Source organism: Sphaeramia orbicularis, chromosome 13 (assembly GCF_902148855.1).
Source record: "Sphaeramia orbicularis chromosome 13, fSphaOr1.1, whole genome shotgun sequence".
Taxonomy (NCBI): domain Eukaryota; kingdom Metazoa; phylum Chordata; class Actinopteri; order Kurtiformes; family Apogonidae; genus Sphaeramia; species Sphaeramia orbicularis.
Window position 1 is genome coordinate 48751032 of NC_043969.1, and position 144179 is coordinate 48895210.

General features: G+C 37.1%; 3 protein-coding genes across 4 annotated transcripts in view; 1 reads left to right on the plus strand and 2 right to left on the minus strand.

Annotated features, from left to right (window-relative positions):
* The first annotated feature begins 553 nt into the window (after positions 1–553).
* gpr4 (G protein-coupled receptor 4) lies at positions 554–67328 on the plus strand. 2 transcript variants are annotated; one of them, XM_030151290.1, is made up of 4 exons: positions 554–731; positions 56454–57515; positions 64358–64622; positions 66242–67328. In XM_030151290.1, the coding sequence occupies exons 2-4, from the start codon at positions 57387–57389 to the stop codon at positions 66961–66963; spliced, it is 1116 nt and encodes a 371-aa protein (XP_030007150.1). In that variant the 5' UTR covers positions 554–731; positions 56454–57386; the 3' UTR covers positions 66964–67328. The 2 variants fall into 2 exon arrangements, with proteins under 2 accessions (XP_030007150.1, XP_030007151.1); XM_030151291.1 differs by having other exon boundaries at positions 555–676.
* Positions 67329–85394: 18066 nt separating this feature from the next.
* On the minus strand, positions 85395–135432 carry LOC115431034 (NACHT, LRR and PYD domains-containing protein 12-like). The gene is made up of 14 exons (XM_030151273.1): positions 135429–135432; positions 135064–135201; positions 134797–134916; positions 133084–133307; positions 129686–131486; positions 127124–127294; positions 125694–125867; positions 125228–125401; positions 121498–121671; positions 120376–120549; positions 117812–117985; positions 89552–89725; positions 87168–87341; positions 85395–86161 (listed from the first exon to the last, which is right to left on the minus strand). The coding sequence occupies exons 2-14, from the start codon at positions 135180–135182 to the stop codon at positions 86143–86145; spliced, it is 3672 nt and encodes a 1223-aa protein (XP_030007133.1). The 5' UTR covers positions 135183–135201; positions 135429–135432; the 3' UTR covers positions 85395–86142.
* A 3819-nt stretch (positions 135433–139251) lies between these two features.
* LOC115431040 (uncharacterized) overlaps positions 139252–144179 on the minus strand; it is a 6483-nt gene continuing 1555 nt past the window's right edge. The window contains exon 2 of the mRNA XM_030151283.1: positions 139252–140697. Within this exon, the coding sequence (XP_030007143.1) occupies positions 139452–140697 (1246 nt within the window). The 3' untranslated portion in view covers positions 139252–139451. The remainder of the gene's footprint in view (positions 140698–144179) is intronic.

Sequence of the window (144179 nt, forward strand, 5' to 3'; positions counted from 1 at the left end):
CAAAATATGAACAAAAACACCTGACAAAATTAACAATATAATAAAAATATATAAAAATGTGCAAAATAATGAACTACATAAACACAAGTTAAAAACTAAGCAACAAAATCTAACAAGTGAACAAAAAAAACTGACAAAATAATTAAGAAAAAAACAAAAAACAAAAACAACTGAGTGAACTAATCTGATGTGAGTCAGTGTCTTCGTTTTATTTTTCTCTGAAATATCTTTAAAAACTTAAATTCACCTTTAAAAGTCTTGAATAGTCTTTTCTTCTTTATTTTTGTCCACTTTTTCTTCTCATTTATTATATTAAGAATTAATTTTCTGTTTAATTTGTAGTTTTTCTGGACTTTCCGTCCCGTCCACCAGGGGGCCCCAGGAGTCCACGTCAGCCCCGGTTCGGGCCTCGGACTAGCCCGGACCGGCCCTGCTCCGTCCGATACAGTGGAAGGGGCGGTCCTACCCCTGTCCCCGCCCCCTGCTCCCCTGGCCCCGCCCCGTCCCTCCTCCCGGTCTCCGCAGTCCTCTCCGGGGCTCAGTCCGCCGGACGCCGCCGCTCTGCGCACATCGGGGCCGCGGAGCCGGTACTGTAGGCGCGTGGGGAGATGACCGTGATGGATGGATGGATACGGACGGAACCGGGTCGAGTTTGGAGGACGGAACCGGAACCGAGGTGAGGAGAGCCGGTCTGTGCGTGTCCTGTTTCCCCTTAGACCCGGAGGACGGAGGTAAGTCCGGAATGTCCCTGAGAGGGGTTATCTCACACTTAGACCGGCACGGAACGGGTCCAACGAACCGGACCAAACGGACAAACCAGAGTGAACGGAAACTGAAGAAAATAAGAAATAAAAGGGACAGAAAAACGCACCAAATAAACTATGAGTTACAAAAAGGCAAGAAAATAAGACAATAAAAAAAAAAAAAAAAAAAAAAAAAAAGCAACTGAAAAACAAAACAAAAGAACTTAATAAAGAATAAGAATTAAGTTAGAGATTAATGAATTAAATAAATAAAATGAATAAAAATAATGAATAAAATGACAGAAAAATGTAGTGAACTAAAATTTACTGAAACGGAACAAAATAATGACAAATATGAAAAGAACTGAATATAACACAACAACAACAACAACAACAACAATAACAACAACAACAATAATAATAATAATAAAATGAACAAAACAGAATTTAAAAAATGCTTTTTTTTTCTTCTTCTTTTTAAAATTATTTTGATCATATTCTGTTTCATTTCCACTTCTGTTGCTTGTTCTGTTCATTTTATTATTATTATCTGCTCACTTTATCTATTTTCTTCCATTTTTATTCCTTCTTTTCTTTGAGTCTGACAGTTGTTTCTTTCTGGTTCTCATCCTCTACTCAGCCCCGGTGTCAGTTTTCAGAGTTACTCACTACTCCCTCTAGTGGTCACATCAAACAATGGACATAAATTCACGTCATATCTTTACAATCCAATACTTTGGCACCTTTGGCAGAACGTCACTAAACACTAATAATAATTTTAGCTCATTTTTTAATAATTAGAAATAGAAGTAGAACAAATAAATAATTTAATTCAACAAATACTCATGAAACCTTCCATGTTTGTGTCTGTGTCATGTTTTGATGATGTACTTTTCTAAAGTCAACCATTTCCCAAATCTCTGGAAACCCAAATTATTATTACTATTATTTTTTTTATTGTTTTTTTACTGACTCCTCTAATGCTGAAACATGTTGAGTCATCAGTTTCTGCTGTGGATTAAACTCATCAGAGTCAGTGGTTGTTATGTTTTGACTACAGTTTCCGGACATTGAACACTCATTTAAGGCCATTTTCTCCTCATTTTGAACTCCGCTTTCACTCAACGTCACTTCCTCCGTTATCTGGACTCAGATCCCATTAGTAAAAAGCAGCAAAATATTCAAAACTTTAAAAAATAAACAATAAAATGAACAAAAAAATAGCGAAATCTGCAACAAAATGAACAAAAGATACATAACATTAACAAAACTGAACAAAAAACGCAGCAAAATAGTCAAAAATTAATAAAATAAACAACAAAATTAACAAAAAATTAGTAAAATGTGCAACAAATGAACAAAAAATACATAACATCAACAAAACTGAACAAAAAAAGCAGCAAAATAGTCAAAAATTAATAAACAACAAAATTAACAAAAAATGAGCAAAATGTACAACAAATTAAAAAAAAAAAAAAACATAACACCAAAAAAACTGAACAAAAAAAGCAGCAAAATATTCAAAAATTCATAAAATAAACAACAAAATGAACAAAAAAAAAGAGCAAAATGTGCAACAAACTAACAAAAAATACATAACATCTACAAAACTGAACCAAATATCTGGAGCCCAAATTATTATTACTATTTTATTATATTTTAAATTTCTATTTATTTATTTTTACTGACTCCTCTAATGCTGAAACATGTTGAGTCGTCAGTTTCTGCTGTGGATTAAACTCATCAGAGTCAGCGGTTGTCATGTTTTTACTACAGTTTCCGGACACTTAACGCTCATTTAAGGCCGTTTTCTCCTCATTTTGAACTCCGCTTTCACTCGACGTCACTTCCTCCGTTGTCTGGACTCAGATCCCATTAGTAAATGGAAAACGCTGGTTGTTTTGATACAGTAGTGACTTGTGTTTCTGCTGCGTCAGCTCGACTGCAGACGATTAATAAATCATGAGACTGAGTGACTAAATGAGCCGTTTGTCATTTAACCTGGCTGCTGTTTACGATCGTACAATCCATCAGACGGATTCCACCTGTTCAGCCTCAGGAACAGGAAAACAACGAAAACACACCGAAAATGGAAAAGAGGCGTTTGTATGTGGTCTGGAATCAGCTTCACATGTGCATTTCAACATGTTTTATTGACAGTTTAGAGTTACAGACATGCAGATACGGAGATGAATTTAAATACATTTAAGTCTGTGTTTAATCTGCTGATAAAAATGATCAAAGTGAAGGCTGAAGTGAAATCTCTAAAGGATGATGTTTGTTCCTGCGTGAAAGTTGCATAATGTTACAAAATGATGGAAAAGATGCAACGAAAAAGCACCAAGCATCAGCGAAAAACAAGAAGATGAACACAAAGGTAAAAGATAAAGAGGAAAATTGCATGAAATGATACAAAAGAAAAATGTAGAAGAAGCCAAAAAAAAAAACTTACATAAAAGATGCGACAAGATGAAAATGACGATAAAGGTTCAAGACGCAACGACAATGAAACGATGTAAAAGATGCAAAACGATAAAAAAAATCCCGTAAAAAGATGTAAAAGATGAAAATGACGAGATGCAAGAAAACAGAATTTGCTTGAAGAGACGTAAAAAAAAAAACATAATTCAAGAAAAATGTAAAAGATGTATCAAGATGAATATACAATATTTACATTAAGTCATCATAATGTGGTGGAAGGGAGGGGGTTAGGATATATGGCATGTAATGTACAAAAGAAACAAAATGTATGACTGACCAGGTTGTATAAATCAATGTCCTGTCTTGGTTGTGTAAATGTTTTGTGTGTGGTGAAACGTGTTAGTGTGTGGGTATGTGGTGTGAATGTTGCTATGATCAATAATAATCTGATAACTGTAGAAATCAGATACTGATCAGAGTATTAGTGTGAATGTAAACAGTTCAGTGTCATCGGCGTACGTCTGTAGACCTACATCTGAAAATACATGAATGTAAACATATAAATGATTAGGGGTGTTGGAAAATATCAATTCTACAATATATTGCGATATTTCATTTCACAATACTGTATCGATATTAAAAAGTACCGTATCGATATTTTTTTAGGTATTTATTCAAATGCAGATATGGAGGAGGTTCCTTTTTGTTTTTCTTTATTGTTTATGCCTTTTTTTAAATTACTTAACACTGTTTTTTTTTTTTTTTTTAATAATGGTTATTTGAAGCATCCTAAAAGCACTTTTTACTGTCTGAGAGGCAGATGGTAGTTCCTTTGAAAACTAGGAGAATTAGAAAAAAATTGTGATATAACATTAGATCCTGCTGTAATCAAATAAAATTGTGTTTAGTATTTGAGCAGATTTCTGGTGTAATTTAATTCTTCCAGGAAATAATTATTTTTAAAAAAGAAACAAACAAAAAATTGCCTTTTCAACAGTATCATGATATATCATGATATATTGTATCATGATCCTGGTATTGTGATTTGTATCGTATCACCAGATTCTTGCCAAAACACAGCCCAATAAATGATGGGGCCTATGACGGTGCCCTGAGGGATCCCATTCTCACTTTATTAAAACACAGATTTATGATCAATAACAACTCAATAATCAGACACTGATCAGAGTATTAGTTTGAATGTAACTGGTTCAGTGTCATCGGTGTACGTCTGTAGACCTACATCTGAAAATACATGAATGTAAACATATAAATGATGGGGCCTAAGACGTTACCCTGAGGGATCCCATTCTCACTTTGATAAAACACATGTTTATGATCAATAATATTGTGATAACGCCGTAATCAGACACTGATCGGAGTATTAGTGTGGATGTAAACGGGGTCAGTGGTGGACTGGGTTCTACTTCTACTTCCGTATCTGTTCTAATAAAGGACGTCTTCTGAAAATAGAAACACCATAAAAGCCCAGATGTTCGGAGCTCAGCCTCTACTTTCACTTCCCTTCGTGGTGTTTGTGAAGGCTCGGCCTCGCTGTCGCCGTCACCATCGGGTTTACACACTGACATGTCTTTGAAGGATTATTTCCTGGCAGAGTCTGAAAGCCAACGTCGAGCAGAAACAGAGCGTGAAATGGAATACAGCAGAGATAAAAACGCAACTTCAACCAAATCACATCATGGACCGGGGTTCTCTGGAGCGCTGGGTTCGAATGTGGGAGCCGAAGAACCGACACCGACCTCGGACCGGCCTCAGTTCGTGTTTCCTCCTCTGAGTCGTAGTTTTATCACATCAGAGCCTTTAGAGTAGAACACAGACGTCACAGGGATTAGAGTTCAGGTTCCACATTCAGACCAGCAAGATCTGAAGTGGATCAGAACCAGGACAATAACAACCAGGATCATACAGAAATAATGACAACTACAAATGTTTCTTTGTTTTACAGTGAAAAAAGTAAAATATTTACATCTACAAACTATCCTTTAACCCATAAAAACCCAAACATGCACTGGTGACCATGATCACTGATAGAAAAAGTTAAATATCCACTAATTCTATTAATCCATGTCAATAATTGGTGTAAAATACAGTTCTTCATCTTTTCATGGTCATCAGATATGACCCATTTGGACGTTCAGAGGCTCTGTAGTTACCATGGAAACACCGTCATCTTCTACAACATTGATTCTCCAGTAAAACCCATGGAGTTGGATCAATGACAGTGGATGGACACACTGGGTTTATGTTTAATAAATAAGAGATTTTACTGAAAAAGACACTTTTCCTTCAGTTTCCTCTGCTTTTCATATAATAACCCTCAACTTTAATTTGAGCTTTTATGAACATCTACATGATCAGTGAATTAAATATAGGAAAATACATGATTTTCACTTATACAGAGCATGACATTAGAAAAAAATTGTGATAAATCACTTAAGAAAAGTTAAAAATAGAGGGAAAATTCATTTGGGAACTACCACAAAATTTGCTCTGGGTCTATATGGGTTAAAAAAAAATGGGAATAACATGAACAAATTGAAATTTATTTAAAAAAAAAAAAAATAGTGCAATTTTAACAATTTTATGCCTTATCTTTGCATTTAGATCAGATTAGATTTGATCATATTAGATTAGATCAGATCAGATCAGATTAGATCAAATCAGATTAGGTATGATTATGACAACAATATGTTTGGTTTCAAAACAACTGATGTAGTGCCTGCTGAGAAAAAACAACTAAATGTTCATTGTAAATTTTGCTTCCCCACCCTGTAGTATATAGTAATTTTTTCTCAACTGACCCACTTTAGATCATATTGGTCTAAAAATAAATAAAATAAAATAAATGAAAAGATCATATTGGTCTGAATGTGGAACCAGAACTAAAATGACTGTTAATATCTTCTCCTAAATTCATCCCGTGGGCCAGATTGGACCCTTTGGTGGGCCAGTTTTGGTCCACGGGCCGTGTGTTTGACCCCCCCGCAGTGGATTATCACTGTTTCAGATCTGATCAGGTGAAGCTCCTCAGGCTGGAGGAGCTGATGTAGGTCCCTGAAGGCATCACGCTGCATCGAGCTGCAGGGAAAGAGCTGCCTTTTGGACCGAGCTTCGCCACAGAGACTCCTCTGTCCGATCTCATGTTAAGAATCAGTCCAATCTCTGCGTCTTTTCTCTGTCTTCAAACCGTCCACATGACTTTTATTCTCCATCTTCAGACTGCTCTTCTGTCTAGAATCTTCTCATTTATTTTCTTCATTCGCGATCAGATGATAGTCACCACCACCACTACCACGAGGTAAAAGACAGAAGAAGACAAAAACAAAAGGAAACGCAGAAAAAAGACACGGTCAGATAATGTAAAAAAGATGCAGAAAAAACAAAAGAGAGGTAAAAGACAATGATAAAGAAGGACTTAAACGGTTTAACAAGATCAAATAAAAATGGAAATGTAAAAGACGAAACAAGAAAAATCAATGAAAATAAAAATGAAACATTGCAAACAACAAAAATGATGCAAAATGATGTAAGTGATGACAAAAAGATGTAAAACATGAAGAGGAAAATGATGTAAAAGATGCAGAAAATGAACAAAACAATGGGCAAAAATTATGTATAAGACAAAGATGAAAATGATTAAAACAATGTCAAAAAAGAAAGAGACTAAAGCAATTAAAACACAAATGAGGACAATGAGGTAAAAGACAAAAACTGATGAAAACAAGAAAAATGAGAAAAAGAAGAAATGATTTAAACGAAGCAAAAAGACAGACATGTAAAAGAAAAAATATACGTAAAAGGAAAATAAATAGGGAGGAAAAAATGTATATGATGAAAAAGACGTAACAAGGAAGAAAAAAGCAAATGAATGAAAATGAAACGTGTAAAAGACGCAAAAAGATGAAAATGACGAACAAAGATCGATCAAGATGAAAGAAAAACATGTAACACGTTGAAAATGACATAAAAGACAAAAAGAAAAACAAAATAAAAGACGAAACAAGACGGAAACAAAGCGACATAAAACAGAAAAGATGAGAATGAAGTAAAAGACGTAACAAGATGAAAATGAAATCAAGAAAAAAGACTTAAAAGATGCAAAAGACGGAATCAATATGAAAGATGCACGTTACGCAACAGACACTACAAAATGAAAATGACAAAAACGACGTGCAGCAAAGGAAGGAAAACAAGTAAAAAGGCCCACATCAACCCCTGGACCCGCCCATATTAACCCCCCTGGACCTGCCCACATCAACCCCTGGACCCGCCCATATTAACCCCCCTGGACCTGCCCACATCAACCCCTGGACCCGCCCATATTAACCACCCTGGACCTGCCCACATCAACCCCTGGACCCGCCCATATTAACCCCCCTGGACCCGCCCACATCAACCCCTGGACCCGCCCATATTAACCCCCCTGGACCCGCCCACATCAACCCCTGGACCCACCCATATTAACCACCCTGGACCCACCCACATTAACCACCCTGGACCCGCCCACATCAACCCCTGGACCCGCCCGCATTAAGCCCTGTATCAAACCCTGGCTACCCCCCCACACACACACACACACACACACACACACACACACACTCCGTTCTCCGCCGTCTTGAACTATTTCTGACCCTGATGAAAGATAATCTGTTGAGTTCAGGTTCGACCTTGAACAACAACTGTGGTTAAACTGAGAGGTTTATTTACACTGTGGGCCCTGTGAGTGCACACACACACACACACACACACACACACAAAGACACAACAAACACACAAAGACACACACAGACACACACAGACACACACACACACACACACAAAGACACAACAAACACACAAAGACACACACAGACACACACACACACACACAAAAAAAAACACACAAACACACAAAGACACACACAAACACACAAGGACACACAAACACACACACAGACACACAATGACTCACAAAGGCAAACACACACTCCGTCCTCAAACTGCTCTGGTCTAAAATGTTTTCAGTTCTGGATGACGAACACAAACACTTCATGACCAACGGTCCTGTTACCGCTGACCGACAGCCCTGTTACCGCTGACCAACGGTCCTGTTACCGCTGACCAACGGTCCTGTTACCACTGACCAACGGTCCTGTTACCGCTGACCAACGGTCCTGTTACCACTGACCAACGGTCCTGTTACCGCTGACCGACAGCTCTGTTACCGCTGACCAACGGTCCTGTTACCGCTGACCAACGGTCCTGTTACCGCTGACCAACGGTCCTGTTACCACTGACCGACAGTCCTGTTACCGCTGACCGACAGCTCTGTTACCGCTGACCGACAGTCCTGTTACCGCTGACCGACAGTCCTGTTACCGCTGACCAACGGTCCTGTTACCGCTGACCAACGGTCCTGTTACCACTGACTGACAGTCCTGTTACCGCTGACCGACAGCTCTGTTACCGCTGACCGACAGCTCTGTTACCGCTGACCGACAGTCCTGTTACCGCTGACCGACAGCCCTGTTACCGCTGACCGACAGTCCTGTTACTGCTGCGTTATCATACTGTTACAGCTCATTTGCTGCTGTGATACTACTCTATTACTGCCCTGTTACCACTCTGTTACTACTGTATTACTCCTGTCATACTACTCTGTTACTTCTCTGTTACTACTCTGTTACTCCTGCCATACTACTCTGTTACTGCTGAGTAACTGCTGTGTTGCTGCTGTGATCTCACTGTAATAACAGGGTTGTGGAATAGAACAGTCATCTGTGTCTATGAGGTCATCGTACACAGTGACACATGGACCGTCTGTAAATGTCCAGAGGAACAGTTTCATGATGATGATGATGATGATGAGGAGATGATGATGATGAGGAGATGATGATGATGACTGGTGATGACATCACTGGCTGCAGGTTGTAGTAATTCCTGTTTGTTAGGGTTGAGCTCAGGTTTCATAACATTACACAACAGGTTCTCTGGTGTTCTCTAGTGTTCTCTGGTGTTCTCTAGTGTTCTCTGGTGTTCTCTAGTGTCCTCTGGTGTTCTCTAGTGTTCTCTGGTGTTCTCTAGTGTCCTCTGGTGTTCTCTGGTGTTCTCTGGTGTTCTCTAGTGTTCTCTAGTGTTCTCTGGTGTTCTCTAGTGTTCTCTGGTGTTCTCTAGTGTTCTCTGGTGTCCTCTAGTGTTCTCTGGTGTTCTCTAGTGTTCTCTGGTGTCCTCTAGTGTTCTCTGGTGTTCTCTAGTGTTCTCTGGTGTCCTCTAGTGTTCTCTGGTGTTCTCTAGTGTTCTCTAGTGTTCTCTGGTGTCCTCTAGTGTTCTCTGGTGTTCTCTAGTGTTCTCTGGTGTCCTCTAGTGTTCTCTGGTGTTCTCTAGTGTTCTCTGGTGTTCTCTGGTGTTCTCTAGTGTTCTCTGGTGTCCTCTAGTGTTCTCTAGTGTTCTCTGGTGTTCTCTGGTGTTCTCTGGTGTTCTCTAGTGTTCTCTAGTGTCCTCTAGTGTTCTCTAGTGTTCTCTGGTTTCACGGTCCAGGTTAAAGCTCACCTCTGTTGATTCTGTCTCCAGTATCATCGGTAACATGAATCTCTTCTTGTGTTTTATGACGATGAATTCCCACTTTCATTGTAATGTTCTTCTGTAGTTTTTGTCGACCCGGTCCAACCTGACCCCGGGTTCAGGTCGGGTTCATGTTCACCTGTTAATGCAGATTAAAGGCAGGTTCTTCACCCTCTGACTGGGATGAATACCATGAACTCATTAGGCTTGGGTCATGACTTGTATCCCATCCAAAGTTGTTATCGTTAATGAAAACTAACGAAATGACGAAAACTACAACTGAAAGAACATTTTCGTTAACTGAAATAAATAAATACTATAATTAAAAGAAAAAAGATAACTAACTGAAACTGTATTGTGTGTTTACAAAACTAAATAAAATGAATAAAAGTTATGGATAAAATTCCCTTCATTTTCATTTTTGTCAATGTCAGATTGATATGAAATTGATTTATTTTGCTCTAGCAATTTTAGCTAGCGGCCCCATACGACACTTCATGGTCCGTCACTTGTCGTCACTTGTCATTTAGTCGTCTTCTGGTCCCCACTCTACCTGGAAACATGGAGACTAAAGTTGGGAGAAAGCAGCAGAGTCCTGTCTGGGATTTATTTGAATACGACGGAGAAGAAGAGAAAAGATACGACAAAACTAAAATCAATACTATAACGAAACTAAAACTAAGCATTTAGAAAAAAATGAAAACTAATAAAAACTAGCAAACCTGCTCTAAAAATAAATTAAAACTGAATTAGAGAAAAAAAATCAAAACTAAATAAAACTAAAGTAGAATGAAAAATCCAAAACTGTTCTAGCCTTGGTCCCATCATGGACCTGCTAACAGGAACAGAGTGCATTCAGTGGTTGAGTTGAACACAGCAGAGTTTTACTGAAGTTCACAGCCAGAGACTGATGCCAGGATGTAGTGTCTTATCGTCATGACAACAAAACAAAGCAGGAGGATGTGGTCGCAGATGCAAATGAGCTCTTCACTCCGACAATTCAACGTGCGACCACAGAAACTCACCGAGCTCTGACATCTCCACCCAACAAACCCGCTAGTGAATCATCCTCTGAAATTAACACCAGACCCAAACCTCCATGAGTCCACAACAATCGCACAATTAGCAGCCAGTCCGCAACTGTCATAAAGGTCGCAATTTTATTCACCTTCTTCAACTGGAGACATGATTTTGGATGTAATGTCAGCAGAGATAGAAGTGGAACGTCAGAAGATGTTCTAAACCACAGGTGTCAAACATGAGGCCCGGGGGCCAAAACCGGCCCACCAAAGGGTCCAGACCGGCCCTGGGATGAATTTGTAGAGAGATATAAAGATATAAAACAATCCTTTTAGTTCAGGTTCCACATTCAGACTAAATCAATCTCAGGTGGGTCAGACCAGTAAAATACTATCATAATAATCTGTACATACTCACAAATCCAAATTTCTCTCTTTGTAAATGTAAATATTTTCATGTATTTACACTAAAACAAAGTATAATTTCACAAAAAATGTGAATAACCTGAACAAATATGAACAACCTGAAATGTTTTAAGAAAAGTAAGTACAATTGTAACAATATTCTGCCTGATATTAAATGTTTTGTGTATTTGTAGTGATCTGTAAGTTATAATGAACATGTGGAAATGATAAACTGAGGCTTAATATTGTTAAAAGTACACTTATTTTTTCAGTTTGTTCATGTTATTCACATTGTTTGAAAGGATAGTTTGTAGATGTCAACATTTTCACTGTTTAATTTGACTTTTTTCACTCTAAAACAGAGAGAAAATTATGTTGTAATTATTATTATGTTATTATTTTACTGGTTCGGCCCATTTCTGACCAAATTTAGCTGAATGTGGAACTGATCTAAAGTGAGTTTGGCAGCCCTGATCTAAAGTAAAACAGCATAATAACCTATAAACACTGACAACTCCATTTTTCTAGGTTCAAGGTTCAGCTGGACTAGTTTTGCTCTTTTGAAGCAAACCTAGTCCAATTGAACTTCGAGGAACTACCAAGAAGAACAATGACTTGGACAAATGAGAAACTGAATAAGAAAATGTTCTCATTTTAGTTCCAAACTCCAAATTTTTTAACAATATTCCTCCTGTTACCAAATGTTTGTGTAACATTGTCCATAATGTACCTGTAGAAATGAGAAGCTGAGGCATAATATTGTTAAAACTGCACTTATTTTTCTTACAAATTTCAGTTTTTCAAGTTATTCACATGCTTTTTGTTGAAGGATAGTTTGTAAATGTAAATATTTTCACAATTTAATATTTTTTTTATTGAACTAAAAAAAAGAGAAAAAGTTGTCATTATTTATAGGTTATGATGTTTACTGGACCGGCCCAGTTCAGATCCAACTGGGCTGAATGTGGAACCTGAAAGAAAATGAGTTGGACAGCCCTGGTCTAAACACTGCTTCCCTTTGCAGCTTCTCCTCTTCAGACTAAATATAGAGGAATCTGATGGTGTTTCTCGACCTTGTGGAAAAGAGGAGCCACTTTCCCCAAGTATGAGAATGAAATTAGCACAAAACAGAAGCGTATGGAGCATCGCTGTGTAAATATATAGACCTTAGAGTCCATCAGCTCCGTCTGTACAGGAACAAAGTCAGACAAACCTCAACAAGTTCACAGGAAGTTAAAGATCTCAACAGTGATTGGCTTGAAATACTTTCCACTCCTTTATTTCACTGAGGCGTCTTTTACAATCAGGCCTTTATGTTTCATTTCTTGCTTAACCCACAAAGAACCAGTGCTACTTTTGTGGCAGTTCCCATATGATTTTTTTTTCTCCAAATCTATCCTTTTTTAAGTGATATATCACCATTTATTGTAATTTTACCCTTTGTGTTTGGCATTATTTCAGTGATACTCATGTATTTTCCTATATTTAACCCTTTCATGCATAGTGGTCACTACAGTGGACAGCAGATCAAAGGGGTTTTCTTGTATATTTATGGATTTATTGTTTTGTGCATCATCCCATACGCTGCAATTCATACCATTACTGTAACTTTGCTGTTCTAGATAAACCTGATCTGCTTTAATGTGTTTGAGTGTAAAAAAATTGCTAATTGTTACTAGACTGTAATAAACAGGTTTGTTTTTTTTTTTTTTTAAACAGAAAGTTGTCAGTTTTTTTTTTGCATATTATCTCCATGCAGGTATGTTAAAATGTGAGAAAACATCAGATTAGAAGCATTAAAAATGTTTTTATTTCATAGTTTTCATGTAGCATATCAGTAAATACATGTTTCTTTGCTTCTAAAATTAAACGTACGGTGTCCAGCTGAGTGAACATTTTTGTAACTCCAAGATTAAATAGATTCATAAAAAAAAAATCCATAGCAAATTTTTTTTTCATGCCTAAAGAGGAATAAAAGCACTCCGGAAAAAAATCTTGATTAAGGTTCTCATAATTCATGCATGAAACGGTTAACTTACTGATCATGTAGATCACAGGTGTCAAACATGCGGCCTGGGGGGCCAAAACCGGCCCACCAAAGGCTCCAATCTGGCCTGTGGGATGAATTTATGAAATGCAAAAATTACACTGAAGATATTAACAATCCAGGATGTTAGAATCATTTTAGGTCAATTCAATCTAAAGTGGATCAGACCACTAAAATACTATCATACTAAACTATAAATAATGAAAAGCACAATTTTTTCTTCTTTTTTTTAAGTGTAAAAAATAAGTCAAATTACACAAAAATGTTTACAGTTACGGACTAGCCTTTTACAAAAAATGTGAATAACCTGAACAAATACAAACAACATTAATGTCCTAAGAGAAGTATGTGGAATTGTAATAATATTCGGCCTGTTACTACATGTTTTGTGTATTTATAGATCCACTGTGATCTGTAAGTTGTGAGGTATATGTATAAATGATAAAACTAAGGCGTAGTATTGTTAAAATTGCACTTATTTTTCTTGATTTTCAGGTTGTTCATATTTGTTTATGTTATGTTCAAGTACAGTTCGTAGATGTAAACATTTTCATCACGAATCTTATTTTTTTCACTCAAAAACATAGAAAAAAGTTTGAGGTTGACATTATTTATAAATTCTTATCCTACCGTTTATATTATTGTATTGGTCTGGGCCTGGTCCACTTCAGATCATATTAGTCTGTATGTGGCCCCTGAACGAAAATGAGTTTGACACCTCTGATGTAGATGTTCATAAAAGCTCACATTAAAGTTGAGGGTTATTGAGGGTGTGTCCATCCACTGTCACTGATCCAACTCCATGGGTTTTACTGGTGAATCAATGTTGTAGAAGATGACGGTGTTTCCATGGTAACTACGGAGCCTCTGAACGTCCAAATGGGTCATATCTGATGACCATGAAAGACAACAAAATGCATTTTACACCAATTATTGACATGGATCGATGGGATTAGTGGATCAGAAGTTATTAAACATTTTAGATCAGTAGATAACCTGGGACATCGGTGGATGTTTGGTTCTTTATGGGTTAATAAACCGAAATCATCATATTCCATGTGAGACTGGGCTTGGATCCACTGCTGTTTCCGAAGTTAAACGTACCGCTTTACTTTTAACACAAACTCAACAAACTACCTTTAACTTGTCAAAATAAAAGCCCTCTGGTGCATCATTGGTAGAGACAAGTGGTCTGTTTCACATTTTGATTTGGACGATAACACACACCTGCAGTGACCGACGTCAGTAGGAACAACAAAAGCATCGTATTTGTTTTATTGGATGTGTTTACTTTGCAGCAAGTGTCTGCACAGATGATTTAAGGCACGGGTCTCAAACTCATTTTCTTTCAGGGGCCACATTCAGCCCAATTTGATCTCCAGTGGGCCAGACCAGTAAAATAATAGCATCATAACCTATAAATAATGACAACTCCAAATCTTTTAAATGCAAAAAATAACATTAACTTATGAAAACATCTACATTTTACAAACTATCCAAACAAAAAAAGATGTGAATAACCTTAAAAAAAAAAACAGAAATATCTGAAGAAAAATAATAAGAAATAATAATAAGAAAAATTTGATCAATATTCTGCCTCAACGTATGATTAATACATGTGCATTACAGATCAGATCTACCAAGACACAAAACAGGCAGAATATTGTTTAAACTGCACTTAGTTTTCTTTAGACATTCCAGGTTGTTCATATTTGTTCAGGTTATTGACGTTTTATTGTTAAAGAATATCAGAATTTAATGTTCTTTGCAGTAAATCAAAGAGAAAAAAGTGGTGTTGCCATTATTTATAGGCATGATGTCATATTTTTTTCACATTAAACCAAGAAGAAAATTTGGAGTCATTATTTCTAGGTTATTACGCTGTTATTTTCGAGTTCGACGCCCTTGACTGTTCGTATCTTCTGCACTTGGTAAATTCATCCCATGGGCCAGATTGGGACCTTTGGTGGGCTGGTTTTGGCCCCCGGGCCGCATGTTTGACACCTGTGGTTTAAGGTAAGAGGAGGTAGATGTCCACGTCCAATAACACACTAAGGTTGAAATTTTGAAATTCAGAGTATTTCAATGAATGCCCTGTAAGGGTTAAGAACGTTAGTGGTTCTTGTGTTGCTGAATCAGATGAGAAACCTTTTTTTTGACATTGAATCGGTTCTTTGTCAGTGTATCCTCAGTCTTTACATCCTCCCATAGTGCCTCCATAGGGCGTAGAATGAAGTCATACGGAGACTAAAACCACAAAAACATGCTCTGACCTGCGCCTGAAGTCAACTCAATGACAGCTGTACCTCTGGAATAAAGAAACCTCTCAGCTTTCCAGAATTAGAGCCGTGAAATGACAGTGGTGTTGTTATCGTACTGTATAATGTGCTAATGCAGTGCAGCCGGTGTGGATCCTCCAGTGGTGTTGCCGTTAGAGCTTAGCCTCTGCTCTTTAATCACTGTGATTACTTGAACCACAAAGGCTCCAAAGTGCTGCTTATCACTGCTCCTCCAGAGAGCAATTACACCACCCTGTTCTGCCTCATTCAGCGTCCTCGCCAGATGCTTTTATTATCGTCCTGTCCTCTGTCCGTCACACCGCCCTCGTCCTTCGTCAACCTTTGGTCTCCTTATTCAGAAAAAGATACAAAAAAAAAAACGATAACCATCACCTCCATCCATTTGTCCTTTTCACTCCCTTCTTTTATGTTCAAAATAGTCACATGTTCAGGTCACAGTTCTGTCGACTACAGCCGGGTTTCCATCACCTTCAAAAATGTAAATGTAAAGTGCACAAAAGAAAACTGGTCATGGAAACACTGAAATGTCGCAAAAACTGTCAAAGATCACAAACATTTTTACACGTTTTTCATGAGTAGGGGTGTGTATTGGTAAGAATCTGGCGGTACGATACAAATCACAATACTGGGATCATGATACAATATATCATGAAACTGTTAAAAAGGCAATTTTTTTGTTTGTTTCTTCTTTTAAAATGATTATTTCCTTGAAGAATTAAATTATACCAGAAATCTGCACAAATACTAAACACATTTTTATTTGATCACAATAGGATCTAATGCTATATCACAAAATATTCCTGTGTTCAAACTTCAATTATATTATACAGATATTACAGTTTAAGATCCTGTTCAAATGTTCATATTCTATTAGTTCAGAACTAACATCAGAACAGTATTTTAGTTCAGTCCCAACAAAGGAACTACCATCTGCCTCTCAGACAGTAAAAAGGGCTTTTAGGATGCTTCAAATAACCATTATTTAATAAAACAGTGTTAAATAATAATAAAAAAATAAAAATATAAACAATAAAGAAAAGCAAAAAACAAAAATGAACCTCCTCCATACCTGCATTTGAATAAATACCTAAAAATACCGATACAGTACTTTTTAATATCGATACAGTATTGTGAAATGAAATGTCATGATTTATTGCAGAACTGATATTTTCTAACACCCCTACTCATGAGGTGGTTTTTGAGATGCTTCGATACAGAAGTATAACATAAAAGTGTAATGTAAACACATTTAGCTTATTTCCACCCATCTGGTCCCGGTGGTTTTGCTCAGTCCAGACGTGTCCCCTATGACCCTGTACTCACAACAGGTGGTTCTAGTTTGTTCAGACCAACATACACTGGCTTTAGTGGAGGAACTGCTTCCCCAGGGCAGGATAAGTCTGGTGACACCACAGGTTCTGTAGCCAAATGAGCTCAAACTCAAGGAATTCCTCAACACGGTCTTGGGTGTGAATGATATTCCCAAAGCCTGAGAGTGAAGCACAACACTGTGCTGCTCTTTGCATTGACCGTTCTTTGCTTTTACGTGTTTTAAGGGATTCAGATTTAGCATTTCCATTGTGATCTGTTGGTTTACAGCTCAGTTAACCTAGTTATTACTGGAAGGTGTTCAACAAGGCTCACCTTTAGGGCCACTTTTATTTCTATTGTAAATTGGAAGACAAGACAAGATAAGATAAGACAAGATAACACAAGATAAGACAAGATAACATAAGACAAAATAAGACAGAACATTATTGTCCGCAGAAACGGAAATTTGATACTCATTAGATTAAAAATAGTCAACTAGCATCAACAAACAACCAGATGCCAACACAAACATAGACTCAAAAAGACCCAGATCTCCTATGTTCAGCCTTTATCTGCATATACGATAGATGTTCAGACAGATGAGTACAGCCTGAAGCATTTGTTTAACCCTGTAAAGCCTGAACCATTAAATCACTGACAGAAAATCCCAGTTCTTTGAAACTGGAGCCTTTATTGGTCCTTCTGAACAACCAAAAACTTTATTTTTTCAAATATCAATTTCCATGTGTGAGTTTCAATATATTGGATCCATCGAGTCTCAATGCTCAAATATTATTATTTTTGAACAAACAAAAACATAATAAGACATGAACATGTCTAATCAATAGTTAACTCCTTTTCTAAACGGTCCCAGTTCTTCCTCATTAATGTCAGTCTTGTCGTGTCACTGGAAAGGCCTCTGGTGAATGAACTCCTCCCCCTGGTGGATTATCTGTGGGTGGCTTAGGAGGCTGGCGGTTCGAATCCCACTCTGTCCTAGTCATGTGCTGTTGTGTCCTTGGTAGGGTGACCAGGTGTCCCACTTTGTGCGGGACTGCGCAGGATTATGACCATTTTTTCCACATCCTGCAAACTGAGACAATGTCCCGCATTTGATTGGCTGTGTCTGTCCAAAGTGCAGGACAGTCGCCTTCCTCCAAACATGACTTTCATTTTATAGCAGAGACAGCACTATCACCATTGGCTGTGTCCGCTGTCAATCAACCAACATACACGTGGGGTCAGGAGTCCATCAACCTATCACCTGTGTCCTCCTGAGCTCCGCCCACTGACACACAAAAAACAAAGGCAAAAGTCTCAGACACCGACATGTAAATATTGTCGGAAATCATGGAAACTCCGTGCAAAAAAAATGAAGATGCAACTACAGAAAAGAAGCGGAAAATGTTTAAACATGGGTGAAAGAGGTGGAGCATGATTCACAGAGGGTACTCTGCCAACTATGTCAAACTTATTTCTCCATCGCGCATAGAGGCGAGTATTATTTGAAGCGACACACTGCATGCATATGATTGGTCAGATTTGATCCATATTCTCTTTTACTTATTTTTTAATTTGGAGTTTGAACTGAGAGACTTAAGGCGACAAAATATGCTTTTGTTAAGTATGTGGATATTTGTTTTTAGACAAAATTCCACAGGATATTTACTTTATCTTATTCTATTTTTTTTTACTTTGTTAGAATGCTAAATGTTCTGTGTTTGGATGCACAAAGGTTTTGGGTCCAAGTAATTTTAGGTTGACTGGAAGTGGAAACAGCTGTTCTAATGTTGTCAGTTAGGCCTTTTTGTTTTATTGCACATAGATTACTTTCCCTTTGAGGGTTGAGAACCTGTAGTAAAATAAATAAAAAAAGAAAGAAAAAAAGCTGATTTTCAAAAAGTATTTAATTACAATATTTGAAACTTGATGTTTCTCTTTTGAGTTTTTACAAGTAGATTTTTTGTTTTGTTTTTACAAGCAAAAAAAGTTGTTGAAACCTGTGCAAAAAAAGCAAAAAATAAATGCCCAGTGCAAAAATAAGTATACTATGTGCAAGCAAATCAAACTGTTGTTATTCATATTTATAAGCTCGCCAATAAGATGGACATTGTTTAAAAATCTAGACTTTGTTCCAGCATTACGGTTATGTGTCCCACACAAACACACTCCTGGTCCCACATGTGGCTCGTAAACACCTGGTCACCCTGGTCCTTGGCCAGGACACTTCACCCTCCCTGCCTCCAGTGGTGCTGCTCCCACTGGTGTGTGAATGTTCGGTGGTGGTCAGAGGGGCTGTAGGTGTGAACTGTCAGCCACACTTCCGTCAGGCTGCAGGGCATATGTCGTTGACCACCACCAGAGTGTGAGTCACTGAGTAAAGGATTTGTTGCCACTTAATTAAAATTAATTTAATTTTCAAACAACACAATATTTTGCTCATTGTTTCACAAGTTTATTTGCCCTTTAGACCCAACTCTAATCGCATCCAATGAATAATGGTTCCACTGTATGCGCTTTGAGTATGCGTTCATAGAAAAAACTACATAAATCTAATCCATTATTATTATATTGCATGTATCTAAGTGTAAACATCAGATTTTTCAAGACAAAAAATATCACACTGATCATGTAGAGGGCTTCACAACTCATGTATCAAATATGATACGTTTGGCGTTATAGGGTTAACATCTTAAACTTGTACTATAAGTTTGTAAAAGTGTAGGTTTATGTTGTTCTCTAAAGCCAGAGAAAATAACAACAAACACTTCTTGCATTTCCACCGTTCGCAGCCCAGGGGGGAGGTCTGAGTTACAGAATCTGAAAACCTCTGATGGATGACAAACTGCTGCGTACAGAGCCAAAGTCGTCAGCAAAACACAGCGTAGAATCGGTTTTCTATACAGAAATAGATCTACGCCCCGTGTTTTGTAGCGAGAGGATTGTTGGAGCTTCCATTCTGTGGGTTATTGATTATGTTGATGCAATTTATAGACTTTCCTGTGCTTCTACGTTCAAGCCTGTGGATGCAGTTCATCATCGTACTCTCAGGTTTCTCCCTCCTTACATTTACGACACTGTCATTGGGTTTTGTAGAAATATACGATCCAATGGGCGGCTTTCACTGCAGGTCCGCTGTGTTTTTACTGATTGTACGACCGTACTGCGGGTGTTTTTGGAACGTCTATTGTACATTATGTGGCGATAACAGCCCAGATAGTGTTAATGTTATTTTACCAGTAAATGCTTTAAACGGAGGCCTCTATAGTCTGTCTATAGAGTAAATACCCTGGATCGTACAATAACACGTTCTTCCTGTGGTCTCCATGTGTTTGTTGACAGAAGCCCCTCTTCCTCTTGGTTTATTCCCTCGTCTCTACAAGAACCCTGGGTTTTTAATGTGGATTCCATATGTGGAACTCCCTGTACACATTAGATTGGCGTTGTAGTCACTGTCTGCAAACAGTGAACTGTGACAATAAACTGGGTTTTACAGATTCTGTGCTCTGGTTCTGATGCACATTTAGAAGTTTTGCAGTTGAAAATGTTCATGGAAATGGCAAAATTTGATTTAAAAAAAATACATATATATATATGTGTGTGTGTGTGTAGGGCAAAGGGTTAAAATAAGACAAAGAGAGAAATAATTGCATGAAACAAAGTCTGGTCTCGTGTTTGGAAGTTCATGGTCCAACAAAACCACCTCCAACTAAAGTTAATGATCTCACCTGGTCATCATCAAGATTATAAGTTTTGGATTTTTCATTATAGTTCAGTTTTATATAGTTTTGACTTTTTTTCTCTAATTCAGTTAATTTTAATTTGTTTTTAGAGCAGGTTTGCTAATTTTTTATTAGTTTTATTTTTTTTCTAAATGCTTAGTTTTAGTTTAGTATGAGTTTTGTCATCTCTTTTCTCTTCTTCTCCGTCATATTCAAATAAATCCCAGACAGGACTCTGCTGCTTTTTCCCAACATTAGTCTCCATGTTTCCAGGTAGAGTGGGGGAAGGCGACTCTCAACGACAAATGACGAGAAGTGACGGATCGTGAAGTGCGGTATGGTGCTGCTAGCTAAAATTGCTAGAGAGAAATAAATCGATTTTGTATCAATCCGACAATGACAAAGATGAAAACAAAGGGAATTTTATCCATAATTTTTATCCATTTTAGTTACTTTTGTAAGCACACAATACAGTTTCAGTTAGTTATGTTTGTTTTTTTAATTATAGTTTTTATTTATTTCAGTTAGCGAAAATGTTTTTTCAATTGTAGTTTTCATCATTTCGTTAGTTTTCGTTAACGATGATAACCTTGGTCGTCATGTGGTCGATTTCACACTTCCATTGACTTCTACCTGGTGCCAGAACACACTTATCAATCAGCCAATCAACCCTATGTATCCACAGACTGAATCAGTCACTGAATAAAGTATTTGCTGGAAGATGGAAGATTCGTACAAACCCATCATTCGTATGAATCACAAACATGAAACCTGACATTTAGTCCATTTGCTTATTTCCAATTTTTAATTTGTGCATTCAATCGAAAGAATGAAAAACTTGTTTTTTGATTTGTACATGAATAATGAAACAAAGAATCTTTTTTTCATCTTCCGATTGTGGCTTCTCAGTTGAATATGAAAAGAACCAATGATACACAGATTATTTTAGCTCCTTTTCTAACATTCTACAGTAGAAGTAGATCCCGTAGACCCGTTAACGTCCACAGATGACGCAGGCGGTCTGAGCGTCTCCATTCCTCTTCCTCTGTTTCCATGAATCGTCTCGTTCTCCTCAGATCGATGCTCTGTCGTCTCTCTTCTCTTAACCTCTTCTTTCGCTCTTATTTTTCATCCTCCCACTTTCTCCTGGATTAAATATATCTTTGCCTCTTCACATTCGTCTCGTCTCCTCCCACTCGTTTTCCTTCCATTGGTCGATATCTTTTCCTCTTCGCCTCGTCTCTGATTTCTGCTTCTTTTTGTTGTTTAGTCTCGTCTTTATGTTCAGTCCTTTTCCAGGTGTCTGTGCATCTATATTTTCTTTTTCTATATTTTAACACACATGTACTTCCTGTTCCTCACATTTTCCAGACTTTAATTTTAATACTTTTAAGCTGAATCGTCAGTTATTCTTATTTTACTTCTATAGTGTTTTTATCTCAAGTCATTTTTTAGTGTTACATCTTTTAATTTGCTTCTGTTTTGCTACAGTTTAGTTTTATCTTGTTGAATCTTTCAGATGTCATGTTTCTTAATTTCATATTATTATTAGTGTCATTTTTATCTTTTAATAATTTTAACCTTACTTCTCTAACTTTTCATTTTGTTTTTTTTTAAGTTTTGTTACACCATTTGTCTGTCATTTTCATCTTTTTACATCTTTAAATTCTCTTTTTTTTCCTCCATATTTTATATTGTTTTGTTGCACCATTTGTGTCCTTTATGCCTTTTTTTTGGTTTTGTTTTTACCTCAGATCCTCTTGAACAGGACATCTTACAGCTGTAGACATGATGTGTCCCAATATTTATGTCCATATAGTTTATATACATCAATATTTCGTTAAAGTTTAAGAGATTTTTCTTCCTCAGTGATATGTGATGAAAGGTATGGAAGAGGATTAGGGCCACTGGAAAAAAAAACATTTAAATTAAGGCCCAATATATTCTTTTAATTATTATTCAGAGAAAAAAGTCAGAACGCTGAAATTAAAGTCAGAATTCCGAGAAAAAAGTCAGAATTCAGAACCCCCCCAACCCTAACCCTAACCCCCCCCCCCGAATTCTGACTTTAATCTCAGAACAATGATAAAAAAAAAAAATATTTAAAACAGTCAGAATTCTGACATTGAGGTCAGAATTCTGAAAATTAAAGTCAGAATTCAGACTTTTTTCCCCAGAATTCTGATTTAAATCTCATAATTCTGACTTTAATCTCAATAAAAAAAAAAAAAAAAAAAAAAAAAGCATTTAAAACAGAATTCTGAGACTGAGGTCAGAATTCTGACTTTTTCCTCAGAATATTCGTAAAAAATATATATTGGACCTTAATGACTGAACATTGTGCATTTGAAAAAGTCACTTTTTTTCTGTTTTTTTTTTTTTTTTTAATTTTTTTAATATATAATAACCCTTAACTTTACTCTGAGCTTTTATAAACATCTACATGATGAGTGGATTAAATATAGGAAAATACATGATTTTCACTAAAAAATCCCAAATACAGAGGATAATATTATAATAAATGGTGATAAATCACTTAAAATAATGTTAAATAGAGAAAATAAGAACTGGGTCTTTCTGGGTTAAACTCAGACTGACTGTGACTCTGCTGGAAAACCTCATTACTTTGCGAACACAGAAGCAGCTGAAGTAAATGAGGCTGTCGTCATCTGAAGACGGCGTTTTCTCACGTCTGCTGGTGCGTTCGGTGATTTTTAACCGACAACGGGACGATCCGCTCGATAAACTGAAGACATGATGAAATGTTGAAGCGTCTGTTTGACTCTGCTGCCGATATCGACCGGTGGAGTCATGAAGACGAGCAGATGAAAGTTTAATGACCCACAGAGGAAAAAGTTGAACCTCAGCTGCAGAACGACAAACTAAATCCATCCATTACAACTGTGAATATGTTTAAACCGACGGAAATATTCAAACACAAGAAAACGAGTAGGAGCATAAGTGGCATAAAAGATGAAAACATTACAAGATTAAAAAAAATACACATAATTTAAAAAAACCCTAAAGAAGACAAAAATATTAAAACAAAACAATTACACAAGTTGCAACAGGATGAAAACGATATAACGAGAAGAAAATTACATAATAATAAAAAGACGAAAAATGATGTAATAAGATGCAAATGACATAAAGATGAAAACAGCATAAAAGATGAAAATAAAAATGAAGCAACAAAAAAAATATATTGTGCAAAAACAAGAATTATGAAACTGTAAAAGCATAAAAGATGAAAAAATACTTAATAAAAAAATCATAAAGATGAAAATATTAAAACAAAAAATGACATAAGTTGAAGATTATGCTCAGAAATAAATGTTTTAGTGAAAGTTGGCCATTTTCTCGGGTTTTATCGAAAATGATCAGGTGTAGGAGATGCAGATGTTTTTAGATGCATCGACTGTGAATCTGTATTCAAAGGTGTTTTATCCATTGGTCGGTAACAGTTCCATTAAAGTTCACCTGAATGAATGGATGAACACAGCAGATCTGAGTTTCCACAGGTTAAAGTTACTGTAACTTTTATTTTGGAAAAGTCTGAACTTGATAACGGCTCCAATTGGATGAAATACGTCATGAAGTGATAAACACCAGTTTTAATGTTTTAAATGTAATTTTAAAAATAATTTATTAAATCAGTGTCAGGACAGTAACTGTAAAACCTTATTATATTCAAATGAAAAGAACTTGTGTAATATACTTCAAACAGATCACAACTGTCATTTTAGTTTTTTCTTTTATTGTAATTTTTTTTTTTATACTACGTTACCCATGAGTCTCAGCTGCTGTCGTCATAGAGACTAGAGGTCAAACTCTTCCATTAGGCAACATTTTCTCTTCTCTTTTCTCATTTTTTGTGCATTTATGAACATTTTTAAAAGTTTAAACTCTAAAATGGTTTTCATTTGTCTCCTTCAGAAATAAATGTTTTTGTGAAAGTTGACGATTCTGTGGAGTTCGTGGTTTTGTTTAGTTTAATGGATGTGAAAACGAACACAGAACCAGGTCAGCTGGAATACATGGGCTCCTTTATGTGTGTGTTTTTTGTTTTTTTTTTTAATGCAGATTCATATCAGACTTTGCGTTATGGTTGATCAAAGCTGCGTTTTCATGTCAGTCGACACGAGTCACCAGAATAGAACCGACCAATCAGGAGCCAGACGACAAAACAGGAAGTGGCACAGGAAGCAGCCGCATCCTGACATTAGACCGGCAGCGGCGATTTAGACTCAGACTCACAAATAACGACGCTTATTCAATCCAAAATAACACAAGTTCATCACAAATACACACAAATACACACACTTGAATTATCTTCAACTGAAATGAACCATCTGTGAAGACACTACAGGAATATTCTGAGGATGAGGTTGAATGAAAACCTGCTCATGTTTCTGTAGATGAACAGGTTTATTTACACACCGAACAGGAAGTGACATCTGGTCCCCTGAACGATGTGATTGGATGATGAACCAGGTGGTGAAAACGCTGTTGAATCCAGATGACGCAGTAAATCTACAAACAGACCGAGTCTGTCTGCGTCTCCACGGTGACGCTTCAACGTCCACGGCGACGCTGCGACCCCCCCATGGGGATTAGTCTGGCAGGCGACGGCGCCCAAATGAGGGGAGGTTTTTTCTGCAGCCTGTCATTATTAAATGTGCTGACATCCACATCCAGACCTCCACTGGAATATCATCTGTCTGAGGCCCACAAAGCGCTGTGTCACGGCGAGGGGCTGTGAAACACCGCAAAAACAACACAAACCAGAAACAACCTGCTGCAAAAAAGACGCAAAAACACAGAAACCAGAAACAACCTGCTGCAAAAAAGACGCAAAAACACAGAAACCAGAAACAACCTGCTGCAAAAAAGACGCAAAAACACAGAAACCAGAAACAACCTGCTGCAAAAAAGACGCAAAAACACAGAAACCAGAAACAACCTGCTGCAAAAAAGACGCAAAAACACAGAAACCAGAAACAACCTGCTGCAAAAAAGACGCAAAAACACAGAAACCAGAAACAACCTGCTTCAAAAAAGACGCAAAAACACAGAAACCAGAAACAACCTGCTGCAAAAAAGACGCAAAAACACAGAAACCAGAAACAACCTGCTGCAAAAAAGACGCAAAAACACAGAAACCAGAAACAACCTGCTGCAAAAAAGACGCAAAAACACAGAAACCAGAAACAACCTGCTGCAAAAAAGACGCAAAAACACAGAAACCAGAAACAACCTGCTGCAAAAAAGACGCAAAAACACAGAAACCAGAAACAACCTGCTGCAAAAAAGACGCAAAAACACAGAAACCAGAAACAACCTGCTGCAAAAAAGACGCAAAAACACAGAAACCAGAAACAACCTGCTGCAAAAAAGACGCAAAAACACAGAAACCAGAAACAACCTGCTGCAAAAAAGACGAAAAAACACAGAAACCAGAAACAACCTGCTTCAAAAAAGACGCAAAAACACAGAAACCAGAAACAACCTGCTGCAAAAAAGACGCAAAAACACAGAAACCAGAAACAACCTGCTGCAAAAAAGACGCAAAAACACAGAAACCAGAAACAACCTGCTGCAAAAAAGACGCAAAAACATATAAACCACCACTCTATTCTATTTAATCTGATCTATTCTTTTCTATTCTATCTACTCTACTCCATCTACTCTACTCCATTCTATTCTACTACTCTATTCCATTCTACTACACTACTCCATTCTACTCCACTCCATCTACTCTATTCTACTCTACTCTATTCCATTCTACTACTCCACTCCATCTACTCTACTCCATTCTACTCTATTCTATTTTATTCTACTCTACTCTATTCTACTCTACTCTGTTCCATTCTACCTACTCTACTCCACTACTCTATTCTATCTACTCTACTGTACCTACTCTACTCCATTCTATTCTATTCTATTCTATTCTATTCTATTCTATTCTATTCTATTCTATTCTATTCTATTCTACTCTCTTCTACTTTACTCGGTTTGTTCCAGTCCAGTCCAACAGTAACCACTTCCACTAAGTCTGAATGGGTCCATTGAATATGGACGCAGGGACAGGTTGCAGGAGAATCTGTGCTTTAGTTGAAGTCATTAATTTTGTCGGCAGGACGTCGGCTCGGAGCCTTTGAAACACCGAACAGACTTTGAGCCGCTCCAGCAGGAAATGAACAGGATTAAGACGACCTCCTTTGGTTCCACTGAAGGTGGGAGAATAGTCATGGAACAGTCCGGTACCGGTTCTGGATCCATGGTTCCAGCACACGTTTATTTATCTGAACCCTGGTGGATCCGTTTAATTGACTGAACCTAGACCCAAACATGGACCTGCACAAAAAAACCAACATAAAAACCTTCATGTATCAGTATTTTTTCTGCATAAATGTCTTAAACCGTTAAAGCATCGCTCAGAACGACCACATGTTCAATCATTTTCAGGATCTGAACCATTTAAATGACACTTTTTTGGGGCTTATTTTGTTATTGTAGGTTTTTTTTGTTCATTTTTTATTAAAATTAATTTTTTTAAATTACTTTAGCTGTTATTGTTTGTTTTATTGCTTCTTTCCTCCATGTTTTTTTTTATTATTCTGTAAATTTTCTTGTAAATTTCTGTTCATTTTATCATTTTCTTTCTTTTTGATCATTTTGTTTCATCTTCAATTTTGTTCAGTTTGTGGCTTATTATGTTCTTGAAGCTTTTTTTAAATTCATTTTTGTTTATTTTATTGATTACTTTGACTGTTTTTGTTCTTTTAGGTGCGTTTTCCCCCTTTATTTATGATTTGGTTCATTTTTTTACGGTTTTCTTTGCTCGTTTTGGTCCATCATCTTCAATTTTGTTCAGTTTGTGGCTTCTTTTGTTCTTGTGCCTTTTTTTTCTTCTTTTTTTTTCGGTTTTATTTTATTGATTACTTTGTTTTTGTTCTTTTTGTTGCTTCTTTCCTCCATGTTATTTATTATTTTTGCTCATTTTATTTATAGTTTTTGTTCATTTTGTTCCATCTTCTTCCATTTTTGGCTTATTTTATCATTACTGATTCAGACCATTTTCTAGTTTTACCAAGATCTATTCTGTGTGAAATATTCTGGTTAAAATGTGCTGTATTTGCATATAGAAGTTTGTGACACTACTGTCCAGATGCCTTCTTCTGTTAAAGTGGAAGAACAAAACTCCTCATACTCATCAGGTTCCATTGAAAGACATTATGCAACAATTATATTTGCAGAAAATCTAATTTTGACTAAAAGATAATGTAAAGTTATGTTATTCAGTTTGCCAGCCATTTATAGATTATTTTAATATTAAGTAAGTAGGCAGATCCTTCCTCCATTTTAAAAAAAAATGTGTATGTACATGTGAGTGCAGGTGTAGTGTTCTTGTTCTGACATCACATACAGTATATTCGATACTACATATGACTTTTTTATAATGTCATTGTGCTAATTTCAATAAAAAGGGTTAGAAAAAAGTGCTGTATTTGGGTTAAATGGACAGATGGACAGACAGTCCAGTGTCTCATTGCTGATTGGTTCATTCAATGTGAGGAGTGAAGTCACAGATTCAACTGATTTATCTGTTTTCTTGTTCCACTCTATCGTTATTATTCATCCGTTAAACCCCACCTGTTCAGCCTCTTGTTGACACTGTGTGTGTGTGTGTGTGTGTGTGTGTGTGTGTGTGTGTGTAGGAAAATGTGTCGGTAGTAAAATCAGTCCATTTATTTCCTTCTAATAAACCATCATCAGACACTTTTGCATTTTGCCTTCCCCCAGAATTTGCATCAGAGTCAATTTTCTAATGATCGATGATTGCTACAAACATTAAGCACTGAGTCTGTGTTTGACTCAGGCTCTGTTCACAGGTTTTAATGCACAGTTTGGATTATTTTGTTTGTTTGATGAAATCTGATTTTTCTGGTGTGTTGGTTCATATTCCACATTAAATGCGACTTCTATCAGTTTTGAGTCTGAACTGAATGTGACCCTGAAGTGACCCACATGCACTAAACAGGTCCTGACGTAAACGTGACCACGCAGACACACACTGGGTTTACAGGAGGAGGTCTGGTTTCCCTCCGCTCATCCTCCTGGGACGAAGAACTGTGACGTTTGTCGCATTTCAACGACATACAGAAGTGATATTTTGTGTTTTTAAATGGAATTATGCATTTTCAAACATTTCCCTCGGCAGCGCCTTCTTCAGGGGGACCCTGACGTTCTAATGATACAGTCTGGTTCTGTTGCCATGGTGACGGCGCTCCAGGCGTTCTAATGACACCCTGTGGTTGTGGTTCTGTTGCATTGGTGACAGTGCTCCAGACATTCTAATGATACAGCCTGGTTCTGGACCGGTTCTGGTTCTGTTGCCGTGGTGACAATGATCCAGACGTTCTAATGATACAGTCTCCTTCTGTTGCCATGGTGACAGTGCTCCAGATGTTCTAATGATAGTCTTTTTCTGGCCCGGTTCTGGTTCTGTTGCCATGGTGATGGTGCTCCAGACATTCTCATGATACAGTCTGGTTCTGGTCTGGTTCTGTTGCCGTGGTGACGGTGCTCCAGACGTTCTTAAGATACGGTCTGGCTCTGGTCTGGTTCTGTTGCCGTGGTGACGATGCTCCGGACGTTCTTATGGTACGGTCTGGTTCTGTTGCTGTGGTGACGGTGTTCCAGATGTTCTAATAATACAGTCTGGTTCTGGACCGGTTCTCTTGCTGTGGTGACAGTGCTCCAGACGTACTAGTGATAGTCTGCCTCTGTTGCCATGGTGACGGTGTTCCAGTTGTTTTAATGATACAGTTTGGTTCTGGACCAGTTCTGGTTCTGTTGCACTGGTGACGGTGCTCCAGATGTTCTAACGATAGTCTTTTTCTGGCCGGCTTCTGGTTCTGTTGCCATGGTGACGGAGCTCCAGACGTTCTAATGACACCCTGTGATTCTGGTTTTATCCTGGTTCTGTTGCCGTGGTGACAGTGCTCCAGACGTTCTAATGACTTGGTCTGGTTCTGGTTCTGTTGCCGTGGTGACGGTGCTCCAGACGTTCTAATGACACCCTGTGGTTGTTTTCAGCTCCGTCTTAATCTGGTCTGAAGTCAGCGTCTGTTCTGACTCACATGGGCACGACGGACGCTGTAATAACAGTGATAGTGTCTGTGAACAGAACCAGAACCTGCACCAGGATCAACCAGAACACCTCCCTGACCCAGATCCTGGAGGTCCACTGGGACCTGGATCAGGAAGGAGGTTCAACAAACTCTGAATCTAAACCTGAACCCGAGTTCCGTTTCTGGGAAAAAAAAAAAAAACATCACTGTGGAAATGATGATTCACCAGGACAACACGTGATAAGAATCGCCTTGTTTATCCACGGAAACAAAAAGAATATGTGCACATGCCTGTAACCTCCAACAAAATAAACAAAAAAACAAAACCAGCATCGAAATGAACAAAAATGAACCAAACATGCAGCAAAATACACAATAAAAATGAATATAAGAAACAAAATGGACAAAAAATTTAAATAATAAATATAATGAACAAAAAAGACAAACAACCATGAGCAAAATAATAATAAAAAAAAAAAAATCAGTAAAATTAACAAAATAAACAAAAACAAAAAAAAAAATGAACAAGATCTTAAAAATGACCAAAAAAAAAAAAAGACTAAAAATGAACAAAAATGAACCAAACATGCAACAAAATACACAATAAAAATGAATATAAGAAACAAAATGGAGAAAAAAAAATTAACATAATAAACATAATGAACAAAATAAACCATGAGCAAAAATATCTGTAAAATTACCAAAACAAGCAAAACAAATAAATGAACAGGGAAATCTTAAAAATGAACAAAAAAAGCAAAAAATTAACAAAAATGAACCTGACATGCAACAAAATATACAATAAAAATGAATATAAAAAACCAAATGGACACAAAAATTAACATAAATACAATGAACAAAACAGGCAACAAAACAGATCAGTAAAATTAACCAAATAAACAAAACAAATAAAAAATGAACAGGACAAGCTCATAAATCAGCAAAAAAAAAACAAAAACTAAAAATGAACAAAAATGAAAAAAAAAACATCATTATGAGCAAAAATTAATGAATCAACAATAAATGCTAAAAAAATACACAAAACAAACGACTGTGCTGCTTCTGTTTCATATTGCGTTCAATGACCCTCATAAACTCTGAAATCTGTTGTTTTGAACTGGGAAATGAACAGACACTAATACTGATGCATTCAAGAACATCTGGTAAATTCAGTAATCTGTTCTGGAAGGTTCATATTTGTTTCGTATTTTCACGTTGAAAAACACAAACATCTACGTGAAAAATCATCTGATTATATATCGTCATAACCATGTATTGTTGAATATGGTAAAAACACATTATGATCATGTATTTTCCATCTTAAATCCAGCCTCAGTTGTGCATTAAACTGGTTTTACTGGGGTTTTACTGGGGTCGATATCATCTGCTACAGGAGTAACGTCATTATCCCGACGTCTGTAAATCCGATTTGTCAGATGCTTTACGGCCTGTTTTCTGGTTTCTGGTCCATGTGGAAACGCTGTCCGTTCACACAATAAAAACATACCCACTTCTGTTTTCCATCACACTTTACCCCGTGGGCCTTGAACGTAGAAGCGAAACATCAGATTAGCACTGAACGCACCATTAAAGCTGCAGCGTTTGGTCATGTTTTAACATCATTAGGCAGAAATTCCACATTTATCTGCAGTTTATTTTAATTCACATGATCTGAGTGGATAAAAAAAAACGAAAAACCCATTCTGTATCTCGTCCAGGCTGTAGAAAATCCATCCCATAAATGTAAGAAACAAAAAAGGGACGAAAAAAAAAGAATGAGGACAATGAACAAAATACACAAGAAAATGAACAACCATGAGAAAAATAAATAATCATAAAGCATAAAAATGGACAAAACAGGCTTCAGAATGAACAAAAATTAAGAAAACAAGCATCATTATGAAAAAAAAATGAACATAAGAAACAATAAAATGGACAAAACAAGCATCAAAATGTTCAAAATGTGCAACATAATAAATGCAACAAAATGAACAAATGCAAGAAAGAAAATGGACAAAGAATGAACAAAATACACAACATAATGAATAAAAAAGGGACAAAATGAGCATCAACATGGACAGAAAAACCATCAAAATGTGAAAAAACTGAAGGAAACATGCATTACAATGAGCAAAATACACAAAAACTAGCAATGAATTACAACACAATGAACAAAATGCACAAGATGAGTAAAAATGAACAAAATAAGCATCAAAATGAACAAAAGTAAACATCAAAATGTGCAAAAACTAAACAAAACATGCATTACAATGAGCAAAAAACACAACAAAATGTATAAAAAAGGAACAAAATGAACATCAAAATGAACAGAAAAAGCATCGACATGTGTAAAAACTATATTAAACATGCATTATGAGCAACATACACAAAAACTAACAAAAAACGCACCACAATGAACAAAATGCACAATAAGATGAATAAAACTGAACAAAATAAGCATCAAAATGAACTAAAGTGAACATAAGAAACAATAAAATGGACAAAACAAGCATTAAAATGTTCAAAATGTGCAAGATAATTAACAATACATGCAACAAAATGAATAAATACAAGAAAGAAAAGGGACAAAATGAGCACAATAAGCAATATAATGAACAAAATACACAACAAAATGAAGAAAAATGAACAAAATAAGCAACAAAGTGAACAAAAATGAACATATGAAACAACAAAATGGACAAAACACGCGTCAAAATGGACAAAATGTGCAAGATAATAAACAATAAATGCAACAAAATGAGCAAAATATATAAAATTGAACAGTAATGAAGGCGTTGGTTCCAGTTTTGGACATGAATAAAAAACACACGTTTATGGATGTGAATAAATATGAGAAAAACCACCTTTTCCAGGTGTTTGAAGAACACTCGACTCTCCTTCTGTACAAAACCTGAGCATAAAACACGACTCATACGACTGGTCTGACACAAAAATACCCAGAATTCAATGAGGCAGAACTTGACAATAAGTCAACTTTCACCCACGTAGATAAGATTCGAACTCAGATCGGTCACATGGGTTCATTTGTGTTTTCGATGTCGCTATGACTGCAAACAACTCAAATACATCAATAATAGTTTTAGGATGAAGGAATATTTTATTTCAACAAATAAAAAGATGAACATCTACACCATCAGTAAATTACATTTGGGGAAAATACCTGATTTTCACTGAAAAAACAAAATACAGAGGATCATATTATAATAAATCACGATAAATAATTGAATTGAGGAATGGTTAAATATAGAGAAAAATTCATCTGGGAACTGACACTAAAGTCGTCAGGGGTCGTTATGGGTTAAAGGGTTCCACTAGTGGATTTTCACTGGTAGTCAAATGTACATATTCTGTGTTCAGTTATTGATATCTTTGCAGAAAGTCACTTTTTCTTCAGTTTTCTCTGTTTTGATGGAATAACCTTTGAATTTACTCTGAGTCTTCATGAGCATCTAAAAAAGAAATATATGCTTTACAGTGAAAAATGCAGAATGCAGAGGATAATATAATGAATGATAAATCACTAAAAAAAAGTTAAATAGAGAGAATAATTCAATGACAGTGGATGGAGACATTGGGTTTATGTTCAGTTAATGATTAATTTGACTGAAAAAGTCACTTCTTCTGCAGTTTTCTCTGTTTTTTGATATAATAACCATCAACTGTAATCTGATCTTTAATGAACATCAACATGATCAGTAATTAAATACAGGAAAATATATGATTTTGACCGAAATAATGCAAAATACAGAGAATAATATTATAATAAATGACAATAAATCACTAAAGAAAGGTTAAATAAAGAGAAAAATTCCATGACAGTGGATGGACACACTGGGTTTATGTTCAGTCAATGATTAATTTGACTGAAAAAGTCACTTTTTCTGCAGTTTTCTGGTTTTTTTTTTATTTTATATAATACCCTTTAACTGTAATCTGAGCTTTAATGAACATCTACATGATCAGTGAATTAAATACAGGAAAATACATGATTTATACAAATAAAATAAAAAATACAGAGGATAACATTATAATCAATAAATGGTGATAAATCACTCAGGAAAGGTTAAATAGAAAAAACATTTCATTTGGGAACTGACATAAAACTAACACTGAGTCTTTAAGGGTTAAACATGTTTTCTGAGGTTTAAAAGGATTTAGTGCATCTTTTTATGTTTACAATTTTGAGGGAAACAACTAAAATAGATGCATTTAAAAATAATATATATGTGTGGTTTATTGCACTTTATTACATTCTTTATCTAGTATGAACTTATGACCTAGATATGAATCAAATCTGTTTTTTTTAATGTATATGAAATTAAAATGTTCCATAAAGTGTCAGTAGAACATGTATCAGTGTGTAGATGTGTTCTGTGGTCCTTAAAGGGTTAAAAGACCATTTACTGGTGCATCGCTTCTGTTAATGCTCAGTGGAATTACAGAGAAAACTGTTTATGAGTCTCCTAAGTCTGAAGGAAAATGAAACAACACGTCAGACATTTGGTTTCAGTCCAGACGTTAACGCACAGACGTCACATGAACGAACAGAAAACTGCAGCAGAAGACTCAACTGTTCGACCGTTTTGTCTTTAATTCAAAACTATAGATGCTAAACTTCCTGTGTGTTTGTAACCAGTGTGTGATGTGTTCACAGTCTGTGTTGTGTTTGAGGACGGTGGGAAATAATAACGACCTTGGAATTTATTTCCTTGGAAACAAGTGAACATTTGTATTATATTAAATTACTGTCTTTAAATCAGTGAAGCAATAAAATAGGTCAAACTAGTGAATAAAACTAAATGCATCTCCTTCAGATCGTACAGTAACATTAATGATTCATTTAAGGATTATTTTACATCCTGTCAGTGGCAGTTTTTAGTTAAAACATAAAAGAAACGCACATGAAATCCAGTTCAGAAACGTCTCATGACCAGGAACAAAGCACATCAAACTGAATGAAACAGTGACACCATGCTACATTAGCTTAGCTAGCAATCGGAAATAAATAAATAAAATAAATAAATATCCTCCGATTTAACGCAGCGACACTGTACAACATGCTAGTTAAATACGCTCCTCTAAGATAAGTATTTTTAATGCATTTTGACGCTATAATCACGAACACGTACTAATGTCAGCACTGAGTGGTGCAAATCTACAGGAAATGATGGTTCCAAAAGGTCAGAGGTCACATGATGTAAGCACAAATCACCAAAATAAAATCCCCTCAAAATAACGGAAAGATTAGCGCAACCACATAGAAAAAAGTCCTGAAAATGGATACAATTATACATCAGTTACACATTATCTGAGTTATTTGTTGATATTTAACGGTAAACAACACCCAGATTCATTAATACAGGGCAGGTCAAAGGTCAAAGGTCACTGACTTCAGCCCCGAAATGAAGCCAGTTCTTTATTTTGGCTAAGCTGTAATACCACTGACGGCCACTAGAGGCGCCTCCATAAAGCTCCCATAGACTTACACTGAACCACTCTGTAAAAATACAGTCTGTCATTGATCTTGTCCATGTGTAAATTCTATTATTAACAAGATTTTTTATAATTGGATTCATCGTCCTGGACTTTCACAGCTTCTTCACTAAAATTCATCCAAAAACACGGTAAAATTACTTTGTTAACGCATCATTTTACTGAAGGCTAGCGCTTAGCATTATTATTATTATTAATAATAATAATGGATTAGATTTCTTTAGTGGTTTTTAACTCACCCAAAGCACTTTACATAGTTGCTCCATTTTTCATTCGCTCTCTCAGTCCCACTCTGGTGGAGGTAAACTACATCAGTAACCACAGCCGCCCTGGGACAGGCTGATTAACTCACCCATGACCGTCATGCTCCTCCCCTTTGGTCCAAATATGGTCACTTCCAGCTCCAAAAAGCCCATGTCACAGTTCAGACGTCACAGTTCCACTGCTTTACTCAAAGACACAGAATAGGAATAATAGGGTGAGTTTTAACTATACTGAACAAAAATATAAATGCACGACTTTTGTTTTTGCTCCCATTTTTCATGAGCTGAACTCAAAGATCTCAAACTTTTTCTGTGTACACACAAGGTTTATTTCTCTCAAATATTGCTCACAAATCTGTCAAAATTTGTGTTAGTGAACACTTCTTCTTTGCTGAGATAATCCATCCACCTCACAGGTGTGGCATATCAAGATGCTGATTAGACAGCATGATTTTTGCACAGGTGTGCCTTAGGCTGGCCACAATAAAAAGCCACTCTAAAATGTGCAGTTTTATCACACAGCACAATACCACAGATGTCACAAGTTTTGAGGGAATATGAAATTGGCATGCTGACTTCAGGAATCTCCACCAGAGCTTTTGCCTGTGAACTGAATGTTCATTTCTCTACCATCAGCCATCTCCAAAGCTGTTTCAGAGAATTCATGAAGAAGACTGTTCGAGGAAAATGGTGGTCACACCAAATACTGACTGGTTTTCTGACCCCCCTGGACCACCCAGTACAGTAAAAGTGCACATTTTAGAGTGGCCTTTTATTGTGGCCAGCCTAAGTCACACCTGTGCAATAATCCTGCTGTCTTAATCAGCATCTTGATATGCCACACCTGTGAGGTGGATGGATTATCTCAGCAAAGGACAAAGGAGAAGTGCTCACTAACACAGATTTAGACAAATTTATGAACAATATTGGAGAGAAATAGGCCTTTTGTGTACATAGAAAAAGTTTTAGATCTTTGCATTCAGCTCATGAAAAATGGGAGCAAAAACAAAAGTTGTGGATTTATATTTTTGTTCAGTGTAGATAATGCATTTGTAATACGAATAAAAACAGCTGAAAATCACTTTATGAAACACAAAGTGTTTGATGTGTCAGTTAAGGGTCACTTTTCCATTAACCCTCAAATTGCGTGAATATAACTTGTGCATATAAATTTGCCTAATGGAAAAACAATTTCGCCAAAACTCGTTTTTTGATGAAAAGTTTTTGCACTGGGAAGAGGTGGAGATAGAGGGGTAGCGAACATTCTAGATTCTTAACAACATATATTTATGTTTATGGAATGACTTCTACTGACATGATAATAAATAAACAGATCATCGCATTTGTGATTTAATGGAAAAACTGACATTACACATTTCTGTTTTTTGACATTTAGTAAATATGGGTAAAGTTTTGTGCAGATGTCCAAAAGAAAAGTGACTATTGATTCAGATGTTTAACTTTACATTTAATTACAAACTGAAGTGAAATGATCCCTAAATATTTGAGTAAATCCACAGTTTCCTGTTGAACTGTCCTGATCCTACGTGGAGTCGTGTACATTTGGCATCAAACAAATGCAGCGTTTCCTGTTGGAGCTGCTTTTAGTTCCTGGTGTCCGTCCTCTTCACCTCCGTCCTAGTGTCCGTCCTCTTCACCTCCATCCTTTCTTTACTCCTCTTCTCTGAACCCTTCCACACTTCTCTTCTTCCTCCTGTTTCAGTTCGTCAGAGGAGCAGATTAATCACTCAATGACAGACCTCCTGTTTGTTCATCCTGCTGCTTCTTATTCTTTTATTTCCTCTCATTTGCTGTGGGTAAATAGTTCTAATGTGGCAGATTTGTGCATCATTTATCCAGTAACTCTTCTGTGGAAAAGCCTTTTATTCATAGACCAGTTAATTTGAACCCACTGTTTACCTCCAGCTCAGTTCAACCTGTTTCTATGGAACCGAGAACAGCCATAGATACATACATATTAGTTTGTGGTCGTTATTTTGTGATAATGAATCATGAGATAATAAAGATTGTTTTAATTGTTATTATTAATTAACACACACTGTACAGAGCAGAACACACCTTCAACAACAGTTAGCGGTAAGTTACAGTAACTAAGAGAAAATGAACTTTGCTATTTTGAGATAACAAAGATCGTTTTCTTGTGATAATGAAATACATTAATAATAATATTAATAATAATTAATTACTCCTTCTTTAAAACAACCCTGGTGGACTGTATAACTTTACGTTGTAGTGATCTGGCTAATTTTTTTGCTGAATCTGTGAAAAACCGCTTTCACTTGGAATTCCCACAATGCACTTGGCAACAAAATTTCCGAAAAGGCCCGAGTGACGTTTGGGTTTGTTCTGTAAACGAGCGGACTGTGTTTGTGATGGAGTCATCTACGAAGGTGTTCACTGTGAGGGAAGTGATTCAGGTCCATCAGAACAGTCAGACTAATGGTTTAGAGATGATTACGTCATCACTACGGTTTCATAAAAATCCTCGGACTCTCTGACTCCTCCCACTTGTTTCCATTAAACAGCGTGGCGTCGTCACAGGGTCGGTCTGTTATGTCTGTGCACTGCATCGTCCTCTGCTCCTCTGTGTGTTTATTGTTTTGACCTTTAACAGGATGATGTTGGTATTTTTCCCATCATTCCTCTGGGAGTTGACTCCTGTTGATGGAAGCCCCGCCCCTCGCCTCCTCACTACCATCTAATCAGATCCAACAAACTGAGGATGAACCACAACTTTCAGATCGATTTCATCCATTATTGAAGTTTCCTATGAGTTTCTAAAAGACACAATTATAGGATGATGTGGATTCATTTTATTGCTAAAAATAGTGTTTGGAAGAATTTCTACACACCAACTTCAACAGAAGTGGTGAAATGTCGAGGCTGAGTTAAATGATGTAACTGTCGGAGGTAACGTACACGTAGGTGATCGCTGACGTCTGTACGATGGTTTTGACGTTCTAAAGCGCATTTATTCAGCTTTGTTTCAATGATAATGACTCGCGATGGACATTGTTTTAAGAGACAAAAGCAAAATGGAAATTACATATAAAAAAAGATGAAAACTTGCAAAAGATGTAAACACTGTGTAGCTCATTTCCTAAAGTTTTTTTTGTGATTTTTGAAGGTTCAGACAAAATGAAGATTTCCTAAGTGCATGTAAACGCATCACATCTGATTATTACTGTTCTGTAATAACAATGCAACATTTATCAAATATAAATGGACTATTTTCATACAGACTTGGCTGACTGAATTAAGCCAAAAAATCTGCCAATGGAACCAGTGAAAATTTTCATGGTAAGATTTCTTGAAATCAGATTTTCCAGATCTATTGTCTATAAATCAGTTCTTATATCTCATTGAAAAGTTCCTTTTTAGGTGATTATGTCTGATTTTAAGTGTGATGAGATATTTGGACTAGAAATGAGAAAAATACACTTGGTTAAGATTTAGATTTTTACAGTGCGGTCGTACTCATCCTATGCAGAGGTTCTTTAGAGTTCCAGCATCTGCACCCAGTTGGTACCAGCATTCTACTCTGTTCTATTCTGTTCAACTCTTTTCTGTTCTCTTCTATTTTATTCTGTTCTGTGTGTGCTGAACTCTTTCCTGTACACTCTATACACCAATGACTGTATAAGCCCATCGCCTACTGTCACACAGCTCAAATATTCAGATGACACAGCCATCCTCGCCCTTCTTTCTGACACCACCTCTACTCTGGACTATCACAACACAGTCACACATTTCACCCAGTGGTGCTTTGACAACCATCTTCAAATCAATGTCAATAAAGCCAAAGAGATAGTGTTCATCCCCCCCTCACCTCAACATCCCATCATCATTGATAACCAGACAGTTGAAACCGTGGACAGTCTTAAATACCTGGCAATAACATTAGACAAACTCAGTTTTGATCACAGCATCACAGACATTCAGAAAAGAAGCCAACGACGACTGTCTGCAATCAGAAAACTGAAAGCACTCCGTGTCGCCCCACATCTACTGCTACTTCTCTACAAGAGCATCATCCAAGCGGTCCTCCTCTACTGTTCCACATGCTTCTTTTCCATGATCTCAGTCACTAACCGGACAAAACTAACACACATCACACACCTTGCAATCAAAATCATAGGTCTTCCCACGCCTAAGCTCCCAGAACTCAACAACACATCCAGAAGACGCTTTGCACTCAATAGAACAGGACACACTCAGTACCTCATCCCACTACCCTCAGACCATAGATACCAGACATTATCCTTCAGAAGAGCTCACTTGGGAAGGAGTTCTATTCTATTCTATTCTATTCTATTCTATTCTATTCTATTCTATTCTATTCCAGTTATTGGATGTTAATGTCAGTGTAAACAGGTTCAGAAACATAGTGAATGGATGGAAACATTCCATCACAGTTTCTCCTCCTGTCTCTTTCCGTCTCATTCCTTCTCCTTTCGTCTCTTTCCGTCTCCTTTCGTCTCTTTCCGTCTCCTTCCGTGTTCTCACTGGTTTTATCTGTGTATAAACCTGTCAAAGCTTCGGTTAAATCCTCTGTTTCCATTCGTGCGTTGGTGTGTAGTTGGAGCGGCTCAGTGTTCCCACGGCGACAGTGGTCACATCTTATCTACTGCGTCCGTTATCTTTACTGCTGCGTTGAGTGGATGAAGGAAGGTCTGTCGTAAAGACGTAAAAGAACTGATGTTTTCATTTCCATAGAGGTTGTCGGTAAAAGTCCAGAGACGGTTTAATACACAAAAACACTCCAGATGTTTCCTTTAAAACAGCAGCAATGGTACAACAACGCATCGATAAGCAATAAGAAAGAAATACACGGAAATAAAGGAGTTGATGAATGAATGAATGAATGAATGAATATGATTGCTTTCTCCATATTTATACTTTAATAATGTAAATAACAACACTAGATATTTCATTTCATTTATTACTTTGTTTATTTGTCTCATTTGTTGATTAATTTGTTTGTTTTCTGTTCATATTTATAATATTTTGCTCACTTTTTTTCATTTTGTGTATTATTTTGTTTATCAAATGTTTGGTTCATTTAGATTTTTTTAATATTTGTTCGTTTTATTGATTATTTTAAAATGACAAAAAAAAAATCAATAAAATTAAGAAATAATGAACCAATTGATTAACAATACAAACAAAACAGAACAAATGATACATAAAAAAAGTATAAATAAATAATAAATAAATATAATAAATAAAATAAATAAACAATAAAATTATCAATAAAATTAACAAAAATGTAAAAAAAAAAAAAAAAAAAAAAAAAGAAAATCCAAAGATACATTTTTGCTTGGACAACGCAAATAAACTCAACCAGAACCTGAAATAAATTTAAACTATATATTACTAAATATTCCATTTTATTTATTATTTGTTTTGTTCATTTTGTTGTCCATTGTATTATTTTTTTCTTCAATTTTGTTCAGTTTGTGGCTTATTTTGTTCATATTACTAATTATTTTGTTGATGTATTATATATTACTGTTCATTTTATTGATGAGATTGACTGTTTTTGTTTCTTTTGCTCATTTTATTGATTGTTTAACTTGTTGGAGTGGACAAACGTAGAAACAAAAGCCTGGTGTAATTTGAGACTCGACATCAGTTCTTCAGTGTTTAGTTACGGTTCTTTACGGAGGTAAAAATAGCAGCAGATCAAAGTGAGCGGCTCTGATTTCACTCTAACACAATCAGCCAGGCATCCCGGCTCCGTCTAATTCCACAAATGAATGTGGCTACGTCCTGGTCCGGGTGGTGACACGAGGTTCATCACATTCAGGTTCACAACATCCACCAGCGGAACAAAGTCCAACTGAATTTAGAGAAAAAGAAAAACTGAAATGATGTTAAAAAAGACAAATGACACTGATTCAGTTAAAGATTCACATCAGGGATTTGGTTTGTGTTCATTTTACATTTAATTTTGCTCATTTTTGTTGGTTCATTTGTTGATTTCAATTAATTTTATTATTTCGTTGATTTAATGGATTAATTTGTTCACTTTTTGTTAATTTTATTCAATATTTTACTCACTTTTTTCATTTTGTTTATTATTTTTTCCTGTTCTGTTCATTTACTCAACTATTTGGTTTTTTGTTTATGAATTCGTTCATTTCTTTTCATTTTAGTTATTTTGTTCATTTTATTGATTCATCTGCAAATTTTTTGTTACCTTTATTAGATATTTTTGCTAGTTTTCCTTTTGTTATTTTGTTCTTTTCTGTTCATTTTTATAAAATATTTATTTTTTCATATTTGTTCATTTTGTTGATGAATTTGTACATTTCACTTCATTTTATTTATTGTTTTGCTCATTGTTTTTGTTTTGCTTTATTAATTCATTTGCAATTTTTTTTTGCTCATTTTAGTCCATATTTTCATTTTTCCTTTCATTTTTGTTCTTTTCTGTTTGTTTTTATCAAATATTTAGTTGATTTTTTTTTTTTTTTCATATTTGTTCATTTTGTTGGTGAATTTGCTCATTTCTGTTCAGTTCATGTATTATTTTGTGGGACGTGTTGATCTGTGGAACATCTGATTGAGGTTAACGGACACAGATTGAGGTCATGTGACCCGGTCGAGTTCCCAGACAAATGTTGCCGCCGGCGACGACTGTGAAGCGTCATGTTCTTGCAGATGCAAAAACACAGACGGTTAGAAACATGGAAGTTACTTATTTCACAGCAATTAAGAGCTGAGTCGTACAAGTTATGGCATGAGAACGACAAAATAATCTGTTGCTAAAGTGGACGCCCATGGTTGCCTTCACAGAGGGTCTCATTTGTTCATTTATTTGTTTGTTTTTTGTTCATATTTGTACTATTTTGCTCACTTCTTTCATTTTGTCTATTATTTTGTTTATCAAATGTTTGGTTCATTTAATTTTGTTTTTTTAAATTTTTTGTTCATTTTATTGATTTTAAAATGACAAAAAAAAAATCGATAAAATGGAGAAATAGTGAACCAATTGATTAACAATACAAACAAAACAGAACAGATGATAAATAAAATTACATAAAATAACAGAATGATAAATAGAATTTAACAAAAAATTAATAAAATTATCAATAAAAGGAACAAAAATGCAAAAAATAGAACATCCAAAGTTGCTTTTTGCTAATGCAAATAAACTCAACCAGACCCTGAAACAAAACTTTAACAAATAAAAATATGAAACGTGTAATTATCTTGAAACGAAAAAGAACTGAAAATTCTATTTAACAGAGTACGAATATGAAAAAGTTAAAGATTAAATCACTTTATTAACCCTCTGGTTGTGGGGAAATTTAGCCACTACACACAGCACCTAGCATTAGCATTAGCATTAGCATAAGCACAACAGGACAAAATGACCTACATGTTCAGTGTCTGAGATATTAAGAATGTTTTCATCTTTTCAAGAAGGACCTAAACTCTCTTAACTCTCAAAGTCCTACACAGAAACCAGAACCATCTACTGATCTAAACTGTTTAATACCTGTTGATCCACTAATTCTATCAATACATGTCAATAAATGGTGTAAAATACAGTTCTTCATCTTTTCATGGTCATCAGATATGACCCATTTGGACGTTCAGAGGCTCCGTAGTTACCATGGAAACACTGTCATCTTCTACAACATTGATTCACCAGTAAAACCCGTGGAGTTGGATCAGTGGCAGTGGATGGACACACTGGGTTTATATATATTAAATAATACATAAAAAATAATATAAATAAAAATAATTACTAAACAATAAATAATGTGAAGAAAATGAGCAAAAAAAATTTTAGGAAAATTAAGCAAAAAAAAAAAAAAAGCTCCAAAATTAACAAAAACAGCCCAATTAGAAAGAAAAGAAACAGTAACAACAAAATGAACAATAATTACAATAATAAATTAAAAGAACAAAACGACTAAAACATTTACAAAATTATAAATAACATGAAAAGTACGTAAAAAAGTTTAGTAAAACCTTTGTTCCAGTGACTGAATGTTGTGTATTTGACATAACTGTCAGATGTTTTAAATTGTTGGGCTCTGTTCTGTTCAGGTCCGTCGGGTTCTGTTCTGTTGGGTTCTGTTCTGTTCCATTTGGTTCCTTTGGGTTCTGTTCCATTTGGTTCCTTTGGGTTCTGTTCCATTTGGTTCCTTTGAGTTCTGTTCTGTTTGGTTCTGTTCTGTTCCGTTGGGTTCCATTCTGTTCTGTTCCGTTTGTTTCCACTGGGTTGTGTTCTGTTCCGTTTGGTTCCGTTGGGTTCTGTTTGGTTCTGTTGGGTTCTGTTCTATTCCGTTTGGTTCCACTGGGTTGTGTTCTGTTTGGTTCCATTGGGTTCTGTTCTGTTGCGTTTGGTTCCACTGGGTTCTGTTCTGTTCCGTTTGGTTAGGTTGGGTTCTGTTCACGGCTCAGAAACATGTGTCAGTGTTTATAATCAGCTGAAGTGTGTGGTTGAAGTGAAGTCGTGTTTATGTGACATCTGAGTCCCAGTCCTTCAACAGTAAACAACTGAATGTTCATCTGAAACTGGGCCAATCGGGTCAAACTGATAAAACTATTCAAACTGTCTAAATGTTTCGGACTGGGACGGTCCGACCCGGGGGCGGTCCGACCCCGCTGAGGTCCTTTCTCATGCAGAATAATCGTCCAATTAAAAGCCAATTCCCAAACGGGTCCGTGATGGGCTCGGTTCTGACCCTCTAATCGTCGTGGATCTAAACAAACCTACGGAGGCGGAAACATTTCCGTCGTGTTCGATGCCAAAGAAAGTGACCTGAAGGCGTGATGACACCCCAGGGGTCGACCTTCACATGTCACCGACACTGAGAATGGACATCGGCCACAACCACGAACGACAAAAAAACTAAGAAAAAACAGAAAGAGTTTGTTCAAGTCAGTGATGAGGAGCTGAAACAGAACAGACGCTGCCTCAGAGTCAGTGAAACATCCCTTAAAGCAGTGACATTTGTCTTTTTTAAATGTAATTCTTCATTTTCCCACATTTTCCTGTGGTCTCCATAAACTGTAAATGCTCTGCTTGGGTCTGAATTCTTCATTAATTCAACTCCACAGCAAGGTTATTACCGTTAACGAAAACTAACAAAATGACGAAAACTAGAAGTGAAGAAACATTTTCATTAACTGAGATAAATAAAAACTATAATTAAAAGAAAAAAACACAATAACTGACTGAAACTGTATTGTGTGCTTACAAAAGTAACTAAAACGTATAAAATTTATGGATAAAATTCCCTTTCTTTCCGTCTTTGTCGATGTCGGATTGATACGAAATCGATGTATTTCACTTGAACAATTTTAGCTGATGGCACCGTGCGGTACTTCCAGGTCGGTACTTCTCGTCCTTTGTTTAGAGTCGTCTTCTGGTCCCCACTCTACCTGCAACATGGAGACTAAAGTTGGGAGAAAGCAGCAGATTCCTGTCTGGGATTTATTTGAATACGACGGAGAAGATGTGAAAAAATAAAACTAAACTAAAACTAAGCATTTACAAGCAAACGAAAACCAATAAAAACTACCAAACCTGCTCTAAAAACTAAATAACACTAACTGAATTAGAGAAAAAAAGTCAAAACTAAATAAAACTAAACTATAATGAAAAATCCAAAACTATCATAACCTTGCTCCACAGGTCCATCTTCAACCCTATTTCTGAGTAATGACACCAGAAAGGTGGTTTGGAGCACTGGCCCTTTAAATGCACATGAGCCACTTCAGGCCCCGCCCCCTCCAGGTTGTTGGCTGTGCTGCTCTGTCCTTGAATTAATCAAAAAAATCTTGAATTAAGCAAAAAAAAAAAAAAAAAAAAAAAAAAAAAAAAAAATCTGCCAATGGAACAAGTGAAAATGATCTTGGTCAGATTTCTTGAAATCAGATTTTTCAAATCTACTGTTTATAACTCCGTTCTTATATCGCACTGAAAAGTTCCTCTTTAGGTGATTCTGTCTGATTTGAAGTGTGATGACATATTTGGACTAAAAATGAGAAAAATACACTTGGTAAGATTTGTATTTTTCCCAGCGCGTGCATGTGCAAAATGGAGGGGGAGGGGTCAAGCGAGGGCCTTTGTGTTGAAAATGACACAATGATGCAAAAAGTTAAAGACAACTAGGGCTGTGTACTGGCAACAATCTGGTGATATGATACAAATCACAATACTAGGATCACGATACTGTTAAAAAAATTTTGTTTCTTTTTTAAAAATGATTATTTCCTGGAAGAACTGAATTTCACCAGAAATCTGCACAAATACTAAACACATTTTTATTTGATCACAACAGGATCTAATGTTATATCACAGAATGTTCCTGTGTTCAAACTGAAATTATATTTTACAGACATTACAGTTTAAGGTCCGGTTCAAATGTTCATATTCTATTAGTTCAGAACATCAGAACAGTATTTTAGTTCAATCCCAACAAAGGAACTAACATCTGCCTCTCAGACAGTAAAAAGTGCTTTTAAGATGCTTCAAATAACTATTATTGAATAAAACAGTGTTAAATAATATTAAAGATATTAACAATAAAGAAAAGCAAAAAACAAAAATGAACCTGCGCCATATCTGCATTTGAATAAAAATAAAAATATCGATACAGTACTTTTTAATACAGTATTGTGACATGAAATATCGCGATATATTGGAGAACCGATATTTTCTAACACCCCTAAAGACAACTAAAATAAACTCAGTGTTTTTAAGCCACTTTCACTTTGTTATATGTTGTGGGTTGTGTGTCTTTTGCATCATTTTCATATTTTAGTTTTGTTTCTGTCTTGTTTTAGTTTGTGTTTTTGCATCTTTTAAGTCATTTGTGTTTTGTATCTTTGGTTTTCATCTCGTTGTCCTTCCATGACTCCACTCATCTTGTCACTGTTGTGTGTTTGTGGACTCAGTGTACACACCAGTTATGGGTCTCCAGTTTGTCTTTATGTTGGAATGTGCAGATTAAATTGGGAGGCGGTGGACTCTTTATCAAACTATAAACTGACTTTAACGCGTCGTCCTCACCTGTTGAATGACGCCGATGACCTTTGACCTTTAAACCTCCCCGTACTTCATCGCGTTTCATCCTGGTCGTCGCATTCCGGAGCAGAGGAAGAACTCGTACAATGGCGTCATTAGTCATGGGAGTTATGGACCAACCTGTCGCTGCTCGGGCTTTTTCCAGAAACCAGAGACAAAGTGTTCCCAAAAAAACAGCTCCTGGAGATAAAAATAAAAAACAGCAGCAGACTCAGGTCAGTTCGTGTCTGGATCCACAGTATCTCCTGACTCTGGCTTTTCCACAAAACCAACAACTGGAGGCCACGGCGCTGACTTATCACAGCTCCTGAACAGATGATTTACTCACATAATATTTTAGTTTGAGTTCATCCAGGACAGAGATAGAGGTGAAAAAAGACAAAGAACATTCACTTCAGCACTGAAAGTTCACATCAGATAGATAGATAGATCACTGTATTGTCATTTGAATTATTTTTCTATTTTAGTTTGTCTTGTGTCCTTTTGTCCGACTGATCTCATGAAATCGCGTTGTATGCCACTCCAGTTCTTATTCCATTTGGCGTGCTATACGTACGCAGTTTCATCCTTTCGCATGTTATTAAACGCCATTTGATTGCATGTCAATGTACGCCAACATCTCCGGTTCACACATCCATAACCGCTAACACCAACCCTTCACTTCAGTTCGCTCCTTTTTGAATGTTTTTCTTTTTATATAAACCCTTTTGTTGTTTGGTTTTAACCCTTTCATGCACAGTGGTCACTACAGTGGACAGTTATTCTACAGCTGTTGTCTTATATATTCATGGGCTTTGTTGTTTTAGTTGCATATCAGCCAACACAGTGGACACGTTTGCACCATCCCATACACTGCAATTCACACTATTACAGTAACTTTGCTGTTCTTGATAAACCGGATCTGCAGTAACATGTTTGAGTGTAAATCAATTGCTTGTCATTATTATTAAACAGTTCTGGGTTTTTGGGTTGTTTTTTTTTTTTTTTTTTTTTTTTTTTTTTTTACATAAAGTGGGTTTTTTGCATACTATCTCCATGAAGTGAGTAATGACTAGTATTAGAGTACGTTAAAATGTGAGAAAACATCAGATTAGCTGCATTAAAAGTGTTATTTCATAGTTTTCACATGATCTATCAGTAAATACATGCTTCTTTGCTACAAAAATTAAATCCATGGTGTCAAACTGAGTGGACATTTTTTGAACTCCATGAAAAATAGATTCATAACAAAATTTTCAATCGCATTTTTTTTTCATGCCTGAAGAGGAATAAAAACACTCATGAAAATAAATTTTGATCAAGGTTCTCATAATTCGTGCATGAAAGGGTTAATGTTATATTCAAAATAAACAAACCAAACCTAACCCAGTGGTTCCAACCTTTTTCGGCTCCTGACCCCATTTTAACGTCACACATTTCTAGAGACCCCAGACATTCAAAACAAAGACTTTTTTTTTTTTTGGCCAAAATTAATTTGTTTCTGATCATGTAATAATTTGCTATACTATGTTACAAATACAGGTTAATTTTAGATGACATTTAGTCTATATAATGTATATTATTGCGGACAGAGGCAGTAAATCCAGGTGTAGATTACTGCACAAAGGGAAAATTTTATTTTCCTTGGTCAGGATATGTACAGTCAGTCCAGCTGTGATTTTCAAGGCTGACAGTTAATACTGAACAAACAAGAACTCAAACTATGAATTATGAAAGAGCTGCAGCATCTGAAACTGACCACAATGAACATTTGACAGATAAACAGAACCACAGTGCTGCAGTTTCACACTCAGTTTGTCTTTTATGGATTGGGGTTGTCTCTGTTAACTCAGAGATGTTTTATTAGTAAGTTTTTATTTTTATTTTTAATTCAATTACTAGAAATTCCAGGTGACCCCATGTAGGTGTAGCCGTTGTATTCGTGCACTGTGTTAGATATGACAAAACCGACCTTCTTTGAACACTTACCGTTTATTCCTGGCAGAAAAATATACAGTCAGTCTCATTAGTAACACCTGAACATGTCCTCACACTGCTAAGCTAAAATAAAAAAACAGTCAAAGTTAGCTAACACACCACATGCTAATCATGCTATGAACAAATAATTACAAACATCGTCATTTTCCCTCAATATTATGCTCGGCCGACAGGGAGTTAAGTGTTACACAAATTTAATGGTGTAAAACAACCACTTAGATATGAAATTAAAATTTTAAAAAAGTAAAATAATGACAGGACTGACAGTGTGTGTCCTCACCAGGTAAACAGCACAGCAGAACTGGGGTGCACCACCCTAGTCTGCAGGGGTGTGGCGTTCAATGCCCATCAAATAAAATTGTAATTTTTTTTTTTTTTTTTTTTCTAACTTGTCTTATCCAGCATCATAACAGTAGAATGATGGTCCGGCTGTCTTTTGGTGCTGAACAAATTTGCTTTGACAAGGGAAACTTCATAAAGTATATGGAGCTCCCCTTGATATTCTATTGTCCTTATTATGAGTTTTGTTGAACCACATTTCGATGCCGGACCTCACGTGGGTGGGTGGGTGAAGGGGAGAGAGCAAGAAAGAAGAAGGTGGCGAAGACCCTCACAAGAAATATCAACAATACAAACAGTAACAACCATGGTGATAATTATAATGGTAACAATAACTACAACCAGAACTGAGTAAACTGGGCAGAAGAGACAGAAAAAACCCCAAAACAAACAAAACTACAATAAAATACATAAGATCTATTAAATGATGAATATAAGAAAAGAAAGCATGAACAGAATACCATACCATTTTATGATATTCTCTTCATAAAATTGTAATCAAAGTTCAAATCAAATCAAAGTTGATTTCTATAGCACTTTACAACAGCATAGTGAAGCCCAAAGTGCTTTACATCTAAAAGGATGATTATATTATAAGATTAAAAAAAAAAAACAGGTCAATCAGGTACCATAAACATGCATAAAACAATAGGACACAACACACATAATTAATACAATAACAGTGCGAGAGATGGCAAGTGGACTCACACACTACATACTTTAACTCCCTTACACAGGGTCCCAACCCCAAGGTTGAAAAACACTGCCCTAACCCTAACCACTATTCGCTAATTGCGCTAACCACGAACCCTAACTGCAAATTTCGCTAATTGCTAATTGTGTGGTATTTTACACGTGGTGAACATACACGCAGAAAGCTTAAACTGCGTACAGAAAACTCACCAATTAAAAGTGATGTGTTTTCTGTACGCAATTCATGATATCACGTTACTTTTAGTTCAGTTGTAGTTTGTGTTTTTGTGTCTTTGAACTCATTTGTATTTCGTGTCTTTCTTTTGTTTCCCTTCGTTCTCCTTCCATGACTCCACTCATCGTGTCATTGTTGTGTGTTGTCGGTTGTCGACTCCGTATAAACACCTGTTGTGGGTCTCCAGGTCGCCTTTGTTGTGGAATGTGCAGATTAAAGTGGGAGGGGTCGGACTCAGTTAATCTCAGATCTTTATCAAACCATAAACTGACTCTGATTCGACACCGCTGGGTTTGAGGTCGAATGTGGCTAAACCTGTGTGGCAGTGTGTGGTTTGTTGGAAAACCCAGTTTGTGTGCGACTGCTTTGACCTAATCTCCTCTGGCAGAAGATCAAACGGCGTCGACTTGAACCGGAAGACGCACAACAGGTTGATGTAGGCGTCTATTGTATAAAAAACAGTAAACCTGTTGACCTCCAATAAACCACAGATGGACACGTTACAGCAGACTGAACCGATGACAACAAACACTAACACGGTCCATGGACAAGCAGTAAGTTTAAAGGCTGATCCGGAATAATGAGTGAAAATACAAGAAACCAGATGGTTATGGGTGGTTTGAAAGTATTCACAAACGATGCAACAACTTTACAACAAAATAAACAGAGCGAAAAAGAAGCAATGAGATAAAAACAAGATGCAACGAAACAAAAAACTAAAATGAAAAAAAAAAAGAAAACAACCTAAAGGATGCAACAAAAACAAACTGACAGTTGTCACTAAAAGGAAAACAAACTAAAAAAGGCAACAAAACAAACAGATTGACAAAGATAAAAACAAGATAAAAAACAGGACACAACAAAACAAAAAACTAAAAGAAGCAAAGAAACAAAAACAAACTAAAGGTCGTAACAAAATAAAAAACAAAAAAAATGCAACAAAACAAACACAGCAAAAAAGAAGCAACAAGATGAAAATGAGATGCAATGAAACAAAACAACCAAAATGAAAAAAAAAAAAAGAGAAAACAACCTAAAGGATGCAACAAAACAAAAACAAAGTGAAAGTTGTCACTAAAAGGAAAACAAACTAAAAAAATGCAACAAAACAAACACATTGAAAAAGATAAAAACAAGACGCAGCAAAACAAAAAACTAAAACATGCAATGAAACAAAAACAAATTAAAGGTTGTAACAAAATGGAAAAAAATAAAAAATGCAACAAAACAAACAGATCGAAAAAGATGCAACAAGTTAAAAACAAGACGCAACAAAATGAAAAACTAAAAGTTGCAACAAGATGAAAACAAACAAAAGATGCAACAAAACAAAAACTAAAACAAACGAGACCAGATTTGATACAAAGGCATTAATGCAACTGATTTAGAAAAGACGCAAAAAGACGAAGATTTTGTAACAGATTCAACAAAACATAAAAACACAAAACAAGAACAAAATAATGGAACAGATGCAACAGGATGAAATGACATAAAAGATGGAAAAAGACAAAAACTTTACAAAAGATTCAGCAATGACAAAAGCATTTTCTCCTCGATCATGTTGTAACATTTTTGTTAATGTTCTAAAGTGGGTGAAGCTGTTGGACTGACTCAGTAACAGGTGAAGTGACCGTAAACGCCTCATCATATGACAGGAAACTCCCTCAGATGGTTGCGTGCGCGCTACCAGATAAACATCTGTAATGGATGAACAAAACACATTTCTGGTGACGGTGTGGACTAAGATAAGAGCAGTGGTCGAACGTGGAGGAAATGAGGACGGACCACATACCTGTAAACCAGACACTCGAACACTGTCGGACCAAGGAAAACCATGACTGTGCAGCTTTTCACGAATAAACAGGACTGGAATTCTCCTGACTGTGTTTCTATGCAGAACTGATGTTCCAGACTGTGACCAGCAGGGGTCAGTCTGGGACCAGAACAGACTCACAATGACCAAAACCACCAAAGAACCAATGCCATGTATCCACAGACTATCAGTCACTGAATAAAGGACAAAGTTTATGGGTAAAGCCTGTATAAAAGACAGTAAAACTAAACTAAAATTTGTTAAAACAGACTAAAACTTGGTAAAACAAGTCTAAAAGAGTGTAAAACCAAACTATTTAATGGTTAAATCTGACTTAAAGATGGTTAAACTAAAGTACAGTAAAACCAAAGTAAGTGATGGTTTAATTAGACTAAAAGCTGGTAAAACTAGCATAAAAGACTCAACTAAAAGGTTGATAAAACAAACTAAAACTGTTTCCACACATCTGTATTATGGTATCGTCAAGTTTTCTTCTTCAAAATAAACTTATAGATGATTATTTTAACAGTAATCATCACATGCTGCATCCACTGATAGTTTACATTATAGCTGTTAGCTTAGCTCTGTTAGCTTAGCTCTGTTTTTAGATGGAAAACAGCCACAGTAACATAACGTGTGCACTTGAAAACCCTCGGCCTTTAGTCCACGCCAAAGTTTTGCACATATAGACGGATGATGTACCGGACCCCAATAGCTAGTTCTACACGTAATGCGACAGATGTCACCTGTACGTAGAGGACAGGTCGATAAAGTTGTGAAACAGCGAATGTGTAGTTGACTATCCCCCCCAGCTGAGAACCACTGGTGCATGCCAAAGTTTTGCACAAACTGACAGACAGACAGATGGACAGATGGATGGACAACTGATGACGTGGCCGAGGGTAAAACCCACGTCTCACCTGTGTTTTCTGTCGGGTTTGTGTCGTCAATAACTGAAGTAAAGAAGAGTTTATTTAAATCCAGGTTTCAGACCCCCCTGTTCTCATGTGAACAGACTTTGTATCCATCAGTTCACATCTGCACTTTCTTTAAGCTTCAAGTTTTTATCTGTTTTATCTGTTTTTGGTTGTTTGTTTGTTTCTCATGCCTATACTTTGTGTTGCTTCCCTGCTGTAATGCTTTTAATGTTTTATGTAAAGCACTTTGAATTGTCTAGTACATGAAATGTGCTCTAGAAATAAACCTAAAGTTTTGTTTGAATCCAACAAACAAAGTCCGAACTGTCACAGTTTAGTCTGAACCGTGGATCAACAACTAGGGGGTCAAACATACGGCCCGTGGGCCAAAACCGGCCCCCCAAAGGTTACAGTTTGGCCTATTTTTCCACGCATCCTTCATCTTTTTCCAAACTAATATCCTTCACATCAGCCCTGAAGATCCAGATCCAGATCCGGTGACACTGATAGACCTCATGGATCCCTGTCACTGAAAACAGATGAGTGCAGTTTTGACCCGGTTGTGACTCAGCGTATCAACACGTTTCCTCCAACAATGAGTGATTTGACAAGGTGAGGCTGGGACGCCGTTCTGCGCCGCCGAGGCCGTTTCCTCCGCAGATCTCGGAACGGGCCAGGAAACCCGTCGGACTCCAAGTGCCTTTTCTTTAAATAGACGAACCTGCTGGTCAGCCAGAGTTCAGATGGCAGCTGCACAAATAAGCACTTCTGCTGTTTTCACTGGAGCTGAGCTGGACACCACGTCTACGTCCAAAAGAGGCTGAACCCCAGCACCACCACCCCCTCCTGTGACCCGGTACTCCAGCAACAGGGGAGTCCGGCCTTAAAGTCTGGGTTTTTACATAATGTTGGAATGTGTTTTCATCATCTTCATCGTCTTTATCGTCTTCGTTAGCAATTTCTTCAAACATCTCAGACAAAACTACAGTTCGGATTCATTTCAAATTTCAAATGTGTCTTCTTTGGGACAATGTCTACAAAGTTTGTTCACAGTTTTGAGATTTTTAGGTTTTTGAATTTTTGACAGTTTTTTGGAAATATTAAAAACGTGCCTTTACTTATAATGGTCCATATTTTGATGGTTTATACATCTGGTTAAATTGAGCTGAAGCTGTTATTTTTTGGAATAGAATGAAAAACAGGAACGGCGCATTTACTAACTTTAGTCCCTAGATATCAGTTTTAATTTATTAATTGTCATTTAAATTTTAAAGAATAATTTACCAAATAATTCTTATGTCAGTACTTAAAATATAGACAAACATCCAAAAAGTCAGCTCTAAGTCAGTCAATGTGCTGGTGATGTTTTATAAAATAACTGAAGTAATAATTCCATTTTGTGGACAGACGCTGAAATCAAAAGTAAAAGTAGAAAATCGTCCTGAAACCTTGAAGTTCAGTAATGAACTATTTGTAGTTTGTTACTTTCCGTTGCTGTAGGTTTTGTGTGAAAGTCCCTAGAAAATGCAAACTTCGTTGTGTTTCTGCTGTTTCTGATTAGGATTTGAACTCCCGTTCACACAGTTCGTCATGTGTTTTCCTTCCAGGTTTTAATAATAGCTTTTTTCTATAGCACCTTTAAAACCGAAGTTTACAAAGTGCTTTGACAAACAAAGCAAAAGGGCACAACAGCAGGATACAAGATGCAAGTAAAGACACTAAAACAGAAGGAACACAATAAGAGAGATGTGTACAACAAATGCAAAAGCATGACACTTCGAATAAATTAAGTGAATTGGAGTAAAGAGGGCCGGGAGAACGTAACATGATGCTGTCAAATCAATGTAAAAATGAAGGAGTGAGATAAAACATCATGTATGAGACTATAAATTAATAACCAAACAGGATAAAATTCAAATTTAAAAAAAATAAAAATTAAAAAGGGACAGACATCACATAAAGGCAAGTTTATAAAAATGTGTTTTAGGAAGTGATTTAAAAGATGTCACTGATTCCACAGCCTCATCTCCTGGGGCAAGACGTTCCAAAGAGGAGGGGCCCTGATGGAAAAGGCCCGGGCAACTTTCGATTTAAGCCTGGACTTTGGAACTGCCAGGAACCCCCCCACCCCCCGCGGATCTAAGGCTGCGTACTGGCTTGTAGCCAACTAGCATCTCATCTATATAGCTGGGGGCCAGGCCCATTCAGGCTTTAAAAGTGATCAGTTTTGTCTGTTTTAGTTTTTAGTTCATTCCTAAACCCTTCATTTCATTTTCTTTTCATTGTCATTTTCTTCTTCTTGTGGTAAATCTGTGGCTGATCTTATGTTTCTATGTTTGGACCAGAACCACCTCTGTGATCTGTGTTCGGGGTCGTCATGTCGGCTCCTGGTGGACGAGTCATTTCAAACTCATCCAGTTCAGCCAAACATTGTTTAATCCCATGAAACCGTTAGTTTCCAGATACTACTGAAGCGTCCACCATGGGATCCATAAACTGATGTTTGATGATAATTCAGCCATAAACTAAAATCAAACAGGACTTCTGCTCCAAATAAAAGGAATGTTGGCAACTTAAATATTGTGGGAACTTTTTATTGACTTAAAACATAATTCAACCCTTTTTCCACAAACATTCACAGGAACTTTTATTATGAGGAATGGATTTACCTGGTAAAAAGAATTCCTAATGTGTGGTTTGTGTTTCCATTTAAAAGTTACAGGAAGTTTATTCAGATCAGACTCGTTTCCAGTCGTCGACTTGAAGTTCTGCTGAATTGAATTTGATCGTATTCTGTAAATACGTTGTTCGAGGTTCAGGTTTATTACCCAGAGTGGATTCAGATAAACACACAGATTATTACAACTAGCGGCACTGTACCTACGGTGCCATTGTATGATAGCATGAGAGGCTACAATCGCCCAGCATACCTCACAACATTTGAATACGGACATAAAATTATGCCTAGTAGATAGTCAGGTGTTTCTGTTCATTTGGTGAGTTTGGTGGTGATTAGGCCTGTGAAGGCTGAGGAATACCCGTACAAACGCCATCCTATGCTGCAACATCGATCGAACGGACGGACACAGAACGTGCATTATAAAGTAGGAAGGATTACTATTACAATTACAATAATCACCACTAGAGGGAGTTGAACCTAGAAAAAAACTCAAATTCTAGACATTAAACATATACTATAGATTCACAAAAAAAAAAATAGTCAGACTTTATGAGAATAAAGTCGTAAAATGCATGAGATAAAACTCATGTATCACAACAAACAAAACGAGTTTAAGAAGAAAAACAAATAGTTACCAGAAAAACTGAAACTAAAGGAATAAACTAATGATAAAATCTGGATTGTCTGATGATAAAAAGGGAAATTTATGTTAAAAAATGTTGATATTCTCTGAAATTAAAGTAAAATATTGGCAGATTCTCTTAGATTAAAATTATTAAAGTGGAATTTACAACAAAATAAAAACCAAACTTTCTTCATCTTGGCCTCGTTCCATCTGTTTCCATGACAGATTATCATACGCAGACCAAAATACAGAGTGTTTTCATTAAACAGTCGTCATCATCGTCTACTTCTCTCTCTTTTCTCTTTTTCCAAAACACAAATGAAGTGAATCTCGTAGAAACAGAATAAACACATTCACAGACGTGCCTGGATTAAACCAATCCACCAATCAGAGTTCTTTATCACACAGCCCCGCCCCCAAGAATTCTGGGGAATCAGAAAAATCCAATCCACCTCCTTGGAACTATTATCAGGGAAAGTTTGGGGTCGAGGGAAAGTTTTTTTACCAGGTAATTTTGGTGGGAACACACCCAGGTTTGTCAAAGTTCCTGGTAAAGTTGCTGCGGTGGAAAAAGGGGAAATTAAGGTGAAATCTGTCTCACTACGAATCACCATGAAACAAAGAGGTGATTATTTTTCCTTCTCTTCGTCTCTGCAGATGTTCAGGGTTCAGAGTAACTCACCCACCGGCAGATCCTGACTGCTGAAGCTGTGGAAAATCCATTTTCTGCTGCGTCTCTGGGGGGTTTCACGTGTCATCAGGACCTTGAGATGCAGCCGTTCACGCCCTGATGATCAGCATCACATGGACCTGGCACCAGTCCGAGCCCTGAAAGATTGATGAGGTCCTGTTCAGGTGCATCAGGCCTGGAGCGGCGCCGATAAGGCAGCTTTCATTTCATCATTTTATATCCTCAGATCCTCGGATCCTCTCCTCTTCAGCTTTTACTGAAAGACTCTGAGGGCTGAGAGAGGCGGGAGGAGGGGGGGATTATGACCCCCCAAGACCCACCAGGCGACGGGGACAGAGGTTTAAGAAGCAGGAACTATGAAATGTCCCAGAAATGACATCAGTGTGGTCGGTGAGCGGGACTCCAGAGTCAGCGTGTCAATGAGTCCGTTTACGTCCACACTAATACTCTGATCAGTATCTGAATACTATTGATCATGTAAACAGTGTAATCTGATTTGTTTTGTCAGATAACAGCAGTAATCTGATTATGACAAATCAGATTAACACACCTGGATTCGTCTTCCTGCATGTACACAGGTTAATCTGATTTATTTCTGTGCATGTGTAAAAAAAATAAACAGAAGTGATGTAGTCGAACATGAACATGAGCTGAAGACAATAACAGGACGTTTGACTCTACCGTCACTACTTATGTACGAGCTCCCAAAGAAATCCAATAATGGACTGAAACGACTAAACGAGTGCATGTAAATGCATCAGATCCAATTATTAGAATGATCTGATTATTAACAGTTATTGGATTTTTATGGTCATGTGAACGGACTCGTCGTCTCGCTGAAATCTGCCGAAACCACAGATGGACATGCAAAGCTGAGACGGACGGACGGACAGAGGACAATGTGCAACATCTCCTTCTGTGATGTGGACAGTAAGGTGGACCAGTTCTTCCAGCCCACGCTCTACATCATAGTCATCGTTCTGGGTCTTCCTACCAACTGCATGGCCCTGTGGGCGGCCTACATGCAGGTGAGTCCTTAAATAAGCCTTTTCTGATCAAACTAAAGTCATGAGTCCACCTTCACACAGGATTACAATGACCTGAGGACGTCTGGAGAAGGAGAAGTTAACCTTCCACTGGGATGACATAGTCAGAAATGTTCCAACGATAAAGGTTAACTCACTTTATCCGTATCTTTGTCCATAGACTCAGTGACACAGTTACAAGTCTGACTGAAAACCTGTGAGAACTGAGCAGCAGTGGAGGGGTTAATGATGCGACAGCGTCAGGCTGCAGTGCGAGGTTTAGCTGGGTTACAGGCAAGAGCAGCTTCAAATAGTACAGGCATATGATCAGACAACACTGCATCACAAACTTCTAAGTTAAAAACAGGCAAACCAAAAGATAAAACCAGATCAAGTGTGTGTTTGTGTTCTTGTGTGGGACCAGACACAGACTGCACAAGATTAAAAGAGTCAGTGAGGCTTAAAAAGTCCTTTGTCATTGGCTTATCAGGAAAACACGCATGAACATTAAAATCCCCAACAATAAGGACACGATCATACTTAGGCATGATTTCAGCAAGGAAATCAGAGAAGTCATTTAAAAAGTCCTTATTGTATTTGGGAGGGTGATAAACCACTGCACACAACACAGTGTGAGAGGAACACAGTTCAAACAGGCACAGGTCAAACCTGGTGAACGAGGATGGTAAAGATAGCTGCTTACATTTGTACTGACTCTTCAAAACAGTTTCAGTTCCTCCACCTCAGCCTGACGTACGTGGGGAGTTCAAATAGCAGCAGTTTTGGTCAACAGTTCAGTGAAAGCGCTGGAGTCCCCAACACTCAACCAGGTGTCAGTCACACAGAGAAAGTCTAAACCTGGGGACGTGAAGAAATCCTTAAGAGCAAAAGTTTTGTTCGCCAGTGATCTAGCGTTTACCAGACCAATCCTGGCAGGAACCGGCGGCTCCGTGCCATCAGGAGTCTGGGGGGCTGACTCAGCGGCCGCAGGTTACTCAGATTCACCCCTCTCCGGTGGGGATGGGGAGTGCAGGGGCCGTGGGGTGGTGAGTCTGCTACTCTAGTGGTGAAGGTGTGGGATGCCCAAATATGATGATGATTCTAATAATTATAATGTCTGTTAGTGATCTGAATGGGAATAGAGAGACACTGATCAGTGGACAGATCATTCCACAAGGGGAAGCAAATGTGTTTAGGGAATGTCACTGTCTTTGGTGTGGAGAAATCAGGTAGGGGTGGGGGTAACTGTGTGGTATGTAGTTAATTGTGGCATGTATGGACACACCAGGAAACTGAATCATTTTTTAATTTAGTATGACATAGAGGGGTGATATATAATAATAATGAATATATCTGTAAATCAACATCATATTTACATTCATCGCCATGTTTATGGAATGACTACTCATGTCATCTCGTGATAACAAATAAATAAATCATCACATTTGTGATTTAATGGGTAAACCGACATTACGCACTTCTGTTTTTTTTGACATTTAGTAAATATCGGTAAAGTTTTGCGCAGATTTCCAATGGAAAAGCAACTTCATATGTGTCTTATTCAGTCGTCTGTTAAAGTCCAATATTCTGTTTGTTGGGTTAGTATATATAATGTATAACCAGTCTGCATTTTACCCATAAAACACACAGTACCTAGTCGTGGAAAAAAATTATTAAACCATCAAAAGTCATCAAAAACAATGTTTATGTAATCCAGTCCTAACTCCTGTGTGTGTCATGTGACTAAAACAGACAGAAAAGAACACATGGAATGTCTAAAAGCACTGTTTTTGTCAGTACAATGCCACAGATATTGATGTAAGAACTGAAGTGAATTTGTTTATTATCAAGAAAACATGTTAAATGGATAGATATCAGCTCTGAAATGAACTACTATGAGCTATTTTTGTTGTTCTCATTATATTTGTTCAAACAAATTCACCTTTAGTTGGACCAGGCATTAAAATGAACAAGAAACTGAAGAAAACAAGGGTGGTCTAATAATTTTTTCTGTGACTGTAGCATTAGCATTAGCACATCTGGACTGCCACTGAAGGCATTTAGGGACCAGCTCCTGACCTTCAGCAGCACCGAGATCAGAGACAATCATATGTGTCTTATTCAGACATCTGTTAAAGTCCAATATTCTGTTTGTTGGTTTAGTCCTAACGTCCAAACATATTTATTTGTCTGTATTTAGATCCAATCTGATATATCTAAAATACGAACAGCAGGAAAAACTACAGTATCAGGGAAAATCAGCTTCTATAAACCAAAGCGGTCATATTTAGTGTGACCTCCCTTTGACCTTAACATGTCTTTAACCCTTCGGTTCAGACAATCTGAAATTTATGGCATTAATTTACTGATGTTTTATGCCAGTAACAAACTCGACAAAAATAAACAAAGCAAGCCACAAATTGAAGACAATAATCAACTTCAAAACAAATATGAGAAGAAAAAACATCAACAAAATAACCAAAATTAACAAAATAACCAAAAAAACTGAGCAAAAATAAACCAATTTATCACAAAATTAATAAAATAATCTGTAAAATGAGGTAAAATGACCAAAACAACCAACAAAATCAACAAAATAAGCAAAAAAATTTGCAAAAATGAACCAGTTATTACCAAAATGAATAAAACAATCATCAAAATGAACAAAATAACCAAAAAAAATGACCAAATTGAACCACTTAATCATAAAATGAATAAAATAATCTACAAAAGGAGGTAAAATGACCAAAACAACCAACAAAATGAACAAAATTATTAACAAAAAGAAGAAGGCAATCAACAAATTGAACAAAAATGAAAACATAAACAAATCAAACAACAATCAATACCAAAACCACAGATTTCCATGCTGTCTGCCTGAGTTGAATTCCAGTCTATGTGAACTCTACTTTCCATTTGTGTCTCATTTGGGCTGATTCTGTGTCTGAAACAGCTGCTGAAGCCTGTTGTGGATCTAAACCAGTAAATGAAAGTGAAGTGACGGTGTCATTTCTTAGCAGTAACATGTTAAATCCATGGAACTGTGGAGGTTTTCCCATCCAGCGTCAGCCGCTCCCACTGTTTCCCACAGAGCTTCAGTTTGCTTTGGCAGCGACAGGAAAGAGTATTATTGACTTTTCATTCAAGCAAGTTCAGAAACTGAGGAGAAAAAAGCTCATTTAACATGAGTGACTCAGACATTCGGCTTTTCCGCTCAGTTCATTGTCCTCAGGGTAAAACTGTCATGAAACCATAGATCTCAAACAGTGATTGACGAATCTGTTAAAGACAGATCAGTTAATTGGTGCTGATTGGATTCTTTACAGTTTTAGCAAAAGGTTTTTAGCAGTGAAACAGACTGAGTCTTGACACAAATGTAAGGTATTTACGAATAAAAGTCCGTTTTACTTGTGGAAGAAGAAGTGGATTCACACTAATACTCTGATCATTATCCGATTTGTGGAGTTATTGGATTATTATTGATCATGTAAGCAGTAGAATCTGATTAATCAAATAACAGCAGTAATCTGATTATGAGTTATCAGATTAACCCTTTAGAGGACAATAGTCTGATTTTCAAAACTTCAACCTTTTTACCTCTGCCAAGGAACGGCAGAGGTTATGTTTTCATCGGGGTTTGTCTGTTTGTTTGTCTGTCTGTCTGTTAGCAAGATAACTAAAATTTTCAGGAAATATTAATACTGGCACATGGAACAAATGATGAAATTTTGATGGTGATGGGGGGGGGGGGGCAGATTTTTTGTTTGTTAGCAAGATAACTCACAAAGTTATGAAAGGATTTTGATGAAATTTTCAGGAAATGATGATACTTATTGGACGTGGTCACCTAAGTCGGTTGCCATGACAACAGTGCCCTCCTCTTACTGTAAAACATCTGAGCAGCATTTGCTAAAAAGTAAACATGTAATAAAACAGCTGTTATAAGGTCATAGCCACTATTTACGGCTTCAAAATGTCTATAAAATCCGTCTGAATGACTGTGTAGTTTCATACAAACCAACATGTTTCTGGACTTCACTGAGGAACAGGACTGGACCCATATTTAATGTTTGAGGAAATTACCAAAAATAGTCACTTGCTCGATAAAGACCCATGGATTTGTCCCCGATACCCAGAGTCTTCCTGCATGTGAACAGGTTAATCTGATTTATTTTGTTCTTTTTAGTGCTGTCAAATGATTATAAAATTTCAATCAGGTTAATCATGATGATGGATTAATCTGTGTTAATATCGACAGACCTGGTTCTTTTACATCTGCACATGTGGAAAAATAATTAAAATTGTACAAACAGAAGTGACGAAGTCAAATATGAGCTTTAGACGATAACAGGAAGTTTGATTCTACCGTCACTAATCCAGTATTGGACTGAAATGACTAAACCAGGGTTTACAGATTATCGTATTTCTGAAGTGCACGTAAACGCATTACATCTGATTATTACAATTATGTGATTATTTTCAGTTATTGGGTATTTATGGTCATGTAAACGGGCTCATTGGCTCGGGGGGGGTGGGTGGTAAAAAAAAACTCACTGCAAAAAAGTATTTCTAAGACAGTGAAAAAAGCCTTATTTTTAGAACATTTGTCTTATTTTTCATCTAAATAGAAAAAAGCTTCCCAAGAAATTTTTACATAAAAATATTCTTATTTAAAAAATATATATCAAACTTTTTCTGAATAAGACTTTCCAGCTAATATCAAGTTGGATTTTACTAGTACGAAGGTTTGGCAATATTTTGTAAATGATCGAAGCAAAGGTTTGATTGTTTTTCTTATTTTAGACTGAAACCACTGGAACAACTTCTCATTTAAGAATCTTACGAAATTACAGCATCTAACATTTTTTTAATCATTTATTGCTTTTTACAGGCTTAAAACATGACAAAAATGACCTGCGTCTCATCTGAAAAATGACCGAAACATTCCTTCGTCAAGTAGAATGTTGTAGAGACATGAACCAAAGCTGAATGTTTTCTCTCATTCACTCCTCCGGTAAATGTTCTTCTTTTTTTCAGACTTAAACTCTTCTCTCCAGTTCAGTCACAGACTAAAATTCCTTAAAGTCATTCTGTCTTAAATTAGTGTGATTTTTTTTCTTGTACTAAGCACTGTTTGCTCAAATTCTAGCGTTTTTGTCTAGTTTTAAGACACACTGTGGGTTTTTTTTAGTTGATAGACTTTTTTTTTTTTGCTTGTTTTAAGAATTCTAGCCAAGAATTTTTTTCTGACCCAGTTGGCAGATTTCTTTGCTCATTATAAGACAGTCTGACCAGATTTAGGAATATTAGGCTTATTTCTAGCGGGACATTTTTTGCAGTGAGATGTGAAAAAGTTAAAAAAAAAAACCTTGTTGATGCAGTGCTGGTGAACGCTGGCTTACACTTCTAATGAATAAAATATTTAAAGAAATATATTAAACTAAATACACAACGGACTAGTTGTGTCATTCAGGAAGGTTCAGTCTCCTCAGTGGGGTAACTGTGGTTACCATGACAACACTGTAGCGTATAAGTAAATAATACCAATAGATGTAGCACTGGAACATCTGTGATCAGCTGCATTTGACCAAACGCACGATTCTTTTTAAAGCAGGAAAAATAATCATTAGAGTCTGACGCTGAGGAACATATTGACATGAGCTAATGAGCCAATGAAACACATTTACCACCTGTTTCACAAGACGCAAACTTATGCAGATGTTACCGTCTATTAAAAGTTGACATTTAAATAGAACACTGTTGAGAACATCCGACACCGTGATGAAGCTCCATGATGAGGATTTCTGTCTGATCATGACAGATCTAATGGTTGTCGTTGGTTTCCTGCAAGTTCTGTCTTTGTTTAGTTTTTTAGCAGCTCACCGACAGACTGGCCACGAACTGACGAAACTACGACGGGTCATAGGGGTCGGATTCACTTCAAATTTCCTATGTATCATCCTTAGGACAATGTCTACAAAGTCTGTTCACAGTTTTGGGAAATTTTGAATTTTTGATGAACTTTCCTTATAATTTTCCATATACATATATATATATATATATATATATATATATATATATATATATATATATATATATATATATATGTATGTGTATATACACACACACACACTTTATTTTTTATTTATTTTATCAACAGACAACACAACACAGAAACTAAGGGTCACTGGTTGAACACAAAATATATAAATGACGCAGTAGTAATTATGCATTGTTTTGTTTATTGTCCAGCCATTTTCTCCAGTGCTTTATGAAAATGTGTTCCTTGAGCTGTAGGTAGTAAGTTAATCTTTCCATAGAGTAGATTTCCTCTGTTATACCCATTGATCCTCACTGGGTGCATCAGTTTTGAGCCAGTTCCTGGTAATGACCTTGTTGGAAGCAATTATAAGAATTTTAAAGAGGAATTTGTCTTCTTTCTCTAATACATCTCCAGGTAGCAGTCCATGCTAAAAAAACTTGGGGTCCTTAGGAACTGTGCAAGTCATAATGCCTAATGGTTCATATTTTGATGGTTTATAACATATAAATGGTTCCAAATGTCAATATAGTTCCTACTGATCACTGATAGAAGTCATATATGGACTTTGATTAAATTAGTTGAGTTCTCCTCCAGTGAAAGTCCCGCCCACTTCTATAGTTAGATTGATGTGCATCCAGACCACAGGACTGGAACACAGAACACTACCTGACAACCTCACACATTCAACTGGGACTGATTCTTGATAGAACATGACGCTGACGTACAGGGACACTGGAACTATTTTTATCTACTCTGGATCTTCTAAATGGTGTCCATAAGCTGCTGGTGCTGGTGGTTTCAGGTGCGTCAGCGGAATGAACTGGGCATCTACCTGATCAACCTGTCCGTGGCCGACCTCCTCTACATCACCACTCTTCCTCTGTGGATCGACTACTTCCTGCAGCACGACGACTGGATCCACGGCCAGGAGAGCTGCAAACTGTTTGGCTTCATCTTCTACACCAACATCTACGTCAGCATCGCCTTCCTCTGCTGCATATCCCTGGACCGGTACCTGGCCGTGGCCTTTCCTCTGCGTTTCGCCAAGGTCCGACGAATCAAAACAGGTGTGTAGGTAAAGGATGGCAGCTCTGCAACATCCACCAGGTCATCAATCAATCAAACAACCAACAAACATGAATGGAATCGTTAGTCTTCTTGCTTAAGGATTCCATTTTTCAGTTCCGCAACGTCCTCACATCAAATGTGTCATCAGGTCTTTTCTGTATTTTGCTTCAGAATCCTCTAAAGTCAGTATTTCATCAGTAAAGTTGACACTTCAGAGCTTCCATTACAACAAAGGGTTAAACACCTACAAACATTCAACCACAGCTTCCAATTAAACTGCACTAATGGAACGTCTCTGATTGGATGTGTAGGTTTAGCAGCCGCTAACAATAAACTCCTCTTAGTTCTATTGATACTGTTAATGTTAGTGTTGTTTCACTGTCAACTTGCTTTACTATTGTTTATGAATAATCTCCATGACAATCAGGTTCAGAGGCTGCAGATGGTAGATCTAACACTCCTTTAACTTCACCTTTGTTACCTTCTATGAGGTTTGTTCCAGAGGTGGGTAATCCCAGCTCCATAGTCAAAGACCTGTCATGTACTGATTCTACCTGTTCACGGAACACAGATGATTCCACTAATTATCCATCTACCTGGATGAGGAGTCGACCTCATGAAAAACAGCTGGTTCAGTGAATGGTTGGAACTAATATGTGGGTAGGACTATCTAGAGAGAGATTCAAGAGAGGTGGGTAACCCTGCTCCAGAGACTAGAAGTCCGACCCACATATTAGTTCCGACCATTCACTTAACCAGCCCATGTTGATGAGATCATCTCCTCATCCAGGTAGAAGGATAATTAGTGGAATCACCTGTGTTCAGTGAACAGGTAGAACCGATACATGACAGGACTTCGACTCTATGGAGCTGGGATTACCCACCTGTGGTTTGTTCCAATCCATGTAAAATGTTAGTATTTGATAGTATTTGACAGTAAAGAGTTAATTTGAGCAAAGCCATTTGTTCTACAGTTTACTCTCTAAACCAATGAGAATCAATAAGTAATAGAACTGGAATGACTAAACTCTTAACAATAGGGGTTTTCACATATGAGCTGGAAACGGTTTGCAATGACTCATTTTGTGTACCGCTTCTTCCGGTTTACTGTCAACAGTGTCTGAGGCCACGTCGAAGTATCACTGCTCTGTGCCCCAACGTACATCCAATAAACAAAGGCAACTATTTTTAAGTTTTCATGGTTTGCCTTCAGATTTAGTTGAGAAGAAGAAATGGGTCCTCTTGATTCTCTTCGTAATACCACTGATGCTTCCCACAAATGCTGGCTGCACACGAACATACTTCCTGATTGGATTCTGAAGTTCAGCCCTTCATCTTGATGAATTGCAACGACCCATTTCTTCTTCTCAATTAAATCTGAAGGAAAACCATGAAAACTTAAATATAGTTGCCTTTGTTTATTAGATGTGCTTTGGGACACACAGCAGTGACACTCCGATGTGGCCTCAGCCACTGTTGACAAGTAAAACGGAAGAAGTGATACGAAGTCGGTCATTTCAAACCGTTTCTGGGTCATGCATGAAAAACCCCTATTCCCAACCCGGCTCACCCCAGTCTGATGACCACTGACCTCTGTCCTCTGTTGACCTTCCTGTAGCGATCCTGGTCAGCGCCGTGGTTTGGATCATCGAGGTCGTGGCCAACTCCGCTCCTCTCTTCCATGATGAACTCTTCCAGGACCGGTTCAACCACACCTTTTGCTTTGAGAAATATCCCATGCAGGACTGGGTGGCAGGGATGAACCTCTACAGGACCTTTCTGGGTTTCCTGGCTCCGTGGACGGCCATGTTGGTCGCCTACCGTGGGATCCTGGCGGCAGTTCACTGCAACGTTTCCACGGAACGCCAGGAAAAGGCCAAAATCCAGCGTTTAGCTTTGAGTTTAATTCTGATTGTTTTGTTGTGCTTTGGACCGTACCACGTCCTCCTCCTGGTGCGGAGCGTCATGTTTCTGAGGAAACCGTGCGACTGTAGCTCGGAGGAAAGCCTGTTCGCTGCCTACCATGTGTCATTGGCGCTCACCAGCCTCAACTGTGTCGCTGACCCTATTTTGTACTGTTTCGTCAACGAGGGAGCTCGGCATGACGTCGGACGAGCCCTGTCGGCGTTGCTGTCAGCGGCCTGTTACAAGGGCTCGTCCACGTCGCCGTCGCACGCGGACATGCTCAACGCTGGCTCGGTTACCATGGAAACGCCGTTGTCGGCAAAGAAGCAGCCTTGTGTATATACTGACGGGAGCAAAACGAGCAGCTACAAGACGGAGCTGGTGGCTCTGAAGGAGGAGTGTCTGCAGATGACCATCCTCAGTGTGAGGAAATGACCCGCAATGACCCAAAACTGTCCAGGTCAGTGGGCGGAACGAGACCCAACACCACCAGACGGTCGACAACGCTCGGCAACACTCGGCACTTCAGCGGAACTAAGAACAGGATCGGGTTGGTAACGGTTGTTGTGCCGAATTCTTCTTCCTGCTGAAAATTGCCCCACCCTCCTAAGTCGGTCATTAAGCAGACGGTATTCACCAAATTCACCCTGTCACAACTTCCTGAGAAATGCTCCGTGCTCCCCCTGGCTGATTAATTTTTTTTTCTTTTCTGACTGTAGGGTATGAAATTAATTGTGAATTACTGAACCTCTTAACACCATCATTGCTGTGACGCAATTAAGTCAATGTTTTTCAACCTTGGGGTCGGGACCCCACGTGGGGTCGCCTGGAATTCAAATGGGGTCACCTGAAATTTCTAGTGATTGATAAAAAACTAAACTAAACTACAACTTACTAATAAAAAGCATATGGTGAGTTGAGACAGACAATCACAATGCATAAAAGACATGACAAACTCTGAAGCTGAAACTACAGCACTGTGGTTCTGTTTTTCTGTCAAATGTTCATTGTGGTCAGTTTCAGATGCTGCAGCTCTTTCATAATTCATAGTTTGAGTTCTTGTTTGTTCAGTATTAATTTGCAGCCTTGTAAATCACAGCTGGACTGACTGGAAAATAAAATTCTCACTTTGTGCAGTAATCTACACCTGGCTTTTCTGCCTCCGTCCAGAATAATATACATTATATAGACTAAATGTCATCTAAAATTAACATTTATTTGCAACATAGTATAGCAAACTATTACATGATCAAAAACAAATCGATTTTAGCCAAAAAATGTCTCCGTTTTGAATGTCTGGGATCGCCAGAAATTTGTGATGTTAAAATGGGGTCACAAGCCAAAAAAGCTTGGGAACCACTGAGTTAAGTAATTCGTAATATTGCAAGATATTACACTTTTGTTTTTTATTAATTTAAACTAAAGAATGTGCAAATTGTAAGCTATGCAAAATGGTCAAAAGTTAAATCTTAAATACACAACACACAAAATATAGATACTACCGAAAACAACATCACCTGCAGCTGGGGATGCCGTTTTCGTCAGGGAGCAGAATTTGGCACCAGATACTCGTGAAAACTGCATCCTCCTTCAGAAAAAGCTTTCAAAGCCAAAGGAGTGAGATGACTTTAACAGCTCCATTTTGGAGCTTTTCTGGTGTAACTGGGTGAATCTGGTACACATTGTCCTCCTCATGGCTGACGTAGGAAGGGGGGGCTGTTTAAGGCAGCTGCAGTACAATGCAGTTTTTGGCAGGAGGTAGAATTCGGTACAACAAAGGTAAATTAGCGTGAAGTACAGGAAGCGGTAGCTCCTGCTAATGGGTCCAAGACCTTCTAGAAATGTCCGCCATCAATGTGGTCTCACAGAAATGACCTTCATATGCAACTGAACGGCAAAACTAAATGTGTCTCTGAACATTTGCTGCAAGAAAACATCACTGATCACTGAAGTCAATGTCAATTCTTTGACTTTCCCAGTTTGGGATTGGGTTGAGGGTGGAGTGGAGGTCAGTCCTATCGATCCTGACTCCTGTCGTATTTAGTTTTATGCAGTAGAAGACTTCTGTCAGGGTTTGGAAAAGACTGCGGTTTAGTTTTAATATTAATAAACACAATATGAGCCATTTTCTGTCACATATTTGTGAATTTTTCTGGGTTAAACTAAACCCTGGTGTTTGTTTTTAACTCTTATCAAGTGTCACCAGAGTAGAAAAGTGAAAGTAACCACACAAAGTCTAACCCTGTAAAGCCTGAACCATTAAATCATTGACAGAAAATTCCAGTTCTTTGAAACTGAAGCCTTTATTGGTCCTTCTGAGCAACCAAAAATATGCTTTTATGTGTGTTTTTTTTCCCAAATATCAATTTCCATGTATGAGTTTCAGTTTTGCATCATATTTGATACATCGGGTCTCAATGCTCAAATGTTAATATTTTTGAACAAACAAAAACATAATATAACACAAACATGTTGAGCAAATTGTTAATTCCTTTTCTAGATGGTCCCAGTTCTTCCTCCTTCCTCATTAATGACAGTCTGGTAGTGTCACTGGAAAGGCCTCTGGTGACTGAACTCCTCCCCCTGGTGGATTATCTGTGTATTGCATGTGTCTAATTGTAAACATCAGGTTTTTCAAGTAAAAAAATATCACACTGATCATATAGAGGGCTTCAAAACTCATGTATCAAATACAATACGTTTGGTGTTATAGGGTTAATTATACAGTTGGGCAGTTAAACGTGTTTAGGTCGGTAAGGATCACAGTTTAGTGTCTGAGTTGTTTTTCATGATTAAATCTTCCTGTTTAAACCAAACCACAGTACTTTCCCTTCAGCCTTGACTGACATTAATATTTGAACCAACCCATAAAAAGTTCAGTGATGTTGAAACTAGTTCAATGACATATGTTACATTACGACAGAATTGCTAAGTTCTAATAAATCATAATTAAATACTAAGATATGTTGAAAAAGCAGCTCTTATTTGGTTGCATATGAATGTGGTTTCTGAACGGTAGTGTTCCAGGATGGTGTTGGAGACAAATGGGAGCGAATGAGCCAGAAAAGTGAAGTTTGTCCCTGAAGGCGCCTTTGGAGGAGGTTATTTTGGGACAACGCAGACTCACCTTGTGTTATTTTGGTTCAACTTTGCTCAGTTTTCACCTCGGAGTTCAAATGCAGCGCATGAACATCGAACCAGACTGAGACCCGCCCACATACACGTGGTTCACAAGGATTATGTCAAACATAACATGGATTTTTTTTTTTTTTTTTTCTTTACTTTGGACAGTTTTTCAGACGTCCCTTTGTGCCAGCCATCATTGACCATTTTCTTGAATATTTAAGAGGAGTTATTTACTGGAGTTTGTTTGGCTGGAGACGTTCCGCTGAGCCGTCTGGTCAAACGTCTGATGGAGACCCACTGTAGAATAAACATAGGATTGTACGTCACTGGTCAGAAACTGTTTGTAATGCTTGCTCAAGTGTCTTTGCCATTTCATTAGAGTTTTGAAGGTAAATGAAGCCTTTTGGAGTACCTCAGTTTGTAAACTGTGACAGCACAATGCTTCTGTGTCATATGTAATGTGTGCCATGTGGTTATTTTATGTGTGTGTTTTTTTTACAGTATGAAAAATAACTAGAATCTAGGTCTGATAACAGGTTGTGAAAGGCTTCCCAGAAGTGGAAATCAAAATATTTTAGTCAAAAAAATGTCCATGTGCAACAAATCTCTGGAATATTGGTGTAATTTTGACAACATTTTACAATAAGTGTGTATTAGTTAACAGTAGTTCCTGCAGTAATAAGCATTATCAAACAGATTAAACAGTTATTTAACACTTAAATAATGTGTCTTAATGGAAAAAAACAATCATCACACCTGTGAATTAATATTCACTTATATGAGTAAATATTAAAAACAGCTTTCATTTATGTTTTCACAAATTTTATGATATACATGGTCATTAGCATTTGAATCAACCTTTTACTAATTAGCATTTAAACCCTTAGTAAGTGTTCACAAGACACACTAATTACTAATTATAATATCAATACAATTTCTGAATCTTTTCTAGGTCATTTTTCAGTAATATACTAATGTTAAAAGGATATGAAATAATCTATAAATACCTTATTAATCCCTTTATTCCCAACTGATCAATAATGATTCAGTCGCCATTTTGGATTAAATACATTAGAGTTTCTACAATAAAACTTGTCTTACATCAGGGCTGTCAAACTCATTTTAGTTCAGTTCCACATTCAGCTAAATTTGATCTGAAGTGGGCCGGACCAGTAGAATTATAATATAACAATATATAAATAATGTCAACTCCAAACTTTTCTGTATGTTTAAGAGCGAAAAAAGTAAAATTATATTATGAAAATGTTTGCATTTACAAACTATCCTTTCAAATAATGTGAATAATATAAACAAACTGAAAAAAAAATGTGTAATTTTAACAATTTATGCTTCAGTTTATCATTTCCACATGTACATTACAACTTACAGATCACAGTGGATCTACAAACACACAAATATTTAGTAACACATGGAATATTATTAAAATTGCACTTACTTCTCTTAAGACATTTCAGGTCATTCATATTTATTCAGGTTATTCAGATATTTTGCAATATTATACTTTGTTTTAGTGTAAATACATGAAAACATTTACATTTACCAAGAGAAAAATTTGGACTTGTGAGTATTTATAGGTTATTATGACCCACTTGAGATTGAATTGGTCTGAATGTGGAACCTGAACTAAAATGACAGTTAACATCTTAAGTGTAATTTTTGCATTTCACAAATTCATCCCAGGGGCCAGACTGGACCCTTTGGCGGGCCGGATTTGGCCCCCAGGCCGCGTGTTTCACACCTGTGCCATATATATTCATGTTACGAAGCTAAGATTCTCCACAGTTGAGTCTCTGAGTTTATTTTACAGTGCAACTAAACACCAAAACATCGTTAGTCAAAGAATCACCTGGATATTGATCAAAACTGGCCTATCTGTTTGGTGTCATGAGGTCCCATGACTGGTCACATGACTGGTCCATTCCATCATTAATTACATTCCTGCTCTAAAGTGGATAAAAAACCCAAAACATTTCAACTAAATTTAACCCTTTCATGCATGACGTCCACATTTATGGACACATAGTTTAACTCACTCAAAGGCTCTAAAGGTAATATTCTCCAAACCACATGGGGGCGGTGTCTGTAGACTCTCAGTAGTACAATGAACTAAAGGAAGATCTGACTTTTACAATGTGGACTGATCTGTGGTCTGCTAAAGTTAAACTCCTCAGACCCAGCTATGAGAGTTTCACAGCTTTATACAAAAAAAAAAAAAACAACCCAAAACTGTCCACCGCAGAGGACATTCAAACAATAAATAAATAAATAAAAATGCATCTGAAAAAACTGCTGCATCAAAAAAAGCTAAAAAGTGTACTTTCCTGGGTTTCAGGGGGTTAAATATGTTCTGAATAAAACCATATTAAAAAAAAAAAAAAAAAGATGCATTTCAATTTTAGCCTAATTTGGAGAAATACAATCCATCTGAAAGAAAATCTAGATACTTTTGTTCCTAATTCGTGCATGAAAGGGTTAACCTGGTGTGGTTCAGGTTACATTTTAACCACATACTAAAAATGTTCTGAAACTAGAGGTTCTTACCGTTAAATGAGGTGAGTTGATTCAGTTTCTCCTCGTGACTCCTCAGTTCTAAGCTTTAAATTTGGTAAATAGGAGAAAATGAACACAGATTAGGTTGAAGGAACAGATGAAACATTAATAAATGATATATTAACTGTTTAAATTAGAGAATATTTGTTATATTTACTATTGCATCTTCATAAAATTAAAGACATATGTAAGTAAACATGAATGACTAGACATGACTGAATAATTAAGGTCCAAATAGTTAATGCTTGTAACTGCATTAAATAATGTTAATTAATGTGCCCTTTTTGTGAACTGTGGATTTAATGGGTCTGATTTACACCAATCAGTCATTCCATTTGCAGATGAAGTGGGAATAAAGTTTGATTATGTAGAAACAAAAGCCCCTTTTCCACCAAAAAGAACTTTTATTTCCAGGAATTTATTTCCCTGGTAAAAGAATTCCTGTTAATCTGTGTGGTTTGTGTTTTACGGAACAGGATTAAGGACACTGGAAAAAAAAAAATTAAATAAGGTCCAAGGTATATATTTTTTTATTATTCTGAGAAAAAAGTCAGAATTCTGAGAAAACAAACCTTTTTCTCAGAATAATAATAATAATAATAATAAAAATTGGACTTTTTTTTTTCCAGTGGCCCTAACCTTCTTCCGTGTTTCCACCTCAAAGTTCCTGGAAAAGTTTTCAGATCAGACTCATTTCCAGTCAAATTCTGCTGAATGTCTTTTGGTCGTATTCTATAAATCTGTTGTTTGAGGTCCAGGTTTATTTTCCAAACTGGATTCAGACAGACACAGATTATTCCAACGACCTTGGACGAACCAGATGAACATGTGACCACTAGAGGGAGTTGGACCCAGAAAAAAAACAAATACTTGAGAATAAACTAGAAAAAATACTCAGATTTTATGAGAATAAAGTCAGAAGTGCATGAGAAAAACATTTATCAGAACAAAACTATGAGCATATGAAGAAAAATAAATACCAGAAAAACTGAAATTAAAATAATAAACTAATGATAAAAACCTGGACTTCCTGATGATAAAAAGTTATGTTAAAAAATGTGGATATTCTCTGAAATTAAAGTAAAATATTTGCAGATTCTCTCAGATTCAAGTTATTAAAGTTAAGCGTACAACAAAATAAAAACCCAAGTTAAGAAAAACTCATTTTGTGAGACTGAAGGACTATATTTCTTCATCTTGTTCCGTCTTTTTCCTCGACAGATTATTACAGTACACTTGTATGAATTGGCCCCGCCCCCAAGCATTCTGGGTAATCTGAAAAGTCCAATCCCCACTTCTAAGAACTTTTATCAGGGACAGTTTTTTACCAGGTAATTCCTGTGGAAACGCAGAATTCAAAGTAAATGGTAAAAGTTCCTGTGGTGGAAAAGAGGCTTTAGAGGAAACAGAAAGAAAAACCTTTTTTTTATTAAACTGTGACAAAGCGTCCATCTAAGTCATGTGATCAATCAGCTGTTTTTGTCGTTTTGTTCAAGTATTAAACATATCTGGTCCAACAGGTTGTGATGATGAGAATCCATCGGTAACATCAGATTTAGATTAAACCAACAGAACTTTCTTCTTCTACTGTTTTTTTTTAGATCCATGTAACGCAGCCTACAGCGCCACCTGTTGGACACACGACAAACCAGTTTATAAGAAACAGATAATTCACATCAATATTTGTGAAAGTTTTCCAGAGTTCATGTCAGATTTGTTTCTTATTTTGTTCTTTTTTGTTCCTTCTGTTTCTCATTTTGTTCTCTTTGTTTCTTATTTAGTTCATTTTGTTTCTTATTTTGTTTCTGTTACTTATTTTGTGAAGTCTTTTTTGGTATTTCTGTTCATTTTGCTTCTTATTTCATTGTTTTGTTTTGTTTTTTTCTTATTTTGTTCCTTTTGTTTCTAATATTGTTTACTTTGTTTCTTATTTTGTTCATGTTACTTATTTTGTACATTTTTAAAATTAATTCTGTTTATTTTATTGATTACTTTGGCTACTTTTGTTCAGTTTGTTTCTTATTTTGTTCATTTTTATTCATTTTCTTTACTTTTCTTTTTTCTTATTTTATTCATTTATATTCATTGGGTTCTGTTATTTTCTTTCTTATTTTGTTCATTTATACTCATTTTGTTTTGTTATTTTATTTTGTTTATTTTGTTCATGTTTATTCATTTTGTTTTATTTTATTTAGTTTCTTATTTTGTTCATATTCATTTTGTTTTGTTATTTTATTTTGTTCATTTTGTTTTATTTTATTTTGTTCAGTTATACTCATTTAGTTTGATTTTATTTTGTTTCTTTTGTTCATTTATACTCATTTTGTTTGATTTTATTTTGTTTCTTATTTTGTTCATTTATATTCATTTTGTTTTGTTATGTTATTTTGTTTCTTATGTCTGTGCTGTTGCCATTCATTAATAATAATGAAATAATAATTCATGATGGACTTTAAAAGACCTGCAGCCGTGTAGGATGTTCACATTATAAACACAAACAAACCTGCATTTAACTGTAAATAACAGTTCAAAAATGACACTGATTAAAATAATAAAACCCATAAATCTGCCAGTGGTGGGTTATAGAAAAGACTCCACCCATTTTTATTGTATTTGATATATACGTAACCACAGATTGTTTTTGTTTTTTTTACACTAGCACCAGTTAAACTAAACTTAGTGGCAGCTTTGACATCACTTCCTGTTCATGTTTCTTCTTCTTCTATGCAGTGAAACTCTTCAAATGGTCTTTTTCTGAACCAAAGAATCTCAAATATTGACATTTCGGCTGCACGTGCTCAGTTCCATGTGCGACGTACGGCCGTTGTTCGTCTTCTCAGGCATGTCTTTGAACACCTGTCGCCCGTTTGGCTGCTCTATCTGTGCATGTCTGTCTGTCTGTCTGGTGTCGTCCGTTTGTCCGTCTGATCAAACCTGCAGGTACTTGGGCTTCATGTCGTGTGTTCAGTCCCACAGTGTCAGTGACAAATAAATGATGATGTGCATCCAACTGTTCCTGTGTTTCTTCAGCTGGACTTAGACGAACAAGGGCCGTCCTGCGCCGCACAAAAACTATATACGACGACCAAGTGAAGCCGCGGCGGAGTTAGCCAAAAAATAAACAGCCATGAATGCTGGGAAAACAGCCAAAAGGAGGAGGGGCTGGAGATTTAGAAACTTCAAAACAACAACAAACACATTTAAAGACACGTTTGGGCCTTAGTTTGTTCATTTTGTCTTTTATTTTGTTCATTTTTCTCTATTTTCTTCCTCATTTTCTTCATTTTTCTTCCTTGTTTTAGTTCTCTCCATTGTCTTCCTTATTTTGTTAATTTTGTTGCTTATTTTGTTCAGTTTTGTTAATTTTGTTCCTTATTTTGTTCATTTTTCATCATTTTCTTTTTTATATCGCTCATTTTGTTTCAAATTTTGTTCACTTTTCTTTATTTGATTCCTTATTTTCTCATTTTCCTTATTTTGTTAATTTTCTTCCTTATAATGTTCATTTTTCTCCATTTTCTTACTTATTTTGTTCATTTTTCTTAATTTTGTTCATTATTTTGTTCATTTTCTATCCTCTTCTCCCTTATATTGCTCATTTTGTTTCTTATTTTGTTCATTTTTGTTCATTTTCTTCCTTGTTTTGTTCATTTTATTCCTTATTTTGTTCATTTTTCTTCATTTTCTTCCTTATTTTGTTCATTTTTCTAAATTTTGTTCCCTATTTTGTTCATTTTTCATCATTTTCTTTTTTTTATATTGCTCATTTTGTTTCTTATTTTGTTCATTTTTCTTTATTTGGTTCCTTATTTTTTTCATTTTCTTCCTTATTTTCTTTATTTTCTTTCTTATTTTGTTCATTTTTCTTAATTTTGTTCCTTATTCTATTCATTTTTCATCATTTTCTTCCTTATATTGCTCATTTTGCTTCTTATTTTATTCATTTTTTCTTTATTTGGTTCCTTATTTTGCTCATTTTCTCCTTTTTCTTCCTTATTTTGTTCATTTTTCTTCATTTTCTTCCTCATTTTGTGCATTTTTCTCCATTTTCTTCATTTTCCTTTCGGAGCTTCGCCTTCGGGTTAAAGGTCTGGATTCAAGGTAAAGTTAAAGGAGGTCAAAAATAAATAAATAAATAAAAAATAAAGGAAGTTAAAGGAGGTCAGAGACAGAACCGTTAATGTTCGATGATTATTCATGAGCTTCTGCTCTTTCAGCGCTAAGGTCGAGACATTTGCATCAGCGTGGACGAACTGCAGGCGAAACCAGGTTTATTTAGCAGAGAAATAGTCCACACAGCACCACAACAACACAACGGCAACGCACAACAGCAACGCACAACGGCAACGCACAATAACACACCAACATCTGTGATTTATTTAGCAGTGAAATAGTCCACACAGCACCACAACACAACGGCAACGCACAACAGCAACGCACAACGGCAACGCACAATAACACACCAACATCTGTGATTTATTTAGCAGTGAAATAGTCCACACAGCACCACAACACAACGGCAACGCACAACAGCAACGCACAACGGCAACGCACAATAACACACCAACATCTGTGATTTATTTAGCAGTGAAATAGTCCACACAGCACCACAACACAACGGCAACGCACAACAGCAACGCACAACGGCAACGCACAATAACACACCAACATCTGTGATTTATTTAGCAGTGAAATAGTCCACACAGCACCACAACAACAACGCACAACAGCAATGCATGATGGCAACGCACAACAGCAACATACAACAGCAATGCATAACGGCAACACACAACAGCAACACACAACAACACACCAACATCTGTGGTTTATTTAACAGTGAAATAGTCCACACAGCACAACAACACAACGGCAACGCACAACAGCAACGCACAACGGCAACGCACAATAACACACCAACATCTGTGATTTATTTAGCAGTGAAATAGTCCACACAGCACCACAACAACAACGCACAACAGCAATGCATAATGGCAACGCACAACAGCAACATACAACAGCAATGCATAACGGCAACACACAACAGCAACACACAACAACACACCATCTGTGGTTTATTTAACAGTGAAATAGTCCACACAGCACCACAACAACAACGCACAACAGCAATCCATAATGGCAACGCACAACAGCAACATACAACAGCAATGCATAACGGCAACACACAACAGCAACACACAACAACACACCATCTGTGGTTTATTTAACAGTAAAATAGTCCACACAGCACCACAACAACAACGCACAACAGCAATGCATAATGGCAACGCACAACAGCAACATACAACAGCAATGCATAACGGCAACACACAACAGCAACACACAACAACACACCATCTGTGGTTTATTTAACAGTGAAATAGTCCACACAGCACAACAACAACACAACGGCAACACATAACAGCAACGCACAACAGCAACGCACAACAGCAACACACAACAGCAACGCACAACAACACACCAACATCTGTGGTTTATTTAACAGTGAAATAGTCCACACAATACCACAACGGCAACGCACAATGGTAACGCACAATGGCAACGCATAACGGCAACACACAACAACACACCAACGTCTGTGGTTTATTTAACAGTGAAATAGTCCACACAGCACAACAACAACACAACAGCAATGCATAACGGCAATGCACAACAGCAACATACAACAGCAATGCATAACGCCAACATACAACAGCAACACACAACAACACACCAACATATGTGGTTTATTTAACAGTGAAATAGTCCACACAGCACCACAACACAACGGCAACACCCAACGGCAACACATAATGGCAACATGCAACAGCAATGCACAACAGCAACACACAACAACACACCAACGTCTGTGGTTTATTTAGCAGTGAAATAGTCCACACAGCACAACAACAACACAACGGCAACGCACAACAGCAATGCACAAAAGCAGCGCACAACAGCAACACACAACACCAATGCATAACGGCAACGCACAACAACAACACACAACAGCAACGCACAACAACACACCAACATCTGTGGTTTCTTTAACAGTGAACCAGCTTCAACACACAAAATGAACCAAAATCAAAGAAATAATCAATAAAGTCAAATCAATCCATTCAAACTGAATCCAACTCTTCGTCTGATCTCGCTTCAATAATTTTCAGAGTTTGATTTTACTTTATTTGGTTTATTTATTTATTTAACTTTAACATTTCTTTAATTTTGGTTCATTTCATATGTACTTTTTTGTTCATTTTTACATCTTTTGTACATTTTCTTAATATTGTCATTTTTACTCATTTTGATTGACTTTGTTCTATTAATGTCATTAATGATGTGTAATGTATGTACATTCATTAAGTCTACATTTAATTGACCGTTTTGTATATTTTCAGTCATTTTGTTAATTTTTGTTTATTATTTAGTTAATTTAATTCCTAATCTTAATTTTTGTTAATTTTCTTGATGTTTTTGTATATTTTTTATTCATTTTGTTCATGTTATTCATAATCTTCTTAATTTTTGTTAATTTTGTTGATGTTTTGTTCATTTGTTCATTTGTTCATATTTTTATTCATTTTGTTTGTTATTTTGTACATTTCTGTTAATCATGTTCATTTAGTTCATTTTATTCATAATCTTCTAAATTTTTTTTAATATTGTTGATATTTTTGTATATTTTTTATTCATTTTGTTAATTTTTTTCCATTATTTAGTTCATTTTATTCATAATCTTCTAAATTTTTGTTGATTTTATTGATGCTTTTGTATATTTTTTTATTTTGTTAATTTTTTCATTATTTAGTTCATTTTATTCATAATTTTCTTAATTTTTGTTAATTTTGATAATGTTTTTGTATATTTTTATTCATTTTGTTTATTTTGGAAAATTATGTTATTTTTTCATTTTGTTCATTTTATTCATAATCTTCTTAATTTTTGTTATTTTTGTTGATATTTCTGTATATTTTTATTCATTTTATTTTTTTTTCCATTATTTTGTTCATTTCATTAATAATCTTAATTTTTGTTCATTTTGTGAATGTTTTTGTATATTTTTATTCATTTTGTTATTTTTTTCATTATTTAGTTCTGTTTATTCATAATCTTAATTTTTGTTAATTTAGTTGATGTTTCTGTATATTTTTATTCATTTTGCTTATTTTGTACATTTCTGTTCATTTTGTTCATTTTTTTTCTTCATTTTCTTCATAATTTTCTTATTTTTTGTTAATTTTGTTGATGTTTCTGTATATTTTTATTCATTTTGTTTAATTTTTTTGTTAATTTTATTCATAATCTTCTAAATTTTGCTAATTTTGTTGTTTCTGTGTATTTTTTAATCATTTTGGTTCATTATTTTGTTCATTTTATTCATATTCTTCTTAATTTTTGTTAATTTTGTTGATGTTTCTGCATATTTTTATTCATTTTCTTTGTTATTTGGTTCATTTTCACCTGCTTCAGACCATATTAAGCTGAATGTGGAACCTGAGCTGAAATGAGTTGAACATCCCTGATAAATGTGTGTATAAATGTATGAAAATCAGATATTTGTGTTGAATGACGCTAAAGTCCACGTATCTGAAACATCTAAACATTGCGCTCTCTTTCTGTTTTCGATCCACATTTCGGAGCCTTTTTTCGAGTCCGACAGATGAAGTTGGGGTCAGATGTTTGAACTGGGTGAAACTGAAGATGCAGATGCTCGTGATAAACTCCGGGTGGATGTTGTGGCTTTGTTTCTGAGTGGAACCACAGAGGGAACTTTCTCACGGTACCCGGTCTGGACTGATGCTGAACAAACAAACCCCTGGTCAAAGAATCTGGCGTACGTGAGCGTCCTGTTTACCTTCAGACGGCGGACAGCGTTTACATCCACGACTCCGATTACAGCCCAGAATCCAGCCCAGATTAGAACCTGAAACACAATCGCAAACACACTATGAGAGAATGACCTAATACATCCCATAATAACCAACAGAACCTGATCCGTGCATTAGAACTTAAACTGCTCACCCAGTTTCTCATCTGTCTGAGCTGAAACAACAGGAAAAAAACATTCAATTAACTTCAGTTCTAAAACAGATGCTGAAAACGTGACATTTTATTATATACATTTAATTCTATACAGTATATTTACACCACAGACGTTTAATGGATGTAAAATTGTAAAACACTGGCTCAGATGATTCATTTTCTCATGTGACATTAATCCTTTCACTCACACTTCACTTAAAGAAGTGATATTTACCTTTTCTTAAAATGGAATTCTGCATTTTCCAACATTTCCCTGTGGTTTACATAAACTGTAAATGTTCGGTTTGGTTCTAAATTCTTCATTCGTTCACTCTTAAACACTCAAACGTCCACCTTTAACCAAAACTATCTACTGATCTAAACTGTTTAATGCCTGCTGATCCATTAATTCTATCAATACATGTCAATAATTGGTGTAAAATACAGTTCTTCATCTTTTCATGGTCATCAGATATGACCCATTTGGACGTTCAGGGGCTCTGTAGTTACCATGGAAACACCGTCATCTTCTCCAACATTGATTCACCAGTAAAACCCATGGAGTTGGATCAATGACAGTGGATGGACACACTGGGTTTACGTTTAATAAATGATATATTAATGACATACATTGTCCCAAAAATCTCTTTTTCTTCACTTTCCTCTGTTTTGATGTAATTACCTTTCAATTTCCTCTGAGTTTTCATGAACATAGAAATAAAATAAAGGAAATTCAATACAGAAAAATACATGATTTACAGTGAAAAATGCAAAAAACAGAGGATAATATAATAAATGGTGATAAATCACTTAAGAAAGGTATATATATATAAAGGATATTTACTTGATGACTGTAAAACTGTTTTTTGTTTTTTTTTTTCTTTTTTTACCTCCGCCAAGGAGGTTATGTTTTTGCCAGGGTTTGTTTGTTTGTCTGTTTGTTTGTCTGTCCGTTAGTGTGCAACATAACTCAAAAAGTTATGGACAGATTTTGATGAAATTTTCAGGGTTTGTTGGAAATGGGATAAGGAAGAAATGATTAAATTTTGGTGGTGATCGGGGGTGGGGGGGCCCATGGGGGGGAGGCGCAGACCAGAAAATTTCATCAAAATCTGTCCATAACTTTTTGAGTTATGTTGCACACTAACGGACAGACAAACAAACAAACAGACAGACAAACAAACCCTGGCAAAAACATAACCTCCTTGGCATGGGGGGTCCCACGGGGGGGGCCACTGATCAGCCTTGGCGGAGGTCTGCGCTCTCCGAGTGCTTCTAGTTTATGACTGTAAAACTGTACATACAAAAACAAAATATATGTTACGATCATGTATACTTTCATTTTTTATGAGCCAAAAACATGTGGAGAACATTAAAACACAATCTACCAGTGCTTTCTATATGTAATTCATACACAACATTCACTTATAATGAGCTACAGTTCCAAAATACATTAAAAGAAAAAAAAAGGCAGTTAATGGTGGTGATTAGCACGTTGCTAAAATCCAAGGAAAATCCCACATGTATGCTAACGCTATTAGCGTCTTCCGTTAATGCACAAAAATAAAAGTATTAAGCAACACAAGGAGCCTCAGCTGACTAAGTACAGTGTTTGAACATCTTAATATATAACAATACTTACAGACAGATGTTTTTGTAGGGCCAAAAACAGGTAACTGGTCTGTAACTGTAAATAAATAAATGACCAGACTTCTCTAGCAGTAAAACAACTACGGTAGCTCTGAACAGACAAAAAGCGCAAACCCAAAGTGAATTACCTGTGTCCACCAGGGGGCAGCACAGACACAACCAAGGCTTGTTTGGTTTTTACATGTTTCAGTGTTGTTTTGAAGTTTGTTATTTCATTTATATAAATTGAGAACAGTGGGTGGCTCTTCATAAATCTACATCTGTGGATAAATTGTTTAGCAAAAATAATTAAAGTGCTGAACATAATTTCTCGTTTCTTTTCTTTTTTATTTTTCATTATAATTCTGAATTCCGTCTTTATACTCCAGTTTGGGCGATGGACTCTATGCACAGCCCCACTACTTCCTGAACTTCAGGTGGCTCCTTTATTTCCTGTCTTTTCTTATTGGACACACTGATTAATCCAGGTGTGTCTAATTAATCAGTATCACAACAAGAAGTAGCAGACACACCTGGACTAATCAGTGTGTCCAATAAGAAAAGACAGGAAATAAAGGAGCCACCTGAAGTTCAGGAAGTAGTGGGGCTGTGCATAGAGCCCACTGACTGTCCTTCTCTCATGTCCGTTCTTGAAATGCCATCCAAAATGTCCTGGTGTATGAGCAGTCAAAAAATAAATGTTCTAAGTCAGGACTGTCAAACTCATTTTAGTTCAGTTCCACATTCAGCCCAAAAGGATCTGAAGTGGGCCGGACCAGTCAAATAAGAACAGTGAAAAAAGTACAATTAAATTATGAAAATGTTACCATCTACTAAAATCGGAATAACATGAACAACTGGAAACGTCTTACGAAATACAACAGCAATTTTAACAATATTCTGCCTCAGTTTATCATTTACACATGCTTTACAACTTACATTACAATTACAAATACACAAACCATTTAATAACAGGCAGAATACTGGTACAATTGCATTTACTTATCTTAAGACGTTTCAGGGTATTCACATTTTTTGTAAAATAACAGTTTTTTTAATATAAACATTTTCATGTAATTTTAGCACAGAAAATTTGCTGTTTTCATTATTTCCAGGTTTAGTATGATAGTATTTTACTGGTTCTGACCTACTTAAGATCTAATTGGTCTGTATGTGGAATCTGAATTAAAATGATTTTGACATCCTCGATTGTTAATATCTTCAGTATAATTTTTGTATTTCACAAATCCATCCTACGGGCCAGATTGGATCCTTTGGTGGGCCGGATTTGGCCCCCGGGCCACATGTTTGACACCTGTGTTCTAAAGATTCAATTTCAACTTCACAGAAAACACAGATATTTTTTATCAATATTAAGTCTTTGTCTCATAAAGTTATTACATGTTGATTTACAGATATATTCATTATTATTATTATTATTATTATTATTATTATTATATATTTCCCCTCTATCTCATATTAAATAAAAAAATGACTCAGTTTCCTGGTGTGTCCACACATACTGACACGTTTGTTTTACGTCCAAAAAAGAAACATCTCTGGGAAGCGCAAAAACTTTAATCGAAAAATGAGTTTTGGCAAAATTGTTGATTTTCCATTAGACAAATATTTCTGCGCTTATATTTATATATCTGCATTATAGTTATATTCGAGCAGTTTGAGGGTCAAATGGAAAAGGGACTAGTGAGGAAGAAAAATCTGGCATTAAACTTAAAGGAAATATTGATGTTTTTGTGTTAAATCCTCGTGAACAGAACATGGTTCAGCTGTAGACATGATGTGTCCCAATACTTTTGTCCATATGGTTTAATATTTCCTTTTAAGTTTAATACTTCTGTTCATATAGTGAATCTCACTCGTTAATACAATCCGACATTTAAATCTTTAAATCATGGGATGGAATGTTTCTAGGACTCCAAAAAAAAAAAAAAATTAAAAAATTTGTTTTTTGAGGTTCTCTTTGGAAAAGGAATTCATAAAGTCGACAAACCAGAGGAAAACTCCAAGGCTCTGATTAAGTCACAACTGTTTGACTTCCTGATGAAGGGTTGAAGTCCAAACGTGTTGAAGTGTTTTTAAGGTCTATACGACCATGCCGTGATTAAAAAAAAAAAAGGCAGTTTAATACTTAAAGAGAGTGCCTTGGAGTTTGTTATCTACATTTAAGTCTTTTTTGGCAAAAATAATCCGTTTAGTTTGATTCCTGCATGAAAGGGTTAATGTGACTATGACACCGTTTCATGTGCTTTACTTCTGTGTCTGTTGTCAGATTCCACATATCTGTAAATATAATCATGTGTCTGAGAACGAGCACAAACACAACAAACAGATGAACTGGACGTCATTTAGAAAACAGCAGCGCCGTCGGTCATGTGACCATATGAGCGTCTGCTAGGATCCAACAACCAGGGCCAGGATCTGAACCCGTTTGTCTTTTCCAGTGGTGTGTGTGTGTGTGTTGTTGTATTTGTGCATCGTTCTGGTCCAGATTATTCCAGCGTTTGTTCAGCGTGTTTGAAGTCAACACTCGTCCACATGTTCCATCTGTTTTACGATGAATCCAAATGTTTTTACACTTTAATGTAACTGTCAAACTCATGTTAGTTCAGGTTCTACATTCAGACCAATACGTTCTAAAGTGGGTCCAACCAGTACAATAAGAACAGAAAAACCTACAAATAATGACAAATACAAATGTTTCTCTTTGTTTTAGTGTGAAAAAGTAAAATTACATGAAAATATTTGCATTTACAAACTGTCCTTTCACACAAAATGGAGTAAAATAAACAAATACGAACAACATGAAATGTCTTAAGAAACTTTAGTCTAATTTTATCAATGTTCTGCCTGTTATTAAATGTTTGGTGTCTTTGTAGATCCACTGGGATCTGTACATCGTAAAACAACACTTATTTTTCTAGAGAAATTTCAGCTTGTTCGTGTTATTCAGATTTTTAAAGAATAGTTTGTAAATGTAAACATTTTCTACATGTAATTTTACTTTTTTCACTTTAAAAGACAGAGAAAAGTTTGGCATTGTCATTGTTTTTAAGTTATTCTGTTCTTATTTTCCTGGTCCAGTCTGTTTGAGATCACACTGGGCTGAATGTGGAACCTGAACTAGAATGAGTTTGATGAAAACCATCTGGTGTTTATGGTGTTAGTATTGAAAACAGAGAAATATCTGTTTATACAGATACACAGATACGAGGACACATAAGAGGACACATATGAGGACACATACGAGGACACATACGAGGACACATACGAGGACACATAAGAGGACACATACGAGGACACATAAGAGGACACATATGAGGACACATACGAGGACACATACGAGGACACATACGAGGACACATATGAGGACACATATGAGGACACATATGAGGACACATACGAGGACACATACGAGGACACATACGAGGACACATACGAGGACACATATGAGGACACCCTGTCTGTCTCAGAGCTGGGACAGTGTTTCACCACATGGATTTCAGAGTCTGGAAGAAAAATAGGCATTAACAAAGAACTGCAATCAGTGAAAACATTTCTCCAATAACCACTGAAAAAGGAACATACACCAGATCATTTATTAGAAAACACTTTTATATTCTGGGCAATTGACCTGATTTTCACCTCAATATTTTCTGTTCTAGTCTCAGTGTGATCCAAAGTCCAGCCTCTAAAATGTACTTTAAACAGATTTCTACAATAAAACAATGACAGACTTAATACAATGAAACCAAAACAACAGAAAGGTTTGATTTGTCACTGATCTGCATCTGCATCTGTGTGGGTCAAAGGAAGTGAAGGAAGAAAATATGAAACTCTTTACTGACATCTGACAACTCGTCCTTCTACTAAAATGAGAAATGAAATACATGAGAATGTTTTCTGACTGACTCTGTTTCATTAGGATTCATCTGAACTGAAAGTAATAATAAAGATAAATGGACTCATCAGAACATTAAAAAAACAGATTAAAGTTCAATATAATGAGAAGACACAGACATAAAGTAAAGTAACAACTGATGACGTCGCCTCTTTGGTTTCCAGGTATAAATGAGGTGTATTTCCCCTTTAGTCCACAGGGTGGCAGCACACAGTAACCCACAGAACACACTGGTTCACTGACTGTACATGAAAGGAGGATGATCTGCTGCTGCTGCTGCTTTTACATCTGGAGATCAACAGGATCCAGCTGATCCTCACACTGCCCTGATGATGGGGACGGTTCACTCACAGAAAGGAAATCCATCTGATGGAAGAAGAAAATACAATTAGAGATCAGAAATAAGTGTTTACTGACAAAAGAAACAACACAAACACACTTTATATTTTCCTTCCGTAGTTGTGACAAATAAAGAAAATACTCAGACAAGGAAGTTTTTAATGTCGTCTCCTGGGAATGCACACGGATCTACAACAGGGATTCTAAACGTGGGCCTTTGTCTGGGGAAAAAAAGAATACCAATACACCAATCCTGTCTTTTATTTTATTTAATTTTATTTATTTATTTATTTATTTATTTACTATTTTTAAAATCATTTTCATTTTGACTTACAAAATCACAACAACAAGAAACTACAAGTCACCAGAAATAGAAAAAAAAAAACAATAAGCAAAAACCAAAACAAACAAAAATAAAGACAATAGCCACGAGGGAAAAACTAATAAACCTAACAGATGACAATAGACAAAAACCAAAGCAACAGACAAAAATCATGAGAGAGAGGAAAAAAAAGCCAACAGACAAAATATACATATATGTGTATACACACACACACACTCCTGTGTTTTATTTTTTATGGACTGAGCGTTGTCCATTCATATGCTCCAACACTAGGGGGCGTTATTGCGCTGTAAAACTAGTTAACACCAGACATTCCACAGCATAAAAGAAGAGCCGACAGTTTCTACTCCAATCATGGACAAATTCAGGTCTGACGATTTTTAGACAATAGATCTGGAAAATCTGATTTCAAGAAATCTTACCAAAATCATTTTCACTTGTTCCATTGCCAGATTTTTTTTTCTTGATTCAAGATTTTTTTTGGTCAAGATGGACCGCCCACTACTTTAGGATTCATAACTTGAATTCAAGAGTTTTTTTTTTTTTTTTTTTGCTTAATTCAAGATTTTTTTTTTTTTGCTTGAATTAAGCAAAAAAAAAAAAAAAAAAAAACCCTCTTGAATTCAAGTTATGAATCCTAAAGTAGTGGGCGGTCCACCTTGACCAGGGTCCTGAACTGATGCTACTGACCTCAGAGTCTGCAGTTTATAGTCTGCACACAGCACTAAAGCCCACAGCTCCGCCACGTCTGAGTCCCGGAGTTGGTTCTGACCCAGATCCAGTTCCATCAGATGACAAGGATTGGACTTCAGAGCTGAGGCCAGAACAGAACAGCTGCTCTTCGACAAACTGCAGTCCATCAACCTGAAAAAAAAAAACAAATGATGAAGGGGAATATGGAAGAACTCAATCACATGTGTTGTTGTTTGATATTATATTTATATATTATATATTCATTCATTTTCTGAACCCGCTTTATCCTCACTAGGGTCACGGGGGTCGCTTGGAGACTATCCAAGCAACATAGGGGCGAAGGCGGGGTACACCTATATTATATTTATAATTATTCAGCTCATCACAACTACAGCCTTTGGATGTTTTCCTCTTGAATGATTTTATCAATGGAATCACAGTTAATATAAAAAAGAAAAAAAACAGCAACATCTAAGTGAAAACTTTCAACAACTTATTGTCAATTTATTTAAAATACTTTATGTAAAATACAAGGTGATATCATGACTCATGTAAATATACGCACCACTTTTAATTGGTGTATTATCTGTACACATTATAAGCTTACCGCATGTATGTTCACACCAAGATTATTATTGTTAACAAAAACTAATGAAATGATGAAAACTAGAATTGTAAAAACATTTTCGTTAACTGAAATAAATAAAAACTATAATTAAAAGAAAAAAACGATAACTAACTCAAACTGTATTGTGTGCTTAGAAAACTAACTAAAACATAAAAATTCTGGATAAAATTCCCTTCGTTTTCGTCTTTGTCAGTGTCGGATTGATACGAAAGCGATTTATTTCCCTCAAGCAATTTTAGCTGCTGGCACCATATGATATTTAACGGTCCATCACTTGTGTTCACTTGTGGTTTCCAGTCGTCTTCTGGTCCTCACTCTACCTGGAAACATGGAGACTAAAGTTGGGAGAAAGCAGCAGAGTCCTGTCTGGGATTTATTTGAATACGATGGAGAAGAAGAGAAAAGATATAAAGAAACTAAAACTAAACTAAAACTAAGCATTTAGAAAATAATGAAAACTAATAAAAAACTAGCAAACCTGCTCTAAAAACTAATTAAAACTAAGTGAATTAGAGATAAGAAAAAAAAGTCAAAACTAAATAAAACTAAACTATAATGAAAAATCCAAAACTATTTGAACCTTGGTTCACACCACCTCAGATACCACACAATTAGTGGTGAGGGTTAGAATTAGTGGTTACAGATATGTAAACCAGAGATCTTGGCATGAATTGACACATGATCAAATGGCGTAGAATAAAACGTGAAAGAATGAAAATGCGTACATATAACACGCCAAATGCCATAAGAACTGGCATGGCATACAACACAATTTCATGAGCTCAGTCTGGTAAAGTAGGTGACTGTATACACAGGCTCCGCCCACAGCAGGTCTTAAAGCACAATTTGGATTTTTGGGTGAAATCTGATTTTTTTTGTGTGTTGGTTCATATTCCACATTAAACGCGACTTCTATCAGTTTTGAGTCTGAACTCAATGTGACCCTGAAGTGACCCACATGCACTAAAGAGGTCCTGATGGAATACAAGACCACGCAGACACACACTGTGTTTACAGAAGGAAATATGGTTTTCCTCCACTCCTCCTCCTGGGACGCAGAACTGTGACGTTTGTCGCATTACAATGATCTAAGGGTTGGATAAATGCGACCTGGACGCTCAGACTGAAGTCACACTGGAAAATATCAGATATGTATTGGATTTAGGACCACATATGAAAGTGGTCTGGGTCAGATTTAGGACCACATATAAAAGTGGTCTGGGTCAGATTTAGGACCACATATAAAAGTGGTCTGGGTCAGATTTAGGACCACATATGAAAGTGGTCTGGGTCAGATTTAGGACCGCATATATAAGTGGTCTGGGTCAGATTTAGGACCACATATGAAAGTGGTCTGGGTCAGATTTAGGACCGCATATATAAGTGGTCTGGGTCAGATTTAGGACCACATATGAAAGTGGTCTGGGTCAGATTTAGGACCGCATATATAAGTGGTCTGGGTCAGATTTAGGACCACATATAAAAGTGGTCTGGGTCAGATTTAGGACCGTATATATAAGTGGTCTGGGTCAGATTTAGGACCACATATGGAAGTGGTCTGGGTCAGATTTAGGACCACATATGGAAGTGGTCTGGGTCAGATTTAGGACCACATATGAAAGTGGTCTGGGTCAGATTAGTGCTGTTCAAACTGTCTGTAACAGATCAGATACACAGCAGATGAAAGTCACACTGAATTACAGAAAACTGTATCATAACGTAAACATAATTTAAAAACAGAGGGTGAACTAACCACAGAATCTGCAGTTTACAACGTGGACTCTGCAGAAAATCACACAACAGCTTCACTCCTGAATCCTGGAGGTGGTTGTTGCTCAGGTAAAGCTGAGTGAGATGGGATGGATTGGACGTCAGCGCCGAGGCCAGAGAAGAACAGCTGACCTCGGACAAACCGCAGCCCCACAACCTGAAGAAAGAAAAAAGGAGCAAAACTGAAATCTATAAACAGTCAAATCCAGCGTGTTTAGGATTTATTTGCTGTGTCCAAAATGATACCCTTTATTGAAAATTACAGCTTTTTTTGTCTTTTTTGTCTTTTTTTACACATTCACTCTCCATTCCAAATCCACTTTCTACTAAATGTTGACAGTGTGCTTTACGAACACGCACCTGAACACATCAGTCAACCTTTAGGTTAAAATACACTTCAACCAAACTTGACTTCACCCAGTGGCTCCTCCTCCCTGAACGACGATGAAGTAGTCTGACTGAAGACACACGTCAGTCACAGTACGATGAAAACACAAACACAGCTGGATGCATATATCAGGTGTTTATTCTATTTTTAAATACTTAAGGGGTGTATTGAAGACAAAAACTTAAACACTCATTATTAGGTGGAGATTATGATGTCTAAGAATTAAGTAAATATTGGAGTAAATATGAAAGCAGAACACAGCTGTGATGTAGTTTCCAGTAGTGTCCATATGCTCTGTATCCTCATGCAATCACTTCCAATAATGTACAAGAACTCTGAATAATGTCAGTTATGTGCAATAATCCTCTGCAGTTCATGCAGTACTCTCTGCAATATTTATAAACATAAATGCACTATTTTTATTGACTGTTCATAAATATACATACTGTTAATAATGTGTCTATTCATATTTTATTCTACTTTTAATTCTATTCCTACTTTATTTTTTGTAAAATTTTCTATTCTATTTTCTTATTTTATTTTACTTTAGTTTTTTGTAGTTTTATTTCCGCTCTATTCTTTTTTTTTTTTTTTTTTGACATATTGATTTTTAAATTCATATTATTGTACTGATGGGAGTGCATTCTGTTGAAATGTAAATTATAATGAATTAACCATGTTAGTAATAGACTAGTCATACACTGTGGTTTACAATGTATTTTTTAATCATTTAACCCTTAGATGCATAAGTGGGTCAAAAAAGACCCAGTGAGATTGTTGTAATTTCTTTGTATTTGTATTATTTCATATTCCAAATATTTCTTTAAAAAAAAAACATGTTTCCATGTCATTTCAATTTTTAATTTACCTTTTATAGATTTTATGAAGTTGTAGTTTTTTACCCTTGGTCCTCGACACAGGGTATTGTCATCAGTTCATCATCTGTCTGTCTGTCTGTCTGTGTAAAAACTTTGGTGTGGATTGAAGGCTGAAGGGTTTTCAAATGTAACCAGGTTATGTTGAGTTACTACCCAAAGCTTCCGTAAGTCGGTCAAAAATGACCCACATTCATTTACAACGGAATTTCATTTGAACCTTTGACTCATTCAACAGCAAAACCAAAGGACAGACAGACAGACAGACGGATGGATGGACAGACAGACAGGCTCACTAAATGGATGTTGACATTGTTCTATTGCTGTTATATACTACATACTACATGTTATATACTATATAGACTTTACTTTTCAAACTTTCAAAATATTTCATAAAAAAACATTTAAAATTGTTACAAATGTTTAAAAAAAAAAAAAGAAAAAGAAAAAATATTTCATATATGAAATAATTCTTTTGTGGATCAAAATATAAAACAAGTGATTATTTTTAACAAGACAAAATGATAAAAGAGGCATAAAAACAGTGTTTTGACCACGGGTCATTTTAGGCCCATTTATGGACGAGTGGAGGGTCCAGACACTCAGACGATTACCTCTAGTTTAAATAACTACCCTCTGAAATGGTATTTTATTTTTATTTTAGATTCTTCCTGTGTTTGATCTCATTTGTGCTGAGGCTCAAACATCTACAGTCTGTACCCGTCAGTTCACAGACAGGCCCACTGACCTCAGTTCCTCTAGTTTACAAAGTGGACTCTGCAGAAAAACACACAGCTCCTTCAGTCCAGAATCCTGGAGGTTGTTTCCACCCAGACTCAACCGTGTCATATGGGAAGGATTGGACATCAGAGCTGAGGCCAGAGAAGAACAGCTGATCCCTGATAAACTGCAGCCGTCCAACCTGAACACAATGAAGTGAATCAAGTCCATTAATGACCCAGTCAGATGTGTTCAGGATTCAAATATGAACAACAATCAGATTAGACGTCTACATTTCACAAGTCATTTTTCCACTGACTCTCAAATTGCGCAAATATAATTTACCTAATGGAAAAACGAATATTTCGGCAAAACTCTTGTTTTTCGATTAAATGTTTTTGCGCTGGCAAGAGGTGGTTGTTCAGGCATAGCGCAAATGGTATATCACACAAAACTGCAACAGAAAGAACTTTTTCCACAACTAGAGTCACGGGAATTTAAAAAAAAAAAAAAAAAAAAAAACAGATGTTGACGGACGTTACAACAAGAAGAGTTTTAACAGAAACATGGTGCGGTATGTGTGGACACACCAGGAAACTGAATCATTTTTTAATTTAGTACCAGATACTGGGGTAATATATAATAATAATGAATATATCTGTAAATAAACACCATATTTTCGTTCGTCGTCATGTTTATGGAATTACTTCTTGTGTCTTCTTGCGATAATATATAAAGAAATCATCACATTTGTGATTTAATGGAAGAATCAATATTACGCACTTCTGTTTTTTCAATATTTAGTAAATATCGATAAATTCTGCACAGATGTCCAGTGGAAAAGCGACTACAGATGTTTCACAGAAATAGTTGTCTACATCTAATACTGTCTAATGTATAACAACACTACTCGCTTTTCCATCGGACATTTGCACAAAACTTTACCGATATTTACTAAACCATAAACTAAAAACTATTATCTGTGATGCTTGGATCAGGTTCATCTTAAACTGCATATCTGTCATGTAGCGGCAGCTCAGATGAAGACAAAAAGTAAACGCCATTCCGATCCGCTGCCAGTGACAGTGGAGGTGCAGGGTCAGGTCAGTGAACGGACCTCAGCTCCTGTAGCTCACAACGTGGATTCTTCAGAACGTCACACAGATCATTGACTCCTGAATCCTGGAGGTCGTTTCCACTCAAACGCAAGTCGATCAGATGGGAGGGATTGGACTTGACAGCTGAGACCAGATCAGAACAGCCGACCACTGACAAATGGCAGTGATTCAGTCTGAACACAGAAAAAGAAGAAAGGATGTGGATTAGCCCAGAGTCCACCAGAGGGTCTGTTCAAAGGGAGCTTTTCCTTCCACTGTCACCAAGAGTTTACCCCTGGAGGATTCTGTTGGTGTCTGTAAATAAGTTTAAGAGTCTGGTTTAAAACAGCTCCAAATGTGCAGTGTCACACTGCAAAAATCTAAATCTGATCAAGTGTATTTTTCTCTTTTCTAGTCCAAATATCTCATCACACTTAAGATAAGACACAATCACTGAAAGAGGAACTTTTCAGTGAGATATAAGAACTGATTTTTAGACAATAGATCTGGAAAGTCTGATTTCAAGAAATCTTGCAAAGATAATTTTCACTTGTTCCATTGGCAGATTTTTTTTTTTGCTTAATTCAAGAGTTTTTGCTTAATTCAAGCAAAAAAGAAAAAAAAAAAAAAAAAGGTAAGATTTCTTAAAGTAAGATGTTCCAGATCTATTGTCTAAAAATCAGTTCTTATATCTCACTGAAAAGGTGATTCTGTCTTATCTTAAGTGTGATGAGATATTTGGACTAGAAATGAGAAAAATACACTTGGTGTAAGAGCCAAAACATGACGGCTAATAGGAATTAATGTTTATAAGTTTATTTTTGTGAAGTTGCAAATTTCTGATTTTCTCTGTTGCTATTTAATGTGCCTTCACTGTGTATGTGTGTCTTTTGACCTCTCTGCAGTAAGAAAAAAAGAGAGCTTACAGAGCTTATGAGTATGTAGTTTTTTCTACCGTCTGACATAATGTAAATGAGCCTTTTTTGTTTTAATAAATTTTGGAACGGATTACAGTCTCGTCATTTGCGTCAGAATCCAACTCATACGTGTTTTTTTTTTTGGAAACGAACGGAAGATCAATGCACTTGGTAACATTTTGATTTTTTCCAGTGCATGAGATAACTTTTGTTATAATGTGACGCTATATAAATAAAATTTGATTTGATTAAACCTCAGTAATATTCCAGTCACGTGTTTGGGTTTAATCACAGAAATCACAGTTGTGTTTTTGTGACTGTTTGCTTCTACTGACTGAAGCATATGATTTAAAAAAAAAATCATTTTAATTTCCAGGTTTCCACAAAGACATTTATTTATGATATATATATTTTTGGTAAGCAGAAAGTACTTGGCACCATTAAGTAGCACATTTTATAAAATGTAATTAAAACTATACAGTTTGTGTGATTGTAGATGCAACCCTGGGTGATCTGAAAAATATGACTGGTAAGGATGGGTTTGCTGTGGCATTGGACTCATGCTTTCCTACCCCCCCCCCCCCCCCCCCCTTATGAATAACAGAACAACTATTTTAAAACTTCCTCATCAAGTTGCTGTATATACTGTGTGTGAATATAAAGTTACAGTCAAAGAGACTTTTATTGCCTCTTGCACAAGTACATTCACAGTACAAGTGCAATGGAATTTCTGTCGAGTTGTTCAAAGGGGGAAAAAAAAGAAAGAACATGCACGTTAATTGTTACTTATTAAAAAGAAACAGTTAAAATACACATAAGTAGAGGTAAAAAGACAATAAATATACACTTTAGGAGTCATGAAGCACCTTAACCTTTAAAGACCCAAACATCCACAGACGACCAAAACCATCCTCTGATCTAAACTGTTTAATACCTGTTGATCCACTAACCCTGTCAAAACATGTAAAATAATTGGTGTAAAATACAGTTTTTCATCTTTTCATGGTCATCACATATGACCCATTTGGACATTCAGAGGCTCCGTAGTTACCATGGAAACACCGTCATCTTCTACAACATTGAGTCACCAGGAAAACCCATGGAGTTGGATCAATGACAGTGGATGGACACACTGGGTTTATGTTCAATTAATGAGAGATTTTACAGAAAAAGTCATTTTATCCTCCAAACTTTCTCTATTTTGATATAATAACCTTTGAAAACACTGAGTTTTCAGACAAATTCACCAATTATTGGAAAAACTGGGTTGATTTTATAACACTATTAAGAGCGGATTTTACTTGATAAGAGCAATGTGCATATAGATCCATGTAAACCCTTGGTTTGTGCTACACACTTTAAATGTTCAATGTTCATCTTATACAGGGGAAAAGAATGGAATGTGAAATATACTTATTTCCCTTTAACTATATTTTGGGGGTTGCTTTGCATATTTTTACGATTTCTGTCAATGCTCTCCTGTTTGAGTATGTTTTTGTTTTTTGTTTATTTTTCTTTACAAAAAAATAAATGAAAATTAATTTAAAAAAAAAAAAAATAGAAAAAGGAAAACACTGAGTTTTCATGAACATCTAAATTAAATATAGGAAATAGAAGATCAGAAAATGCATGATTTACAGTGAAAAATGCAAAATACAGATGATAATATTATAATAATTGGTGATAAATCATTTAAGATTTGTTAAAGAGAGAGAAAAATGAATTTGGGAACTGATACACAAGTAGCACTGGGCCTTTACGGGTGAAGCATAAATTGCATCCTGAGGATTTCATCACAGAACAAAGACATTAGTATCCATTTTACTTGATAATGTTGGTTGTTGTGTATAAAAGGTCAGCTAGAAATGTGTGAATTGTGTAACAGTACCAGTGAACTGACCCCAGAACCTGCAATTTACAACGTGGACTCCTGAGAAAGTCACACAGTGTCGTCACTCCTGAATCCTGCATGTCGTTCTCACTCAACTCCAGTTCTATCAGATGAGCAGGATTGGACTTCAGAGCGGATGCCAGAGAACAACAGCTGATCTGTGACAAATTACAGCGCCACAAGCTGAAGAAAGAGCACATGATACACAGCAGATCAGCATCTATTGTAATCCAGTCAAATAAATCGAACCTTTAACCAAAAATATTAGTAATCAGTCTTGAGCCAGAAGAACTGAAATATCTAAAAAAAAAAAAAAAAAAAAAAAAAGTCACATCAAAACAAATGTAAATCCATCTGATCTCTTTCTCTTCTTATGGAATATAGTGACTTCAGCTGAAACTTAGAACATAATTCTACAAATTAATGTTTCATTTTCATTACAATTACAAATAATCTACTCATGGGCGTGGTCAAGGGCATCACAGATGGACCGCCTCCTACTTTTGGATTCATAACTTTGGAACCAGACAAGTTTCAGACAAATAGTCCACATAATTGTAAAGGTCTAAATGCCAGCTTAAACAGACTCAAAGGGCAACATTTAGGTTGAAATATTTTTAAATGAAAAATATCAAAAACTACTACGTCACGTCACAGATGGACAAAAAAATTAACAAGTATTTTTTGCAAGAATTACAAAGATCTCCAAAGTGAAGTTCCTCTGACATTTTCATCCTCAAATGTATTCAGTGTAAACCTTAAACCCTCTAATTTACAACCCAATAATTGGTTAAAGGAAAAAAATATTGGATCAAACCTAAATAGAAAGAGTTTAGACAAATGTCAGATGGACAACAAAAGGAAATATCAAATTAAACATGTTTTTATTTCAATTATTAATATCATATAAATTTATTTAGAATATTTACAACATACAAATAATATTAACATTATATTCAAATGTATTTTGCATAGATATATGCATTTATTAATTTTAAACTCTGTGTGTTTAGAATATGACATAAATAATATAATAATCAAATATCAATGTATTTGGAATAAATGTAGTTCATTTATAGAGTTTATAAAATGAACCCAGAATGACGGCACTAAACTGAGTCACTGTACAAACATTCACACTCAGAAAACTGCTCACATTTTTTTTCATACATTTTTTCTCATTTCAAATTACATTTTCCTGAAAATATAAGTAATTACTGACCCAAAAATAGAAGTTTAGTGTAGATTATTTTATTACATTTTTTTGACTAGATGTGAACCTTCCTTTGACTTCGCCCTTATTTGGTTCATACAAATACCAGTTCCCCCCGTGTATAATGAACTAATTAAACAGAACCACTTGGCTTAAGAATTCAAGATTAATTTTAAACAATCGTGTTGAATCATTTGCAGTGGCAGATTTAGTTCTAACATTACCAGTTTTATACACCTCAATATCACCAGACCCTCATGTAAAGTAGAACAACACCTCCAAGCTTAAATAAATACGTATATGAACTGGATTTACTTGAGTAAATCTAATTGTGACTGTGATCTGTTTTGGCGGAGGTCTGCGCTCTATTAGTGCTTTTCTTGGTTTATAATGAAACCACCTGTGAATGCAGACGGTGGTGAAAGTGAAAGAACAAATGAAGTGAAGAGAGAAAATGTCAGAAATTCAACTACCTGACATTTTACTGGAAATAAATTCTCTTCAGAGAATAACCCCCCCCATCGTCTTCCTCAGGCTCAGATATTCTCATCTTAAAAGTAAATAAGTTAATAAAACCAATTTACTTGTTTATATAAATACTATTTTCTATCCAACTGCTCTTTTTCTGTTTTACAAACCCTTAAAAAGGATTTTTGGGGCTGGAACAGATTAATTATATTTCAATTAATTTCAATGGGGAAAATTGTTTTTAAAAATGAGTAAATTGCAAAACGAGTCCAGTCATGGAGCAAATTAAAAGCATGCTGCAAGGTTCAACTGCACATAAAACATGCAAAGTCTTTAAGCGTGGAAAGAGGTGATGACATCCAGTTGATAAAAGGTGTGTAGGATCCAAAAGAACAATGAATAAAAAATGAAATAAGATCCGCACACGATACTGAATAAATATTTGTAATGGAAAAATTAACACAGACTGAGACTGCAAGAACCACAACTGGATAAAAAGTGGAATAAATGGACCATATTTACACACAAAAAAAATAGTCTGACTGTTGCTACCCAGGCACATTGTTTTCTTTTGTACACATCTGTTCTGTCTCTTCTTTTTGTTTTAGTTTGTTTGTGTTTTTTTTTTTTTTTGGGATATTGTTATAATTGTCCATAAAACTCAATAAAGATTTAAGTTACAAGTTAAGTTACAATTTGGTTGTTTTTTTTGTTTGTCTGTTTTATTTTAGCTACTTTTTTGTTTTGTTTTGTTAATTAGACAATTGTTGTATCTACTCTGTACTGATTACTTGTCAACATTGGATTTACATTAAGGATTGTCTTCGTTTGGGTAGGGTGGGATTGTGGGAGGGATTAAAAAAAAATTAAAGAATGGAAGTCCTTTTTATCACATTGCACTGTCATGCCTGTGAAATTACTTCCAATGAAGAAAGTTAATTTAAAAAAATTGCACAGGTTGTGTGGATCTTATTTCATTTTTTATTCACAAGACTTTAACAGTAACAATGAACTGACCTCAGACGCTGTAGTTGACGACATGGATTTGCCAGAAACTCACACAACAGTGTCACTCCAGAGCCCTGCAGTGTGTTCTCACTCAGGTGAAGTTCTAACAGATGTGAGGGACTGGACGTCAGAGCAGAGGCCAGAGAAGAACAGCTGACCTTGGACAAACCGCAGCGCCACAGGCTGAAATAAATGATGGAAGATCAGAACATTACATTTCTGTTAGAAACCGTTTTAACCCTTTAACCCCTGAGCTCCGATTCCAGGTAAAGGTGCTGCTGTGAATCTGCGTCTGTTTCAGGTTCATTAAAGCTGCTGTGAATATCTGCTTGTGGTCCTTTTCTTCAGTGGTTTTGTTTTTCTCTATGTTTTAGGGTCAAAACACAGTGGAATAACAGAAAAAGACAAAGGTTTATTACTACTGAACAAGGCACTCAGAATGTACATTAATAAGAGATTTAGGATGTCGAATATGAACTGTGAACTGGAACACGCTGAACAGCAACAAGAATTTGAATTTTGGCCCAGTAGTTTTTGTTTTGGGCTCTTTTTTTTTCTAAATCAGTCCAGCTGCTTTTTGGCTCCTGGTTGAACTCCAAAAAGCAGTTCCACGGTCAAAACTCAGTAAAAATGCAGCAGAAAAATTAAGGGAACATCACTACAACACTGCAAACACCAGTAAAAACAAGGATAACAGAGTAAAAAACAAAAAAAAAGCCAAAAACTGTCTATTTTTATAGTGAGTTGGTCTCACTCACTGCTCTATTCCACAGGCGGTGGGGGGTGTTCTGAGCATGCTCAGATGTCTATGGAAAGAGTATGGTCTATTCTATCAGAATGTTTTGAAATTTTTTCTATTGAACAAACAATTGAATTTTTACGAATATTTAAAATAAATCAAAGTTTCAGAATACCACGTGTCACCACTGATACGTCAGGGGTCAAAGGTTTAATCATCCCTCAGAGCTGAAATCGGTTTAAAATAAAAAAGTTCAGGAATTGCCAAATTAGAACCATTAAACCTGATAATATGTAGCATGAAATTAGGCACAAGTACAGTTTCAGCAACAGATTAGAGTTATCAGTTACAGGGACATGTTTATGATCATTTCTCATGTTCCAAGGCGATGTCTGCAAATATCTTAATTTTTATACAATACAATAATAAGATTTTTTTTTTTTTTTTTTTTTTTACCTCAAACAGCTACAACCTTTTACTATTTGGTTAAATATTAACCTCAACAAATTAGTTAATGTTTTGGATTATGTTCTGCAGACAGAAGAATCGTTTCAATTGAAAAATTTAACCCATAAAGACCCAAACACCCACTGATGACCAAAATCATTTACTGATATAAAAAGTTAAATAACTGTTGATCCACTAATCCTATCAATCCATGTCAATAATTGGTGTGAAATACAGTTCAAACTCCATGGGTTTTACTGGTGAATCAATGTTGTAGAAGATGACGGTGTTTCCACGGTAACTACGGAGCCTCTGAACGTCCAAATGGGTCATATCTGATGACCATGAAAAGATGAAGAACTGCATTTTACACTAATTATTTACATGGATTGATAGGATTAGTGGATCAGCAGTTATTGAATATTTTATATCAGTAGATGATTGTGGTCGCCGGTGGATGTTTGGGTCTTGATGGGTTAAATACTGGAAAATGCGTGAATTGTACTGGAAAAAAGTGCTAAACATGAAGGATTATTTTCTGATAAATGGTGACAAATCACTTAGGAAATGTTAAATATAGAGAAAAAATCATCTGGGAACTGCCACATAAGTAACGCTGGGTCTTTATGGGTTAAATTTGATGAGGGATAACTGCTTGTACAGACGTAAGGGAAACCATGTATCACAAAACAAACTCAATTACTCCACATTTGTGACTTCAGGCTTCTGATTTAATAAAAGAAAACCAACTATTTGCACTAACCACACAGACTTGGGCTAATTTTAAAAAAATATTTTTTTTTTAAATGTTACAACACAAACATTTAGAACATAGTGTCAGTTGTCGTCCTGCATATTGTTAATTTCTTCCATCAATCTTCACATGTTGCTTGCTGTAGTCTTATGATATACGTAAGTCTCTCCATGTTGTGAATTTCTTCCACAATGTCTCTCCAATTATTTAGAGTAGGGGGGTCCTCTTTGCACCATTTTTGTGTGATGGCTTTTTTAGACGATGCCAAGAGGATTTTAATCAAATATTTATCCTTACTTGGTATGTCTTTTCCTGTTAAATGACCCCAAATATAACACATAACGTGTCCTTGGTAGTTCGTATCCCAATATTTGTCCAAGTTGTTGCTGATATTATTCCAATATTGGGATAGTTTTGTGCACTGCCAAAAAACATGTGCATGACCCACATCCTGCTCACCGCACAACCTCCAACAGGGCTGAGGTCACGATAGTGAAGCCTTTTTGGATTTTTGGTGTTATAAAAAGTCTCATTATGTTTATCCAACAAAATATTTTCCAATTTCTTGAATTAAATGTAGTCACTTGAGTTTCACATATTTCATACCATGTATCATCACTCAATTCTACCAGCAGTTCTTTTTTCCATTTATCTCTAATACACAGAGTTGAAGTTTTCCTGTTAGACACCAATCCCTGATACAGACTTGGGCTAATTTAACAAAGAAAACAGTTCTTGGTTAAACAGAAAAAAACTAATAATCTAAAGGCAGCAGTAGACAGTCAGTGAACTTACTTCAGAGTTTCCAGTCTGCAGTTTGGGCTCTCCAGTCCAGAAGCCAGTTTCATTCCTGAGTCCTTCAGCTGATTCTTACTGAGGTCCAATAACCTCAAATGTGAAGGATTAAACTTCAGAGCCGAGGCCACGACTTCACAGTGACTGTCTGAGAGTCCACACTCTGAAAGTCTGAGGACAGATCGGACATGAAATCAATTACTATTAGAGCTGCACAATACATCGTTTGAACATCGTCGACGCAATATGCGTGTGCACGATAGTCACATCGCAGGACCGGCAATGTAGGAGGTAAAGGAACTCAATGTGTTCTTATCTAAAAATCATGGGAAGGACACTCTGTAAGCATTAAAATGCCTTTATCCTCATGGCATGGTCATATATATACCTTAAAAACACTTCAACGCGTTTCAGCTTCAAACTTTCATCAGAAGTCTAACAAAACAGAAGCCTGGAAAACTACTTTCAAAGAACCCACAGTTTTCCAGGCTTCTGTTTTGTTTGACTTTGTGTTCTCATCTAATTTCAAGGCTACCTCACACACACACTGCGCACAGTGATCCACTAATCACAATCGTTCTTAATCAGTTTGCTGAAGCAGACCACGCCCCTGCACATGGAGTGAGTTGCTGGAAACAGCATTGAAAAAAGAGCAACAAACAAGAGAAAATCACCAAAAACCAAGACTTGGTCCCAAAAAGAAAAAGCAGCATCAGTTATCTGGAATTATTTCAGCTACAAGAAGGATGATATCGAAACATGTGTTCTGTGTCGACAGTACCTTGCAATTGTTGCCACGAGAGGTAACACAATTAATTTGTTTGACCATTTATGTCAGCATCACACAGCTATTTCATATCAAAATATATATTGCATGGTTAAAAAAATGGCAACGTCAGTTCTTTCCAGTATCATACAGCCCTAATTACTATGCAACGCATTTATTGAATATCCAAGTGGTAGCAAAGCTGAGATATTGTGTTGTGGAACACCATGTCTGGAAAAAATACAAAGTTGAAGAAAAGTAGACACTACCAGATTAATATCATAGACTTCACATATAGATGAATGTACTGACAGCTCCTGAAAATCAAAGCCCATCTCATTCTCTGGCTGTAGTATAGGTCAGAAGTCCTGCCCCTCTCTGTTTATTTTTTAACAATATCTTTCATGGATTTTGGTGTAAATACACACACACACACACACACACACACACACACACACACACACACACACATACAGGGTGGGGAAGCAAAATTTACAATATTTTGAGGCAGAGATTGAAAGACAGTGTATGACCAATTAGTTTATTGAAAGTCATGAGAATTTATTTGTCACAAGAAAATTGACATAATAGAAAATGTTTTTATTCTATGTGTCCTCCTTCTTTCTCAATAACTGCCTTCACATGCTTCCTGAAACTTGCGCAAGTGTTCCTCAAATATTCGGGTGATGACTTCTCCCATTCTTCTTTAATAGTATCTTCCAGACTTTCTTGTAATAGTTTTGCTCATAGTCATTCTCTTCTTTCCATTATAAACAGTCTTTATGGACACTCCAACTATTTTTGAAATCTCCTTTGGTGTGACGAGTGCATTCAGCAAATCACACACTCTTTGACGTTTGCTTTCCTGATTACTCATATGGGCAAAAGTTTCTGAAAAGGTATGGATAATAGTGTTAGGTATGATTATGACATCAGTATATGTTTGGTTTCAAAACAATTGATGTAGTGCCTGCTGAGAAAAAAATATTGTAAATTTTGCTTCCCCACCCTGTGTGTGTGTGTGTGTGTGTGTGTGTATATATATCTATATATATATCTATATATATATATATAAATATATATATATAAAACATTCAGTATGCAGTTGTACAGAATTGTTTTGAAAGAAAGTCCCTTCATGCTATTCTAAAGGGAACAAGTAAAAAAGTAAGCGGAGTTTACCAATACCCCTGCCCCATCACACAAAAGTTTGCCCCTCACAGCGATTAATTTTATGTCTCAATCCCAATTCACCCCTTGGCCCCTCCCCCTGACCCCTACCCCTTGCATTTGGTTGAAACATTCCCCTGTGAAATGGGACAACCCTTCCAGACCTGGTACGTCATCAGCAGTCATTGATGTCGCTATAAACAGATGCGACAACTTTGTTTCTGAAATAATTCTCCATGCCGTCAGCAGCTGTAACTATCACTGTTGCATGGGCTTTGGACATTTTTTTTGCGCAAACCTCAGAAATGCGATCTATAATACATTAAAATGGCATTAAACGGTCGATCAAATGATTATGCTGTTTACGAACAAAATATGTACAATTGTGTGTTTCTTTCGTCACTGCTGCACTTTTGTGCTGTGTTTATCTCCATCTTGCCAATGATTTGAACAGAATTATGGGAGATTTCTCATACCCCTCCGTTTGTAGTGTGGGCCAAATAGCCCTCCCCCTCCCACTCCCACTCATCGAGAATTGGGACAACACTACCCCTTCACGTGAACGTGCAAAATGTAGGGGTAAGGGGGAGGGGCCAAGGGGTGAAATGGGATTGGGCCTAAACCTTAATTTTCAATCTTTAAAAAAAAATTGTAAAAAAGAAAAAAATAAGAAAAAATTGAGAGAAAAACCCATGTAAAGAAGACGTGTAAAATATGAAAAGAATTGGGTGAATAGTGTCCAAGAAATCACTTGGACAAATTATCTAAGTTGAAATGTTCAAAATTTTGTAAAAAAAAAAAAAAAAAAATCTAAAAATTTCAATTCAGCCATCAAACTGTGCACTACACCTCCCTCTCCTAGTGGTATAGAACGTGTGTAAAATCTGAAAAGAATCATGTGAATAGTGTCTGAGAAATCGGTTGGACAACAATCTTGGATAGATGGACAGAGTTCCTGGTATAGTTCTGGAACGAGCGGGTTTATAGAAAGAAAAACTCAAAGGTCACATTCAATAGTGTTTCTTTTTTTTCCCCAAAATATGATTTCGGTCTTTTCAGGCAGATTTCACCACTTTACTGATGGAATTTGAGTAAATTACTTGATGATTTAAAAATGGGTGATCGACTGCTGTAGTGACCAAAATGCTGCAGAATCTCTCAGACAAATGGATGCAAACCAATCAGTGATCTGGAGGACGGACCTCACATTCCAGTGTCTCAACTGAAATGACTCTGATCCTACAACCATTATGTCAATTCCCATATTTCACTTTTACATAAACAGAAGACAGAGGGTCATGTGATCCATCTTTATATTCAGTCTATGATTAATACTGTTCATATTATCATCAGTACTTACTCAGCCTTTCTGCAGTTCCTCACAGCTGGGATCAGTCTTCGTCTTCCTTCATCTGATGTGTTGTACTTCTTCAGGTCCAGCTCATCCAGAACCTCCTCTGACATCTGCAACATGTAGGCCAGAGCTGAACACTGGATCTCAGACAGTTTCTTCTGTGATCTGTTCTCTGACTTCAGAAACTCTTGGATCTCCTGATGGACTGTTTGGTCCTTCATCTCCGTCAGACAGTGGAAGATGTTGATGCTTCTGTCAGGACAGATATCCTCAGTGTTCATCTCCTTCAGGTTCTTGATGACTTCATGGATGCTCTCTGGACTGTTCTCTTTTGGACCCAGCAGACCTCCTAAAAGTCTGTGGTTGGACTCCAGACAGAGGCCATGAAGGAAACGAACACACAGATCCAGGTGTCCGTTCTCACTCTGAAGGGATTTTTTCATGACTTTACTGAGGAAAACATCCAGGCTGTCACTGACTGGAAAATACCTGAACATTTTCATGAAAAGGGATTCTGAGTCCCTGTCCTGGTCACCCAGAAACCTCTTCAGAACCTCTGTGTTGTTGTTGGTGTAACAGTGGTAGATGTAGACTGCAGCCAGAAACTCCTGAACACTCAGATGAACAAAGCAGTAGACTGTTTTCTGGAAGATCACAGTTTCTTCTTTGAAGATCTCTGTACAAACTCCTGAGTACACCAAGGCCTCTGTGACGTCCAGACCACACTGATCCAGGTCTTCTTGGTAGAACATCATGTTTCTTTTCTCCAGTTGTTCAAACGCCAGCCTCCCCAACTTCAGTAGGACTTCCATGTCTGCCTTTGTCATCTCTTCTAGACTTGTTTCATGCCCTTCTTTGTACTTGTTCTTCTTCCTCTTTGTCTGGACCATGATGAAGTGTGAGTACAGGTCTGTCAGGGTCTTGGGCAGCTCTTCTCTCTGCTCTGAAGTCAACATGTGCTCCAGAACTGTAGAACTGATCCAGCAGAAGATTGGGATTTGACACATGATGTGGAGGCTCCTGGATGTCTTGATGTGTGAGATCATTTTGTTGGACAGATCTTCATCACTGGATCTCTTCTTGAAGTACTCCTCCTTCTGGTCATCAGTGGTGAAGCCTCGGACCTCTGTTACCCTGTCCACACATGAAGGAGGGATCTGATTGGCTGCTGCAGGTCTGGATGTTATCCAGATGAGAGCTGATGGAAGCAGGTTCCTCTTGATGAGGTTGGTCAACAGTACATTGACTGATGACTTCTGAGTCACGTCTGAAACAACCTCACAGTTGTGGAAATCCAGTGAAAGTCTACTTTCATCCAGGCCGTCCAAGATGAACACAAGTTTGCAGACAGTGATCTGCTCTGCTGTGACCTTCTGTAATGTTGGATGGAAAACATGGAGCAGCGTCAGCAGACTGTACTGCTCATCTCTGACCAGGTTCAGCTCTCTGAAGGAAAGCAGAACCACCAGACTGACGTCCTGGTTTTCTAAACCCTCTGCCCAGTCCAGAGTGAACTTCAGCACCGAGAAGGTTTTTCCAACTCCAGCAACGCCGTTGGTCAGAACCACTCTGATGGGTTTCTGCTGCTCGGGTAAGGCTTTGAAGATGTCCTGACACCTGATTGGACTTTCTTGGATGATCTTCTTGGAAACTGTCTCCAGCGTCCTCACCTCATGTTGGGTATTAACGTCTTCACTCTGTCCCTCTGTGATGTACAGCTCAGTGTAGATCCGGTTTAGACGGGTTCTACTTCCTGTTTCATCAGTTCCTTCAGTCACACATTCACATCTGCTCCTCAGACTGAGTTTATGTTCAACTACAACCAGACAAAAAACACTTTAAATAAACACAGTTGGGTAAACATAGCTGTTATCATCTGTCAGTGAATGCTAATACTATTTCATATTGACAACAGTTTCCAAATGACAAACCCTAGACCTGTTACTACGGAAACACTGATCAGACATGGATCTGATTTATAAAAACAGGAATAATTCCAAAGCAGTTCTTAAAATATGGACACGATGATTGTCACTGACCAAATACTTCAGAAAGTGATTGAATTTATTGAATTTACAGTGAATTACTTTCTTAAGCCATCATCCATCATAAAACATTTTATTTGATTAATCTGAAATAAAAATGTTTTTGCTGATAATTTCCAACATATGATAGAAAATGTAGTTCAGTCTAATGCAGTTCAAATCTTATTTGTTATGATGCTCAATAAGTGACAGTTGAACACATGTTGTGTTTAGTGACCTGCAGACATGTTCAGACAGATGTCCAGTCTTACTTTGTACAGTGCTGCGGATCTGCAGGTCAGCTCTTGTTCTGAATGTTTCTTCACACTGGGGACAGGAGGAGTCTCCTGATGAACCAGACTGGTCCCAGTATGAAGTGATGCACTGTCTGCAGAACCAGTGTCCACAGCTGGTCTGGACTGGATCACTCTGGACCTTCTGACACAAAGAACAGGACGGTGGGTCCACCACAGGAACATGAGTCCTCTCCGTCTCTCTGTGGACATCAACACATTGTTTAGAAGAAGCTTCTTAAATGTTCTTTCAGATCAGCTGTTCAAAGGATCAGATCTACACTCTGAACTCTGTCGGCTCATTTCTGTAACTCTGTACTGGGTCAAGGACCTGGTCTGGATGGGGATCAGACCCAGGACCTTGCTGCTGAGCGGTGCCAGTGTAAACCATTGAGCCGCCTCAACTCACAGTCTGTATGAAAATGGCAGCTGGAAGGAATGATGAGCCTCCATGTCAGGTCACATGTCCAACCCAATTCACTGGTTGATTCTTTTTAACACCATGTTAAACCCTCCCCCTTTCTCTTTGACATCCTGTCTGTCACCACACTTATCCTCCTTTCTAAATCTGCATATCGCAGCAACATCCATAGTCGACTAAGACTTGTTTGTGTGTGCTGTGAAGTGAAACCAGTACGAAAAACATCAGTTCACACACTGAACGGGTTAAAAAAAGCTTCAACGTAACCACATCCTACTTGAGCTTCATAACAAGCAGCTCATCTGGTGGGAGATAGCATCAGCCAAAATGAGCAAAATGTGCATGGGTTTTGTGTTGTTTGACTAAAGTGCACCTGATGTTTCAGTGTTTTCATTCTTAGTTTAATGCTGATGGAAGCTGCTCAGTCACACAGAGCTAGAGTAACATGTTATGTTTAACATTTCAATAAGTTTCATATTCTCTGCACAGCTGTGCCACAGATGGAAAATGAACGGTGGTTAAATGACTGTCTTATTTGTTCAGTTCTTACAATGAAATCAGGAAAGTGTGTCACAGAAAAGACCGTCACAGTGAAGTCAGTTATACGGGATGTTTTGCAGAGTTCTGTAGACGCCTAGGCTTTACAGTTCAAGTGTTCATTCAGTTCATGTGAAATATTATCATAGGCCCACAACTTATTTGACCTTCACAGAGGTTTGGTAATTCTAAACAAGACGTGAAGCTTCTCTAGTTGAATATTTTTCTAAGTATATCTACACCCTGTTTTAATTAATAAGATTAACACTGATCTGGTCACTTGGTTTAGGTACAGTGAATGCATGTTGAATTTCAGTTGAACTGGAGGTCTCACACTGACTTTCTCTGTGGATGTTTGTCCTAAAGGATTCCCTTCTTTTGCAGACTGAGGCTTTTTGTTGTTAGCACTAAAATCATGTGGATGTGGGGTAACATGTGGTGCATTGGTTCACACTGCTGCCTCACAGCAAGAAGGCACTCCTCCCACTGTCCAACCACAAGCACTGAATAGGTTAACTGGTAAATCTAAACTGCGCACTGGTGTGAATGTCAGAGTGAATGGTTGTCTGTAGCTCTGTGACAAACTGATGTACCCCACATTCACCCAGTGGCAGCTGGCATGGGCTCCAACCCCCGGTTCAGAAAATGAATGAATGGATGAGCAACATCAGATATTGCATGGCTACCTGGTTTGGTAATGAAACGTGAAACATGGTTAAACCCGCAGTGAAGATCATCAGCACATTCATTCATTCATTCATTTTCTGAAACTGCTTTATCCTCACTAGGGTCACAGGGTTCGCTTGGAGCCTATTCCAGCTACTTATGGCGAAGGCGGGGTACACCCTGGACATTTCGCCAGTTCATCGCAGGGCTGACATATAGAGACAATCACTCTCACATTCACACTTATGGACAATTTAGATTAACCACGACATGGTGGTGCAGTGGATAGCACTCATGCCTCACAGCAAGAAGGTCTTGGGTTCGATTCCAACACTAGTTGACGGGGGTGGGACCTTTCTGTGTGGAGTTTGCATGTTTTCCGGCTTCCTCCCACCATCCAAAGACATGCACTGATTGGTTAATCTGATAGGTCATCGGCACATGTTAATTTATGAGTGCTCTGTAGTACGACTAGCAGATAAGATTACCTGTGGCAAATTTTCATTGGTAGCTACGTCAAAAGATCACGTATCATACTAGTGGTTCCATCAGGTAACTTAGATCATAGCCCATGCGAGTTCTAAGTCACTGCTCTGTCAGTCAGACACGGTCAGAGACATGTTGCCACATTCACAGGCTGTTCCAGTATCGGCAGTGACGCAGACTCGTTGATTTGTCCGATTACCTGGTCCCTGACACCGGTCTAAGATGACACATTATGGACCAGCGCTGGGTCACGTCTCCAGGACAATGGTGGAGTGCAAAGCTAACAGCTGTACAAACAACAAACGCCAACTTGTGCATCTTGCTCACTAACTGCTTCTTGTTTACTCGCACTCCATCACCCATAAACAACGATGGTACATCACTTCCAGCCGGCAATGGCTGTTCTCTAGAAGTTCTGCCCCCGCCTGTAATTTACGCAATAAAAAGGTTCAGCGTGGTGCATTTATGATGATTTTTCTTTACTGAATTTGTGCCTCTCTTGCTCTTAAGTAACACACAAAGCAGAATTATGGTAAGCATGAACAGTACAGGTTCACTTTAATGACAACTCTCACACTGTGTTTCCTGAATTTGAGTTACTACCATCCAGGGGGCGCTACAGTGCTAGTAAACACAGAACATACAGACTCAAATATTCATTCATTCCTATGACCATCACTCAGCCTAAAAGCAGGTTGCTTTATAGGGATCCTACAAGTTTCAAGTTAAATTTAAGTCTTTTAAAGACCTTTTTAAGACTACATAGGACAGAATTTAATGCCCACTTCACAGCTTATTTCACAGTCATATTGGCGAACATTTGTGACTCCTAGAATTTAGGAAGATTTGTGTCAACCAGATTGAGAATGATCTTTTCTCCAACCACCCTTTATTAAATGTACACTTCCTCATGCTTACTTTTTGGGTGTGTGACTAACAGCTGCACATGTGTTGGGCTGAATGTTCTTTGATCATTTCTGCAAAGTTAGCGATAATTGGTTCCTAATTTCAATATAAATTGTTGGGTTGGAAAAGGTGGAACTGAGCAGATGAACGTACTTTCTCTGCAGTTTGGACATTTAACACACATATTTAAACACAACACAGCAAACAAGTTTATGGCAACATATCTTAAGACCTACCACAACAAATTTAATACCTTTTAAAGACTTTTCTAAGGTATTAAAAGTAGATTTGTAAATTCAAGACTTTTAGGACCCAACAGGAACCCTGGCTTTAGTATTTTATTCTATTTATTATAGTTTTTTTTTTACTGCACGTACAGGTGTACAGTACTTGTTTTGTGCATGTCATGAACTATGCCTGTGTCTGCATTGTCTTGTGTATGGGTACTGTCTATGTTGTTTCCAGCTCTTTCACACTTTAGCCTGAGACAGATTTCCTTTTGGGAATAATATTTTTTTTTTTTTTTTTTTTTATTAATATCTGGTAGGATAAGTTGTAAATGGGCATTACCATATTAGTGTATATAGGAAAAAGGATGTGTGATATTGTTATACTCTTGTTGTTGTTGTTATTAGGGGTAGGAGTACAATAGTTTTTACTTCTTCCTACTCCTTTTTAAGCATGCATAATTTCATTCATTTTATTTATCTTTTCATTTATTTATTTATTTATTACTATTATTTATTTATTGTTGTTTGTTTGCTTATCAATCATTTATGTACCAGTACTTATATTTTGTTGGTTGACTTTTATTTTGATTTCACTGTCTACATGTTCGAAATAAAGATTTCATTCATTCATTCATGAAGTTGATGTGATTTGATTCATTTTGTTTGATTGGTTCAAATACGTCAGTTTTATGAATGAAACACAAAGGGTCGAAGGTCTCAGTAAATCAGTGTCTGATGAATTAGATGAACTTTGCTTCTATGTGCATTCATGGTTGAGCCCAGTTGAAAGACTCTGTTATAAACTGTAGGGGGTTTAAACCATAGCAGTGTGTCACAGTCAAAAGGATCATCATGCATTTGTGGCATAACCCTGTATCTTTGTATAGGTGACTTCCTGTCTGCCCCAGCATACATTCTGGTTTCACTCTCTGCATATTGAGGCGTCTGTGAAACATCCTTATTAGGTCACAGACATGCACAATTGACATAGGATGTTGTTTGTCTCTAATACAAAATGAAATCACTGCTAACATGTCCTGCAGATCATTTTAAAGAATAAACAGTGTCATTGTATCTTAAGGTCCAGGTTCACCACTAAATAGTGGATGACCCCGTGGACCGGTCACTGTTCATGGACAGACATGTGGACACTGGAGACTCTGCTCTGGGTCTGTTATACTGACCTCTGGAAACAACACAAGTACAACAGTTGGACTGGACAGTATGTTAGTGTTAAGATCTGAACACTTCATTTTCTATCACCTTTGGTTATTATTGATGTGTTTTTATTCTGTCTGAAGGAAACATTTGGACTTTAAAGTGGACACATCATGTCCTGTTATGTCTGTAGTAACACATTAAAGGTGTGTGACAGTCGACTCACTGTGGATCAGAGGGTCCTGGTTCATTACTGCCCCATGAAGGTTCATTTATGGACAATCCCCCGTTTGATAACTCTGCTCCATCCTCCTCTTCATCCACACTCAGACTCATATTGTGAACTTCAGTCAGTCTGAAAGGACAAGCAGTAAAACTACTGTGAGCTCACCTCACTAAAACACTGTGTTCATCAGTCACAAACACTGACACAACAGGAAATAACCCAGTGGACATAGAGTCCAGTAAACCTAGTGGACACTCAGCCTGGAAGTGACTACATCCATGTTTCCTGTTAAACCCACTCAGAGACTTGAAGAGGAAAATGATCTGAATGTCAGACTCACCCTGAAGCAGATGTCTTCTTTGAGCTTTGATGTCTTCTGTTCAGCTTTGAGAATAGACTCTGAATGCCTTCACTTTCACATGAAACAGGTTGATACAACACCCCCTCCCACTCTGCATTTATATGAAGTCATGTGTTCACCTTTTTTCTTTTACAGTGACGTTAAAAGTCAACATAAAAGACAGCAAAATGAAAAACATGAAAGAAAGATGAAAATGAGTAGAAGACAAAAAATGAAGTAAAACAGCATCTTACAGACTGATTGAACTGTGGAAAGGTCAGTATGTGGCAGTATTTTAATCATGTGTTGTAGCAGTTTGCACTTCGGTGTTGTGAGGTGACATGAAATAGATTTTTTGTGTCAAATTGTTTGTTTGGGAGCCACTGGACTCCAGTATGAGACTGATGGATGAATATGTCAGGGTAGAGACTGCGATCTGGTAGGATCGGCGATTCTACCAGTAGAGACTCCGATCGTTGTCTCTACCAGTAGAAACTCCGATCAGAGTCTCTACTGGTAGAAACTCCGATCCTGCCAGTAGAAACTCCAATCGGAGTCTCTACTGGTAGAAACTCCGATCTTACCAATAGAATTGCCAAATGCAAAGTTAATGTTGAAATTCCAAAGGTTTTGAGAAAATTGTTGTCATTTTATATTTCACAAATGGTTTTAATATTTGGTGCTTTCCATAAATTATTTATATATTATGTGAGCGTGCTGAGACTAACTAAAAAGTCCAGATGTGGGTTAGGGGTTAGGGTTAGGGTTAGGTAGGTAGGATCAGAGTTTCTACTGGTAGAGACTCTGATCGGAGCTTCTACTGGTAGAATCGCCGATCCTACCAGATCGCAGTCTCTACCCTGACAAATACATGAACAAAAGGAGGACAATTATTACATGAGTGGGAGATCAATTACAATGAATTACAATTAGAGCAATAAGATTTCAAAAAACACTCTATAAAATAGAAAATACAAAGGTAAGTACAGTCACACACAGAGGAAGAGTTCAGTTAGTGTTCACATCAAATTAGAATGAACACATTAGAAAACAGAAATAAACCGGTAACAGTTTGAAATCCCCACAAAAACATCCACATTAGAAATTAAAGTTCACTCTGAGAATCAACTTTACAAAAGAATCATTAGGTTTGACAGCAGATGTGAGATGTGCTTTTTGTTTGTTTACATGGAGTTCGTGTCACATGTACATACTGCTGAAATTACATTATTGTCATACCCGCAGCCAGACGTTAGTCTGGTTTTGTCTGTCTTTTATGTTTTGTTTGTCATTTCCTGTTTTATTTTGTTAAGTTTCCCCTCATGTGTCTTGTCTGTCGTCTTTACTTCCTGTTCCCTGTTCTCCCTGACCTCTTACCTGATTACCTGTCTCCGCCCTGATTTGCTCCACCTGTGTCTAGTTGTCTTCCCTCCCTTTTGTGTATTTAAACCCTGTCTCTTCCCTCAGTCAGACGCCAGTTTGTAACTCTTGTAGTTCTTACCAGCGTCTTGACCTCGTTTGTTCGTTTTGTCTGCCTGTTGTGACCCTTTTTGGATTCCTCGGTTTTTTGCCTACTGCCTGCTCCCTGTCGGTTTTGTCTGCCTCATCTGATTTCCTGGTTTCGATCTTCTCGCCCTGACTTACTGGTACGTGAGTATTTGTCTAGCCCTTATGTCCTGTTGCCTGAGTGATAGCCTGCCTGTGCATGACCTATTTCCGTCCCTGACCTCCCTTTGCTTTTCCCCAGTCGGGAAAGATACCCCAAACGCCGCTCGGGGAGACGGGCTGCCGCCCTCGAACCGGAGGACGAATCAGAAGAGGATATTTCCAACCTTTATCCTCAAGATTCTGTCATTATTATTCTTTCACCTGTGTGTGAATAATAAATCTTTTGAACCTTATTTTTGTGTCCGAGTTACTGCATTTGGATTCAGTGTTTGTACTAACGCCATTACAATTATAGAGAAATGACAAGCTACATTTAGTTTCCAAACAAAAGATTCATGAATTTCTCCCAAAAATGTATAGTTAGTTCTTATTTCTGGACGGATTTCATCATAAATAAATGCGAACAGACATATGCAAGAATTTTACTTGTATCTAAGTCTTTTCAGTCACTTCTTAGTACACAGACCATACCATTCACTCTGTTTAGTGTCTGTACTGTTTGTACTTCTTTTTTATGTGACAACTGAAAAGCAGAAATTAACAAATGCACTGGAATAGAAAGTGTTATAAGAAATGGAGTGGGATGGGGTATAAAGCTCAGCATGTAGTGACATCTAGTGGTTTGACAAACTCATAGCATCTCTTCCAAACACTACAGCCCTGATTTCATCCTGTCAGACTCGTGTGTACGAGAAAAACCCAACACGCTTCATGTACTGCATCTAGAATACTGCAAGAAATGCTCATGTCAAATAAAACATGTTATCTGCAAAGAAAATTTAAGTTCCAGTTACATTCATCATTCTTCTCCAACTTCACTCACTTGTTTTCATAAAACCAAGATGGTAGTTGCAATGCTGTGCATCTTTAGCCTTTGAAATTGCAGATCACAAACCAATGGGTGACACCAGAGGACACTAAGGATGTTGCTGATTTTCAGTTGGACTTAAAGCTCTGTGCAATAACCTGGAGTTCTTTAATTTAAATTTGGTTGAAATTAAAAACATAAAAGAAAATTATCTACCAATAACAGTTCAAGAGCCAAAAAAGAAGCTGGTGACGAAACTGTAACTCGTCTATCATTAAAGACATTTGGGTGCTTCTATGAAACTGGGTTTATTTTGGTATCTGACACTTTTCCAGCTTTTTAGACCTAATAATAAAAGGCAAATGTAGACATATTTCCCGCCAGGATGGACATAATGATCACCTCAGATAAATGCAAAAAAAAAATTATACTCTTGCCCTGGGCCATCCCATAATTAATTAATTTTTAATGAAATATTGGGGCCCACCTTCTTAGTTACATCGTCAGTATTATTAAAATAACGTTACATTCAGAACATCAATTTTTGACGTTTTTTTTCTCTGCATCGATTCATAATTGGGCACATCCGCATCGCAATGCATCGAAGAATTGATTTTTTTTTTTAACCCCTAGTCAACGTGTAGTCAGTCAGTGACCCACTTGTTCAAAGTCTGTAAATGACATGAATGAAATGAGGATCTGCTACTGCTTTAACATCTGTAGATCATCTGGACTCAGCTGATCCTCACACAGTCCTGATCACAGTGACTGTTACAGAGATCACTTCCATCTGAAGAAAGAAGAAAACACAGAGATCAGAAATAAATGTTTACTGAGACATTTCTTAGTTTATTCAAATGACAGAGGAATCAATAAAAATAATCAAACAGACTTCTAATCATGGAGGTGTTCACCAAACCAGCAGAAACTGACATTACTTACCCTAGTTTCTCCAGTTCACAGTCTGGACTCTGAACAAGGTCCTCCAGTTCTTTAACATCTGAATCCTTCAGGTTGTTCTGACTTAAGTCGAGTTCTATCAGATGTGAGGGATTGGACTTCAGAGCTGCCGCCAGATAAGAACAGCTGATTTTTGACAAACTGCATTTAAACAACCTGAATAAAGAATAAACAATGGAGATTAAAATTAATTAACATTTCAGTCAAATATATTTAGGTTTTCAATGTGAATGTGAAGCATTCAACATTAATTTCAATTGAATAGTTTTCCTGACTAATTTGTGTACCTGCAAGAAAAATAAAACATTAAACTGTGTAAACTATACAGTGGTAAGAAAAGCTATGTGGAGCCTTCAAAATTTTTCTTTAAAAGTTTTCTGTGTGAATTGGTCGTAAAATGTGATCTGATCTGCAACGCTGCTGGAAAAATTAAGTGAACCCTTTGGCTAGTAATGATGGCAAAAAGATGATTTGAGTCAAGAATTCACAAACCTGAAGTCTAATCAGTGAAATAAGATCTGAGCTGTGCATGGAGCCACTTTGACTTTTAAAAACACTCAGACCTCTGGAGTTGGATGTTCACAAAAGCATTTGCTCAGGTCAACCATATTTCACAAAAGAGTTCTCCAAAGACCATGCATCAAGAACTGCTGATTTGCATGTGAGTGGAGGAGGTTAGAAAGCAAACTCAGAGACTTTAAGAATTCACTAGTCTAAGTTAGACAAATGGAGGGGATTTGTGTGTACAGTGTAGAGGAGCATCATGAAGTGGTTCTGTTTTGCTGCCTCAAGCTCTGGACCACATGATATCCCGGAAAAGTTGGATTCCCAAGTTTATCGACATATCCTACACTACAATGTCAGGGTGGCTGTCGGCCATCTGAAGATCAGTAGAAGGTGGGTGATGCAGCAGAACAATGATCATAAACATAGAAGTAAAGTGACTAGAGTGGCTTCAGAAACAGAAAAATCCCCTTTTGGAAAGAGCCAGTCAGAGCCCAGACCTGAATCCAATAGAGACGCTGTGGACTGAACTCACCAGAGCCATTCACACCAGACATCCTAAGAATATAGCTGAGCTGATGCAGTTCTGTCAGAAAGAAGGATCAGAAATGTCCCTGGACATTGTGCAGGTCAGATCAGCAGCCCCCAAAAACACTTGTTTAAGGTTATTGCTGCAAAAGGAGGTTCGATCATTACATTCACTGGGAGTGTTTAATAGTTGTGCTCAATAAAGACATGAAATACTATTAGCCTTTCTGTGGTATTGGGTTAAACACATTTGTCTGTACTTGTGACTGACATGTAGATTAGATCATACAATAAGCAAAAATATAACTTCTGTTTTTGCTCCCATTTTTCCATGAGCTGAACTCATATCTAAAAATTTTTTGTTTTACACAAACAGCCTATTTCTCTCAAATACTGTCCACAAGTCTGTCTAAATCTGTTAGTGAGGACTTCTCCTTTGCCGAGATAATCCATCCACCTCACAGGTGTGCTTTAGGCTGGCCAAAATTAAAGGCCACTATAAAATGTACAGTTTTACTGCACTGGGGGGTCTGGTCAGAAAACCAGTCAGTATGTGGTGTGACCACCATTTGCCTCACACAGTTCAACACATCTCCTTCATAGAGTTGATCAGGTAGTCGATTGTGGCGTGTTGGTCCACTCCTCTTCAATGGCTGGGCCTAGTTACTGGAAACGGGCAGGAACTGGAACACGCTGTTGTATAAGCCAATCCAGAGCACACCAAACACGCTCAATGGGTGACATGTCTGATAAGTATAATGGCCATGCAAGAACTGGCATGTTTTCAGCTTCCAAGAACGGTGTACAGATCCTTCAACATGGGGCCGTGCATTACCATAGTCCAACATGAGGTGACGGTGGATGATCGGCACAACAATGGGCCTCAGGATCCCGTCATGGTATCTCTGTGCATTCAAAATGACAGCAATTAAATGTACCTGTCTTCCTTGTCCGTAACACACGTCTGCCTATATCATAACCCCACCATGGAGAACGCCATTCACAACGTTGACATCAGCAAACTGCTCACCCACATGATGCCATACATACAGTCTGCCATCTGCCCTGAACAGAGAAAACCAGGCTTCATCCATAAAGAGAACAGAACTCTTCAAAGTGCCAGAAACCATCAAAGGTGAGCTTTGCCCACTCAAATCAGTTACAACAACTGTAATCAGGTGAAGACCCCAGTGAGGACGAGCATGCAGATGAGCTTCCCTGAGACAGTTTCTGACAGTTTGTTCAGAAATTCTTTGGTTATTCGAACCGACAGTTGCAGCAGCTGTCCAGGTGGTTGGTCTCAGACCATCTTGGAGGTGAACATGCTGGATGTGGAGGTCCTGGGCTGGTGTGATTACACGTGGTCTGTGGTTGTGAGGCCGGTTGGATATACAGCCAAATTCTCTGAAACGCCTTTTGAGATGGCTTATGGTAGAGAAATGAACATTTAATTAATCGGAAACAGCTCTGGTGGCCTTTTATTGTGTCCAGCCTAAGGCACAGCTGTGCCATAATCATGCCGTCTAATCAGCATCTTGATCTGCCACACCTGTGAGGTGGATGGATCATCTCAGCAAAGGAGAAGTCCTCACTAACAGATTTATGAACAATATTTGAGAGAAAATAGGCTTGTTGTGTACATAGAAAAAGTCTTAGATCTCTGAGTTCAGCTCATGAAAAATGGGAGCAGAAAAGAAGTGTTGCGTTTAAATTTTTGTTCAGTGTATTTTATGACCAATTCATGCAGAAAACTAGAACATTTCAAAGGGTTCACAGAACTTTTCTTGCACATGTAAAACAACATTATGGATGTCATTTATATTTGTTCATAAATGAGATTCAGCTGCTCCTAAAACAGAACTCTATAAAACTAAAAGTAAACTGACCTCAGAATCTTCAGTTTACAATCTGGACTCTGCAGGACATCACACAGCTCCTTCACTGATGAATCCTTCAGCTCGTTTCCACCCAGATGCAGGTCTATGAGATGTGAAGGATTGGACTTCAGCGCTAAGGCCAGAGAAGAACAGCTGATCTGTGATAAACTGCATCTCCACATCCTGAAGAAAGAGTAAATGATGTAGATTAAATCCATTAAGGATCCAGTTATATATGATTAGGGTTTAGTCATGTTTTATTTAGACTGTTTTGTTTTGGGGTTTTTTTCAGATTTATATATGTAAACTCAAATGTCAAAACTGTCAGACAAATGTAAACAGTAAAGAGTGCAACATTTACACATTATTTATACATGTGTATATATCTGCATAAAATAGAGGAAATGTTTCCTTATTATTAACAATAATCTCAGTATTTAGTGAGTGTAAAACTGTTGGAATAGTTGGAATATGTTTTCATGGTTTGATGTAATAGAAATGAAAACACAAGTGGATGATGTTCTCTATTCCATCAACAAAAGTCTAAAGCTTTGACATTGGAGCTGCAGTACTGTCCTGCAGTAAATGCAGATCATTATTCCACCACTGTCACTGATGGAAATGTTTGAGCTTAATATTCACTTTATCTCTGATGTAAAATTTGTTTGAGTGAACAAACACCGAAACTATTGCTGTGTTTCTAATATGTGGTACCGACTCAACTTGACTTTTTTGCATTTCCATTACATAAAAGAACCTGAAATCTGGTACCCGGTACAAGTGTTTTTAGTACTTGCTCGGCCGAGGTTCCAAAACGGGTGAAGAGATACTAAAATGTGACGTGTAAACACTGCAGACCACTGATTGGTCAGAGAGTTGTCTCTGCGTCATCAATGCGCTACACGCCATTTTAAAAAAAAAAACAGATTCAGATGTTTACAGTAAATATAGCTGTAGGTTAATCCATGATGACAGCCCACTAAACGACAGTGTGGTCGGTCGAGGAGGTTCAAACATTTCTGTCCTTGGTGGATGATGAAAAGATTCAACGTGAGCTTGACAGGGCAACACGCAACAAACAAGTTTATCAGCAACTCTCTGAGCAGACGTCACGAAAGTTACACGCAGCATCGCTATGACATCCACAGTCAGAGATGAGAAGGATTCTAACTGCATGTATTTGAAGTTTAATTACACTTGAATTTATTCATAGTTTGTTTTCTCTTGGTACTTAAAAAGTTCATAACTCATAGCAAGAGCCTGCCTTTTGCCTAACTCCTTGTTTTTACAAATTATTGTATTTATTTTTCTTTCTTTGCCTCTTTGACAGCCGTCCTCGTCTTCTCAATGCCCCTATTCTGACTGCTGGGACTTTTTTCTTATGCTTGAGGTCCAGAATGTTGGTGTTAATGATCAATGATTAACACAGATTGGTTTGAGTCTTTCTTTGTCTGTCTGTTTTTCGTATTTGTGTATATCTGTTTTCTTCTTTTGGTGTTCTGTTTGCTTGTTTGATATGTGAGTGTTTATGTGGATGTGTTTGTGTGGATGCCACCTGGATTGGGTGGAGGGCAAGTTCACAACTTTTGTAAGAAATGCTTTAATGATGTCAATGTTGTTGATATGGAAAAATGATAAAGTTGTACAAAAAACAGCTTGTGTGTGTACACACGTACACATAAATGAAACACTTAAAATAGATTAATATATTAATACTATCACTAAAATAATCTTTGGATGAATCACATGGCATGTTCTCCAAATCCCTGAAAGTACCACAGACAAATTCATTGCACAATGTTGGAGAAAAACAAATGTCCTTCCTGTAGATGTTGTCCTAGAGCTGGATCTTTAAAGTAAAATACAAATGTTGACATGATAACTGAATTTATATGTGAACAATCTGACATCGTAACACGACAGGTTTAAACACAACACACCTCAGTGACACAAGTCCAACATCCTCCACATCCATCCAGCATCTGTCACTTAATGATTCTTCAGAACTATATTTTATAAACACCACTGATTCTGAAATAGTAAACATTCAGCTCCAGACCTTTTAAAAATACATGCTTTTATTTCTAAATTCAACTTTATGATAATCTTGTCTATTTTAACAGATGCTCTTCCTTCATGTTTAACTGTTTTCTGAATAAATTTAGTGAACATTTTAATAACAGTGTCTTCTTTACGTTCTGTTGATTTGCAGTTTCATTTTGTTTTTTTGTGCAGGTACTGATGAATCTGTCATGACTCTATTGTACTGATGGAGTGTATTCTGTTAAAATGTACATCATTATATTTCAGATAATTCCATTTTCAGAGTCTGTCAGTGCATCCATAAACACATATATCGTTATTTAGATTATTTCTGGTCTTGTCAATGTACAAATTGCTTATATTCTTAAAAAAAAACATTGTCTTATACAGGTATTTCGTATTTATTTTGATATGTCTGATGAAAAGGTTTTTTTATTGTAACAAGATCCTTCATATATTTGTTCTCATCTCTGATGAGGCTCTGCCGTTAGGAAAACACATAAACTCTTAAACAGTAACAGTGAACTGACCCCAGTTGCTGTAGTTTACAATGTGGACTCTGCAGGAAACCACACAGCTCCTTCACTGATGAATCCTGGAGGTTGTTTCCACCCAGATTCAGTTCTATCAGATGGAATGGATTGGACTTCAGAGCTGAGGCCAGAGAAGAACAGCTGATCTCTGACAAACTGCATTTCCAGAACCTGAATAAAGAATAAATCATGTAAATTAAAATCCATTAATTATCCAGTCAGATGTGTTCAGGTTTTAATTTGGGACTTAACTCAACTGAACTGAAAAAAACAAAAACAAAAAACAAAACATTTTCATCCTCTGAGGTGGATGTGTCATCCTACTGTTCATTCTTAATATAAAGCACACGTTAAGTTGTGAAAACTAATATTAAATCGACACAATCGCTGAGTTTACATGTGGACAAGGTGACAATTGAGACAACTGTTGTGAAATTAGTCCAATGTCCTCCACATCCATCCATCATTTGTCACTTAATAATTCTTCAGAACTATATTTTATAAACACCGCTGATTCTGAAATAGTGAACATTTAGCTTCAGATCAGACTTTTAACTGACACATGCTGCAATTTCTAAATTCAACTTTATGATAATCTTGTCTATTTTAACAGCTGCAGTATTTTATAATGTGTTTATTCTTTATTTGTTGTGAACACAAGCTGAACTCTTCCTTCATATTTAACTGTTTTCTGAATAAATTTAGTGAACATTTTAATAACTGTCTTCGTGATGTTCTGCTGATTTGCAGTTTCATTATGTTCTGTGTTTAGATACTGATGAATCTGTCATGACTCTATTTTACTAATGGAGTGTATTCTGTTGAAATGTACATCATTATATTTCAGATAATTCCATTTTCAGTGTCTGTCAGTGCATCCATAAACACACACATTGTTGTTTAGACTGTTTCTGGTCATTTCAACGTACAAATTGCTTTTATATATTCTTTATAGAATGTATTATATATATTCTTTCAGGCATTTCATATTTTATTTTGATAGATCTTATCAAAAGGGTCTTTGATGTGACAACACCATTCCTATATTTGTTCTCATCTCTGATGAGGCTCTGCCATTAGTAAAACATATAAATTCTATAACAGTAACAGTGAACTGACCACAGATGCTGTAGTTTACAATGTGGACTCTGCAGGAAATCACACAGCTCCTTCACTGATGAATCCTGGAGGTTGTTTTCACTTAGGCTCAGTGATGTCAAATGGAATGGACTGGACTTCAGAGCTGAGGCCAGAGAAGAACAGCTGATCTCTGACAAACTGCATTGCCTCAACCTGAATAAAAAATAAATCATATAGATTAAAATTTGTTAATGATCCAGTCAGATGTGTTCAGGTTTTAATTTGTGACTTAACTGTATTGAACTTTACACTTTTGTCTAATCACTTTCACATTTGTTTCAGTTCCATGTCTACAGTCAGTGTCTTCTACAAACACACACCTCAGCACATCAGTTCACATTTGATGTAAAATAATCATCAACCAACTAAACCCTTTAAACGTCACCCAGTGACTCCTCCTGCTTTAACTATATCAGATGCTGTTTGTGATCAGACAACTTAGTTAAAAAACTTGTTGCAGCTCAAACATATTCATCAGTGCAGTGATTATTCAATGGAAGGATCTGAACTATTGGCTGAATTAAATCCATGTGTGGAATTTTATCTGGGGATTGAACCACTTTAATCTGAGAAAAAAAAACTGTTTTATCCTCTGAGGTGGATATGTCATTCTTGTTCATTCTTAATATAAAACACACATGTTAAATTGTGTAAACTAAGATTAAATTGACACAATCACTGAGTTTATATACGGCTAAAGACGTTCATTTTGTCTCCTGCTTAAGTAAATATAGTATTTTCTTTTGTTCAGACAAGGAATAGTTTTTAGATGTGACCTGCTTGACAGTTTCGACTGTGACTCCAGTCTTCCTCAGAAGCGTCATCTGACGTGTTGCTGATAAATGACACGTCAGCAACATGTCGGATGACGCTTCTGAGGAAGACTGGAGTCACAGTCGAAACTGTCAAGCAGGCAACATCTAAAAACTATTCCTTGTCTGAACAAAAGAAAATACTATATTTACTGAGTTTATATGTGGACAAGGTGACATTTGAGACAACTGTTGTGAAATTAGTCCAATATCCTCCACATCCCTCCATCATCTGTCACTTAATGTTTCCTCAGAACTATAGTTTATAAACACCACTGATTCTGAAATAGTGAACATTTAGCTTCAGATCAGACTTTTAACTGACACATGCTGCAATTTCTGAATGAAACTGTATTATAACTTTATTTTGATGTGTTTATTCTTTATTTGTTGTGAACACAAAGTAAACTTTTCCTCCATGTTTAACTGTTGTCTGAATAAAGTTGGTAAACATTTTAACAAGTCTTCCTGTTCTTGGTGTTCTTCAGTTTCTTTAAATTCTTTGTGTTTAGATACTGATGAATCTGTCATGACTCTATTGTACTGATGGAGTGTATTATGATGAAACGTACATCATTAGTATCTGTCAGTGCATCCATAAATCCACACCTTGTTGTTTATGTTTCTGGTCATTTCAAGGTACAAATTTATATTCTTTTTTTATTTTTATTTTGTTAAATAAAATACAATACAGGTATTTTGGATTTCATTTTGATACGTCTTATGAAAAGTTTTTTTTTTAAATTGTAAAATCATCCTTCATATATTTGTTCCCATCTCTGATGAGGCTCTGCCGTTAGTAAAACATATAAACTAACTGACCCCAGATGTTGTAGTTTACAATGTGGACTCTGCAGGAAACCACACAGCTCATTCACTGATGAATCCTGGAGGTTGTTTCCACCCAGATTCATTTTTATCAGATGGAGTGGACTGGACTTCAGAGCTGAGGCCAGAGAAGAACAGCTGATCTCTGACAAACTGCATTTCCACAACCTGAATAAAAAATAAATCATACAGATTAAAATCCATTAATGATCCAGTCAGATGTGTTCAGGTTTTAATTTGTGACTTAACTGATGAACTTTACACTTTTGTCCAATCACTTTCACATTTGTTTCAGTTCCATGTCTACAGTCAGTGTCTTCTACAAACACACACCTGAACACATCAGTTAACATGTGATGTAAAATAACCGTCAACCAACTAAACCCTTTAAACTTCACCCAGTGACTCCTCCTGCTTTAACTAGAACAGATGCTCTTTGTGATGACACTATTCATCGCACCTCATTGTTTTTATGCTGCACTGATGCAGTCACTTTATTATTGTCGGTGATTAATGCAAACAACTGCTGTTGTGTTGCTGGTGTTATTTGTGCTGTGCTTGTTTATGATGTTCTGTTCATGTTTTTTTCCAGTTCACTAAGTTCCTGTGGGTGTTGCGGATTATTGTTGAATATTATTATTATTATTATCATTATATCGTATCATTACAATTGTCAATTTTGTTATTGTTGTTATTGACACTATTATTGTTAATACTGTCTCATGTGAGGGTCTGCCACCTTTTTTTCTCTCTTTTCCTCCCCCTTCGCTCTCTCCTTTTTCTTCTCCCTTTCCTCTCTTTCCCCCTTCTTCCTGTCTTTTTTCCTGTCTTTATGAATTTCCCCTTGGCAAAGCAAATTTGTTCAGCACAACAAGGCAGCCAGCCCACCATTCTGTTATGATGCTGGACAAGACAAGTCAAGAAAGAAAGAAAGAATAAGATGTAAACTCTATAACAGTAGCTGGGTTTTAGAGCTGCAACCAATTACTCAATAAGGTGCTTGAAGTGAATGGAAAAATTCACGATTCAATTAATCGACTTGAATTGACTGAGGGGAAATATTCTACTGCAGTTTTCCTGAATTGAAGCTTCTTTGTGCGACACAATAAGCATCCGTGTGAAACACAACAGGGGAACCAATGTTTAACAGCAGAGAAATGAAGGAAACAAAGCTTTGATTCAAGAGAATTGTGGTTGAATGATTTTTTTGGATCACTTTGAGTTGATTAATCGGTTGCAGCTCTGCTGGGTTTCCATTACAGTTTTCCACAAAATAAAAGCAATATTTCTCCAATTTCGACAAAGTACAACTGCTACCTGTAGGTGTTTTCATTGAAGACTGTTTGGCTTCTGATGCATGATTCTAGTAAAGTACTCAAGTCGTAATTCTCATAAAACCTTGTCTAGTTGTGTTCAGATGCTGGTTTAAGGCAGATGTTGGCACTGAGTTTGATCCAAACTCCACGGTGTTGCCACTGTAGTGTCAGTTCATCTACTGCTATTGCATTGACTGTCTTCAACTAAAGAAGAGGGGAACGAATGATCGTCCCAAGACAAAATCCTTATTTATGGCAGCGGCCACACACAATGGATTTATGGGAGAGAATTGTAGCATCAGGAATTCACCAACGAGTTGTGGATCCAGAATTTACAAATGACCCGGGTACCATTTACTGACCTGTGTGATGTTCCTGAACCTCTGGTGTCACCAGACCTGTCCTGCCCTGGGGAAGTAGTTCCTCCACTAAAGCCAGTGTCTATTGGCCTGAACAAACTAGAACCACCTGTTCTGAGTACAGGATCATAGGGGAGACGTGTGGACTGAGCAAAACCACCTGGACCAGATGGGTGAAAATACATTAAATGGATTTCCATTACACTTTTGTGCAATACTTCTATATCGAAACGTCTCAAAAAACAACTCATGAGAGCGTAAAAACTTTTTTGTGATCTTTGACAGTTTTTGCAACATTTCAGCGTTTCCAATACCAGTTTTCTATTGCGCAATTTACATTTTGTGCATTTCTGAGGGTGATGGAAACCCAGCTATTAGCAGACAGTGAACTGACCCCAGTTGCTGTAGTTTACAATGTGGACTCTGCAGGAAACCACACAGCTCCTTCACCGATGAATCCTGGAGGTTGTTTCCACCCAGATTCAGTTTTATCAGATGGAATGGACTGGACTTCAGAGCTGAGGCCAGAGAAGAACAGCTGATCTCTGACAAACTGCATTTCCACAACCTGAATAAACAATAAATCCATTAATGCTCCAGTCAGATGTGTACAGGTTTTAATTTGTGACTTAACTCTACTGAACTCTACTGAACTAACAGATGCTGTTTGTGATTAGACAAGTGTCCCTCAAAATACAATGAAAAAATACAAATTACTTAAATCACTGTAGAACACATATACTGTGTTTGCTCTATTTTTTTCTTCTTCAATGTTACATTGCAGAATAAAAGACAAAGCCTTTGAGTATGTGTATCGATAATGAAACATATAAACTCTTTAACAGTAACAGTGAACTGACCCCAGTGTCTGTAGTTTACAATGTGAACTCTGCAGGAAATCACACAGCTCCTTCACTGATGAATCCTGGAGGTTGTTTCCACTCAGACTCAGTTTTATCAGATGGAATGGATTGGACTTTAGAGCTGAGGCCAGAGAAGAACAGCTGATCTCTGACAAACTGCATCTCCACATCCTGAATAAAGAGTCAATGATGTAGATTAAAATTTAAAAGACACACCGTTATTTTTTTTCCTTTCTTTCTTTCTTTTTTTTTTTTTTTTTACACAATAAATACAATATGTAAAGTAAAAATGCTGGATTCCTAGAATCGTTCTCATTACAAGGAAAATGCAAGTAAATGGTAAGAACTCATACTACTATTGTGCATGAAAATTGTCGCTGTCAGTGTTTTACTATTATATCAGATGTTTTAGATTGACTTTTCTTCTCTAAATGTTTACGGCTGAGATCATATATCAATACCTCTATAAACTCATGGTCGTTCAACCTTCATCTTTTAAAGTTTTTTCAACTTTAAAAAGAGAATTTATAACTCAGTCCATAAATTAAACAATTCATGTTTCAGTTTATGACAAATATTTAAAATCAACCCATCTGTTGATCTATAGGTTTCACTGTATGTAATATGTACATTTATTAAATATTAGAAGATGATGTTCTTGTTTCATGTTCAATCCTCTGATTAGAACTGAAAAGGTTTCAAATGGAAAATTATAAACTCAAGAACAGACATATGATTACAGCTTTTCTTGGTGATATATTCTTTTTTTTTTACTTTGAGAAATCTTATTTTTATCAGTATTTGGTATTTCATCGTGGTGCTTTTACTTTACTGTATTAAAAAGAACATCTTCAACTCATCATATGATGTAAAATAAAGGATGTTGATGGGTTTGTATGACAAAGGTTTTGTTGTTTAATGCTCAGACATCTGATCATGCAAACATGTGGGAATCTTATATATTAAATATTTAAGGTATTTTTAAAAACATCTCTTTTAATGTAGGCTTTAAGTTGAAATTTTCATTGTATGAGTTCAGATCAGGAACAGCTGTTGTTTCATTGGGCCACATGGTGGTACAGTAATTAGCACTATGGCCTCTCAGCAAGAAGGTTGATTCCAGCACCAACTGTGTGTACCTTTGTGTGTGAGCTGTGCATGTTCTCCCCCTGTCTGTATGACGTCTCTCTGGGTTCTCCAGTTTCCTAACATCCTCCTTCTTGATAGTTTCAATGGGAAATCTAAATCACTCATAGATGTGAATGTGAGAATGAATGGTTGTTTGTGTGTGACAGTACTGCAGTGAACAGGGTGGACCCCACCTTCATCTATAGGTAAGCAGGATAACCTCTGGCACCCCCATGACCCTCAAGAGGAAAAACAGATGGATCTGTTTGCAGTGAACAGTAGACAGTCAGTGAACTAACCTCAGAGTTTCCAGTCTGCAGTTTGGACTCTCCAGTCCAGACGCCAGTTTCACTCCTGAATCATGTAGGTTGTTGTCACTCAGATCCAACAATCTCAGATGTGAAGGATTAGACTTCAGAGCTGAGGCCACAACTTCACAGTGAGTCTCTGAGAGTCCACAGTTAGAAAGTCTATGAATACAGAATTTACATTAAATTAATTATTAACACATTTATTGAACATCTGAATCTTACCAAGGTCAGGATATGGTGTTGTGTGACACCAGTTTTGTGAACAATTCTAAGGTTTAAACATAATGTGCCCGCACTTGAAAACCCTCGGTCTTCAGTCCACACCAAAGTTTTGCACATATGGACAAACAGACAGACAACGAACTGATCACAACACCCTACGGCGAGAGCCAAGGGTAAAAAAGACAAGACCAGATTAATGAAATAGAGGTGTATAAAGATGGATGCAATGGAAGCCAAACACTAGGGATGCACCAATCCGATACCAGTATCGGGTGTCGGCTCTGATACTCAGTGTGTGTACTTGTACTCACAAAAGATATCCGATACAAATGCACCGATACCACTTATGGCCGTGTGACATTCATAGTTCAGTGCAGCAGGTACGCGGCGGTGGAATAATGTGTGGGGAGTGTGAAGAGTGTGGAGATTTTTCAAAATAAATGACGGTGATAAAAGTTGCGCTGACTGCAAGTAACTTTAAAGACACAGATGTATACGGACAGAGAGTTCTGTCCATCCTCTGCGTACATTCCATCCATTTTCCAGGTGCTCGTGGATGTGTATCCAGATGGAGAATACCAGCGAGAACTGTGGAGGTAGAGGATCTGTTCAAAGAGCCACTGTGTGAGTTAGAGAAAAACTACTGACAGATTTATGACAGCTACCCAGGGCTGGGCCAGTTTACATCCTACTGATAATACTATGGAAGTCAGAAGCAGTGCAGACCGCTGCCAGCGAAAGTGAAAACAAAACTAATTGCTCATTTATCTTTTCTCTACCTTCTTCGCTTTGCTTTCAAACCTTACTAGCGAAAACGCTACAATATTAGTATCACATTAGTGTTACCTCTGTCGTCTCCATGTTTGTTATTACTGACTTTCTTCTTCTCAAAAACTTTATTCTTCTTCGTGGTATTTGTTCAGTATGGTTGATTATGAGCAGCGCCCCCTGGTGGATTAATTGACAAATGCTCATTCCAACACATTAAATGTCAGTAGCAGCACTTTGTTCCAGTCAGACTAATGACTACGACAATAAAGCACATTTACAAAAGGAACTAAGAACTGGAATGGGATTATTAAGGACTCGTATCGGTACTCTGTATCGGCAAGTGCTCAAATGTAAGTACTTGTACTCGTACTTGGTCTGGAAAAAAGTGGTATCGGTGCATCCCTACCAAACACCCTGGATCACAGGTGCCAAACATAAGACCCAAGGGCCAAATCCAGCCCGCCAAAGGGCCCAATCTGGCCCATAGGATGAATGACACTGAAGATATTAACAATCAATGGTGTAAAAATCATTTTAATTCAGGTTCCACAGACAGAACAATTAATCTCAATTGGGTCAGACTAATAAAATATTATCATAATAACCTATAAATAATGAAAACTACAGATTTTATCTTTGTTTTAGTGTAAAAAAAAAAAAGTAAAATTACATGAAAATGTTTATATTAAGACATGGGAACAACTATCTTATAAAAAATGTGAGTAACCTAAAATTTCTTAAGAGAAGTACATGCAGTTTTACCAATCTGCTGCCTGTTTTAAATGTTTTGTGTATTTGTAGTTGTAATATACATGTGTAAATGATCAACTGATAAACTGAGGCAGAATATTGTTAAAATTGCACTTGTTTTTCTTGAGACATTTCAGGTTGTTCATGTTATTCAGATTTTTAAGGAAATGGTGTAGATATAAACATTATCATAATGTAATTTTACTTTTTTCATTGTTGTCATTTCACTAGTCTGGCCCACTTGAGATCATATTGAGCTGAATGTGGCCCCTGAACTAAAATGAGTTTGACAGCCCTGCCCTAGATCTTCCCCTAGTGGCTGGATGTAATACAGGTCATACTGTTCTCCAAGTTCTATGGGACTTCAAACTACAAAGTCAAAGTACACATCCAGGAAATGATGGGTGGCTGTGGCTCAGTTGGTAGAGCGAGTCATCCAATGACTGAAGGTTCGAATAAGCGCAGTCCATTTACCACTTCCATTAAATGTTCATTAGGCTGGTATTTATTAAAGAAATCATTTTACTAATTACTTTGGTTTGAATAAGTTATATGATGAACTTAAAATGGGTGATCGACTGCTTCAATGATCAATCACTGTCAAGAATCCTTCAAAAACACAAACCAATCAGTCATCTGGTGGGTGGACCTCACATCCCAGTGTCTCTACTCTGTTGACTCTGATCCTACAACCATCATGGCAGTTCCCATATTTCACTTTTACATAAACAGAAGACAGAGGGTCATGTGATCCATCTTCATATTCAGTCTATGATTAATACTGTTCATATTATCATCAGTACTTACTCAGCTTCTCTGCAGTTCCTCACAGCTGGAATCAGTCTCCGTCTTCCTTCATCTGATGTGTTGTACTTCTTCAGGTCCAGCTCATCCAGAACCTCCTCTGACATCTGCAACATGTAGGCCAGAGCTGAACACTGGATCTCAGACAGTTTCTTCTGTGACTTTTTCTCTGACTTCAGAAACTCTTGGATCTCCTGATGGACTGTTTGGTCCTTCATCTCCGTCAGACAGTGGAAGATGTTGATGCTTCTGTCAGGACAGATATCCTCAGTGTTCATCTCCTTCAGGTTCTTGATGACTTCATGGATGCTCTCTGCTCTCTTCTCTTTTTGACCCAGCAGACCTCCTAAAAGTCTGTGGTTGGACTCCAGACAGAGGCCATGAAGGAAACGAACAAAAAGATCCAGATGTCCGTTCTCACTCTGAAGGGATTTCTTCATGGTTTTTCTGAGGAAAACATCCAGGCTGTCACTGACTGTGAAAATTTTCATGAAAGGTGATTTTGAGTCCTTGTCCTGGTCTCCCAAAAACCTCTTCAGAACTTCTGTCTTGTTGCTGGTGTAACAGTGGTAGATGTAGACTGCAGCCAGAAACTCCTGAACACTCAGATGAACAAAGCAGTAGACTGTTTTCTGGAAGATCACAGTTTCTTCTTTGAAGATCTCTGTACAAACTCCTGAGTACACCAAGGCCTCTGTGACGTCCAGACCACACTGATCCAGGTCTTCTTGGTAGAACATCATGTTTCTTTTCTCCAGTTGTTCAAACGCCAGCCTCCCCAACTTCAGAAGGACTTTCCTGTCTGCCTTTGTAAACTCTCCTGATCTTGTTTCATGTCCTTTTTTGTACTTGTTCTTCTTCCTCTTTGTCTGGACCATGATGAAGTGTGAGTACAGGTCTGTCAGGGTCTTGGGCAGCTCTTCTCTCTGCTCTGAAGTCAACATGTGCTCCAGAACTGTAGAACTGATCCAGCAGAAGATTGGGATTTGACACATGATGTGGAGGCTCCTGGATGTCTTGATGTGTGAGATCATTTTGTTGGACAGATCTTCATCAGTGGATCTCTTCTTGAAGTACTCCTCCTTCTGGTCATCAGTGGTGAAGCCTCGGACCTCTGTTACCCTGTCCACACATGAAGGAGGGATCTGATTGGCTGCTGCAGGCCTGGATGTTACCCAGATGAGAGCTGATGGAAGCAGGTTCCTCTTGATGAGGTTGGTCAACAGTACATTGACTGATGACTTCTGAGTGACGTCTGAAACAACCTCACAGTTGTGGAAATCCAGTGAAAGTCTGCTTTCATCCAGGCCGTCCAAGATGAACACAAGTTTGCAGACAGTGATCTGCTCTGCTGTGACCTTCTGTAATGTTGGATGGAAAACATGGAGCAGCGTCAGCAGACTGTACTGCTCATCTCTGACCAGGTTCAGCTCTCTGAAGGAAAGCAGAACCACCAGACTGATGTCCTGGTTTTCTAAACCCTCTGCCCAGTCCAGAGTGAACTTCAGCACCGAGAAGGTTTTTCCAACTCCAGCGACGCCGTTGGTCAGAACCACTCTGATGGGTTTCTGCTGGTCAGGTAAGGCTTTGAAGATGTCTTGACACCTGATTGGACTTTCTTGGATGATCTTCTTGAAAACTGTCTCCAGCGTCCTCACCTCATGTTGGGTATTAACATCTTCGCTCCATCCCTCTGTGATGTAGAGCTCAGTGAAGATCCGGTTTAGACGGGTTCTACTTCCTGTTTCATCAGTTCCTTCAGTCACACATTCACATCTGCTCCTCAGACTGAGTTTATGTTCATCTAAAGGAAGGACAAATTTAAGTTTTGAGTAAAATGTTATTTGAACAGTGATATTAATTTAATCCCTGATGGTGGTAGATTCCTGATGCTCCATAGATCTTCACTCTTTACTTATAAATGAACTAACTGTGTACAGGAAGTGAAAGTGAGACTTAACGCTCATCACCTCCTGAATCTTCGCAAACTTTTATTTGAGGGGGCAGGACATTTGTTCTGGCCTATTATATATTTCATACATGTATAATAAGTCTAATGCAACGGTGATGATTTTTTTGTATGAAATGTATGGTGTGGTGGCAAGGATTTTGCCATGGCACTGCACCATGGCAAAACCTTACCAGCAGAAATGCTGCTGATGATCTTATATAGTTTTTTGCTGGATGGCAATGTAATTTCATTGTACATTGTGTGAAGACTCCACACTGTTTGAGTACTAGGGGTCTCTGTCTCACTTGGGGTTTTGCAGGTGGAGCCATGCTGATGAGTGCCACCTGTCAGGTGCAGCCCGTCTATTTAAGCGACCTTGCTGTTCAGTCTCTCTCTGGTCCAGTCTGCTCTGTACAGCCCTACTCTGTTCTAGTGGCTCTGGTTCTGGTGTTGGGCTGCTCTGCTTTGGTCTGATCTGGTCTCTGGTCTGGACGCCACAATACTGCTGACCACACACATATACACCCAGTCACACATTCCTTGCACTACTGATATACTGATGCTCACAGGATTCTGAGTTGACTTTGTTTTAGTTAAAATAAATTACATATGAATTGGTTACTACCTCGTCCGTCTCCACTGTGTTGTCTTGGTCTATGAGCTGGGCTGTGACAATTATGTTTTGTAGGAGCCATTTTTACGTTTGTTACCTCTGCCAAGGAACGGCGGAGGTTATGTTTTCATCAGGTTTGTCTGCTTGATTTTTAACAAGATAACTCAAAAATTTATGGACGGATTTGGATGAAATTTTCAGGAAATGCTTATACTGGCACAAGGAACAAATGATTACATTTCAGTGGTGATGGGGGGGGGGTTAGTTTATTTTATGTCGATTTAATTGTGGATTTTTGGTTTGAGTTAAGGGGGTAGGTAACTAGGTCACTGGGAAAGGATGGGGAGATCGTACAGTTTTTACCACTATCAGTTAGAAGTCAGCATCATTCAGTAGTCATGTTGTCGTGTAATCTTCATGAGACATTGATGTGACCATATAAGAATGTTTAATAAAAGTGGGAAGCTCACTGAAGGATTCTGTCTGGACATTAATTGCTTCGTAGCGCATCAAAAATGAGATCTCCACTCGCACCCAGCAATGACAGGTCAGTCACTACATGTTTCATTGTAATTTTGTTACAGTGACAATAAAGAATGTTCTAATTATTCTCCTCTAATATTTTGCATATTTACCTGTTGCTCATTCGATGAATGAAAGATCCTTAAAAGTTGTATCTCGGTGTAAATGTGAGTTATCAAGCTGTCAGTGATTTAAAATATAACCAATGTGTATTGTTAAAGAAGAGAAATTATTGACTGAAAATTGACCGAAGTAACAAACTGAATTTCCCAACTGTTTTCAGGAGTTTATCTTCAGACAGATGTCCAGTCTTACTTTGTACAGTGCTGTGGATCTGCAGGTCAGCTCTCGTTCTAAACGTTTCTTCACAATGGGGACAGGAGGAGTCTCCTGATGAACCAGACTGGTCCCAGTATGAAGTGATGCACTGTCTGCAGAACCAGTGTCCACAGCTGGTCCGGACTGGATCACTCTGGACCTTCTGACACAAAGAACAGGACGGTGGGTCCACCTCAGGAACATGAGTCCTCTCCGTCTCTCTGTGGACATCAAGACATTGTTTAGAAGAAGCTTCTTAAATGTTCTTTCAGATCAGCTGTTCAATGATCAGATCTGCACTCTGAGCTCTGTCAGCTCATTTCTGTAACTCTGCTGGGTCAAGGACCAGGGGCCTCATGTACAAAGGGTGCGTATGCCCAGAATCGTGGCGTACGTCCTTGTCCATGCTCGTGTTCATATGTGTGAACAGTGAAATGACCGTGGAAATGTGCGGTGCTCTACGCCAAGTCCATAGCTGGCGTACACACACTTCTAGTGCTTTTGAACCGTTGGCAACACATAGAGGTGATGCTAGGAAACTGTTAATAATGTGAAAAAGATAATTCCTCACAGTGATGTGCACATCAGAGATGCACAGATGAACACTTAACACACCAGCACACCATCCTACTGCCAGAGGACCACATCCCCCCACCAGACCAACCAGACACTGGACCCATCAATGCCAGTTCTGGCCAGGAGACCATTCAGCCCAGCAACAACCATATAAAGCAAGTTTTGCAATTGATTTCGTGTTGGCGCTTTACAGGCCACTGAGTGTGTGAGCCTGTTCAGGCAGGCGAAAGCCCGCTCCTGCAAGTTAATGTCCAGTGACTGGGGGTCTGTGGCTTTATAACTCACAAAGGTTTAAGTCACTCCACTGCATCAACTTGAAGAACAATATTATCGTAATATTTTCAGTGTAGACAGTTTCTTACTCTGTGTCTGAAGGTCCAGGTTCAGGATCTAAATATGGGGGTGTGTCTTTAGACCAGTCAGTCTCCATGGACAGACATGTGGACACTGGAAACTCTGCTCTGGGTCTGTTATACTGACCTCTGGAAACAACAAGTACAACAGTTGGATTGGACAGTATATTAGTGTTCTGTGATCGTCTGAACACGTATTTATATGACAAAATCACTTCTCTGATTTGTTCCTCACATTAAAACATGTTTGAGTGTAAACTTCATCTGTGTTATTTGTGTAACCCAGTATTTTAATGGTGTTGTTAGTGTCACTTACTAACCACTTATTACAGTAGATTATCAATCAAACATTCAATATCACCCCTCATTCACATTAGTGACATTCAAAGAGTTTCAGAGATGATGGAAACAGATCAGAAGTTACACACAATAAAACTAAAACAAAGAAATAATACATGAAAACAGAGAAAAACATATAGAACAACTGAATTATACAACACAAAACACTAGAGTATATTGTTTTAAATTGTGTTTTTTTCTATATAATGTACATAATGAAGTGTAAAATACTGTAAAACTTGTCAGTGCCATGAGTTGAGTCATGTCTATAAACTCTGGTTAGTTTTAAAGACTTGAGATGTTCAGCTGTTCTCAGGTCAGCAGACTGTCCAACTGATCAAAGCATCCAAACAAAAAGCAAATTCACAAACAGCAGCATCTTAAAAGCATCAACTTGAAGAACAATATTACTGTAATATTTACAGTATAAACAGTTTCTTACTCTGTGTCTGAAGGTCCAGGTTCAGGACTAAACTTTGGAGGATTTTCCCTGGACCAGTCAGTCTTCATGGACAGACATGAGGACACTGGAGACTCTGCTCTGGGTCTGTCATACTGACCCCTTGGAAACAACACAAGTACAACAGTTGGATTGGACAGTATGTTAGTGTTATTAAGATTTGAACACTTCATTTTCTATCACCTTTGGACACATCATGTCCTGTTCTGTCTGTAGTCAAATATTAAAGGTGTGTGACAGTCGACTCACTGTGGATCAGAAGGTCCTGGTTCATTACTGTCCCCTGGAGGTTCCTTTGTGGACAAACCGCTGTTTGTATAATGGGATAACTCTGCTCCGTCCTCCTCTTCATCCACACTCAGACTCATACTGTGAACTTCAGTCAGTCTGAAAGGACTAGCAGTAAAACTACTGTGAACTCACATCACTAAAACACTGTGTTCATCAGTCACAAACACTGACACAACAGGAAATAACCCAGTGGACACAGAGTCCAGTAAACCTAGTGGACACTCAGCCTGGAAGTGACTACATCCATGTTTACTGTTTCAGTCGACACAGAGAAAACCCACTGAGAGACTAGAACAGGAAAATGATCCGAATGTCAGACTCACCCTGAACCAGACGCTTTCTGTTCATTTATCAGAATGGAGTCTGAACTCTGAATATATTCAGGCGGTTCACCTGGGCTGACAGATGCCCCTCCCCTCTGCATTTATTGGACGTCATGTATTCATACTTTGACCCTGTGTTTACTTAAGGTAATAAAATGTCCCTCCATTTTACTTCACATAGTTTTAAGCAGACTTTTGAGGCTCTGCTAAGGCATATTTATGTGACCACAGACTATCTGATTTAACAAGATACAATACTGGAACCTTTTCAAGCAGTTCATTAAATTACATGACAATCAATTAATCAGTACTGAGTATAGTACTTGGAAAAAATTATAAATTTATTAAAATCTGCATTTTGTAGTGTAATTTTTACACTCTTCATTCCACAAAAATATAAACCTCAGTAAATATTTTATGTCTCATCAGACCACATGACCTTTTACCATTTCCCCATGAAATGAGAAGTTCCTGGCTGCATCAGTTTTTTCCCCTTTTTCACATAAAGAGAAAAATTTGGAACTTTTATAATTTGTAGGTTATTATGTTGTCAATAACCTACAAATGTTATGTTATTGTCTATGACTAATGTTTGTACTACTGACGTTCAAGCTGCTAAAGCTCATACCCGAACCCCTCCACCTATGAATGACTGTTGGAAGCTCCATTCATTCCATTACGATAAAATCACCAACGGTGATTGAATTTACAAATATAGGGGGATCACTTATTGTCTGGGGGATTTTTAAGATCTTTGTGTGTCAGGATTACTGAGAGTGTTAAGGATTAACTATCAATTTTGAAGATAATTAAAGCCTTGACAAATGCAAGCATTTTAACGATCTGTGGAAATCCTGCCAATGTGTCATCAAAAGATAGATAGATAGATAGATAGATAGATAGATAGATAGATAGATAGATAGATAGATAGATAGATAGATTTTTTTTTAATTAGGATGGTTTGACTTTCACAACTACTAATTAGGTTATCATAATTATGTCAAAATAGTGAAATGCAAATGAATAGAAATTGTCAGTGGAATAAAAATACATATAATGCTCAACCAATTAAAATTAAAAAAAAAAAAAAAAAAAAAAAAAATTAAGTAAAATCATTTCAGCAAAACCCACACTGGTGCTACAGTCATCACCATGTAGAAGTCTTTACTTATGACCTGTAGTAATTTTCTACTGATAATTACTGATAGTTTAGTCTTATAAGATCCTACAGTTGTGTGACCACGGACTACAGGAGCCTAATAAATGCAACTGATTAGAACATTATCTGAAAATTCCTGTCACAAACACAGAATACGGACGGTAGCAGTAAGCATTATGAACTAAAATAACTAAAACCAACAATAAATTCCTTCGGCTCTCAGTTAAATAGTATTAAAGTATATTAAACAAACAGCTACTTGAAGTCGTTAGCTAACCGTCAAACCAGATTCAACCGGTTTCATTTGAAAAACCGCAGCACATTGTGCTAACGTAGTTAAACTAACACATTCTACTGTTGAGACCAGCTGTGTTAAACCTACCCCGTTTAACATAAAATTACATTAACTCGTCATGTTTACAAACCAGGTTGAATAAAATGACTGACACATTGATCTACTCTGACTTGTCTCAACGGAATCCATCAGTCACTGCCACCGTATCCCTCCGCAGCTTGCTGTAGATCTATATTCTCCTCTGGTGTTTTATTTTTTATTTATTCTTTTCTGTGAATATCCTGTTCCTCCTATTGCAGCGTTAAATCTATTTTAAGCTCCTTTTGCGTTTGCTTTAAAGCAACATTTGCAGGACTATTTGTGTTATCAACACAGGTTTTGCACATAGCTACAATGCAGTCAGACTCCTCCGCCGAGGCAAATAGTCCCTCTACCATACACTCCAGTTTTATAAAATTAAAAACCCCTTCATTACCTGAGTCTCCTCCTAATTAACCACTGACACTAATTTATAGACAGTCTAATGTAATGATCATGTAAGTAATTAATTTACTTAACTGTTTAAGCGTAAAGCCTAATCTTAACGTTATATTGAGAATAAGAGTCCCCCAATAATGGACCCAGAGAAGCATTTGTCAAGAATATAGTAAAGTTGCACATCTAATTACACAACACAACCTGTGATAAAAGTCAATATAAACCTTTTTATATGAAATAAATCAACTCAAATAACAACTACATGACTTATTACATATCAAACTCCATACAGCCACAGATTCACAAGTCACATGTCAATGCATCAGCGACAGAAGCCAAACGATAGATTCTCTTACTTTTGCTGTTTTGCTGTGAAAAGTTTATTTTTCTTTTACATTCACACATTTATGTACACCCTGTTAGTCCTGTGACGTGACGCAGTAGGTCAGAAGACGAACCATTTATGGTAAGAATTCATTGTATCCCCTGTACAACAGTGTCAGGGATCTTATGGATCATACTATATTTCACATCCATCGAACTCAATGGCTGAGAAGTTCAAATCCTTAAACTCCTGAATGCAACATAAATTTGACAAACACATTTAACCACATAACCTACTGAGGTGGCACTCTGTTCAATCACTTGTACAGGCCATTGATCTGTAAATACTTGTTTTACACAATGTGTTCTTTTACTAGCTTGTTACCCGTTCTTTTCATTTCTTTTCATGCACTGTATGTGTAACATACACATTTTCCAGGTCTACATACAGGAAGAACAGGAGCAGGGCCAGCAGCTTTGGTTCATGATGTCATTGAGTGACATTCTTTCCCACCCTCATTATTCAACACACTGTTGAGCCTGTACAACGTCAAGGGATGAAATATATTTTGTTACCGTCCTGTGGTTGGGGAGTGATCCATGAGCCCTGGCAGATGTACACAGAGCTGACTGGGCTTACTGTGCAGGAGACTGGGGTCATGCTGTCACTCAGTGGTCTACTGGGGGGGGGTCCAGATAGAGCAGTGTCACTAAACCACATCACTTCATGACACTTCTTCTGGCTGCTGAGAAGATTTTGTTGTCCTTCCTCAGCGCAAGGATCCATCTTGGACTGACAATATTGACAAGCTGGAGGCATTTAATGAAAACAATTTCTTACCTCAACTTTGTTGTAATTTTTTTTTACCTTGGATTGTTTGAATTTCCATGTTTACATTGCTACTCAATGTAGGATTTTGTACTCAGGGCCTTATTAAATATCACGTTGATTGTGAAAGGGGCTGTTTGTTGGAGTAGCAGCGTCTGAGCCAGCGACACCAACAGACTTGTCTCTGTTAGGGGTCTGATGCTGGACAGTTTTATGACCGTGGTGGAGAGGAGGATAGTATAAAAACTGATCTCCAACACAGACAATGATGAGTACCCTCTCCATCACACACTGGACACAGGAGAGCATCAAGACTGCTGCAGCTACACTGTCCAACGGACAGTTCAGGAAATCTTTCCTGTCACATTCCATAACAACAAACTCACCTCCGTCTGATGTCTCTGCTCATGAATCCATTTGCACTTAAATGTACTTTTGCACCTTCCCATTTGGAATATTTCACGTCATTTTGCACCTTACAGTTGTATTTCAGCACATTACAGTTATTATCCAGATCTTTTCATATCTCTAATTTATAATGTATAGTGTTTGCTCTGGTGTTGTATTTTTTACCCATGTTTGCTGTGGTACTCTGTTGTTACTGTATGTGTGTCTATCTATCTATCCATCCATCCATCCATCCATCCATCCATCCATCCATCCATCCATCCATCCATCCATCCATCCATCCATCCATCCATCCCAGTCAGATGTAATAGTTATGGACATAACCCTGTACCAGGCTGGAGAACAAGATTTTATCTACAGTACTTGGAAAATTTTGCCTAAAGTAAAGGTGGGTGTAACTGTAAAGCATGTTAGCATTCTCACAGCATTTACTGTTCCTTAACTGAACATGACAATAAAATGTACATGTGCCAATACTAGAAATGTATATTGACAGCAACATCATCATTGGAACATGACACTGGAACACATTCAGACAGTTGAAATTTCAATCAAGCTTGGAATTTGCAGATTGGTCAGACAAGCACACACCTTCAAAATTTTGTTGACATTTGTTTCATACTGGTATGAAATGTGATCAAGTATTGAAAATAGTTTCAGTCTCTGGATAGAATGTTTAACATGGATCCTTGCAGATGCAATCTTTTGGTTTTTGACAACTTCTTCCTGGGTGGACTGTCCTTTGACAGGAACGGACAGAATATTCACAGACACTCCTGGGGGCACAATATCCTGGATGGTGAAGCCCTCTTCAGCCAATAGGAGATCCCCAGGCTGAAGGTGATCCAGGATCCCACAGTCCGCAGTGACTGCTTTGTCAGAAGCACCGACTCTGTACAAATCACTGACGAATGTGATGACACCATTGGGAGCCACACCAATCAGACTCTTCAACGTGGTTTTCCCTTTGTATTGACTGTCCGAAGGGCACTGTGGGTCGAGCTTCTCAGTATCCTCCAATGCAACTTCAGTGTAATCCAGTACAATGCGACAATTTGGAAAGGGTGCAAAGCAGGCAGGCAGGCTCAACGCATTCTTGTTGCGTGACGGTATGTTACCTTCCATCATGCCCACGTACAGGATGTCGTACAGACCGCGGATGATGGTTGTGACAACGACAGTCACAGTAGCAGTGCAGCAGTCGAAGCACTTAGCGAGGTCCAGATTGCTGAGGTTCAGTTTCAGCTTCATGAGTGTCATGAGCAACTGGTCCACGAGGGGTAGCCTGTTCCCCCCCGAGCCACCGTGGTACTCCAGCTCAGACCTTGTCAGCAGAGTCTCCAGGAAGTGAAAAGTCGCCACATCAGGCAGACCGGTGTAATGCTGCACCTGGCCCGGATCTTCCTCTACCTGAGAGAATCTGAACACCTGCTTCTGGACATTGAGCTGCTTCTTCAGGTCTTCCACTTCATTCCTCAGTCTCTCGTTCTTTCTCTTCACAGAATTCTGAGCCTCGGGCAGTGGGGTGGTCTTCTTCACAATTGTGTCAGCAGGACGTGTCAACCCGGCCGAGTCAGCACGCTTCAAAGTGCTCATCCCTAAACTGGACGGATCAAGGTTCTTCCTCTTGGGCCCTTTTGGCCGAGTGCCACTGGTACTCGGGGAGTTCGAGACTCCGGCTTCATTCCATACAAACCGAGTTGGTCCATCGCTTTTTCCAGAGAGGAAATGCCAACTGCAAACTCGTGAGTTGCAATTTGGAATGAAATCTTTACGCCTGCAAGAAAAGAAAAATTAAGAAATATTTAATTTAAGAAATAGGAAAATAAGAAATATCTGTACTTGCTGACACAAAAAACTGGAAAATAAATTCACTTGAGTTTGACGGTAGCCTGAACACATGGTTTACTAGTACAAGGACACTGAAAAGATGTTCCATATAACAAACAGTACACAAGAACAAACCATCACCAGATTTCTTTGGATTAACTCGATTGATACTGGTCATAACAGAATGAAATGCTTCAAATTTCAGATAGAACTAATTTCAGTGACAATTTCTCACATAAAACAATGAACTTCATTCAGTTGTGGATACCCAATAGATCTTGCTAGGCCTAAATACGACACTGATATACAGGTATTCAATGAGCTAGGCACTGCTAAATATGAACCCTTTTTGGACTATCATTATAACAGGAATAGATTTCATTATATTGTTTTTACAACTAATGTGTCAGAAAATGTCTTTTTTGCAGACTGACCTCATGAAATCGCATGTCACGCCAGTTCTTATTGCATTTGACATGCTACACGTACACATTTTCATCCTCTCGCATGTTATTCAACACCATTTGACCCCGTGTCAATGTAAGCCAAGATCTCCGCTTTACATATACGTAACCGCTAACCCTAACCACGTGGTATTTTACGCGGTGTGAAAATACACTCAGAAAGCTTATAATGCATACAGATCACACAACAATTAAAAGTGGCGTGTTATCAGTACGCAATTCATATCAAGTTGCTTTTTTGCCGATTCTTTTGCACCTTTAAAGGAAGAACTTAACTTTTAATATCTGTCCATTAATTACTAATATTATTTGCAATAAATGCTTAAAACAGTGTGTTATAGCAAAAAATGTAAAAAACAAGATTGATTTTTTTATATTTATTTTGGAAAAAATGGCAAATGTGCATAATAAAACTTCATGAGATTATAAAAATAATTTTAAAACTATTTTTCATGTGCTCAAACATTTTAGTTTGTCTAGATCATTCTGTGTCCATGTTCCATCTTCTTATTTTTAGTTCTTTCTAGTCATTTTTATCTTGTCTCTGTTCAGTTTCTGTCCAGTTGTAGACGGACAAAAACATTCATCTGCTTCTTTTACAGACACTACATCTCTGTATGCCCTGGATAGCGCTCTCTACACACACGTATATACTAACATTTATATAAAATTTACAGCTAAAATACATCTATCAATAAACAACACAAATCGAAAAATACAGTGGGAAAAAAATGGAAAAAAGAGCAAAAAATCATGGCAAAACACACTAGCAGAACACTTCAAAACACCACTATCACTGTTGTATGCAATTATTTACAAGAACTCACCACTAAAACACCAGTAAAATATCCCCATCACAGGTAAGAAATGTAACAGCGCTTTACATCAGAAACCTTCTCGATCCTGTCACTACTCCTGTATGTAAACACCCATGGAACTCCATCTTCAGATTCAGATTCATTTCAGATTCAGATTTATTGTCATTCAGTAAGAACATCCCAGATGCTGTTACAGAAGGAAATAGCAAAATGCACAGCACGAAATAAAAACACAGAAAAAATCTTAAAAACACCAACTAAACACAACCCATATATATGATAAAATACTAAAAACTGCACTAAAATAAATAAATAGTGAGTAAAGATAAAAAAGAAATATTGCATGATGGAGTGGTCACTGTTGCATATTCTGTATTTCACTTCATCCCCCTAACTTTTGCTAAGCAGTCTTATGGCTGTTGGATAAAAACTATTTAAACATCTGGCAGTTTTGCACCTCAGGCTCCGGAAGCGTTTCTCTGAGGGCAGGAGGGAAAACAGTTTGTTGAAGGGGTGGGAGGTGTCTCTAACAATTCCCCTTGCCCTGGACAGACAGCGCTGTTCTGCTAGCTCACCCATGGTTAGCATCTTCCTGTTACCTCATCAATATGTAAATGTGAACAAAATTAAAAATGTCTTATTCAAAGTTGTGCACAGACATTACCCTTCAAATGCAAATATCTGTACCCCCCCCCCCCAAAATGAGTAACATTTGTACATTCTGTGGCTGTGAGGGTCAAACTATTGAACATGTGTTTGTTGATTGTTTTCATGTTACTTCCTTTTGGTTCCACTTACAAAAATATATTTCCCAAAAGATTTATATTCATGTATACATATATATATATATATATATATATATATATATATATATATATATATATATATATATATATATATGTAGACATATGTCAGGGGAGAGACTGCGATTTGGTAGGATCGGCAATTCTACCGGTAGAAACTCCGATCGGAGTCTCTACTGGTAGAAACTCTGATCCTACCTACCTAACCCTAACCCCTAACCCACATCTGGACTTTTTAGTTAGTCTCAGCACGCTCACATAATATATAAATAATTTATGGAAAGCACCAAATATTAAAACCATTTGTGAAATATAAAATGACAACAATTTTCTCAAAACCTTTGGAATTTCAACATTAACTTTGCATTTGGCAATTCTATTGGTAAGATCGGAGTTTCTATCAGTAGAGACTCCGATCGTGGTTTCTACCAGTAGAAACTCCGATCCTATTAAATGTTTGGTAGGATCAGAGTTTCTACCAGTAGAGACTCTGATCGGAGTTTGTACTGGTAGAGACAACGATCGGAGTCTCTACTGGTAGAATCGCCGATCCTACCAGATCGCAGTCTCTACCCTGACACACACACACACATATATATATATATATATATATATATATATATATATATATATATATATATATATATCTTACTGAGCACATTTGAAATTCTTCTTGTAGTCACCAATCCAAATGTTTTGGCTAATGAAAAAGATATAATTAATCTAATGATTTTTTTAGCAAAACATTACACAAAATGATTTTGCAAAAAAAAAAAAAAAAAAATCCTCCTCCTACAAACTCAGAATAACAGATCTCAAAACTTGTTGGAACAGTGAAAATTTGAAAAAGAAAAACAATAAATTAACTAAAACAATTAAACTATATGACAAGTTTATATTTAATGTGTAGCAGACCCCTGAGTGTTGTTGATTTCTTATTTTCTTTGTGTTTGTCTTTTGTTCCTGTCTCTTCTTTCGTAGATTTGATGTATAAATGTGTCAGGTGAATGTATCTTTTTATTTTGTGTTTGTTTTTAAATTGTATGTTTAATTGTTCATAAAACTTTCTAATCATAAAAAAAAAAAAACACTAAAATGCTGCGAAAAGATAATCAAATTTAATACATTTACATACACAGCTTTGAATTCAAAAGACAATGAGATATGTTTTCACGCAAAAAATCAATGGGAGGGACCTGCAAGAGGAAATACCAAATGAGATATGGTCAGAGGGATGGAAATCTCAAAACTGTACTACAAACTCACTATCATGGAGGGATTTTTGCTGGAAATGTCTGGCCCGTTTCTTTATTACACCTGTATGAAAATCATATTTTCCTGGAG

Bases quoted from the DNA above. Each gene is read 5' to 3' on its own strand.
- gpr4 (XM_030151290.1), top strand. From the start codon at position 57,387: ATGTGCAACATCTCCTTCTGTGATGTGGACAGTAAGGTGGACCAGTTC. The intron at 57,516-64,357 runs GTGAGTCCTTAA...TGGTGGTTTCAG, and splicing joins TGTGGGCGGCCTACATGCAG to GTGCGTCAGCGGAATGAACT. The intron at 64,623-66,241 runs GTGTGTAGGTAA...ACCTTCCTGTAG, and splicing joins GGTCCGACGAATCAAAACAG to CGATCCTGGTCAGCGCCGTG.
- LOC115431034 (XM_030151273.1), bottom strand. From the start codon at position 135,182: ATGAGTCTGAGTGTGGATGAAGAGGAGGACGGAGCAGAGTTATCCCAT. The intron at 125,868-127,123 runs GTTAGTTCACTG...CTCTTTATTCAG, and splicing joins TGCAGACTGGAAACTCTGAG to GATGTGGAGATGCAGTTTGT. The intron at 117,986-120,375 runs GTCAGTTCACTG...CTCTTTCTTCAG, and splicing joins TGTAAACTACAGCAACTGGG to GATGTGGAGATGCAGTTTAT.